The 127,022-nt window shown below is 38.2% G+C and overlaps 4 protein-coding genes across 12 annotated transcripts; all 4 read left to right on the plus strand.

Annotated features, from left to right (window-relative positions):
• The first annotated feature begins 4,119 nt into the window (after window positions 1-4,119).
• On the plus strand, window positions 4,120-62,298 carry pcloa (piccolo presynaptic cytomatrix protein a). Of its 9 annotated transcripts, XM_082166587.1 has the most exons (28): window positions 4,420-4,493; window positions 11,284-12,373; window positions 13,692-14,768; window positions 25,881-26,204; window positions 29,536-33,781; window positions 34,084-35,636; window positions 36,215-36,613; window positions 36,722-38,267; window positions 39,653-39,721; window positions 41,797-41,885; window positions 41,979-42,054; window positions 43,594-43,719; window positions 45,880-45,988; window positions 46,294-46,355; window positions 46,450-46,643; window positions 46,767-46,817; window positions 47,160-47,290; window positions 48,867-48,893; window positions 49,195-49,288; window positions 50,611-50,682; window positions 50,869-51,118; window positions 51,611-51,799; window positions 52,979-53,140; window positions 56,543-56,684; window positions 56,850-56,905; window positions 57,907-58,041; window positions 58,755-58,900; window positions 58,992-62,298. In XM_082166587.1, exons 2-28 carry the CDS (start codon window positions 11,468-11,470, stop codon window positions 59,133-59,135), a joined length of 12,375 nt encoding a protein of 4,124 aa, XP_082022713.1. In that variant the 5' UTR covers window positions 4,420-4,493; window positions 11,284-11,467; the 3' UTR covers window positions 59,136-62,298. The 9 variants fall into 9 exon arrangements, with proteins under 9 accessions (XP_082022709.1, XP_082022713.1, XP_082022711.1 ...); XM_082166583.1 differs by having other exon boundaries at window positions 4,120-4,493; window positions 36,215-38,267; XM_082166585.1 differs by having other exon boundaries at window positions 36,215-38,267; window positions 56,585-56,684.
• Window positions 62,299-62,351: 53 nt separating this feature from the next.
• Window positions 62,352-67,018, plus strand: ankrd16 (ankyrin repeat domain 16). Its single transcript, XM_082167004.1, has 7 exons — window positions 62,352-62,816; window positions 64,622-64,842; window positions 64,929-64,971; window positions 65,061-65,169; window positions 65,263-65,424; window positions 65,526-65,604; window positions 65,873-67,018. The coding sequence occupies exons 1-7, from the start codon at window positions 62,482-62,484 to the stop codon at window positions 66,025-66,027; spliced, it is 1,104 nt and encodes a 367-aa protein (XP_082023130.1). The 5' UTR covers window positions 62,352-62,481; the 3' UTR covers window positions 66,028-67,018.
• A 1,200-nt stretch (window positions 67,019-68,218) lies between these two features.
• gdi2 (GDP dissociation inhibitor 2) lies at window positions 68,219-77,180 on the plus strand. The gene is made up of 11 exons (XM_082167003.1): window positions 68,219-68,374; window positions 72,588-72,695; window positions 72,781-72,880; window positions 73,148-73,282; window positions 73,857-74,055; window positions 74,196-74,327; window positions 74,470-74,569; window positions 74,651-74,822; window positions 75,487-75,631; window positions 75,739-75,793; window positions 75,877-77,180. Exons 1-11 carry the CDS (start codon window positions 68,330-68,332, stop codon window positions 76,030-76,032), a joined length of 1,347 nt encoding a protein of 448 aa, XP_082023129.1. The 5' UTR covers window positions 68,219-68,329; the 3' UTR covers window positions 76,033-77,180.
• A 124-nt stretch (window positions 77,181-77,304) lies between these two features.
• Window positions 77,305-87,172, plus strand: LOC309496352 (uncharacterized protein). The gene is made up of 11 exons (XM_082166346.1): window positions 77,305-77,686; window positions 77,825-78,012; window positions 78,522-78,888; window positions 78,971-79,162; window positions 79,244-79,371; window positions 79,863-80,004; window positions 80,414-80,601; window positions 80,708-80,864; window positions 81,718-81,852; window positions 82,043-82,234; window positions 83,724-87,172. The coding sequence occupies exons 1-11, from the start codon at window positions 77,644-77,646 to the stop codon at window positions 83,849-83,851; spliced, it is 1,860 nt and encodes a 619-aa protein (XP_082022472.1). The 5' UTR covers window positions 77,305-77,643; the 3' UTR covers window positions 83,852-87,172.
• Window positions 87,173-127,022: the final 39,850 nt, after the last annotated feature.

The raw sequence follows: 127,022 nt of genomic DNA on the forward strand, positions 1-127,022 counted from the left end.
CACTAAGCACTGTTCATTTATTCTGTGCCCAATTAAGGTTTGATCTGAAATGAGTGTGCGCATGTAAGTGTTTGTGAGAACAGCAACAGAAATGAAGCTGCCCTCGACACATCCATCATCTCCGCCACATCAAAAGTGTCCTCAGAAAGCAAGTGTCACTCTGTATCCTGGAGATTTGTGTGTGTGTGTGAGTTCGTGTGTCATAAGCACACATTTATGAGCGCACAAGGCGTGTGTGTGCAAGTGTTTGCCTACTCATGAATCAGAGGTCTCTTCACATTGTCTGACTCACACACATACACCACGGCCCTGAGGATTCTGGGTAGAAAGGAGATTCAGGTCAGAGCCAAGGCAAAAAGTCTCTCTCTTGCTCTCTGTTAGTAAATGTAATTACTAGTGCACATTTTGTCATGGATTTATTGCTGGAAAATTAATTTAGCTTTCTAGAATAGTTCAAATTAATTAGATTCTGACTAACAATGTTATTCTTCACACACACGTGCAAACATTTACCTAGAGTTGTCTGAATCAGTATTATTAAGATTAATCAAAAGTAAAACTATCCAAAATTGTTTTCAGTAATTGAAATAAAGCTGAGATCAAATATAAACGTCCGTTAATAACTATAAAATCTTAAACTAAAATTTGAAATGTTGTCCTGGAAACTAACTGAGATAAATACGTTTCATTTGAAATACTAAAGTAAAACTACAACTGAAATAAAAATGAATTAAGGGTCTGTTTACACGACACCATTTCAACAAAACTTTTTATGCATTTTGGCCGTTCATTTACATGACAGCGGCGTTTTGGGGGCCTGTGAAAACTCAAACTTTTGAAACCGGGTTTCAAAGTGCAGGTTTTTGAAAATTACACGTTATCGTCTCAGTGTAAACTACAAAAACACGAATTTGTGAAAATGGTGACGCCACACGCATGCATATTACGTGTTCAGTCTATAGGCGCGTAGTGTTTCTTTACAAAGTGACATCGCCAGCTACTGGCCTGGCATGAATAATACAGCATTTTTAGTCGTTTTCGCAGATCTGTGTGAACAGGGAACGTTTTGACAACGTTTAAAAAACGCAAAGGAATTGTTTCCGTTTTTAGTACATTGTTGTCATGTAAACGTACCCTAAAGCTTAAGCTACATAAACATATTAAACAAAACTGATAAAATTACAAAAGCACAAAATTACTAATACTTAAACTAAAATTAAGAGTACTTTTACTTGGCAATGATATACTAAAAACTGAAAGGTTTTTCCTTTGCATTGTTCTCGTTCACACGGATCTGTGAAAAAAACGACTAAAAACGCTGTATTATTCATGCCAGGCCAGTAGTTGGCGATGTTATTTTGTAAAGAAACACTATGTACGTCTGTAGACTAAACACGTAATATGCATGCGCGTGACGTCACCGTTTTTGTAGATAACACTGGGACAGTAACAGTATCGTTTTCAAAAACGTACACTTTGAAACCCGTTTTCAAAAGTTCGCGTTTTCAGACCCCAAAATTCCATTGTCGTGTAAATAAACGGCCAGAACGCATAAAAAGTGTTTTAGCTGAAAGCTGTCGTGTGAACAGCTAGAATGAAAACTAATTCAAAATATTAATAAAAACTATAATAGTAAACAAACAATACTAAAATAACTGATATACAGTACTGTGCAAAAGTCTTAGGCATGTTAATAGAAGTTAAATCATAAATAAATTCAATTCGTGATTTTATTTTTGAAAGCATTCTCACTTTACAGCATTTTAACACAAGTGCCAGTACTTTTCACAGTACTGTAGCTTTGCAGGAAGGTTTCTTCAAGCATCTTGGAGACGTTCCCGCAGTTCTTCTGGATTTAGTTTGTCTCCGTTTTTTCTGTTTCTTCATGTAATCACAGACGGACTCGATGATGGTGAGATCAGATCATACCGGCTGTTGTCAGACTCCTTGTGCATACAGAAATCTCGTTTTTATTTTTTTTTGCCGGGCGGGGTATTAACATGCCTAAGACTTTTGCACAGTACTGTATATGGCCTGATAATCACAAGGAGTCAGAATTGCAGCCATAATGTGTTTCTGACAAGAAGGTACATCTTTATTTTTACTACATAATAAAAAAGACTCCCTACTGCCTCTGTGCATTTATATTTAGCATCACAGCAAGTGATGAAGTCAGCAGTCAGTCACCTGGCACAACCCCCCCTAGCCCCTAATCTCAGGCTCATTATGGAGTTAAAATGAGCTCTGCCCTTGATGAGAACGGTACACTTCACCACACCTAATGAATTTCCCTCTCTTCCTCCCCCTCCTTCCTTCCTTCCTCCTTACATCCTTCTCCATCGCTCTCGTTTACAGTTTGGAGGCATAACCCTTGGAGCATGATAGAGGCGATATCATCTACAATTTGCATTCGTTAGAATATGATGCCTTTTTACTTTTCAACAGCCTGAATAATTTTCACTTTCACATAATATCATGGTTCCATTTGCTAGAAACCTTTGGTCACAGATTTGGTTTTTCATTTCAAGTATCAAGGGAAATAGGAAGCTTCTTTTACTCACCCTCATGTTTGATATCATATATGACTTTCTTTTTTGGTACATAAAAGCAGACATTTTTAGAAATGTTTATGCTGCTCATTTCTATACAGTGAACTTGCATACAGTAACTAGGGCATATAGGACAAACTGCAGCATAAAAGAACCTGAAAAATAGCCCATTTTAATTTTGTGCATGAAACAGACCAATACATATGCTCATTGGTGCATATGTATTGTGCATTTGTGTTTCACAGAAGAAAGTGAGTCATACAGGTTTGGAATGCCATAAGGGTGAGTAAATAATTATATTTAAAAATGTTGGTGAACTATTCCTTTATTAGACAATCTTAGGGAACCTTCTTTTAAACCAGTGGGAAGTGAGCTGAATAGAGCTGGCATCAACATCTGCATCTCAGAAACAACCTGAAGATCCCATTAAAAGAGAAAGCGACAATATGTCCTTCACAAACAATATTCTTTAACCTTAATCTGAGTCTGGACTGAAGAAAACACCCTCCCCACTCTCACACAGGGAATAAGAGATACTCTGAGCCTTATTATGTCGTATTATGTAATGATTTGGCAAAGCTGTGTTGTTAAACTTAAGCCTAGAGAAGTTAAACTGTCATTGATCATGTCTTTTAACATGGTCAATTTATGCAACATTTTTAACAATTTATGCTGACACATGTAATAACATGACGATATTGGTTTTACAGGAGTTCAGATTTTCCTTGCCAGCTGTACAGCAACTCATGACTTGTTTCAAGGTAAGACTTTTATAGCAATATTTCCTGCATAAAAACAGTAATTCTTCACTCTCAGAAAAAAAGGTACAAAAGCTGTCGCTGTGGTGGTACCTTTTCAAAAGGTACACTTTTGTACCTAAAGAGTACATATTTCATATTTTTATTAAATCAGCATAAATTAATGAGTGTACAACAAATACTGACATGATATATAATTATATCATATTAAAATCATGTTTATTTATTTCTTTTTTTGTATTGTAGTACAGAGAATTGAGCAAAATGTTAATGAAAGTAATGACACAATCTAACCGGTTCATCGGTTAATCATATCGGATAAGCTTAATTTTCTTAATGCAAAATATAATTTCAGTTTTTTCCCTTTTGTTTATGTGAGTGCGCGTGTGTGCATGTGTGCGTGTGCGTGTGTGTGCACGTGTGTGCGTTTGTGTGTGCGTGTGTGTGTTTATGCAGTGGGGTCCAGTGAAAACTCTTTTCAGATATTTTAATATACAACTTTTTCCCAATGTTGTAAATAAAAAATTATTACACAAGATTATTAGAGTACATTTTACAAGAAAATACAATTTATGTTTGTCTATTCAAAATTAGTTTCTTTGTAAATTTACATTTAAATTTAAAGTTATATTATCATCATTCATCACAATTTGAGACCTATAAAATATTGAAATCTTCAATTTGTCCTTATTCATTTTACTTAATAATGTGTCTTCTGTCCATCTTTAAATTATATTTAGGTTCACAGAGTTTCAATGTGGCTTTGACCCCAGTTTATACACGTGTGCTTGTTGTAAGTGCATGTTCCCGTGACTTATTCTGTGAGTGTGTCTTATCCCAGACCCTGTGATTGGCCGATGGCTCGTAAGAAAGCTGATTAGAGGTGTGTGTAAATTAAAGGGGGTGTGCTTTCTGCCGAGGCAGATGCAGGGTGCAGCCAGAGAGGGGAAAGACACCGTCCCTTTAAGAGTGTATTTTTAGCCAGGCATTTATTAGTTCTCATTGGGAGGGAAAACGGGGTGTTAAGGGTGGAATTAGGGACATGCACACTGTCTAAGAAGGATGTGGAGATCAGGACGGCTAAAATACCACAAATGAAACGTCGTCCCCAGGGAACAAAGTGCACAAGGACCTGTCCAACACACGAGTACTGCAGCCAACAACAGACAGTCAGCTTGTAGTGCAGGTATGTGACCCTTTGCTCTCTTCTGGATCCAATTTTTTAATTTCTTTGTCACTCTTTTCTCACTTCCTCTTGCAACTCAGCAGCACTTATAAACTCTTGCCACCTGTCTAAGTTGTTTTTGTGTTTTTCAGTAAGTGTATATATATATATATATATATATATGCACTGTATATCGTCTAGACAGGAATAGTATTGAGTTCATAGGTAGATTGTTCATGTATGCATTTAAAACTACAATATCTTGTTTTGTAGATTAGTCATGGTTCATATGAAGCTCATAACCTGTGTGTGTATCTTTTATTGGCGATGTTTTATCCATCTTATATTCATCTGAAGGGTCATGCCAGGCATATTTCTGTAAGCCCATATTCAATTTTAATGAGCCACGCACTGTGTGTGATTAGGTTTCAGGCTTCAGTTACACTTTTCTGCTTCTCTGTGCGCTGTAAGTCACCCATACACACCGGCATACATACAATACATGTCGCACAGCAACACACACTTACACATTGTAAAGCATAATCAATGCCTTCAGTGTTTGTATATGAGTGTGTGTATTCATAAGAGAGACAGGGCTACAGGAAGTCAAAAACAGGTGGGTGAGCATATGTGGCTATAGAATATATGCATTACTGTTCAAAAAATTGAGTAAATGAATGCATTTATTCAACAAGGAAGCATTAAATTGATCAAGAGCAACAGTAAAGACATTCATAAAGTTACAAAGGATTTCTATTTCAAATATATGCTGTTATTTTGAAATGTTCTATTCTATAAAAAAAATTGCAGTTTCATTATTAACATTGATAATAATAAAAATGTTTTCTGAGCAGCAAATCAGCATATTAGAATGATTTCTGAAGGATCATGTGACACTGAAGACTGGAGTAATGATGCTGATAATTCAGCTTTGCCATCATATAAATAAATTACCTTTGAAAATGTATTAAAACTGAAAATGGTTATTTTAATTATTAATAATATTTCATAATATTACTGTTTTATTGTATTTTTGATCAAATAAATGTAGCCTTGTTACATTTAAACATAAAAAACCCTTTTGAATAGCACTGTATATATTTATAGTTTGGCCAGGTTTCATAGCTATATTTACAGGACTGTGTGTGTGTGTGTGTGTGTGTGTGTGTGTGTGTGTGTGTGTGTGTGTGTGTGTGTGTGTGTGTGTGTGTGTGTGTGTGTGTACTTCCGCTTCAGAGCGTTGAGGTCATTAGAGTACGCTCCAGTGATCAGCCCTGTGTGGGAAAGGCTATCTGTTCTGGGCCGCCGTTCATCACTGTAGACAAGAGGAACAGAAAAAGAGGGAATAGGGGCAGGAGAACCCCATAACAACAATAATCGTAATCTGTGACTCTCCTGTCATTGTAGTTATCCTGATTGTGGTGCCAACAGCAGATAGTCATGATAGAGAGCTTAACTTACCGCTAATTCTCTTTGATCTCATTAATTGATGTGTGGAGATCGTTAGAGCATCTGTGGATCTTGATAAGAGTCCATCTCCTCGATATAGCCCAGGGACAACAGCTGGTCGCACAGAGGACGAATTCCCCCCGGAGCTCTGGACTGGGCTGAATAAACCCCCCTGTCACATCATGCAGTCTTCACTCTGATGTTAAACAGGGTGGAGAGGATAACACGTAAACGGTTATACGGAAGCCGGAAACAGCATTGAAGGAATCTGATATCCTTATAGGACTAAGATGCACAGCATGACTGATTCTGTGTCTGAGTGTTGAATTACAATGCCACATTTTGCAGGAGTGTGTGCAAAACTGTTGCTTTATTTTCATTATTAGTGATGCATGTGGAAGTGGGGTACCAGTGTGTGTGTGTGTGTGTGTGTGTGTGTGTGTGTGTGTGTGTGTGTGTGTGTGTGTGTGTGTGTGTGTGTGTATGTTTACTACAACTAATATTAAGTAAAACTTATAGGCCTGGTTTCACAGACAGGTCGTAGAATAAGCCAGGATTAGGCCTTAGTTTAATTAGGATATTTAAGTAGCTTTTATAAATGTGCCTTAGAAAAAAACATTACTGGTGTGCATCTTGAGACAAAAAAAAAAAGATTGTATACAACATATTTTAAGATAAAAACAGCTCAAACATGCGTTTTATTCAGGACTAGGCTTAAGTCTTGTCTGTGAAACCAGGGGATATAGTATTCATTTGTTTGTTTGTTTTTCTTAAAATGAAGCTGAAATTAGTTTATATATATATATATATATATATATATATATATATATATATATATATATATATATATATATATATATATATAAATGTAAGTTAAAAATGTTCAACATTAGAAGTTGAAGTACTAAAATGACTAAAACTAATATAAATATAAATTAAAGCTAAATAGATATATTAAAAAAATAACAAAAGCACATAAATGATTAAATATTCATTTTAAATGAAAAGTGAAAATATCAAAATAAATGTATACAATTATATTTTATTAATAAATACTAAAATAACACTTTGGGGTACAGTCTGTGATTAAGCGTGTTGGTTGGTTGAACCCTGTGAATGTCCAATTATAGGTCTGAATTTTACAGGAAGTGTTCATTTTCTTTGCCTAATCAGTTTCAGCCATGGAGATGATGTATTGTTAAAACCATAGCTGAAGATAAATCGATGCTCAGTCCTGCTCCTGGAGATCTTCCTTCCTGCTGCGTTTGGTTCCAACCCTGCTGTTACACACCTGTCTATTATTTTCAAGAGATCCGGAAGACCTTAATTAGCTAGTACAGGGTTTTCCCTGTGGTCTTTTTGTCAAAGTGCTATAGAAAGCACTTAAAATGATTAGGAGAAGAGGGGAAAACCTCTTCATCAGGAAATCACCATGGCCCAAAATGTCAGTTGCATGTCTGCTAACTGCTAGACTATGGTTCAGACAGTGTTTGAAACGCATCTGGTTTAAATTTCAGCAGTGATTCTAGGGTTATCAAATCTCCGTATCAGATTGAGCAATGAAAATGGATGCTTCCTGTAAAATATGATCTGTTTTTGGACTCTTCACAAGTTCAGAATGACTCACTATATGTGTTTCTGCATTTAATTTGGCTGCTGCTGCTTCAAGCTTAATTGCAGTATTTGATATGAACAGTTTAAGAACTGTAACTTTAGGAAATGGATGTATGCAGCCCTGGATAACACCCTAATGTTTTATTTCAGTGTTTTGTTCAGGATTGGTTCAGTGCTGTGTTGATCTGGTTACACTGGTGAGAGTGATCCTGCAGTCAGCTTCATCTCTGAATCAATAAAGGTTGCTAATGGAGACAGGATTTTCTTCCGTCAATCCTCAAGGCTGCTCAGACTTATACTAATATTAAGTTGCACGTCTGGGGCTTTCTGGGTTTCAATTCATAGAACATGCAGTGCAAAATTAAAATACTAAATCTGTCGTTTGATTTTGTGTCTGTGTGTTCCTGTAGATTCTCCCTCTGACTCTGTCAAAGTCACTGCTGACAAGCTCCTTCAGTATCTCCTTCTGTTTTCAGGCCATTGGCAAAGCTATGAGCCAAGGACATATTGATGACTTATGGACATATTGAGGCAGTGACTCATGATTCCTATTCAGCAGGAGATCTGTGAGCAGGATGACTGTGAATGAATGTGTTTGTGAGAGTGTGATCTATGCATTGGTTGGATGGCTAAATCTTATGGCAAGTACTCTTTTGCACAGTATTAATTATAGGGTAAAGCACTGTTTCAACTTTTCTGTTTCAAGTGTACTAAGAGCCAAAGGGACACTTAAAATAATGCTACAATATCAAATATAGTGCTGATAATTAGAAAGTGACAGTAGCCAAAGTAGAGACTCATTTTAGGCCATAACATGTTAGCCACCGGTATTCTGATCTGATTGGTTATTTATTTTCTTTTAGTTTTTGCATTTTTTCACTATTTTGTCACAATGGAACCTACCAGTAAACAGCCTTGGCTTTTCAGAAAAAAATCAACAGTAAGACAATAATGAAACAAAACAATTCATGAAACTGCTTACAAAATTTGGTGTTAATTTGACTCAAAATCTTAAAGGGTAACAATTTGTGACAATTAGCCCCAGTTTTCCTTTTCTATAGATAAAAATATATATATATTAATATTAATAAAAAACGTTTATGGACGTAATCTGTCAACCACTCAATTAAAAATATCTAGAAATAACAGGTCTGTGTAACATGCTTCATGTAATGTAAAGTGTTACCACGTCTTGTCACATTTGCTCTCCACCAAATCAGTTCGCTAATTATGCTCGACTTGAGAGCAAAATAGGATAATTATGAGAAGATTTGATAATTCTAAGGAGCTTTGTCCCTTTAATTCCGTTTTTTTCATACGGCGACGTCTTATGATCACCTGTGAGGGGCGGGACATGCGCGTTGGATGGATGGAGGAGGGAGGCGCACAACTCTAGATCTACACCCGCACGGAGAGGCTCCGCTCTCGGGGTGTGCGTTAACGCCACAGAGACCCTCGAATAAAATGGAGAAATAAAACGCCATGCATCCAAAACAACCGCGGATACCTACGCTATCGCCTTATTCCGTACATTAAGATCCGCATCTTCGCGTAATTAGCTGGAAGGAGGGGGATTAAAAGGAAAAGAGGGTCGATCATGGGGAACGAAGCGAGCCTGGAAGGCGGTGAAGGGGCGCTCACTGGATTACCAGCGGGACTCGCACCTGACGGAAAGGGTGGCTTCATCCAGATGCCCGCAGGGGTGGAGGCAGACCTCAGCAATCTGTCTGAGGAGGAAAGAAAGCAGCTTGTGGCCGCTATGGCCAAAGCGCAGTCCAGGCAAGTTGAAGTGTCTATAAATGTATGCCCGTAATGATGATGATGTCCATCCCTCCAGTGACCGAGCGCTTGTGTTGATGGGTATGATGGGCTTGTGTTTTGATCAAGGCACTGCAGGTTGGCACATCACGACAGCATCACCGATGCAAAATATGATCACACCCATTCACGCTCTTGCTTCATGTTTACGGTCGTTTTATAACGAGATATTTATTCCAGCCCAATTTTAGGACGTGCATATGATTGCAATTCAATACCTACTTGGTGCACTTCTGTTTTACAGCTATACGTATTGAGAAAATTACCGCCGCTTTGCTCAAAACGTTTTTTTTTTTTTTTCATAATTGGTATCATCATCGTTAATATGGTGGGTCACTATGTATGTGTGCTCAGTGGATGTGCATAGTGTTTTAATGAATGTAGTTTTAATTAAACCGCTTTATTCAGTCCATGAGATACACCAGGGTAACTGGTACACTTTTAAAAAAAAATTAAATTTCCTTGAAAAATATGAATGATCCTCTCTAATAAATATCCGTCCTCTGTGTATCCAGATCGACGTTGTGTTCTCCATTCTCCATCTTCTTCCTATGGGCTGTGTAGGTGATGTCATGAGCTGGTTTGGAAAACACTGCCTTAGAATAACACAAGTCCATGAAAATTCGATCACTTGAAAGCACGCGATCGACATCCTCTTTGACATGATCTAATTCGTAAACGGATTGAATTGTGTCTATAAAGTTGGTTAGGTGTAAATGTGTTATTTTTACCCAAGCACAAATGGGATGGGGGGATGGGGGGTGCATAAATATTAATATGACTAAATATAGCACCGCAAGAATAAATGCTATCATGCTCATTGATCATTTTTCTTTTTGGGGAGCGTGCGGGTAGTGTTACTTACACCTGAGAACAAGGACCGCGTTACAGTTTAAGCGTTTATTATATTTGGTTCGCTGTCCATGGTGCTGAAACGCACAGCAAAGAGCGCCACTCGATCAGAAACAATACGCATCTTGGATGTGGTGTGATGATCTTCTTTGGTTGAATGAAGGACAGAACACCCAAATATATGTTAAAGAACGCCCACGAAAACAACCAGCAGTTCAGGCTGCTGTGCTGAACAGCCATTGTGTTAATAGTGGAGATGCACTGAAATGAAATGACTGTGACAATGTGCCAAAAACGAAAAAAAAATATTTTAAATTAGTTTTTGTTTGAAATAAATATTTTAATATTAATATTATCATATTTTTAAAAACAATTACACTTAGCATGTAGGCTAGAGCAACTTGTATGATATTGTATAATATTTTAAGAATTTTGAGAGGAAAATGTCTTACACCTTTACAGATGTAAAGGGAATTGTGGGAAAATTCTGATTAATAATGCACACAAGATAACTTTGGGAATATCTTGGTTTATTTTATACCATTTTATATTTTTATACCACAATATAATTTGGGTTTTTGGCTTCTTCTTCTTCTTTTTATTTATTTTTTTTTTTTTTTTGGTGGCCTGAAAGTCGCATTCTTAGAATCTTAGTTAGAAGTTTATATTCTCTTCTTTCACATAATAAATTGTAGCAAAACAATGACTATTTTTACTAGTTGTGTGTAGTTTGTTGCTGCAGTTTTCTGATTATAAGGAATAATTTACATTATTTACTGACATCAATAATAAAATATATATTATCAGCGCTGTCGTTCTTTTTTGGAACAACAGTTTAGTGCGACCGTGGTGCCCTTATATGTAAATTTTTATGCTGTATAAATGTAGCTTTTATTGATTGATTGTCTGAATAATTTGTAATGCCCCTTGAAATGTAGTTTTGAAATTTATTCAGAATAGCTATTAACTATATAAAGCACATATCTGTTAATTTTTTTTAAAACACAGATTTTGAAAAATATATGTTTACTTGAGACCAATGAATGAGAAGTTGACCTTATGTATGTTCACTCCACAGGCCACCAGAGACTCAAGCTGGTGGCACCAGAGTTTCAGCTGGTCTCAGTAAGAGTCGGACTGTAGATGCATTTGGAGAGGGGCCACCTCCCAAGCCAAAGCCTGGACGGAGCCCCTCTTCCCTCAGCCTCCTTGAGTCACGTTTCCGGCAGGAGCCGAAAGACCCAGAACAACCACGAACCGGCATGTTCTCGTCTGGCTTCCTGAGTGGGGCCAACCCCCTGAGTGCAGTCTCTTCTGCTGTCTCCTCTGCCAGCATCCCAAAGTTTAGTTTGTTTGGTGATGATGAGGAGGAGCAGCCTGCAAAGCAGGAAGGAAAGCCTCCTGGACCACAGAGTGGAGCGGGGAAGGGTCCTCCGCAGCAAGGGGGTAAGCCACCTCAGCAAGGTCCCCCTAAAGGACAGGGACCATCTCAGCAAAGACAGGGGCCTGAAAGCAAGCCTGGAGGTCCTGGTCCCCAACCACAGGGACCCCAACAGGGACCCAGGCCTGGGGGACCTGGACCTCAACAGCAAGGGCCTAAACCTGGAGGAGCTGGACCTCAACAGCAAGGGCCTAAACCTGGAGGACCTGGACCTCAACAGCAAGGACCCAAACCTGGAGGACCAGGACCTCAGCAGCAAGGGCCTAAACCAGGTGGACAAGGACCTCAACAGCAAGGACCCAAACCTGGAGGACCAGGAGCCCAACAGCAGGGACCTAAACCTGGTGGAACAGGACCTCCGCAGCAAGGGCCTAAACCTGGAGGACCGGGACCTCAACAGCAAGGACCCAAACCTGGAGGACCGGGACCTCAACAGCAAGGACCCAAACCTGGAGGACCAGGCCCGCAGCAACAAGGGCCTGTGAAACCCGGCCCAGGAGTTGCAGGAAAACCCAGTGGACCTCAACAGCAAGGCAAACCTGGGCCGGGGGCTCAATCAGAAGGGTCTCTTAAAACTGTGCCTGCTCAGGGGAAAGCAATGTGTCCTCTTTGTAAGTCTACAGAGCTGAATGTGAAGGCCAAAGACCAGCCACCCAACTACAACACCTGCACTCAGTGCAAACAGCAGGTGTGCAGCCTGTGCGGCTTCAGTCCACCAGATTCAGCGGTAAGAGACAAATATGCTCCCCTTAGTACATCACTGACATAGATTTTACACTGGTCTAAATTATTATCCAGATATAGATAAGAGGAATGTCATGTGATGAGACATTTTTTTATACAGAAGATACAAGGCTTCATTTTTTTCAGTCTTTCATTGAAGACTTAATTCAGTTCATGCCTGCTATTTAAAGCTGTGCAGGGTTTGTTTTAATAACTCTTATTTGGTTCTGCTTGAGAGTCACCCTGCACTAATTCCTCTCATCCTGAGTTTAGGAGAAAAGTATTTGCACAGTAGGTGGAAGATTATCAAGGTTACTTGCGTCACCCAGACAGGAGGTGGAGGAAGTTGTTTTTCACTGTGTTTAGAAACTAAATTCATGAGTTATAAAGGCAGTGATTATACATACATTTGGCAAGAGGGAATAACACTATTAGTCACACAATGATAAAGGGATACTTCACCGATTAGCATTAAGCTTTTGAATCAGTAGAAACCCGGTAGTCATTTCGAATGACCGTGCTTCCCTCCCTCATGCCCCCCTGAGACGAGAGATTTCTGTATTGTGTGTCTGGAAAAAAAACTCTGATGACGCAAAAATCGTCATTTTGCGTCATCGGATGCTTTTTTGGCCAGAGGCTAGAGACTACAGCCAGTAGTTGGAGCTAGTTCTGCATGTTTTCAACCCGCCCATAGGGGGTGGGATCTCACAATAAAACGGCGTCTTTTAAGTTTCGAGTCAACTAGTAGCCTAGTTGTATAATTTCTTCCGATACTGCCCTCTGTAACCGGTAGGCGTGGCTTGGGAGTGGCCTCGTAGGGCAGCGAAGCAAGTGTATTCTGGGAGTTGTTGTCATTCATCCACATGAGCCAAAAATAAATTTTCTGGCTTTTCTCAGTCTAGAAGGCACCAACTTCTAAAATAATTCCACATTTCTACTACATAAATGACCCAATTTAAATACAGATTCATCTTTCCAGTGGTGAAATATCCCTTCAAGTGTGCAGAGTTTTTCTTGTCTTTTCTTGTATTTTGTTTTGTATGAAGGATTTCAAAATGTGCATTACAATAAATGACTCAACCAAACTAACAATAAAAGTAAATGAAATAAAATTAGTGTAATTAAATCATAAATTTGGGGCTTAATAATAATAAAGTTTAATAATAAACCCAATAAGTATGAAGAGATTTTATTAACAGCAAGTTCGCTGCAAATTAAATTTTTTATATACAATGAGCTTGAGGAAAACAATTGCAAATAAATATTCAAACAGAAATAATATTGTGCTCATGTGCCTTGACATTCTCTGCTTGTTTCCACAGGGTAAGGAATGGCTGTGTCTGAACTGTCAGATGCAACGGGCGGTGGGGGGAATGGAGCCTCCTGGACCTCCAATGATGAAACAGCCACCCAAGCAGGGCTCAGCAACTCCTTCCCCACAAAGGATAGAGCCACCTTCTGGGTCTCCCTCAAAGGATGAGCCAGGGAAGAAGCCCCCAATGCTGACTAAACAACAGAGTATTGCTGATACAGGGAAAGGAAGTACACCTCCAGCAACACCAAAACCAGGACCACATCAGGGACCTCACCTTGATCAACTAGGGGCCAAGCGTGGGCTGCCTCCTCCTCTTCAAAAACCTTCACAGAGCCCAAAAGGTAGTCCCCAGCCTTCTCCAGCAAAAACTACCCCGAAACAGGATGGAGGGGGCTTTTTTGGGGGATTTGGTCTCGGAGGTTTGACAGAGGTGACAAAACCTTCTGCAGGCGCCCAGGCTACAGAGTCAGTCACAGGGAAACTCTTTAGTGGTTTTGGTGGGTCGTCCAAACCTCAGGCTGGTTCCGCAGCTCAGGCTAGCGAGTCGGTCACCGGAAAACTTTTCAGCGGGTTCAGTGGGCTCACTGACTCAGCAAAGCCTCCGGCAGCAACTCCTCAGGCTGCCGAGAGTGTTTCTGGAAAGATGTTTGGTTTTGGCTCATCCTTCCTAAGCTCTGCCACCAATCTCATCTCTGGGGAGGAATCAAAGTCTCCCCCCGAATCTCCTCTGGGATCGCCCCCTGATTCCCCCATTGGGTCCGACATAGACTCCCCTCCTGGATCCCTCCCTGACTCAGGCTCAGATTCACCTCCCGACACGCCACCTGCTTATTCCAAAGACCCACTATCCCCAAAACCAACTGCTGAAGGAAAAGCATCAGCGGACACATCACCTCCAAAATCTAAAGAAGTAGAGGAGCCTCCAGTTCAAGATTCAGGCTCTGTCACCCAGTCCTGCTGTCCACTTTGCAAAGTGAAGCTGAATGTAGGATCAGGAGAATCGCCCAACTACAGCATGTGTACAGAGTGCCAGAAGACTGTGTGCAACCTGTGTGGATTTAACCCTACTCCACATCTCTCAGAGGTAAGAGTTCTGCTGCAACTCCTTGTTAAAGTGTTTGAGTTAAAGTTATTTCCTATTGAAACAGGAAGTTGAGGCGGAACACCTCAAAGGGATTGTTCTGTTTTTAGCTGGTAGGAGCTTTTAGTTTTTCGTCACAGCCTGCGACACCAAAAGAGTACTTTTGCTACTTTCTTTTGCTTGCCGTTGGCAGGTGATATTTATAATTTAGGAGGACGGGACATTCTGATTCTAGAGGGCATTTTATTGGACAAGAATTTGCCGTATGTGCCTCTGAACGAGATGAGTCGTCAGGTTTTTTTGGTCATTTTTCAAGGAAGATAAAGTCTGAGAGAGAAAGTGTGTAAATGTACTAAAGTGGAATTTTTGTCAACTTCATGAAGTAAATTGGCATGTAGACAGCATCAAAGCTAACAGCTAACTCATTTTTAGATCACCTCTGGTGATCAGAGGTGTGCTTTAAAATGGGTTTGGGTGAGCTACAGTTCATGTATTTTTCTGGAGATTGACCATTTGCTCTTGCTCTTTGAACATTGATTGTTCTGTTGCATCATACACAAGTCTCATCATTCTTGTCCGGGTTTTCTTAAAAAGCTTGACTGTGTAATCAAATGTGTTCTGAGCCTCTTTGAGTGAATTTGTTTAGGAATGTGTGTGCACTAAGGACAGGGAGAGTCATAGTCTGATCCCATCTCAGATGACTCACCAACTCGCTTCCTGTTTGGAAATTAGCCTTTGCTTTTTAGTGAACATAGTTGGGAGGTAAAAATCTGCAATTTATTTGTTAATCACTTTCTGTGTTTACTACACTGGATTTTTTTTTTTTTTTTTTTTTTTTTTATGAGCAAGGGGATATATTTAAAGGGATAGTTCACCACTTTATGTTCCATTATGTTAACATCAGTTGCCTAGATGAAGGATCTCGACCTCTGGGACTTTTGTTGATTAATGGTTTCTATAATTAGCTACTATATATTCTAAAGTTAACTACTGAATTATGTTATACAGTAGCTGATTACAGTAGCTAATTACAGGGTTCCCACATTCATTGAATGCCTGGAAATATATGAGTAAAAAAAAAAAAAATCCCAGACCTGGTAAAGTAAAAAAAAAAAAATGCTTAGTCTCTTTGTGATTTGATTGTGTAGAATAACACTTGCACTCAGTGTGTTCACATCAGTGTGTCAACATCAGTCTGTCCGTTGAGGGTAACTGCTTGTGTGACTCGGAGCTAATAATTGTCTCCTAAGGGACACAAAGTTGTCTTCCTCGAGCTGCATACATGTATCAAATCTCACAATGCTTTTTTTTTATCTTATTGAAGGCATTTCTACACTTAAATTATTTCTTTAAATGAACACAAACTATCTGACACACCAACTTTTCCAAATGGAAAGAAGCCACTAAATTGATCTGGTAACCAAATCAATTGTTGCATAATAAGGCTTATCAGGTATATTATTCTGGTACATTTTGTTGTTGTTATTCTATTCATTATTCATTTTATTATACTCAGTGCATGGTTTCTTTTGTGTGAAATAAAATTTTCTCCATACTGTGGTAAATAATTACAAAATTTTACCAAAATAAATCAACTATAATTGGTATTCTAAGTGAGAGAGCATATTTCAACAAATCATAACATTCCTCCAAGGAAATTCACGTGTTCCTCTGTCCGAATGAACAGGTTATGCTAAACTGACATGCTCTGACCTGTGCACCACGGCATTTGATGGCTCTCACGTGTAAACCACCCTGTGTGTTTGATCGTGGATCTGCACACCAGGTTGCTCAAGCTCTCTGTAATCCCGTGAGACTATTTCAGGTTTTCCAAACAGATTAGCCAGAGCATGTGCGTCCGGTTCCACCTCACATGGTACAGCTAATGACTTCACTCATCATTATTCCATCAAGAGTACCCTACCAAGATGGCTGACAACACTGATCCCAGTTTAGCTGAGACCAGAACTAAAAAGCAAAGACAGTCCTGTCATTTTTATCTGTAGACTGGCCTTATTATTGTAGACATTAATGCGTGTGACTACATGCCTTTGCTGTGTGTTGTTTATTCGCCAGATTGTCCTGATCAAAACGGCTCAAGGCTGTAGAAAATTGCTTTATCAGGATCAGTGCTGAAGTGCTTCCATTTGAGTAACATCCTCACTTGAAATTAGATTTAGTCTCTCTCTCTTCCGAGGTTTCAACACTACTTTTGCCACTGTGACAACGTTGGCAACGTTGACAACGTATGTGTGCATATGAGAGTTTGTGTGCAAGTGTGTGTAGTAATCTGTTTTTGCTAACAGGATTTAAAGGGCAACAATTGAGTTTTTTTCTGAAGGCCACTTAAGGGCCATATTTTAAAATCTCTCAATATGTACAAGGATTTTAATATGACAGACTTTGACCTTCAAAGATTATCTCTGTTTTTGTTCATTATTTCTCTTTCCTCTGTCTCTCCAATGGCAACACACCTTCTCCATCTGGCTTTTCACTTATTCATGTGACTGGAATTCCTTGTGGTGCTGCTCCTCTGCCTCATTCCACCCTCCTCTATAGATTTATATGACTTGCATTAGAATCTCCCATAACTCCCATTTCATCTCTCTTCTTTCTTCATTCTCATTCTTGGCATTTCTTGCTGGTTGTTTTGAAGAAGGTTGGAAATGTTCCCTTTTTAATTTTTGATTTGTCTGTTCTTTTCTTCAAAAAAGCGAATATCTGGGTCATAGTGATGCACAGTGGAAGTAAATGTGGTCAATCCATTGACATTAAAATACGGACTGTTGCAATACCATAAACAATGGAAACAATATGCATCTTAACATAATTTAGTGAAAAAAAGCTTTTCTGTGTCCAGTTTTATAACTTTAAACACCTTAAACCCTAAAACAGCGATAAAATAATAAGAACAATTTGTAGCTGAAATAATACAGAAGAATTAATGTAAGTGCTTCTAAAAAATATTTTAGGATTTTATTTTTGGGATTTTAAATCCTCAAAGAAACTCACCCCCCTTTTTTAAGAAAATGAAGGACATCTCAATTCATTTTATGGAAACCAACATTATACTACAAATGCTTTCAATTTAGCTTAACTTGTTTTGAATCTGAAATACTCTTTTAACCTTAATGGTATTTAACCTGGGTGTACCCACTTACAGTATATATACAGTATTATGTTGTCTAGAGTCTAGACTAAATATTATATATCAATGTGTTTAGTCACCCAAACTCGTAATTGGCAGATCTGTGCTTAGTTGCACATGTCCTGTTAGCTAATGAGCTATATAAATTGTCCTTTTATGGCTAATGACGTAGGTATTATTGGACAAATCAGGTGTGATGCTTTTTCCATGTAGCACAGTGTTGACAGTTTCACAACGGTCCAACAGAGAACTGGACCAGGGATTAGATTTCACACTCTTGGGTTGTTGTTGTTTTTTTTTGTGTTTTTTTTGGTTGGCCATCTGCCTTAGGCTTTGAGTCAGTTGCCAGCCACCTGATGTATCGTCCCTTCTCACGGTGAGCCCCCACCTCAAAGATAATCCATTCATTCCATGCATACAGTCACAAACAGCCCTGTGTAACATTAAAATCAAGTGCATGTTGTTTTCTGAGATCGTGTAAGATCTTGTCTCTGGTTTTGCCATGCCTCTATCCTCCAGGGCTCCCACGCGCTCACGCTTACTGTGACCCATCCACCTCCCTCTCCACCAGCCTAAAAGATTTAGCTGACTCTCCTTCCTCAGTATTTCCACCCTGGGGTCAGATACAGCAATGCCTGGCCTACCTCAGAGCAGAACTCCAGTTTTACATAATCCACCACCTCCCTGAATCTGAGCATCCAACAGCCAGAACTGCTTTATGCTATTGTGCTGTCTCTCTATAGCTGTAGAGCAGGCATGATCGCATTCTGCATTTGACCTGATTTGAATCAGGCTTGATAAAAAGGATGCATTTAAGTTTCAGCAGAGAATAATATTGCCACTACACATCTTAAAATCTTAAAATGTGCATTTTTTTTAGTTCACATTTGACCGGATTGCTTTCGTAGTGTAAACGCTCACCTACTCTCCGCCTGCTGAACTAATGCGCAAACATTATGGGAAGCACACTAGCCAGACGGAATTTTAACTTTGTTGACTGAAGACGCAAATTTGGTTTGAAGACGAAAATCATACCAAGCACAATGTTCTTTCACTATACCTGATTTCTAACACACACTCACAGTGTTCGGCGTCTATCAGAGCAGAAACGAAAGCTAATGCTCTCTGTGTGTTTTTCTGTTGTCTCGGGGCGCCTTCATATGTAAATTGCACAAGCTTATTTTGTCCATTAGATCAAAATATCTAAAAATAAAACATACATTTACCCACCCATAGACCCTCCCCTCGAAGAAATCAGGACAGAAGTGATTGAAAGTGGACATTTTAAACACCAGGTGTAAACGGGAATGTGTCTGCCTCGTCTACTTGTGATCCCATCGACCAAAATGCATCTTAAAGGGTTAGTTAACCCAAAAATGAAAATTCTGTCAGTAATTACTCACTCTCATGTTGTTCCATGTTGTTTGATGAGAAAGTGTGAAAGGTAAGCCATTCATTTTGCGACATTGGTAAGGCACTTTTACGTTTTCTCGTTGGTTTCTCACGATTTGGACATCCAGGAAATGCACACTTTAGAACCATTTTAAACCCTACATTGAGACCCATCTGCGTCATCTTCTCAGTTCTCGCGCATGCGTCGTGGCACTCTCGTGAAGTCACATCAGACGCCCACACAGAAGAAAATGAATTGAATATTTTTTTATTGAAAATGAATATTTTTGTGTTTTTGCGCACACAAAGTATTCTCGTTGCTTGATAAACTTAAGGCTAAGCTACTATAGTCACTTGGACTATTTTAACGACGTTAACATCTTGCCTTGAAAGACTTCATATCGAGCCTTCCTCTGTCTGCTTGTTCTGTTCCCATAGCTACAGCGCCTTCTCCCTATCTGTCTATTTGATCACTTTATATAATGTGTACAGACGTGTGTGTCTGTGTGCCTTCCATCACCATGGAGATCTGTCCGCTTGTCTGTTTGATTATGATGTTTGCTTTGTTTATCTTTAGCTATCTTCTGATTTCTAACATGCATTTCTAGCAGAAACTCTGGGTCTTTTAATCTACAGGACGATTTGTCCTCATGAATGTCCAAGTAATGGCCTGTCACTGAGGGACCAAATATTTGTTCTCTTCATTTTTATCTGGAGTTTCAGATATTAATTATTTATTCTTGGTTTAATCATACTGTGCGACTTAAATTGCATGTTTTCTCAGTCCTATCTATCTGTCCGTTATTCCACTTGTCTGTCTGTCTCACAGACAAAGCTTTGCCTCTCAATACACTAAGGCAAAAATAGCCAGAGTGGCAAAAGAGTGGTAGAGGCAGAACCAAGAATGACTACAGAGCATTATGGGAGATGGTCCTCTTTGTGGCAGCAAGTTTTTATTGCTGTGTATGTGACTGTGTGTGTTTTCCTTTGAGCTTGAAAGGCTCGTTTTAGGCCAGATGCATTCCTGCAGTGTCCACCACGTGCCATCCTCTCCCTGATGGTTTGAAAGCAGTCGTATTTTTAGATGTGAAGGTGTTTTGTGTGTGCTTGCATGGCGGAGAGACAGCCACTAGGCACTCTGTCCATTAAACCAAGCTCTTGGTGTACAAAGACAGCAATCTCGCCATTGAGAAATACATTTATGTTTCATCTGTCATGCTGTGTAGTCTCAACCTCAGACGTCACGCCCACGGACCGTTGGCTGAACATCTGATGCATAAGTCACTCAAAATTGGAAGCACTTCAGGAGTTTCGAAGTCATCGTCTGATTTGTTGAATTCTTTTGAATTTCAGAGAGACGCGTATCGCGTTCTATAACGATCTGCCTGGAAACAAAGCCGTTGTAATGCCAAACCCCCTCATGGAGGAAGAGAGATGTCAACTGTGACAATAAGCTCTTATCAGGATCAACTAAATGATGGATTTTCAAAAGTATGTGAAGTTCGCAGCATAGACTTGTTTTTTTTAAATATGTCCAAGAGTTTTACCAAAGTCCCTTTCAAGAAAAGTCTGTTCACTCTGTGGGCATATTTGCAACGCCTCTAGGCAGCTTTTTCAGACATCCAAGACCATGTCCTGCTATCTATTTTAATGGGGGAATCCTGAAATCTCAAAAACTGCTTGCCGAACTCGCAATTAACTAACATATTTCAAATCAGCAACAAAATCTGACTTTAACAGTCAAATGTTGTTTCTAATGCTCAAATAGTGTTAAAAAAAAGCTTAGTTTTCAGGCTAGACCAGCCAATGCGCATGCGCAGTCCTAAGCGTGAGTTTCAGGTTTCTTCTAACGGCAGCTGCAGTGATGCAATGACTTTACCAATCAGCAATTGGCTCTTTTACTTAGAAGGCGGGACGTATTCCGCCAGATTGCGCATTGCAGTTTCTCCCATTCATAAGTAATAGGAGTGAACCGTCTTTCTATATAAATAGTCTTTGGTTTTAAACCCAGGTCTGTTATTGTAAGGAGATCGACATTATATTTTCACGCCTCTAAACATGATGCTGCACAAAACTGTGATTGGTTGCTTTTAAGTGTCAGTCAGTGTCCACTGTGATGGCCCCTTGGCCAATAAAAGCAGCGATGAAGTCCAGACCTGCTGCCGTCAGTCTGAAGGTCTTGCTATGCAAGACTATCTAGACTGTGTCTTTTATTTATTTTATTTTATTATGTGTTAAGGTGTTAGTCACAATATACATCAGATACTTAGTATAATTATTTCTGTCAGGACCACTATTGTCAAATATGATTGACAATTAGCATACAGTTTGGATTGGCGGTATGGTTCCGTTCTGGGAAAGAACTCCCTGCGCATACATGCAGCCTAGCATGGATAAGAGCAGGGAGAGCAGCAATAATCCCCCTTAGGGTAAACAGAACAGAACCAACATGAATGTATGCAGATATCATTAATTCAAGATTTGAAAGTACAACATGATTCGAGAATTTATTCTGATTCAGGGGGAATCAGAATGCCATACTGACTGGACGAGAGGAGGAGCTGGGGATGGAGGAGGGTAATTAGCTCCTGAGAAACCCCATAATTGCTGATAATACTGAAGGAGCTTATATATGTATACAGTGATAGGCGTTATAGACGTCAGCTGATGCGAGCTTGACTAACGTGACCTGCCAGAACTGACGCTACACTTGATAACTGGCACATTTTACCCATGCAGACAGCACCAAAAAATCAGTATGATGCCAACACAGAGTCTAACAGGAAGTGTGAACCTCACACACAGACCTACTGTAGCTAATAAGGAGAGGAAGAGGGGTAGCGGATGTGAGAGGAGGAGAGAAAGAAAGAGAGTTGAGAGTGAGAGAGGAGGCGGCGAATGATATTAGACTTTGGAGGAGGAAGTGTGTGGAAAGGTTATTGAGAAAATATGACTTCATATCTGTTTGCTTTTTCTGTGTGTAGAACAGAAGTACAAACAAATTGACTTGAATACTTAATTTGGTCACATTAAAAATCCCAGTCTAGATATACTTACAGTACAACTGGTGTATCTATGTTTTGTGTGTACTGTGTACTGATAACTGATCATTTAGATAATTCTACATGGTAACCACCGATTCCACCAAAACGCTTTTATTGTCACGGCAGTAAAACTGTGGTAAATTTGTATTAGGGCCACTGGCATCAAAAAATAATTTAAATTGACAAAGATTTGGAAAGCATTTTATACTGATTATATGCTTATACTGAGGGTATTACTTTAAGATTATTTTACAGTTGTAAAAAATAACTGTAAAGAACAATTTTTGACAAACTATAATTGACATGCTACATTTAGTAAATTACATTATCAAAATAAGCTTGTCGTACTCTTTGGGCTTTTAGTAAATTTAGCTCTGTTTCACACCTTTATTGACGGATTTCACACATACACAAATTCTGGCTTTGAGAGTGAGCACACCCACCTCTCCTGTGCTCACTGGATAAGGATTTTCAAGCACAGTTTTCTTGAATTAGTCAGGTTTCTTGTGCCATAGAAGGAATAGCCTAATTTGATGTGGGAAAACCTTTTTTGCAGCTTTTGTAATTAAGCAGTTAAAATCCCTGTTGAAGTGGCATCACATTACAAAAGAGAGATGGATTTCTTCGAAAGGATAGGATGGTTATTTTTTTCTTACTGTACTTTTTGAAATTTTCATTTTCATGAATACTGCTCTGTTGTAGTAGTTATTTGATCAAATTGGTCTGTGCTGTGATTGCATTTTTTTATTCAAACTTCATGGGATATAATTACACTTTTAAAAAAATTATAAAATTATGATGTGCCAATGCATTAACATGCATTTTTCTTCCATACCCATTTTTATCTGCTGTATATCCAATGTGGTAAATATCCCTTTCAAATAATCTGTAATAAATCTGGGACACAATCCCTTATCAGCAGCCTGAGGTGCTCTAAAGAAGTCTGAAATATATTATATAGATCCTCATAAAAACTTCATAGCTGTGTCTGATATCCCTGTCTACAAACTCAGCAAATATGAAAGAATGAGTGGTGAGGAGACAAGCAGTGTTTTCAGCCCAAGCCACAAATCATGTGACTGCCTGAGCTCTCGTTATTTTGCATCAGTCACATTCTCTTCTCCTCTAAGGCTGCTGGATTTAATGCCTCAGTTTTGTGAGGCTAGTAAAACACATGATGAGTATGCTAGCCAGGTCATGCAGAGGTGTTTAGTGGCCAGAGATTAAACAAAATGACTCAAAATTGATGTTTCATAATTGAAGTCTGTTACCTGCAAGTCAAACAGATGTGTTTCCGTTCAGTCTACAGTACATTGCCTCCATCTGATCTGTAATTTGTCATTTATTTGGCACATGGGCAGATTGCTTTGTTGCTGATAAATTACATGAAAAGGAGTTGTTTAATTTTCAAGTTCATGTTTTATTTTCAAGCTGCAGGGATGCAGACTTACTTTTTTTTACTAGGAGCGCTGTAGCCCCTGACTGAAAATTTTAGGAGCGCAAGCAGAAAATGTAGGGGCACACCTTAAATCAGCTTGCAATAGAATTATTCAAATTGCCCCCAAAATAACTGTAATACTGACTTTAATAATAAATAGACTTAACGTACAGATATTACAATGTGCAGTTTTATTTTAAGTTCACAGGGCTCCAGACTTACATTTGAGGGCAGCAGCACCGGAGCCACTGAGTTCTACAAAAAATATCTGGTAGCAATGGGGCTGACAATAAAGCACTAAGCTTAATTTAGGGTGTAGATGAAATGAACTTTAATTATTATCATTCATAATGTCTTAATATTAATTAAAAAGCAAAACGAGTGAAAAAAATTATATTAGGGAGTTAAAATAGCCAATAAGCATCCTACTGTTTACAATGGTAATTTAATTTATTTTTTATTTTTAAATAAGTGTTTAAATAAGAGTTTTCCTACATCTTAAAATGTTTAGTTTTAGGACAATCTTTAAAGGATGAAAAAGAAAATGTGTTGGTCATCACATTAAAAATAACATTTATAGATTATAGTTTTGAAGTGCTGGAAAAAGATGTTTAGTACTTGTGAGCGTTTGACTATTGTATATAGCGTATAACCATATAGTTATGGTTAGAGTTACTACATTAGGCTAAATCCAATGTTGAATGTTGCTGATTTCTTCACCATTTTAAACCCTTCAACATCAGAAGTAAAAAAATTAAATAACTTAACATTTCGTCTCCTTGCTTTTTAATTGTTGGGCATGTTTCCTTAGATAGGATAAGAATAATATTTCCTTCTCTTCTGATGTACCTTACCACACAATGATGAAATACAAGTTACAATCATATCCATCTTTCATCTTATATGGTTTCTTTAGGATTGTGTTTTTGTCCTTGAACTGTCTTTGTACACAAAATACAGTATTAAGCCTTGCCATTCAACCCATTGTGTGTGGAATGAAATATCCTTTTTTCAGAGTGTCTTTGCCCTCGCATGGCACAGGGATCCCAGACCTCCTCTAGAATTAGACTAAACCTTGCAGCTAAGCCACTGAAGCACCACAACGTAGCTAAGCATGCCTCAGCACTGAAGCCTAACATACATCGCTCTGGATTTACGTCAGCCAGTGGGGCATGATTCCTCATGAGAGGACTGCCTGCATGTGGCATCTACATCCCCCACGAACATGTAATATTCATCTCTGACGTTACCATTTGTGGTGCATCCAGTGTTAAGGAGTGCTCTTCTTGACGTCACAAGATTCAGTGTTTTTCTTTAGAAAATATATCTTTGAAATCTTTCTAAATAAATTCCTGTGGGCTGCAATAATTTTGGGGAAACAGCCATTATAAACAGTTGTTTAGTTTTAATTGAGCTGTGTTCAAAACACAGTCATGGCTTAAGTGGGGGATGGAATTTTTTCCCATGTGGTCTCTCAAAGTAAATTAAGGTGAAAGGATGCTAGTTTCCACAAACAACTATAGACCGCATTTCCTTTATTGCATTTTCAAATGTGTTTTCTAGAAGATTTAATTAGCTTCAAATAGACAGATTTACTGTAAATCTTTTCCATCAGAAACATCAACTTTGTCAATCCTAAATTGGAGAATTACCATATATCCCCACAGCACTGCCTAAACCTGCTTAATCTTTTAGCTTGTTTTACTCCACAATATCAATGGGCATTTGCTTAAACAGAAAGGCAAATACACCCACCTCCACACATACAAATGTATATGTGTTCACCCCACACATTCATTGGCATCTTTAAACTGTAGTTGAGGTGCAGTTTTTTGCTGAACAAGTTTTTTCTGACATTGAGCTGATAAAGCTTCATCCCAGTACTATTAATAATAAATGAACAATCTCTTAAGTTACATAAATTTAAAAAGCACTCCAGAAATAGAATGAGTTATCCTTCTGCTGTAGCATTGGAGGTTTATTAGTTAACTGTGTTGTTCAACATGGAAAAATCACTGAATCAGAGGATGGAAATAGCAGTTCATCTTCAATACTTCATCTCAAATATGCTGTTATTCCTTCTTTTTTTACAGAAAGAATGGCTCTGCCTAAACTGCCAGACACAAAGGGCTCTCTCTGGGCAACTTGGGGATATGCCACCTCCACCTTCTCCATCCAAGCTACCAGCCAAACATGAACCCACCCCTCCCTCCTCCCCAGCCTGTGCCGTATCCTCCACGCCTTCCTCTCCTGCCCCCACTGCCACCCCTGCCAAAGGGCTAACACGGATGCCCAGCATTACTCAGGCCCTGGATGACAAGTCTGAGCCAGTCTCAGCCAAAGTTGATGCTAAAGATGTCAAAAATACAGAGACAGAACAAGGGGTTACAGCAGAGCCAATACCGAAGAGTACACAGGTAGTACCAGAAGAGAGCAAAAAACAAGCTCCTGTCACCCTGACTGAAAATGCAGAGGGCATAACGACTCCACCTGAGCAAATAGTTAGGGAAGATGCCCCTCCCTTACATTATGTTTCAGAAGAGACCGCAGATGTTAAAGGGGCAAATGTAGAACAGGCTGAAACTGTACAACAAATTGAGGCCCCTGCAGAGGTACAGAGAGCAGAGAAAAGTGAGCCAGAACAGTGCCAGGTCAAAGAACCAGAATATGCTAACAGAGTTGAAACGGAGCCTGAAAACAGTCAGGAAGTCCCTATATTTAATAATGTTACTCAGACCCTTCTGGTTAGTGAAATGGAAGCTATTCCAGAGAAAGACATAGAGACACAATACACTGAGACATCAGAGACAGCCCCACAGACTGAAATGACAGAGCCCAATGCATGCTCTCCTATAAGCAAGGAACCACACAATCAGACTCGAGAGAAACAATCTGAAGAGCTCACACTACCCTCAAAAGTAGATGCTGTAGATAACATGTCTGTTAACGAAAGCTCTATCGAAACAGCAACTACTGATCCTGATCAGAGTAGCATAGGGAATGTGCCAGAGAGGAAACCTGAGGCCTCTGTACAAATTGAGGCACCAATGATTGAGTGCAGTGATGATCACCTATCCCATAATTTTACCAATCAAGAAGAATCTACAGAGCCGAAAAATAAAGCAGATCAACTTAAAAATATGGAAAATGTGTTCATAGAGGAGGCCAATTTAGAAAACAAATTAACAGCAGAGCAGTTTAAAGACCATACAGAGTTAACCCCCCATAACAATTTAAATGTATGTGACACAGAAGAGCTTATTGTACAAATGCAAGAGATGAAAGACCCATTCAAGAAGTCAGAAGTCACTAGCAAAGATTCTAGTCTTATGGAAAATGATATTTCTGTAAATAAAAATGATGAAATCTCTGAAAAAAGTCTAGTAGAAGATAAGATAGAGGTAGAGGACACATCACAGATACAGTTAGATATGCCCTCACCATCTCCAGTTACTGAGATCAACTTCACAGAAAAAATATTGGCAAAGGAGCAGTGCAATAAAGAGCTATTTGCAGAAAAAGAGGATAAGCTACTGGAAAAGGAACAGATGAGCACAGATAAAACAAAGCTGGAAAAACTTATGCCAGATCAAACAGGTGGCGATTTAGAGATGCCCAAGAACGCAGAACAGAAAGTCACTATCAAGACTGTTTGTGACAACAACATTTCTGAATTTGGTCCTGAAAGCACTTTCTCTGAACAAGGTATTAGTCCAGTTACAAACAGAGAAGAGAAAAAGATGGGGGATACATGCTCTCCAGCCTCTCAAGAGGCTGATCCCAAACCAGACAAAAAAACATCAGAAAGACATAAAGTCTATGAGGAAAAACCAGAGTCAGATGCTGTTATTACAAAGAATAAGAAAGAATGTGTAGTCATTAGAGATGAACTGTCCTCTGTTAATAATAATAATAAAAATGTTTCAGAGATGGTAGAACAATTGCCTGAACAGAAGGAAATTAAGCAGATTCCATACACTCTAGAACAGGCTCTAGAACAGTCTTCCATATCAAGTGGTCTTACTGACCAAAAAAAAGAAGTCCCCTCACCCCCCGTGGTTAGTAAGAGTGAAGATGCACAAGCAGTAATTGAGATTAAGCCTGAAGAGATGCAGTCTACACAACAAACCCAAACTCCTTCTGTAACTGAGGTGGTAGATAGAGTATTGCCAGAACAGAAGGATAATGGGCAAATTCCAGACCCTATGACTGAAAAGGCTCTAGAACAGTCTGCCATATCAAGTGGTCTTACTGACCAAAAAAAAGAACTCCCCTCATCCCCTGTGGTTAGTAAGAGTGAAGATGCACAAGCAGTAATTGAGATAAAGCCTGAAGAGATGCAGCCTACACAACAAACCCAAACTCCTTCTGTAACTGAGGTGGTAGAAAGAGTATTGCCAGAACAGAAGGATAATGGGCAAATTCCAGACTCTATGACTGAAAAGGCTCTAGAACAGTCTGCCATATCAAGTGGTCTTACTGACCAAAAAAAAGAACTCCCCTCATCCCCTGTGGTTAGTAAGAGTGAAGATGCACAAGCAGTAATTGAGATAAAGCCTGAAGAGATGCAGCCTACACAACAAACCCAAACTCCTTCTGTAACTGAGGTGGTAGAAAGAGTATTGCCAGAACAGAAGGATAATGGGCAAATTCCAGACTCTATGACTGAAAAGGCTCTAGAACAGTCTGCCATATCGAGTGGTCTTACTGAGCAAAAAAAAGAACTCCCCTCATCCCCTGTGGTTAGTAAGAGTGAAGATGCACAAGCAGTAATTAAGATAAAGCCTGAAGAGATGCAACCTACACAACAAACCCAAACTCCTTCTGTAACTGAGGTGGTAGATAGAGTATTGCCAGAACAGAAGGATAATGGGCAAATTCCAGACTCTATGACTGAAAAGGCTCTAGAACAGTCTGCCATATCAAGTGGTCTTACTGAGCAAAAAAAAGAACTCCCCTTATCCCCTGTGGTTAGTAAGAGTGAAGATGCACAAGCAGTAATTGAGATTAAGACTGAAGAGATGCAGTCTACACAACAAACCCAAACTCCTTCTGTAACTGAGGTGGTAGAAAGAGTATTGCCAGAACAGAAGGATAATGGGGAAATTCCAGACTCTATGACTGAAAAGGCTCTAGAACAGTCTGCCATACCAAAGGGTCTTTCTGACCAGCAAATAGTCATCTCATCCCCTGTGTTTAGTAAGAAGGAAGACATAAAAACAGTAATTGAAATTAAGTCTGAAGAGATGCAGTCTACACAACAAGCCCAAACCCCTGCTGTAACATTTACAATATCTAGAGAGAAAGATAAATTACCCAGTGAGGAGCTGATGGAAAAAGCACTGGTTGTAACTGACCAGGATATTACCAAAAAAACTAAACTTGAATTTACAGCTGAATGTGTGCCCCATAGTCTAGACCATGATGTAGAACTAGCCTCCCCATCCTCTACATTTAGCCAACAGGAAAGAAACAAATCAGAGGAGGGGAAGTTGACTTCTGAAGCACAAGAGAAACAGGATGATGTGCTACAGCCATTGATAAAGCCTATTAAAATTGATGAATCTGGAGAGGTAACTGTACATGTAGTTGTAGAGGTAGTTCTTGTTCATATTGTAGGATCAGTGTCTAGATAGTACTCCAAAGTTTATTTTAATGTAGTTATTTTTCATTTCTCCTTTTTAATACAATTTGTTTTTATTATGCCTTGAAAACAGCTCAAATTCTAATTAATTTTCTGTTTTGTAGAAAAAAGAAGAGGCTGCTGTCTCAATAAAAGACAATGAGCTACTGAAGGAGCCTAGCGAGAAAGATAGAGAAAGCAGCCCCACGAGTCCTTCTGACCTGGCCAAGTTGGAAAGTACTGTCCTTCCAATCCTAGAGGCTCAGACATCATCTAAAGAGGAATCACAAACTGAAACTCCAAAGGTCAAGCGTCGACTGGAGGTGTTGCCAATGTCTCCAGTATCACCCAGCTCGGAGGATGACCAACATGAAGAAACTAAAGAGCAAAGCAACGATGCTCCAAAAAAAGAGCGGAAAAAGCTTCTGGTTCCAACTAATATTCAAGGTGATTCTTTTGAGGAAAGTAGTGAGGGAGAACCTTCACCTAAACTACAAAGCAAAAATACTTTTGAAGATAAGGAAGTAGAAATGGAGAGTCCAATGGATGAAGAGGATTTTATCAGGAAGCAGATCATAGAGATGAGTGCAGATGAAGATGCATCTCCATCTGATGAAGAAAACCTTGCCAAACGTAAAATCAAAGATCAAGAGAAGAAGCAAATGGAACAGAATGCACAAAAAAATGTAAAGGACAAAAGTGAATCAGGCAAGGCCAGACATCTTCTCAAAAAGAGCAGTATCAGTCCAGAAGATGAGCTTGAACAAAAGAGTATTATCTCTGTAACTAAAATTGAGGAACTAGCTAAAGGAGAACAACCTTCAGTAGACAGTGGAGCTGGCATACGGCATTTCAAAACAATTGAGCTTAACAGTACAGCAACTGTACGTCAGACATCAGATGATGGTGAGTTAGAGAGCCTAACAGACTCTCCTGATGACAGGTCAAGAGGTGAAGGCTCTTCCAGTTTACATGCATCCAGTTTTACCCCAGGAACATCTCCAACATCTTTGTCTTCTCTTGATGAAGACAGTGACAGCAGCAGCCCAAGTCATGTTCGGTCTAGTGGTGAGGGCAAGCAGCAGAGAAAAGCAAAGCACCGGCAGCCAGGTCAGACGCTTCCTACCATTGAGGATTCATCAGAGGAAGAGGAGCTGCGAGAAGAGGAGGAGCTTCTGAGAGAACAGGAGAAGCAAAAGGGCACAGGAAAAAAATCAAAGAAAGACAAAGAAGAGATACGGGCACAGAGAAGAAGAGAAAGACCCAAAACTCCACCAAGCAACCTCTCCCCTATTGAGGATGCTTCTCCCACAGAAGAGCTACGACAGGAAGCAGAGATGGAGGAAATCCGCAGGTCTTCCTGCTCAGACCTCTCCCCAAGCATGGAGTCAGAACCAGAGAGCTTTGAGATACTCCCAGAGAAGATTGTTGCTGTCCAAAAAGTGTATCAGTTACCAACTTCAGTTTCGCTGTATTCTCCAACAGATGAGCAACATGTTGATAATCAGTTCAAAGAAAGGGGAAAGCATTCATTAAAAAGTGCAGATGAGGTATATGAAGAGATAATGCTCAAAGCCAAATCTCCAACTAACGAGGAAAAAAAAAACCCACCTGGTAAAGAATCTCTATATGGAGGCATGCTGATAGAAGATTATGCGTATGAGTCTCTTGTAGATGATGCATCCTGTGAGAAAGAACCAGACAAGCTTTTTGTGTCAGAGAAACAAAAAAAAAAACTGAGATCACCTGATGAGGTTTATGAGGACATGATGCAAAGAAAGAAAGAGATAATGCTTAAAGAACAGGAGCAAACACACAATAAGCCAGAAGAAGATGTTTCTAAACCAGAAACTGTGTTACCCGATACTGACTCAAGCAAAGACACTATGTCATCAAGCAACACAGGCCAGTCTAGGAAGGATGGAAAACCATTATTAGATGCAGAGGCAGCCTATGAAGAACTTCTGAAGAAGCAAAGAGCAGTGCTGACTCCAGGAACCAGTCCAACTCAAGCAGGTCCTGATCTGACTGGCATGGCACAAGGGTCAACAGTAGCCCAAGTTGAGAAAACTGAGACAGCACCCCTACGAAGGATACTGCCTATACCTGATCTGAGAGTGACACAGTGTTCATCAGGTGAAGAGGAATCTGGCGAAGAGAGCATTTCTGATCAAACACAGGACTCTGAGAAAGTTACAGTTTCAGCTACAAAGACTGAACCACAACCACTTGTGGATGAGGCTTTCCAGAAAACATCAGTCTCCGAGACAGTTGTAGATGATTTGTCACTACAAAGAGAAGTAGCATTGCCTGCCATATCAAGTGACTCACTGGATGCCACAGAGAAAGATGTAGAAATTGAGCAAACAGGTGTTGTTGACTTGTCCAAGCCATCAGTCCCTACTCAAATTGACTCTGTTACAGCACCAGTTCCTAGTGTAATTTCAAGACAGTCAGCCCCAGTAATTGTAAGTGTATCACCCTTGTCCACTGTACCGCAATATATAGTATCTACTATACCTGGTGTCGTATCAACTGCTCCACCAGTTCCTCCCAAACCCATAGTACTGCGCAGGGCTGCGTCTCTGGAAAAAGCAGACATCCCAGTTCCCCCACCCCTCCCTCCTCCAACACTGCCCAAACCCTCTGTGTATCCCAAAAAAACTCCACCTCAGGTCCCCCCAAGAACTACTCCAGTTGGCATGCCAACCACAGGGGACAGTGTACCAGTTAGACAGCCGCTTGCTCCAGCCTACAAGCCCCATGTTCCTCCTCCTGTACCACCAAAGCCATCCTCCATCCCTGCAGGCCTAACCTTTAGTCACAAACCAGGGGAGACTATTAAACCTCCCATAGCTCCTAAACCCATAGCTGGTGTTCAGCCACCCTTTACAGGCCACACCCCTTCAAGACCTACCATACTGAGTACAAGCAGTGCAGACAGTGTCCTTAATCTGAGTCCTTCTGCAGAGAGTAGAATGGGAACTACATCTCCCCTCAAGTCCCCTACATCACCTAGGTTTGGAAAGGTTTTACGTGACACTTATGTTGTTATTACTTTGCCATCTCAGCCTGGTTCACCGACAGAAAGTATCACAACTCAAGCCTCAATAAGTCCTAGCCAAGAATCCCCTCAGAAACTGCCTCCTACACCACCTCAACCACCTCCACAGTCACAAACAACAAGAGTACCTTTGGCATTCACACGAATTACTGAATCTATTGAAAGTCAAGAAATATGTGGTCCAGAGAAGGTAGTTTCTAGCATGAGTCACGTATACGAGGCTATTTCAGCCTCAACGCAGCCTCAATCAATTACTCCAAATGTTGGTGTTCAGGTAGTTACCACTGAAGTCCAAAGAACCACAGTGTCTGTTGTGCATGAAAGAACACCCCCTCCACATCCCATTCTAAGAGCCACTGGCATCTCTGTTGTTCAAGAAAACACAAAACCCGAACCAGTTCAAGCACAGAATGGCCATGCCTACCATCCTGGTGAGATTGTGGATCTCCGAACCCCAAAGATAGATGTAGAGACATCCATGAAAGGTGTGGATCTGTCTTCCTCTGAGTCAAGACGACAGTCCCTTGCTATTGATGGTGGTGGACGTCAGCAAAGTGCTGTTCAGCCATCTGTAGTAAACCTAAGCACTGATGCTTCCTTAGTCTCATTGGTTACTGACAACATCACCATCCTCACATGCACAGCCACTGTAGCTTATGGTAGTGATGCATCTCTGTCCAAATCAATGCCTCTCCAACTTACAACAGCTAAATCCTTTGAGCCTGTGACTCAAATTATTTACAGGCCTGTGGATTATCAACCAGAAAAACCCATAAATCTCTCTACCACAATGGGTAAAACTCACTCTGTTCCTGTAACAATAGCTCCTACGATTGCAAACAATAGCATTGGTGCAACTTTACCTCCTCGCCTAGAAACAGGCTTATCAGGTGCAGTTGATCTCACCACAGTAAAACCTGCACAGACCATGGTTGCAATGAATGGATCCACTGCAGAGGTGGTCACTGCTGTAATTACAGAGGAAGATGGAAAACCAGTTGATCTTACTGCTGGAAGAAGAGCAGTCTGCTGTGATGTAGTCTATAAGCTTCCTTTTGCAAGTAGCTGTACAACTCAGCAGCCTTCAGCTCCTTTACCAGAGGATCGTTTTGGCTACAGAGATGACCATTATCAATACGATCGTACTCCTTATGGTATGAGAGGTCTTGGTGGCATTAAACCCTCTATGTCTGACACAAACTTGGCAGAGGCTGGTCTCTTCCTATATAAAAGTAAGCATAGCTTTGATTACAAGGAGGCCATTGAAGGTGCTGTAGACCTGACATCTGGAAAAATGTTAGTGACAGGTCAGTACGACATTGAAGATCTTTCTTCTCAATTTAATTTTGAGTTACCTCTACTTATTCCCAGCTGATGTTTTTGTATGCCTGTTTTTTTCTCTATCTTGTTTTGGGAAGAGATTTTGCATGCTCTCTCTTTTTTTTGGGGGGGGGGGGGGGCATGTCTGCATGTTGCTGCATGCTTTTCAATATACCTTTTGCTGTTTTAATTTTTCATCCCTTGGATGGTGCATGGATGCCTTGATGCTGTTACCATTGCACTATTTTAATGTGCTGAGCTTTAATCTAACAAAATGAACTTTTAACAGGTGAAGCTGTGGACTATTCAAGCAAATCAACGGGAGTGTGCACTGGAATGACAGTTCCACAGTACACACAAGCCAGGATTACTTCAGCAGTTGGAACCCACTATGGGATTTCTAGTGTCCTAAGATCTTCCAATGGCATTGTCTATTCTTCTGTAGCAGCACCAGTTCCTTCTACATATGCCATAACCACCCAGCCTGGTTCTATCTTCAGCACATCCTACAATTCTCTATCAGGCATGCACACAAGTGATACTATGCCATCATTGTCAACTCTACAGAATCAACCTCTTACTAGATCACACAGCTTTCTTTCAACCGTTGCTGTAACCACAGCAGAAGAACAAAGCAACTTACCCTTAAATCTGGAGATTGGTGTTTCAATGGCTGGCCTTTCCACAACTCTCTCAGATGTAGTTTCTACAGTCACCACAGTGGCAGCACTGGACACCTACACAAATGCTTCACTTGAGGCAATTGCAGCCTCTTTAGAAGCTCTGTCTTCACCTGTGGTTCCAGGAGATGGACAGTACCAGATGGAACGTGAGCTTCTTGAGCTAGAGAAGATGAAGCAGCAGCGCTTGGCTGAAGAACTTGAGTGGGAGAGGCATGAGATACAGCGGTTCCGTGAGCAGGAACAGCTTCTTGTGCAGAAGGAGCTGGAAGAACTCCAGGCCATGAAACAGCAAATACTATGTCAGCAAGAAGAGGAGAGACAGGCCCACCTGATGATGCAAAAGGAGACTTATGCTCAGCAACAGGAACAGTTAGAGCAGATCCAAAGACTCCAAGAACAGCTCAGACAACAGTTGGAGGAACAGAAGTTCAGGCAAATGTATCCAAGTGAAGTCCTGCCAGAGGCTCTTGTTGTGGTGGGAGAAAGAAAGATGGATAGTGGCTGTCAGACTGATGAAGAGGATAACACTGAAAAGGCCTACACTGCAGGAAGGAAGAAGAAAAGTACAAAGAAAAGTGTTGACAGCTGTGTACAGACAGATGATGAAGACCAGGATGATTGGGAAGTTCCTACTCGAGGCAGGCGCAGTAGACCACGTGGTGGTAAAAATGGCATAGGCGAAAGAGGAGCTGTTTCAGTTCAGGCCCTTACTGAAATCTCTGTACAAACAGACTCCTCTGGAACACTAAGGGGGCACTCTGTGCAGGTAGATGCTAGAGTAGATTATCCTGACTCTGATAGAACTTCCTCTCCAAAGAGACGCCCCACTCCACTTGATATAAGCCAGTCTCCTCACCTCAAAGCAGATGCCTCCACTCTCCAGGTTGTGCCAGGTCCTCCCAAATCCCCAAAAGTTCTGTACTCTCCGATTTCCCCTTGTGTATCCCCTAGCAAATCCCTTGAGTATTTGTCCTATGAGAAATCCCTTGGAGACACAAGCCCACAGAGAATACGCTCTGCCACAGATCTGTCCAAAGGTCCACCAACAAGTCCTAGGGCACCCAAGGTCATACAAAGGTCAATGTCTGACCCCAAACCCTTGAGCCCAACTGCAGAAGAGAGGGCAGCAGCAAATTTCCAGTTTTCTGAGGGTTATTCTGTGAGTATACATGATTGTATACGTTTTTATATGATTCAACTCTGCTTCTGAAAAAATGCTGAAATTTCATTGAATATTTGCTTGCTTTTTTTAAAGTAATTATTTCTCAATGTATGGTTTCAAATGTTTAATGCCATGAAGCAGTTTGATAAATTGTATAAATTGATTTTGATTTATTGTTTTATTGCCCTAATTGTCAGGCCTGATTGTCATGGCCTGATTGACATGCTAGCTGTCTTGTTTAATATTTTCAGTGTTTATTGAATGCCCTTTTAAAGGCATTGCAGCAGCACTGCAGATATAGAGTGTGTGTGTGTTTTTCCATCCTCAAGGCCTATCTGTCATGAGTGAACAATATTCCCCAGAGACATTTTTTTTACTATTCTCCTTTATTCTCAGTCAAACTGGAAAACACAAGTGTTGTGTGTTTACTTGTTTTTATAGTGCTTATATGAAACCGTCTTTAAGGCATTTAATTCATTATATTTGATCCTATGAACAATTCAGCTTAAAAATAAGTTAGTCTGAATAAAAAAACAGTTTTGTCATTTAACACTAATTTTATTTGTCCTCCAAAGGCAAAGGGATCTCCAAGTGGAACTCCATCTGGCACCCAAAAGAAAGTTAAAAGAACTCTTCCTAACCCACCTTCTGAGGAAGAAGCTGTCAATGCTGGACAAACAGCCTACACCTCTGGCTCAGCTCGTCGGCGTCTCTGCCGGAGCACAAACATGGCACGGGCAAAAATTCTGCAGGACATTGATCGTGAGCTTGATCTGGTTGAGAGAGAGTCCTCCAAACTGCGTAAAAAGCAAGCTGAACTGGATGAGGAAGAAAAGGAGATTGATGCCAAGCTGCGATACCTGGAGATGGGAATTAACCGACGAAAGGATGCATTGCTCAAAGAAAGGGAGAAGAGGGAAAGGGCCTATCTGCAGAGTGTTGCAGAGGACCGTGACTACATGTCTGATAGTGAGGTGAGTAACATTCGTGAGACGAGAAGTGGAGAGGAGGCCAGTGGACATGGGCTTGAGAGACCACGTACTGCACCACAGTCAGAACTTGATGAGTTTGTTCCACCACAGACCAAGCACGACCAGTACGGAAAGTATTCCCAGTACCAGTACCCACAGTACCAGCAGTCCCTGTACCAGCCTCAGTCGCCATACCAATCCCAGTCCATCTACTCTTCTGTTCCTTCTCTGACTGCCTCACAACAACAGAGCTACCACCAAATGCTCTTGCTCCAGCAGAAAGCCAGACAACAAGCTGCTCTTCTCTCTGAATTAGATTCTACCAAGATTGCCACCAACTATGACACCTCATCTTACTTGGGAGGAAAATATGGCAACCACCTTGACATGCATAGCTTAGAAGAGCGTGCTGACAGCATGGCAGTCAGTCCAATGTCCAATGTATCTGCTGACTCCTTCTATGCGGACTTAGATCCACATCAAACACCAAGGAGCTACATGCTTTTAGAAGATGCAGCAGAACTTGCAAAGGGCACTGGTAGCCTTTCATCCACCAGCTATGGCATAGCTGAGAGGGAGCTGGCTAAAGCAGAGCGTCTTCTTAGACATGCTGCTGCAGATGTTGGTACAGACTACTTGGGCAGCTCCTCCAGACTTCATTCCTATGGTAAGGCCCAGGATGAAGAGGACCCAATGGAAGAGCCATTTGAACTGAAGCTTTTAAAACAGCAACTGAAGCAGGAATTCAGGAGAAGCACAGGGGGCACTGATAGCTTAGAGCAGCTTGCTGGACTCTCACATCACTACACCCCCAGCACTGGAGTGTCTAGTGGAGGCTACAGGGCCTACCCTAAAACTGAGAAGTACAGCATCAGTAGACTGACTTTAGAAAAACAGGCTGCCAAGCAACTCCCAACATCTGTGCTCTACCAGAAACACAAAAACACCAGCAACATTGGCAAGTATTCCTCAATCCAGGATTGCAGGGGTCTAGAAACAGACTATAGTAGCTACTTGGGGTCCAGTAGTTCTTCTCCCAGGTCAAGCAGACTTCTACAGGATGAGATCACCTTTGGGCTTCGCAAGAATATTGCTGAACAGCAGAAATACCTGGGCTCCACACTTGGAGCTAATTTGGCAGGTTCACTTAATCTGGGCCAAAGCCTGAATCTGAGCCCAGGCATGAGGTCCTCTTTGGGTGAAGACTCTGCTTACCCCAGTGGAAGCAGGTCACGGCCTTCTTCTAGACCCTCCTCTGTTTATGGCCTTGACCTGTCCATTAAAAGGGACATCTCAAGCTCTTCTCTGAGGCTCAAAGCAGAAGGTGACCCTTCCTCAGAGACCTCAGCTTTCCAGACTCCATCAGGGAGGACAAAACCTACAAGCCTGCCGATTGTACAAGGTGGGCGTGGACGCATCCCTATTGTGGCACAGAACTCAGAGGAAGAGAGCCCATTGAGTCCGGTGGGTCAGCCAATGGGTATGGCACGGGCATCTGCAGGTCCGCTCCCACCCATATCTGCCGACTCCCGTGATCAGTTTGGGTCATGTATGTCCCTCCAAGACCCTCAACAGCAACATCTCAGAGAAGATACTTCAAGAGGACGTGGCTATGTGCTAATGGATGATCTGCAGGGCACCATGTCTGATAGTGAAGGTAATTTGTTTGTCCACAGACTGTCCACTTGGAGTGACTCTTTATTCACTGTTCCAGCTTTTTATTTTTCTGTGTCTCATCCTGTAAGTGCACGTTCCTGTCTATATGAAGGCATCAATTCTCTAAATATTTATGTTTTTCTGTCTTGTTCAAGCTTCATTGCCCTATGCTTAATTAATGAAAAAATCACAATGTCCCAGTTGTCTTTCTATAGTAACATTTCTATGGTTTAGTAACTGTTGAAGTAAATATTTTGCATGTGATTTCTTCACAGACTGGCTTTTTGTTTCTGTGTGAATACTTATAGTGCATGCTTTCAGTCTCTGCAAGTTCAGTTTATATGTACATGTGCTGTCTGAGTGGTATAAATGAGAAAAATATTATCTATTATAAATCTCTCTTTTCAGTAGCAGAGGAATAGCCTTATGACCCTCAACATTTCTAGTAAAGCTGCTTGTTAACAATTGAGCTGCATATGTTTATGATTTAGTCATCTTTTTAGCTATCTTAAAGTGCCTTCTAGCAAAAGCTTCTTAGCATTATTCATAATTTAACTAAACAGAATATCTCTTCCTCTTGTTTGCTTTATAGATGTCAAATTTTATTTTAAACTTCAACCACAAAATACTATTGATGAGATATTTTTATTTTGCTCTGTATAATGTCAGGCATTACTTTTTAAAATTATTTAAAAAAAAAGGTTTAGTTTCCTTCCATAGTGAAAATGTTATAGCCTAAGCCTATACAAAATGTCATAGCTAATACATCTATTTATCCACGATAGATGATACTCTTCATGCATGTTGCTAGCATTTCCTGGAGTAATTATCATGCCAGTTTGTGTTTGCATGTTTGATGTTCATTTAATAAATAGCACAAGTGATTTGCATGTCTCTTCCTGTCTGGCTTTAAATAAACTTGTTACCTTTTCTGCATGTTGATCTGCTTTCTTTTGCTCTCCAGGAACTAATAAATGCCTTCAAATAGAAAGGGCTATGCTTTTTCTCAGCTTTGTGTTAATATTTGTCTTTTGATTTCTGTCTATAATGAAATTTAAAGTATTTTTATGACTGATGAGATCAAAACATAGTAGTTGATATGCATTGCATGCCCCTTCCCCTCATTAACTGCTAAATGGATGAAATTACATGTACTTAAGTGCACTGTACGTTGCAAAAGAACACGAATATTGTAATTTATACACACTATATGGTTTAACAATCACATAACCACAAAACTGAAGCTCATACCGAAAATACTCACCAATTTTATAGTGTTTTTTATTTACATTTATCTATGAAGTAACTAACCCCAAACATGTAACAGCATATGATGTGTTCATCATATGTGCCATCTGGAAGTAAATGCATTTGCCTTGGTTGCAGCACTAAGTGAATCCCTGGTGGGTTTGTGCAGAGACGATCCAGGAAACTCACATGAGAATGTCACAAACGGTAGAGTATAACCACCTTAGACTCCTGCACGTCTCCCGTCTCCCCCACACCCCTGCTACCATGACCACCCACCTGCCAATCACCCATGAGCTGTTAGGCAACCAAACTGACCACAAATTCATCTCCATAACAACATGTTGCAGGAAGTATGATAAATTTGCACAATAACGTAATGCTGTGTTAGTGAATACAGCTCTTGCATCCATGATTAAATTGGACTTTCACACTCCTTTCTCTCCAAAAATAACACATTTTCCCAGTTTGAGCTGCTGCAATTTCGCCAATTTAGTGAACAAAAAATAATTAATACTAATATAATTAATAATTTAATACTAGTAATAGTTTGCATAAGTATTAACTTCCTGATAAAACTGGTTGCGCTCATAAAGCAAAATTACCACAGATACTGTATACTGTACACAACTAGATGTACCGCATGGCGGTACAAAATATGACCGCCGCTCAGGCCTGCACTGGCTTTCCACAAAAATAAATGACGTGGAGCAATTTGGCTGTATTGCGTGTTTATGTATATACCTAAAAAAAGTAGTAGTATGTGCATGTCTGTGTGTGTGTGTGTGTGTGTGTGTGTGTGTGTGTGTGTGTGTGTGTGTGTGTGTGTGTGTGTGTGTGTGTGTGTGTGTGTGTGTGTGTGTGTGTTTGTGTATGTGTGTGTGTGTGTGTGTGTGTCTGTGCGTATGTATGCGTGCGTACATGTGTGTGCGCGTGTGTGTTTGTGTGTGTGTGTCTGTGCATGTGGATTTGTATGTGTGTGTGTGTGTCTGTGCGTGTGGATGTCAGTATGTGTGCATGCTTGCGTTTGTTTGTATTCCTGCATGTGTGTGTGTGACAGTATCATCCTAAACCAGCAACCCTTCGCTCAACACCACCATCTACAGGCCGATGAGTGTGAATTTATTTTATACCCCCCCATGGATGAAATTCTACGAAACTTAGCATACCCCCAGAGGATGTCAAGTTAATCATACACATGAAATATGGTGCAGTTCTGAACATCTCAACTGAAGATAGGGGTGATTAAAGCAGAATAATATTGCATTTTAATTTTTTATGGGAGGGGCGCAAATCACAAATGAGTGATTATGGGCTAGGTTGATGTGGGCCCTTAAGACCAACATACCATAAAAATGTCTTCATCCTCGGTGCCACGGTTCAGGTAGTTATTTAGGAAAAACTGCATTTTTGGGGTTTGGGGGGGGCCCAGCGGGGACCCCGGGGACCAAAGGAAATTTTTCCGTAAAAGTCTAGTGGGGCTACATGGCCACCAAATTTTATGTTCCCCGGTGTTTCGGTGTCCCTGGTATCGTTGACGAAAAATTCAGTAGATGACAAAAAAAAAAAAAACCTTTGACAATCCCTATATGACCGCTTTCGCTAGCTACGCTAGCGGCGGTCATAATAATAGAACCGTGTTAGTGAGTGTTTTATCACAGGATCTACATCTGTCATGTCATTTACATCTGAATGTCAGGTCTGTAAACACCAGAATTGTCTTCTGTTAAATGTTGATTCCTCTTGAAAACCTGAGGTCAGTTATTTACTTGTTCATGACAAAATACATCTAATATAGCCTTTGAATGTTCCTAAAAAAATAAATGATAAATGCTCCCTATATAACCCCTCCCTCCCTCCCTTTTCCACACTATAGCTGAAAGACCCAAGATAGTATGGAAAAATATGTCCTAGTACCCCTGTCTGTCTTTAACCCCTATTCATGAAAACTTAAGATGTTTAGGGGTAGGTACAGCAGCGAGCAGACTTGCTCTAAATCTTTTTACAGCATTCTTATGGTGAATTATGTATAGAAAAAAAACTGAAGAATTGTGTCCTCCGGGTTTGTTTTAGTTTTAGGTTTGCATGCAAAAATAACTGCTCTACTTTGTATAACCATTTCCTTTTCTGCCCCAGATGGCTCTATATTGTTCAAATTTGAGACCGCATACGTACCTTAGCTGTCTCTAGTACCTGATATCACCATGGTGTCTTTTGTGGTTTGTTGTAACAGACTGGCAAGCAAGACTTTAACGTTATAATTTCCATCTGTTTATCTGAAGCGTACCACCTGCGACGGGAGGAAACTGACTGGTTTGATAAACCACGAGATGGACGCACAGAAAATGGGCAAGGGGTGGACAGAAGACAGGTATCTTCTATCACAGTATTTTAGAAACATATCATTGCATGTTAGAGTGTTATGAAAATGAATTCTGATTGTGCTTATTTAATGTCCCTTTAGGGAAAGTCAGCACACTACCCATTTCCTCATACCAGAATAAAGCTACAGAGGGATCCCAAAGATCGTAGTGTATCAGGTAAGACGTGCAACCTCTCAAATACTTAATGCTTTGCTGCTTGGCTTCCTGACATACTCCAACAATGTAGACAGACGTTTAGGACAGCTGCCCCTGGTAAAAGAGGATCTGTTCGCTTACCAGGCCATCATGGAGAGATGCCCGAGGCTTATGTCTATGCAAACATTAGTTTCTCCATGCTGAGATTGCATTGGCACAGTTTTATTTTATGCCTACTACTAAACAACACATTATCTCTCCTCTAATTTCCCTTTAGCGTCCTCTTGTGGTGCTCTATTTTGCCACATCATTGCACACAAAATGTCAACAGACAAAACCGCTGAGCAAAAGCACATCAGCGGTCTAGCCCCTCCTCGTGCTTTGGCATGTCACATAGGTTTGGTTGATTCTCCTCGATCTCCTGTGTCACTGTTCCTTTAAGTATTAGAAAAGGGCAGACATTACGCAGCAATGTGGCAGATTGGCATCCCTCCAGTTTCGTCAGTCATCAAAGCTCAAAATGGCGTGTAATGCACAAATTGGATTATCTTCTTAATTAGAAACTGATGAACAAACAAGCGACTTAAAAAAGACAATGAATAAGGCTATAAAGAGTGTACTGTGGTGTGACTGGTGGATTTGTGTGTACATTGGTAGTTAGTCCGATGGAAGGGTCTGTGATTCTGAATATGGGATGTATGTCACACAACAAATGCTGTCCTGGAAAGAATGGAAATTTAAGGAAATGTGAAATTGGGAGTTGCAATACAAATTAATACAATCTTAAAGGGATAGTTCACTCAAAAAATAGATTTTTTTTTATTTTTGGATAAACTATCCTTTTAAAAGCCATTGACGTTTCTGTGGTTATTAAAGAGGGTCTAGTCGTCACGTTTTGCTCCAGTGAATATTTCTTAGGGTAGTTTTTGAATGCCAGTTTCTGTATAGACACCATAACTCACATCATAACCATGATTTGAAGTGTGGGTTTTATTTTACTGACTTTTTTACCCAACAGATATAGCAGAATGTGATGATATTGGTATTTTAGTTTGATTAGGTTCACAATAATTATGTTACACTCTTAAAATCAAAGGTTCTTTATTGGCATCTATGGTTCCTAGAAGATCCTTTAACATCCATGGAACATTTCCATTGCACAAAAGGTTTTTAGAGGAAATTATTAAATAATTATTTATTTTTTGTTTAATTTTTGTTTCACTGAATCATTCTTAGGGGAACCCAACATGTTTTTTCAATGGCATTGCTGTGAAACCCCCTTTTGAAACCTTTATTTTTAGGAGTGTAATATAAAAGGGTTTTCAAATGAGGAGAGGGTCTGGAAAACAATATGCAATATGCACACATTTTTGAGTAACGTTACTGGGATATAGCCCATGTGACAGCTAGCCCCATTCCAAAGATTCGTACGTCAGAAACAAATGGAGATGTATTGATTTGAAATCAATTTTAATAAAATGAGCCAGTCTTCCAGGCTTGTTATCCTGTAGTGTTGGTGTTTGTGCCACCTTATGTTAATACAAAACTCTTTCCTCACAGGAAACGGACTGGGCATCCGTGTGGTTGGAGGAAAAGAGGTCCCGGGAAGCAATGGGGACATTGGTGCGTATGTTGCCAAAGTGTTACCAGGAGGAGCTGCAGAACAGACGGGGAAGATTGTGGAAGGTAGGCACGGTTACTGCTTTAAGTCCTGTCTCTGAGTGGGTTCACTGGTTTGGTTAAGCTGAAGAGGTGTATCAATGTTCACTGTCTCTTAGAGCAGGGAGAGACGCACATCTGTTGACGTTAAAGGGCACAAAGTGACGTGATAGGAGACAGGAAAAACAAATGATGCTAATCTGCACGGTTCTTCGCCTCCAAGCTCCGGGAATGACTCATTCTTGATGTGAGAGATAAAGATAGAACAGAAGAAAATGAAGTTGAAGTTTCAGGTTCATGACTGTGTTTCCTCTGCGGTGTACACCGGCGGCGTAGGTGTTGTGCAGATCAAATGAGAGTTGAATGTTAAATTTACATCGAAACTTTGACTGAGATGTCTCTGGAGAGTTCAGCTGAAAAAAGTTTGAGGTTTTACCGCTTTAACACAGTTTCTTTTCTTTCTTTTTTTCAATGCAGTTATGTTAATGTGCACTTTACACAGTCAGAATTGACCTCATTGTGACAGATTTGCCCAATGATTGCTGAAGGCTAGAGTTTCTCGTTGACTTGGAAGAATCCTCACAGACTTTTGGAATAAAACCCAAAGTGAAATCAGAATATTATGAATGCTTTGGACTGTCTTGATGGACTATTTCAGCCAATTTGATGGAGCTGAATTTTACAAGCCCTATTGATCTCAGTTGTGACTGAGACGTTAATGCTTTCTCTTTCTCCAGGGATGAGGGTGAGCACGGAACATTGTAAATTAGGTCTGCTTGGGCTCCGGCTTTTGTGCTGCTTTCTCGCGGTCATAATTTACGAGGGGCCAGAATAGGTGGCGAGGGGGAAAGTGAAGCCGGAGGGAGTGGATCTGTCTGTGCACAGGCTTATTTATGAGGCTATATACTACAGCTGGGCCTTGTGAAAGAACATTCTGAGCTTTGACTGGGACTGACACTTCACATCTGTCTTCTTCCTCCTCCTCCTCCTCTCACACTCGATCATATAACTTTGTATTTAGACATCTGATTACTTAGCTGTGTCCTCTTCTCTTTTCTTCTCTTCTCTTTTTGTTTCTTCTTGTATCTACTCTCTCTTTTTATCTTAACATGCCTCTACTTTCTTCTTGTTTTGTCTCATCTCACCTTTTCTCTTTAATCTTGTCCTTTCTCTTCTCTTTTGATCTTGTCTTCTCATATCGAACTCTTATCTCATCAAATTTAGTCTCTTCTAGTATCATCTTCTCTCTTCTCATCTCTCCTCTTCTGATCTTATTTCTTCTTGTCTCTACTCTCATTTCCCTTTTCTTCTCTTCTCTATGCTTTTTTGTCTCATCTCAGCTCACTTTTTCTCTTCTCTTTCCATCTTATCTCTTCTCATATCAATCTCATTTCATTTAGTCTCATCTAATCTCTTCTGATCTTCTTTATTCCTGTATCTACTCTTTCATTCCATCTTATCATGTCTCTACTCTTTTCTTTTTTTCATCTCACATTTTCTCTTCTCATCTTGTCTCTTCTCATCGCTTCGGGTGTCATAGTCTCATCTTGTTTTGTCTCGCTCATTTTGTCTCTTCTTCTCTTCTCGTATTGTATCGTATTGTATTGTCTCTTTCCCACATAATGACCCACTAGCAGATGAAGCTTCTTAAGGGAGAAATGTCAAATGTTTCTATGGCGTAAGTGTGATTATGAATGCGGTCGGCATGGTTACAAAAGCAGTGTGAAAGCACACACGTAGTAACACCAACAGAACATGCTGGTGTTAAGCAGTGGAGTAATGTGAGTCTGCTGTTCAGCCTTCTCACATTAAAGTATAAAATCTGTGAGTGTGTACATATACAGTACATGACATGATTGAGCACACATTCACCTCCAGGGACCCCAAGCATCCACCGTAAAGTGGGAACTTCGAAACGCCCAAAGAGGGCATACCTGGCCTACCTGAAGACACGCTTTCATCTGTGTAAGTGCACCAACAGAGTGGTTTCAGTTTGCTGTGACTTGGAGTGAACTCTGCTGCATGTGTTCCTCTCCTTTCTCACAGGGTTTCTACAGCACAGTTCGTTTAATTGAAAGAGATCACGTGTGCCATTGCAGTGTTGTTTACAGCGTATTTGATATCTCAGATAGTGAATAAAATGTATCCAGTGTCTGATTTTGTGTGTCTGTGTGTGTGTTTTCATAGGAATGCAAGTTCTGGAGTGGAACAGCGTTTGCTTGACTGGTAAGACGTACGAGGAAGTGCAGGGTCTGGTTGGTCACCAGGTTGGAGAGGCGGAGTTATGTATCAGACTGTGAGTGCCAGATTTGCATAGCTACTAATTATTTCTAATTTTATTTAGGTCATTTTTACTTTTACTATCTATCCAAGAAAGATGTACAATAAAGCCTGATGGTTAGAGGGAACGTGGTTGAAAAACTAGGAAGGTTTTGTGACTTTAACCAAATAGGAGAGCCAGAAAAGTACATATTTTTCAAAGGAACATTAAGTCCAGGAACGTACATTAAGCAAGCAAATGGAGTACATTTTGATTCTATGCTGGCTTAACTGAACTTTTTGTCCTTTGACCATCATTTATCTCTTATCTGTCATTTTCAGAGACCTAAATATGCTGTCTGATTCTGAAAGCTCCCACCTAGACCTTCAAGACCAGAATAAAGGTGGGAACCATCAGTCAGTGGAGAAGACAATCAAATGATAATGTCCTAATTAACCTCAAAGACACTTGACCACTAACTTGCACTTATTATTCAGGAGACAGACCTCCGCGGTCACCAGGTGTAGACCCTAAGCAACTGGCTGCGGAGCTGCAGAAAGTGTCCCAGCAGCAGCTGCCGTCCTCCTCTGCGTCAACACTGGATAAAGCCTCAGCGTCCGCTGGCTCCAGTGCAGTTCCGAGCCCTGGCCAGCCTGGTTCACCCTCTGTCAGCAAGAAACGCCACAGCAAGGTATGTGTATGCCATGCACACACACACACACACACACACACACACACACACACTATTATTTTGGGTACAAAGAGTCAAATGCAAAACTATGTCTTTTCCTACTGCTGATGTTTTGTTTCTTAGACCTCTGAGGCTGCAAAAACTCCGTCCCACCCAGTGTCAGGAGAGATCCAGGTAGATTTCAGCTCTCATTATCTCAGCTATTATGAGTAGCTTATCCAGGCCACGGGAAACCTGGAAACCAGGGAATTTTAAAATTGCGATTTACAGACCTGCAAATGTGGAAATTTCCATAGTCAGTATGAACTTTTCTACTTATGCTCTAAAGTATTTCATCAGCTAGAAAGTTCTCTTTATAAGTGCGATCTCTATAAAAAAGATAGCAAACTGGCAAAATCTTGCGAATCGTGTCAAAACCCTGCTTATTAATTAACTAAATGTATTTATGTCATATTCATTCACCTTTTCAGTAGTAGAGAGTAGAACAACCATTTCTTTCTTGCTTCAATTTTGCAGCTTCAAATAAATTACGACAAACAGCTGGGAAATCTCATCGTCCATGTTCTTCAAGCTCGAAATCTGGCACCCCGGGACAATAATGGCTACTCGGATCCATTCGTTAAAGTTTACTTGCTGCCGGGTAGAGGGTAAGTAGCTTGTAAAACTCAACTAACTGGAACTGAGTTGTCTCTCATGGATTCAGCCTCAGTGTGAACCATTAGGCTCTGATTCCGTGGGTGCTCGGGGGCTCGAAATGGTCGAGCACCTACGAAAAAACATGAGATTTCATATAAATAAATATAAATATAAATACATTTTCATTTTAACCAATTAAAAAATCGATTGAGATTTGAGAACCTCTCTGATTGAGATTTGAGAACCTCTGATAGGTGGATCTCACATCGGGTTCCAGCAGGTCGTAATACACACAATTCTACCGTTATATTTAGTCTTGCAACATAACAACCTGACACAAAAGCTTGTGCTTTCTGTTTTTTTTTTTGCACAATGATAAATTGCCTTTTAAGTAATTTACTCTATAATTATCAGCAGTGATTGCTGATGAGCATACATGCTCAAACTTTGTCGTCCGCACTCGCGAATCTCTACCTGCTCTTTCTCTAGAATTCTCTTCTCTCCTGGATTTAATGTTGCCAGAATCTATCAACATTCAGACTTCCAAGACTGACTGATGAAATAACACTTTTAAATTGTAAAGAAATTAAGGATCCTTCTCTGTATGTTGAATAATTCCATGTTCAAATTCAGTCCTCTAGTTATATATTTGATTATTTAATAGTTATTTGAGTTAAGTGCTTATTGTAAAATGGCATTTATTAAATTATTTTATTTAGTGGACCGCTACTGATCATCAGGTATATCAGCAAGAGAGCGACTCGCAACAACACTCATTGAAATAATAAGAGTTTTTGTTTGGTTGGTAATGTATTTGCAGTCCATTTGTTTCTCTTAGCTAGACATGTGTAACGAATTCATTAAGCGCACCTTTTAACGGAGAAAAAGACAGTAGCTACTCTTAAAAAACTAACACACAACTGTAGTTGGTCACTTTACATGTCATTCAGTCGTCCTGCCTAAATAGCTACAGTATGTGAGACGACAGAAAGTGTTAATTTAAAATCTGGATTCTTGACTTAAACTAAATAAATTCCTTTTTCACCTTTGGCACTGGAAATTAAGACTCCTAGAGCTGTTATTCAATCCTAGCTGCTACTTTCAAAGAGTTAACGAAACAGAAAATCACTTATCCAGCTGTAATTAGCACCAGGTCCATGGGAAAGACCTGGAAAGGATTATGCATATTCTGTAAGCCCTAGTTTTTAGCTGTTTTAAAAAAAATGATTTTGTGTGTGTGCGTGCGTGCATGTGTGTGTGTTTGTCAACGCATTAATGAGTGCAGTAAGTGACTCAGCAAAAGAGGAAAATCAATGGCAGCTCAATTTGTGTGTAAAATGATAGCGCTGATTGATGGTTGTAGTTTGGTGTGTGTGTGTGTGTGTGTGCATCGGATCATTTCTGGCTCTCATCTGATCATGCAGTACTTGGATTGAACCTACAGAAACAGGAGCTCTCCATTTCTCTGCTCCATATGGGCATGAATGCATGAGCTACTACAAAAACACAAACAAACACACACACTTTTGCAATCTCCCACTCATCACTGATTGTTGTCTGTTTTTGCTGCATGCTGGATCTTCACAGTCAGGTCATGGTTGTGCAGAATGCCAGGTATGTGATTCTTTCCTACAGCACATTATACAAGACTTGGCCATGCTTGGACATGAATGGCTTAATAATGTAGGGTTTTGCTCTTTTTACATTTTTATCATTGTTGCTCATTTGATCATTTTCTCAAATGTAGTATGTGGTCACAGCAGCAACACAAGTTGACCTATACTAGATGTCCTCCATTGTGCAAACCATTTTCCACCAGTGTGGGTTGTTTCATGTTTCGGTCACTGATGGTTTGTGCCACACTGATCTAACTGTACCTCATGGTGACCCCTTGTGGTATGTTATCTAATTGTAGTGCTGAAAACAAAAGAAGGTCCAAACACGTTCAGAAGACGCTGAACCCAGAGTGGAACCAGACTGTCATCTACAAAAATATCCACCTAGAACAGGTGAGCTACAAACTCACAGGCATTTGCATACATCTAGGTTGCGTTTCAGATGTCTGAAAACCAAAAGAAAAATCTGATTTTACTTTAATGGAATATGCCATGTCAGTTTTGAGATTTCAATTATATGAAAGCTCTTCAGAGAGAATCTCAGGCTTTAGGTGCAAACAGCAAAAAGTCTGTTGTCTCCCAGAAGTACTTTAGTCTAATTAAGACCAAAGAGCTTCTTGAGTTTGTTGAGCTCTCTGAGGCAGCTGCTGACAGATGTGATTGATATGTTTTTACTGGACTATTGAAGCGAGGCAAACAGCTCTTAATTGAGAGAGAAAGAAAGAATGTAGGGAGGTGAGGCTTGTATTGAAAACCATCTGGATGAAATGCTGTAGTGCTGCATATCGTGTTTGATGTGTTTGCTGGTTTAACAGAAAATATATTTTTTATTAATCAGTATTTTTGTTTTGCTTTCCAGTAAAAATAACTAAAAACAAAATCAATTTATTTCAGAAGCAAAGTTCAGTTTATTTTTCTGAACAAACTGACTTTATTTGTGTGAAATGTAGTTAAATCCATACCTAAAACAAGTGAATATGTTATGAATTGTATATATTTTAATATACTACCATGCAAAAGATTGAGGTCTGTAAGATTTTTGCATGTTTTTGAAAGAAGTTTCTTATGCTGACCAAGGCTGTGTTTATCTAATCAAAAATAGTCAAAACAGTAATTTTGGGGAATATATTTGGGTTTTCTATTTTCATATATTTAAAAATGGTAAAGCTGAATTTTCAGCATCATTACTCCAGTCTTCAGTGTCACATGATTCTTCAGAAATATTCTAATATTCTGATTTAGTGCTCAAGAAACATTTGTTTGTCAGATGCAAAACCTTGTGCAAAACCATTATACATCCTTACTTTGATTTAATATAAAGCTTAAAAGTACAGCATTTATTTAATATATTTTTTTTTGTAACATTATAAATGTCTTTGCTGTCACATTTGATCAATTTAATAATCCTTGCTGAATAAAATATCAATTTCTTTAAAAAAGAAAAATCGTTTTGACCCCACGTTTATTTGAAATATTGATTCTCATGTAAGTGTATCTTGTTTAAGGATCTTTAAAATATGTTTTTACTGGAAAACATGGCAAAATACTAATGTAGAAAATATCCTTCCCCTAATCTAGAGATCAATGGAAGTTGCAGAGTTCCATAGAATGACAACATTAAAATAATGTATAGTGAGAGTCACAAAATAAATCATCTTGCCACTGAATCTGCTCAATCTAATCTTCCACCCTGTGTTTATGTGGTGTGTGTTTAGCTAAGAAAGAAGACACTGGAGGTCAGTGTGTGGGACTACGACAAGAGCTCTGCCAACGACTTCTTGGGAGAGGTGAGGAGCTACAAGTTCTTTAAACACACTTTAAAAAATTAAACACCAGGTTCAGTGTGTCTAAACGATACAGAAGTGTGTGTATATACTGTATATTCAGATGTCTGAACTTTAAAAAAAAATTCAGGTGTGAATATCTGGTGCAAAAAATAAATAAATAATGAAATTATGCATGTATGGGGCTAGGTACTAATCGACCTGTCCAATACGGCCCAACTGGACAACGTCCCACGCTGGCTGCCTCTAAAAGAGCAGAGCGAGGGCGAGCATCACCGGCGTTCTCACTCGGGACAGGGCCGCCAGCACTCGCCCAAACCCCACGGAGGACACGGGACCCAGCATTCCCCAAAAACCTCCGGCCACAGCAAGGAGGACTCACCCAAATCCTCGGTCATCAAGAGCCGTAGTCACGGAATCTTCCCTGACCCTGCCAAGGGTAGGACCGCAAGTCGCATGCCACTTCCGCCACTTCTTTCATTTCCAGTCGTGATGTCTTCCTCTTTTCCATTCTTCTATTGCTGTCACTTCTATACATTCTGTCTTCTCTTCCTCTCTCTGTATTGTTCTTGCTTTCACATGATCTTTCCATCCTGTATTTCTCGAGCTTCCTAGCTTTGGCTTCTTGCTCTCCATATATATGTGTTCAGTTCACAACGGCGCTGAGCTCACCAGCGCTTCACTCCAGCCACCTCACGCAGGGTGTGACAGGGCCGCTCAGACAGGAAGCAGCCTGCTTAGATGCTAACTAGGGCACAATAGTTGGACCTTAAGTATCACATAAGTTATGTCAGAAGGACACAAGTAACCTAACAAAATAATAATTGTAGTTTATGTAGAATTTAAATACGAATGGGTTTTTTTAAGAATTAAAATGAGTAAATAGGCAAAAGTAGGGAATGAAATGGTAATTTGGTTCTGGTTGTTTTAGACACGCAGGTCCCCACTATTGAGAAATCTCACAGTAGCCCCAGCACGTCGAAGCCGTCCCTCTCCGAGGGCCAATCCCGCCCCCACGGAGGCCCTCGTGCTCATGGCAAAAGTGGCACGGCCCGGGCACACCTTGACGATGCCTCATCAACGGCCGAAGCTGCCGGCCAGCAGCCCCGTCTCCAACCAAGTAAACGACGCAAATAAAACCTCCACAGCATGGCTGCCTTCGCTCTCATCTGTTCCTCCTCCTGTTCTTTTTCATTGCCCTCTTTTGTTTTTTTCTTCCCGTTGTTGTTTTCTGGTTTCTCCCTTTTTTATTTTTCTGGTCCCCTTGTGGTCACAGTCTGTCACTTCACTTCCTCGCCTGTGTGTTCTCACCAGTGTGTTGGGAACACGTCACGTCGTACACACACATATAGGAACAGAATTATTATTTTTCCTATTTTTTCAACACTTTAAACAACTTAGTGTTTTAAATAATAAATAAAGTTATATCAGTATATAATGATTTAAAGTAACAGAGCTAAACTATAAACCATCTATTGGTAAATATAGGTGAAATAAAAAAATATTTTTCTATAGCATCCTTAAAATGGATGCTTTAAACCTTGAAAGTGTTCCTGCAGTGCAGCTAGCATGGTGCTAGCCAAGGTCATGTTTTATTGCCAAGAAACACAATATGCATATGCATAAAATAATGTAGAGTCCAGCTTAAAAAAGTGAAGGAACAAAAACAGCCTTTCACAGGATTCTAACTAAGATTACTAAGACCTGTCAATCACTGTGAGGAGATCTGACTGCACACGTCAGGCACCTAGTCATGCAGACTTGTCCATTTACCCCACAGGGACAAGCTAGAACCTTACTTCTGAGGTTATTTTAGGTAAAACTGACTTAACTTACCACTTTATTCAAGTTGGAGAGCAAATAATCATCCCTGATCAACACATAGCACCATGTTTTGCCCACTTGAGCCCTTCACGGCAGCCCAACAACCTTTCTTTTAGCTCCTCTTTTATTTATCCCATTGAGTTGTTTTCTGTCCCAGAAGGCCGGCTTTTCAGCAGCTACCCCAGTCCACCAAGATGGCCGTGCATGTGGCTGCCCGCTCCTTAAAGCACCATCCCACCCTGCCTCCACTCTCTCTGCGTCTTTCGCTGGCCTACACTGCACCTCAGTCGACGCTGTAAGCCCGAGCCGGGCCGTGCGCACTGTGGCTGCATGTGACTATGACCTACAGTAAAAGCTGGTGGTGTCCATGTTGTGACGAGTTCATACTCTGAGTCTCCATCTCGCCCCCCTTCTCCCCTCTTCAAACCTCCCCTCCTTCTTGCCCCCCCACCCCATGGCTGATATATGGCCCCAGCCCAAAATGGCCGCCTCGACCCGAGGCACCACCGGCACAGCGTAATTGGTGTGCTCACCATTCAGAGAGCCCCGTCCGAGTCGCCGGCCAATGAGATCCCTGAAGGCCGACACCTGACCCTCAGGAAAGCCATGTCTGAAGAGAGGCCACAGCCGGACGGAGGTGAGAGTTGTCTCGTATGATTGCCAATAACAGCAAGAGAGAAAGAGCGAGAGGATGTTGAGTTACTAACGCACATCTAACTAGAGGAACTAGCTGAGGACACTGAAAATAGAAAAGGGCGTAGCCTATTTGCACCAAAAAAAGGCACTGCGGGAAGGAAGCGCTATCCGAAGGGTCGTTCCGAACGAAAGTGAGCAACTGGATCCCTTTACACAACACCGTTACAGAAGATGGTCAAGAAACTAAATTTGCAGTTATTATAATGTGAACCTTGGTGGTGCATCTTCACGATTTGTTTTGAAACCTGAAGAAATGTATTTATTTTAAAACCCTCAGTTGCTCTCAGACACCACAGGACTAAATATTTCTTTACATATTTAAGTAGAAGTTGTATAGCACACAAGTTGAAAAATATACATTTGAATTAAAGACACAAAGCAACAATATTTGAGGTTTTATCAGCAATCTTAACAGACATTAGCATTTTTTGATCAAGTTAAAACCCTATTCACACCAAGATGAATGCTGCATTCAATAAACAGCAGGTAATTCATCTGTTCAGATCGTCATGAACATTTACCTGGAACATTTTTTATGGAGAGGTGTTCTGATCCCTTTTCATTTGCACTTTGAAGAAAATTGGCCAACCAGTTACAATTTTGTCATGTGCTTGGCAGTGATGGAGTACTCGAGTCCTGGACTCGGACTCGAGTCCGACTCGAGACTCTATTCTCAGGACTCGTGACTTGACTTGGACTCGCGGACTGATGACTCGTTCTTGGACTCGGACTCGAGGATATAAAATCGGACTTGAGCATTCATCAAATGAATGACGTTGGATGAAGTTTCTGACTAAATAGGATTTAAAATTTGATATAAGATGTTACACTTTTCCTGTTTTGGGCTCCAAGACCGGACGGGATCTCTTTTTTTCCTGCATATATGAACGAGCAGAGAGAAAGCCCCAGCCGCGCGCGCGCTCTCACCGTCTTCAAACAACACGAGCGGTGCTCCCTCCTCACGCATATTAATCAAAATCAATTGACACGATAGTAAAAGGTCGGAAGACCGAAGTTTCACGTAGATCATTCAGAGATTTTTTTCTCCTGAATTACCGCGAGGTGTGAATTGTGCTGAAAAAAAACAAAAAACGTTTGCCTTATCTTCTCTGAAAAGCGTTCCGCACATTCAGCTGACATTAGCCACAATTTCAATAAACGAAAAGACCTATCTAGTGATGAAATGTTTTCTGTGTTGACACAAATCTTGTCCTGTCCTAAACTGCCGAGATAATCACACAAGGCGTGCCGTATAGGCTACACGTCCATTAATGACACGTCCGATTCGCGAACTAATGACTCCTTTGAACGATTCACTTTAATGAATGGTTAAAACAACTGACCATCTGTCCAACAACGAACTCACGAGACGTCTGAATCGGTGTATAACAAATCGGTAACACTTTACAATATGTTCCATTTATTAAACTCTAGTTAACTACATTAGTTAACATTTAGGCTACTATTAATAAACTGCACTTCTACAGCATTGTTAATGTTAATTTCAACATTTAGCCTACTAATAGCCTACATTATTGAAATCAATTTTTTTATTTATATTGTATTTATTATTTATAATTGTCAACACAGTGGTGTCATTTTTGTTTAATGTAGACCCTCTTTTATAATTATATCAGCTCTTTAAAGGTGCCAGAGTAGAGAAATGTTGGCAGTCTTGAAATATAACACAGACTCAACCTTGATGACTCGACTCGGACTCGAACACTGGGGACTCGAGACTCGACTCGGACTCGAACTCAGGTAATGGTGACTCGACTCGGACTCGACTCGGTCTCTTCTTTGGTGACTCGGACTTGGACTCGGACTCGAACACGGGGACTCGAGACTTGACTCGGACTCGACAATTGGTGACTCGACTACAACACTGGTGCTTGGAGATGCTGCTGTATATAGCAGTGGAAGAATCCGGACCCGGCTCTCTTTACTTTTGTATTTGATGTTGTTTATAAACATCATAGCGCATATAAAATCTGAACTGCTGTTTAAAAACATGTAACTGCTGTTTGACTTGTTTCTTCTCTGTGACAAGTGGATGTCAGAAATGAAAAGTTGCAAATAACAAATCAAATACTGAGACAAACTAAAGAATATTAATAAAAAAGCTTTTCAGTAAGCATCATCTACTGCCAGAGTGTGAAATTGCAATTTCATTCAACATGTCTGCCGTTTATTTTTATTTTTCCGTATTTGTCTAAACCAGGTTTGCCTGGTCTGTGCAACAAAAGTATCCCAATGGCCAGTCAAAAGTATCCCAAAAATTGCCCAATGCGATTTTCTTTGTCGGGTGGCCGAATTCTCCACTGTTTTGGGAGTTTTGGGGGTGTTGGAGCACTAAAATCATACGTACGGGGGTGGAAATCAACCCACAGACATTTTTTTACCTATAACAAGAACTTAAAAGTAGCCCAATTCTGTGGGAAAACCACAGACTTGGCAACACTGGTCTGAACAGACAAATTCCAAATTTTTGTACCAAACATTTCTGTTGGTGTGAACAGTCCTTAACTTTGATGAGTAGAGGAGCAGTGACATATATTGCTCAAAATCCATGCAACCTTCAAAGTGCTTAGTTTTTCAGAGTGTGTAGGGCCTAGTGATGCTCACTTCCGACTGGAATTCGCCCTTTGCCACTTCACAGGAAATTCATGCAGCGAGTCTCAGTCTCATTCAACAGTTCAGCAACATGCTTCCCTAAAACCAGGGGACAAAACAGTAGCGTTGACTGTGATAGGAAACTCTAGAAAGGAGCACTGACCCCCTGACCATCCCTAAAGAGTCTCGTAAGATGCCTGGTGTTAGCATTACCATTGCTGAATCTGTTTGAAAAAGACTGTGTGCATGAATTACGTGCCAAAATCATGCATCCCACGTCACACCATCGCCATCACTCTCAGTCAAACACTCCGAAATGCAACAACAGTAAAAGAATCGAATTTGATTAAACGGAAGTAACTATTAAAATAAACTTAGCATAATGCTAACAGAATTAGCATAATGTAATTACTCAGGCAAAATACTTAATGTGCAAAACTCAAACACACAGTTTAGGCTACTAATGAACAGTTTAATTTGTTCTGTCTGTGCTTTTGCTTCTGTCATCTGATGTCTGCTTAGCATATCTCTGTCTGTGATATTTCCTTTCATTTATGGAGTGCTGTCATGCTTTCTTTAAATGTTGCCAGCAGTGCCAGTATATATTTGTTTGTATGTGTGAGTATGTGTTTTTGAGTGGATATGTGGACATCTACCCCATAACTGATAGTTGCCGGTCGTAAGTAGTGTATGTGACTTGTGCAACTCACAAAGTCCACTTCAAAAACAGCATCCCGCAGCCATAGATCTGGTGATGCTCCTGTTACTGCAGCCTCATTGGACAGCGGTCTGAGTGGCAGTGCCTTTAGCCTATTGGATGAAGAGGGCGGGACCAATGCAGTGGATAGCGCCATCTTCCAGGTTCCAAGATTGTGAGTGCTTTTCTGTATGACTCTCATAATAATTGCTAATCGATCAAGTTTTGTTTAAGAAAATCTAATTTCTTGGTTTTATTTCGCAGTATATCTAGAGCAAATCTTTTTTTACAAATCTTGACACTCCATGTGTACTCTGACCTGATGTTGTTTATTATTTAGTGGAAAGATTCCAAATGGCACAGAAGCTGGGAAATCTGCTCATGGAGATACAGAGGGTAATGTTTGCATGGGATGTTGTGTGGTTTTGGGATTATTTGTGCATGTTTGTGTCAATAGCAGTATATTTGAGCCTATAATACTGCAGCAAAGAAATCTAATTACTTCTATATTATATATATATATATATATATATATATATAATGATATAAATGATATATAATTGATAATATATATATTGTTTTAATATATATATATATATATATATATATATATATATATATATATATAATGATATAAATGATATATAATTGATAATATATAATATAATTAAAATGATTTAAAACAATATATATATATATTGTTTTAAATCATTTTAATTATATTATATATTATCAATTATATTATAGTTTTATGTAAACTACAGTTCAAGAGTTTGGGGTCTGTAAATTTTTTTAAATGTTTTTGAATGAAGCCTCTTATGCGCACCAAGGCTGTATTTTATTATTTATTTAATCAAAATCTTTCAAAAATGATCTGTTTTCTATTTTAATATATTTTAAAATGTAGTTTATTATTGTGATGAGAACAGAACTTTTTCAATAAAATCTTTTGTAACATTATAAATGCTTTACTGACACTTTTGATCAATTTATTGGATCATTGCTGAACAAAAGTATCATTGCTGAACAAAAGTATTGATTTCATAATTTAAATGTAAAAAAAATCTTACTGGCCCCAAACTTTTGAATAGTATTATATTATATTATATTATATTATATTATATTATATTATATTATATTATATTATATTATATTATATTTATTATATTATATTATATTATATTATATTATATTATATTATATTATTTCTTTTATCTCTGCCTTTTACCAAGTGTAGAATAATATAGTTCCTTGTGGCTTAATCTATTTCCTGTGTCGTGTTATGTGTGCCCCCCATGCGGGTCAGAGATTCACAGAATGTGGAAAGAAAAGATACAGAGATAAGAAATGGGAAGTAGAACTGAGATATTGACGTGTCTGTGTATGTGTGCGCTTAGGTAAGACTCAGGTGATGGGGGAAATAAAGATCGCCCTGAAGAAGGAGATGAAGACAGAGGGAGAACACCTGGTGCTTGAGATCCTTCAGTGCAGAAACATCACCTACAAATTTAAGTCTCCCGACCACCTCCCGGGTAACAAGACACATGACAGCAAACACGTTCACTCACGCTTATTATAACATGAGTCGATTTGATATACAGTTGAAATACGCATTTCTTCATTGATATAAACTTGAAATAAACTAAACTAGGCTTTAGTTTACACCATAGCCCGGCAAAAAATTGATTTGCTACTTGCTATTGCTTATCGATGGCTGATGACATTAGGGGGAGGGACTGACTAACCCTAGTGAGCATTTGATTGGACAAAAAATTTGTCAACGCCTGTGGGTGCAACATGAGTCATCAGTATGTTTGGCCCATTTTCCCTGTGCATATTTGCATAATATTTATTTTGTTGGCGAATATACTAGCATGATGCTACATAATAGCCTCAAATCTAACAGGCAGGAATTTAATTTCTGTCAGAATTAACACAAATTCTGAAGTTTTGAGTAAATTTTGGATGCAGATTTTAATGCAGTCCTGCAGGCATTTGTTTAATCTCAAAGTATAATTTGCTTGATTATACAGTACAATTAACTATTTCTTATATTTTGGGTTGAAAATGTTTGAACTTATCCTTTACGTTCTAAAGGACAGCTTCCCTTGCACTTGAGCAGCTTCCCTTGACAAAAAAAGATGTCACAACGCATTATGATTATAAATTACCACTTCATAATTAAGAAATAAGCATTCATAGATGTAATGAAAGCTCAATACTTACTGTTGATGTTCTTTTACAGACCTGTATGTGAAACTATATGTGGTGAATGTGGCCACTCAGAAAAGAATCATCAAGAAGAAGACCAGAGTGTGTCGTCATGATCGCGAACCGTCTTTCAATGAAACTTTCCGCTTCTGCATGAACCCCACAGGTCATTCCATTCAGGTACGGCATCGATGCACCCTGTGCACATCCATAAAATGTGATCCAACTTCAAGTAGTGAATCGTGATTCATATTTATTCCCATCCTTGCAGCTATTTCTTGTTTCAAATGGAGGCAAGTTCGTAAAGAAGACCCTAATTGGCGAAGCCTACGTGTGGCTGGATAAGGTAGACCTGCGGAAACGGGTGGTGAGCTGGCACAAGCTGCTGGCCAGCACAGCTCAGATACACTCCTAAAGACGGCGGTCAGATGAGGCGCGAGGACATAACAGGCAGTGGAGTCGCACATCTCTGCCACACTCTTTGGGACTAAACTGAGCTGAATTTGGAGGGTCACACAGGGAGCTTCCCGATTGCACTGGCACGTGTGATTGTGTTAACCCAAGCCAAGGAGAAACAGGTGTATAATGGTGTTTACAGGAAAGATCTGACCTTAAGTGACAAGATACAGATCTCTACGTTGGGAAAAGCTCAAAAAATTGAGCAGGAGATTGACACAATGTTCATACGTGTATGAGTACATGCACTTTCACAATCACTCACACATATTTATACTGGTGTATGTATAATTATATGTGTACATTGGTCCACAACAGACAGTTAGATGATAGAGTGAACATTTCCAGTAACTTTCCCGTTTGTGCATTATTCATATGAGAACATTATGATTATTTACAGATAGATATCATATACATTATTTTTGTACGATAGAGACAAATTCAGTTTAGATATTTATCGTTATTTTACATTCCCTCCCAGATATTATTATGTGTTGAAAGAACTGATATTTAAAGCATATTATCGATGGATTAGAAGAGTATTTTATGGTATATTATAGACAGAATGAAATGAATGAAATAGGATTTATTGGGTGTTGTGATGACTCGTTGTGTCAGTAAGGTTATTTCCACTCACAGAAGTAACACTTTTGTCTTTCGCTGTGCGACACTGAATTCAGAAATACAGTTTCAGAGGCCTAAGACTCTATGAATCAAAAAGTGGATAATAACAAAGAATTTAAATGTTTAAGAAAACTGCCGGTCTCTTATGACTCACACAGAAATGAATAGAAAGTGTTTGCTGATTTTTATGATTTGCTCATTTGATGAATGTTTCAAGACGAAATATCACCAATATGCAGCAGCAGCATCAGTTGAAAATGTCAAATCCAGCACTGTTATATGATTTGCACTTTGTCTAGCATTTTACGAATGTAGGTTGATCGTTTTTTTCTGAGTTTTCATCAAAAAAGCGGAACATCCTGCCATTTACAACAGTCAAACACTGTCAACCCCCCACACAAACACGTACGCATCGGTCTCTCTTGATTACTCGAGGATTAGAGTTTGAATGGGTCAATGTAGTGTCTGTCCAGATATTGAAGTCATCATATTGCTGATACAATGCTGATATTATGTTTTATTTTAAAAAAATTAAAAACTCCTAAACACTCAGGTTTTCGATGAAAAGGCCTTGCTTAAATGTTATTGACTTATCTTTGATCAAGTAAGTTCAGCTTAAGGCGATAACAATGAGGATCAGGGTGATGATATCACAAAGTGTTCATTTTTTATTTTACTGATCATTTTGGCTAACTGCAATTATCTTCTTGGTTTACATGTCTAAAAGGAGACATTGAGACGCTGAGCGCACCATCTCGTACTTTCAGAAAAGTGTGGCCACCTCGCAATGCAGACACTTAAATCAAATGCCATTAGTGTTATTTATATGTTGTTGTTTTTTATGTTTTTATGCCTTGAAACTTAGGATATGTGGATACAACCTTTACAGCACATAACCCAGCCATTTTACAGCTCGAGCACTTACAGATATTTCACTCAAACGTCCAGCGTTAAGGGTTAAGTCGACCTTTAACCTGTGCCAAACTACCAAAATCCGCAGGTTCTGTGTATGTTATTCTATGCAACCGAAAATGCATCTGGTGTACTTATTGTTTAGTGGTCGGAGGACAGATAAAGCATTACGAATGAGGACTTTTTTATTTTTGTATGTTTTTTTTCACATGGTAAATATGTTTGTTTATATATAATAATAATAATATATTGGTTGTATCTTTTGCTTGATGCTTGTTTTATTCATTTTTTTATGCTATATTGAGGTCATGTAACAATGAGTTTGCAAAAACGTAGGGTAGTTATCCTACTCAACTATTTAACTGCTAGTTATGTACATGTTATGTACGTGTTTACAAGATCATAGCAGACTGGTTCGTCATTCTCGTCCCTTCAATCACAGTGTCTGGAAACACAACTATCTCACTGCACTCAGCTTTATATACAATGCTCAGCTTTCATTAGGCCTACATATTCTGATCTCCCAGAATGTGTGTGTTTTTTTAATTATATATATATATATATGTTTACAAATTAGATGAGGGGAAAAAAAAGCATCATATAACAAATTGTCACAAGAATTCATACGCAGCCTCCTTTGAATAATTCATGCATGCTCTTAATTTCACGTCGCCACACTAACTCTTTCACCTCTGCGAAACAAAGAAAAATAAACAAAAAGAAGCCATGTAAATAAAAATAATAATTTTCTTTTTGTACAAATATGATCTTGTATTAGTTTTCTGGTTCAACGAAGAGCATGTGTGAGGGAAAGGAGCAGAGCGATTGTGTTTTGATCTGTGTGTTACATGTTGTACATGCACTAGGGTAAAAGCTTTCCCCATGCTTGCCTCTGATGGACTGGACTTGACCTGCACAACAGACACCAGTTTAACCCTGTATAATATAGAACAGAAGTTGACCTTACTGACTCAAAAGTAGAATCAGGAAACGTATGGTGTTTTCACTTTGGATGTTGCATGTTTTGTTGGTGGTTTGTTCATACTATTTTTGTGTCCAGATTCTATTTACAAAAAGAGAAAAAGATTATGAAAAATTAATCAAATCTAAATATGTATGCTGACTGTACAAAGATATGCTTGTATAATCCATCTGGTTTTCCACTTAATGTAAACTGATGAAAAAAAAAAAATCAAACTGTCATGGTTTTTGTGGTTGTACACAAACGGTATTGATAAATTATGCAAATTGTGCTGTAATAAAAGGCTAATGCCCCAAGTCAAAACATTAAATAATATATGTACAATTATCCTGGAGGTGAATTCATTTGTAAGACACTTTCACACCTTTTTATCTTTCTATCACATAAATCTGTCCGTCTGCCTGTCTCTATCTGTCTTTATCGATCTGTCTGTCTGTCTCTATATCAATCTATCTGTGTCTGTCTGTCTGTTTATCTATCTATCTATCTATCTATCTATCACTGTCACAATGATTTGCTATTGTACTTTATATTTTTCTTGTTTTATGAGATCTGTGCGAATATTGTATTTTACAAACATAAAAACAACATTTAAAAAAATTCTAATAAAGGGACTTTTATTTTGAAGAAAATGTTAATGTTCGTCTCGTCGTCACATTTTAACCGACCGACCACGCAGTAATCACACTGGAGGTCTCTGTTGTTATCATTTCACCAGTAATTAATCACTGTCGTGTGTATTTTTAACCTTTAAAGTAGTCTATTTAACAGGATTTGATTGAGCCAAATGGAGGAAGAAAGCACATTAAAACACTTAATCAAAGCAATTCAACATGGAGAGCTTTGCACAGTTAAACAGCAACTCAATGAGCACGTAAACAAGCAGTCTGTCATCTGTACTCATTTTGGAAAATCTGGAGATACTTTACTGCACTATGCTGCCAGACATGGACACATGGACATTTTGCGTTATTTGGTCGAGGAGCTCCACATGGACATTGATGTGTACAACAGCGACTACAAGAGAGCTCTGCATGAGGCTTCTTCCATGGGTCATTGTGAGTGTGTGCGGTATCTCATTGCCAGGGGAGCGAAAGTAGACAGTTTGAAGAAAGCAGACTGGTACGTAAAAAAAAAAAAAAAAAAAAAAATTGCGCGAATTTGCATGTAGGAGTGACTGTAATATCGAATCAGGCAGCTGTATGGCCCTTAACGCCTTCGATAGCTCAGTTGGTAGAGCGGAGGACTGTAGAGGTATAACGCTGTCATCCTTAGGTCGCTGGTTCGAATCCGGCTCGAAGGAAATGTTTTTATCCTAATTCACAAAACACATGCCTGCCGCAGTTTAAATGATAATAATAATGACTTTATTCAGGACTCAAAATGGAAGGTCCATAGTACAAGTTTTAAAAAAATGACAATAGTTACAACCTAGCAATAAATATACAGTACATAGAAATAAATTAATAAAAGGTCAATTACTTTCACTTTTAATATACAAACAGGAACGCCAATGTCTCTACATTCTAGATGTATAGCCTACATGACAGAGCTAAAATCATAATGGGCTAAAGCTTGTATAATTCTGTTTTCAGAGGCAGACATTCTACACATGTATCGAAAAATAAGGTTTCTTATTAAGGCAGAACAGGTAGGCACACCAACATTAACAAAAATTTGACTAGCACTGCACCATCTTGGTTGTTTTAGAAGCAGTCTCATGCCATCATTATACTCTACATTCAGTCTCTGCATGTTCTTTTTGCTGTAAGACCGCCACAAGTGGGCAGTATAAAGTGGTGTACAGAATGCTTTGAATAAGGCTACCTTAACATAAGCAGAACACATGCCAAATTTGCAAGCACATTAGCCTGAGCATATATCTTGCGACACTGTCTGTTGATGTCCTTATCATCCGATAAATCATTTACAATATGATGGCCAAGATATTTAATCTCATCACACACTTTAAGGGCAGTACCAGATAAAAATAAATCAGGGAATACTAATTTCCTGTCTTCTTTACTTCTAACAATCATGATATTGCTCTTACTTGCATTATATTTGATATCAAAATCTGCACCGTACTGAGAGCAAACCTTCAACAGTTGTTGTAACCCAGCGCTATATGGGCAAATGATTACCAAATCATCTGAATACATAAGGTGATTAGTGAGAGTATTGCCTATCTTACATCCTGTATTACATTTATTTAATTGTTGTGACAAGTCATCCATATACACGTTAAACAGAAAAGGTGATAAAATACCACCTTGACGAACTCCGTTACCAACAGTGAATGGTTCTGATACAAAAGCATATAACGAAATTTCTAAAATTTTAAATCAAAGCTAAAATATAAAATTACTATAGTAGAATATACATATTTTAGTGTATTTATTTACATTTTAAACAGATTCAATAAAATTAAATATACAATGAAAAGTATGCTACTTAAGGAATATGCAGTTTTTAGATTAAAAGAATAGCTAAAATGTGTCCAAAAATGAAAAGTAAATAAATTTTGAATCATTTGATGAATAAATGAAGCGGTTTTTGTAAATTTGCACTCAAAGTATAAATTGTTTAGAGCACATATATTTATGGGCAGTGAAGTCTATTTTTGAGTGATTATTTTTATACTCTTCACATGTACATCAGTATTATTTTAGTATTATTTATATACTATTGTAGTATTTATTTATATTTTAAATTTGAGCAATTTCTCATTTTCGTCTGTTTTTTAAGTTTTTATCTAATATGTATATTTATTTTATTTCATCTTAATTTCAACTAATGAAAAAGTTAAAAGTATTATTATTTTTTTTATAGTTTTAGTTTTAATTTTAGTTAACAATAACAACACTGCTCTTTATTCTTGTTCAGCTTTGCTGAGTTTGAACAAAACTGACTTTTAACCTCTCTAGGACCCCTCTTATGATGGCCTGTACCCGACGAAACCTTGAGGTCGTCCTGGAGCTGCTGGCTCACGGTGCTGACCCAATGCTGCAGAACAAGGATGGATGGAACTCATTCCACATTGCATGCAGAGAAGGAGATCCAGCCATCATACACCACCTCCTACTGGCCAAACCTGAGGTCTGGAAGACAAAGAGCAAGACTGGCAGGACGCCCCTCCACACGGCTGGTATGGAAGCACAGGAATTAATGTGTTATCAAATTGCCATATGATGCATTTATGTATCTTTTTTCCATACCATTTTCTCACCAAAGCTATGCACGGCTGTGAGGATGCAGTGAAGATTCTGCTTAAAAGGTAACATTGAGTCTGAGTGTGTTTTGTGAATAGCACAGCACAGGTCCTTATTAAATACTGTAGCTCACATGGTTTGCATGTTAATTCAGTTGTTGCTATGAGCCTGATGGGAAGGACAGTTGTGGAGTCACACCATTTATGGATGCCATAAGGAATGGACACATAGCTATTGCTAAATTGCTCCTTGAGAATCACCAGGTACGCACATATTTGGACATATCATTAACTCATGTCTTTTTTCGTTTTTTTATTAGAAGTGAGCATGTTTATGTACTCGTTTATCTGGTTTAGGCATGTCCCTCAGCAGTAGATATTCTCGGAGCGCAGCCCCTTCACCAGGCCTCTGTTACTGCTCAAGAAGAAGCACTTTCTTTCCTTGTGCGTCACCTTGGTATCGATATAAACTCAAGAGCCACAAAACTGGATCTGACTGCATTGCACTATGCTGCTAAGGTTATATCACCGGTTGCATTAAACATGAACCACATATAAGATAACACTTTCAGAAAGCTTCCTCTTCTGATCTGGCTTCAATCTCGATGCTCATTTTTCAGGAAGGTCACACAAGCACCATAAAAACACTGCTTTCCCTGGGCGCTGATCTTCATGCAAGAGACACAAAAGGAAGATCAGGTAGGAGGAGGACACTTTACAGTGTATTTCACTGCATGCCACCTTAAAGGTATAGCGGAGGATCTTTCCAAATTTTAGATAAGACCCGCCCTCTCCACTTTTTGAAAAGTTTGATTGATTCACCAGAATGATTGACAATTAGGAGGACCAATAGTATAGGTTACCCACCAGGAAGTAAAACATCCTCCCCTATACCTTTAAGGAGATGCCATAATTGGGATCTTTTTCATTAGAAAGCAAAGTGAAAATATTTTTGAAATGTTTGCAGCTCTACATGTGGCCTGCATTGGCCAGCATGCGGACGCCGTTAAGACACTCCTGCAGCTGGGACTCAGAGATACTGAAGACAACACCGGCAATACAGCAAGACAGTATGCCATAAAAACTAACATTAAAGAAGTGTTTGAAAGTCTTGAAATGTAATCGCTGTGTCAAATGAATAAATAATTGCTTTGAATGAACATTAAAGCTCCAGTCCGTAACTTTTTTTGGATTAAAAATAACCCCAAATAAATTGAGCAAGTACATAACCAGCCAGTGTTCAAAACTCTCTGCTTGCCTTAGCTCGATTCAAAACGGTAAGCTCGTAATAATGTTTTTAATTCCAGTGGTACTGGTGGATTTCCGCGGGAAATTCGAGCATGTCTTTGCGTCATTACGTCACATCTGTACACATAAAGAAGGAGTCTCGGCTAGTAGGCTATATTGCGTGTGAGGATGTTGGAGGTGGATATTTATAGCCTTTTCTCACAGCACTTGATATAAACTTATTAATTTGATGGCGGATCCAGAAAGGTTAAAACGACAATCACCAGAGACGAGATTCACTCGCTGTAAAATGCAACAGACTTCGTTCGGACTTCGAGTGGCTACAGAAAAAAAGAGACTGCAACCGACCCGTGCGAAAACGAGGATAAATATCAGAAGGTCATTAAATGTAGTCACGCAATGCTGATGTTATTAACATTAACAATTTGAGAACAAAGTATAATTTGCACGGTTTTGTATCTCCAATTAAAGCTGCAGTCCGTAGCTTTTACGGATATTTAAACGTGATATGAAGCGATCGTTAGATTTAATCAGCGCGATTTACTGCAATGTTTTTTTTTTTTTCTTAGTTGGTCAGACTCAGAACAAAGTGGATGTTACTTACTTATTTAGATGACATTTTCCGGTGAAAACTCTTATGTTGATCATACTTCCAAAAAGTAGAATCTGTGATTCTGAATGACAGTATCCACACATTCTCCTCAAAACATTGTGTTCATCCGCGCTGTGCCGTGTCGAGGCACAACTCACGTAAAGTTGATAATTCCGCGAATGACTGCAATTGCAGATTTCAACCAGAGATGGCGACAAAGAGGAAAAGCTACGGACTGCAGCTTTAATTGGAGATACAAAGTTACAAAATAAATGCTTTTTATGAAAGTCATTTATTATTTATTTTAAAAAGGGACAGTGTACATGAATCTATATAAAAAGAAAAAAAGACAAGGTATTGTTATGGATTAAATAATAATAATAATGAAATTATCAGTTTTAATAATAGAGGTAGCAACATTAATGTTCTAATTGTTGATTTTGAAGAAGCCATTTCTTAAAATTGTACTTAAATGAGTTAAACGATGTGCATTCTCTAATTGATTGTGGTATAGGATTCCACTGATGTGAAGCTCTGAATGAAAAAAAACAGCTTGACCAAAGAAGTTTTCCTACGTTGAATTATCCAATCCGCTCTAGTTGCACTTCTAGTTACTCTGTTTTCAAACATTTTAAAATGAATTAAATCAGCCAGAGGAGGAGGAGCTAAACCATACATAATCTTATGAACTACTTATGAACAAACATCCAACTTAATGAGCTTTTCCCAGCCAAGTAAGCTATTATTTAAAATGTTTAAGTGCTTGTTTGTATAATAATTCCAATTGTTTTAGAGCTATGAAATGTGTATTAGACCAGCTTGTCAAACAATATGTGAAATGAGAAAGAATCATAGAGTGAAACTATATCTTTGCAGCCTCATTTGATCAAGAATTTCTAATAAACTTATAATTATTAGAAATTTAAATTTGGTTAAATCATGTGGTGTGTCAAGTCATGTGGTTTATTTAAATTATTTATTTGTGCCTTTTCATATGACATGAAACCTATGAACTTGGCTTTACAGCTATTTGGTAGCCTTAATTTACACATTATGGTAACTTGTGTTTCATATATGAACGATTTCATGACTCACTCAAACGCCAAGTAGTCGTCACCTATTGGCGTAACGATATTTTTAATGAGTTTTCAACAAGGGAAATCAGTTACAAAGCATTTACATCCATATTCGCATAATCTAGGTATGCCTCTTATATTTTACAACAGCTAAATATTGTCAATTTATTGTCTTAGCTTTATTAACATAAGTCAGTAGAAAACAATCTAATGTCTGGTACAATTTAAATAAATTTTACTTTACGTATGTTAGCCTATATATTTTTGTGAACGTATCAAAATATTCGAGTCACTGGGATGAATCGATCAGGGGCGCGCATTCACTCTCGGTGATTGACAACACAGTCCACCAATCGCATCTCAGAACGCGTAAACTCGCACGCCCTGCCCACTTCAGCCACACCCTCTGTGAGTGACGTGACATCGCACTTCTTTCATTTCCAGCTTTGCAAGATCTCCATTTTCTTCGCGCCGACGCATAGGAAAAGGGGATTAAAGACGAGGAAAAATGAATGAAGAATACGACGTTATCGTGTTGGGAACCGGGCTAACGGTATCAGAATATCATCTAATCCAAATACGCACGCTTGCTTGATGTAAAGATGTGTAGAAAAGAAACAGAGTCTGTTTCGATCTTGCTAGGCGTTGCTCTGAATGTACCGCTCACTTTAGGAGGCTAATTACTAACATGCTAAAATTAGCATCATGCTAATCAGCAGCCAATCTTATTCTATCGGATATGCTAATTAGCTACACTGCTAATGTTAGCCTCGAGCTAAGAGACATTCGTTAGAACTGTGCGTGATGTGCTTATCTGCTTCTATGCTAACTTTAGCATCAGTTATAGTTGTCCATTGGCGCTCAGAGCCGCGGCTAATGCTATCTCACAGGCCTCGGTTACAAATTTGACGGTGGCTTGTGACTAACGTTACATAAGAGTATTTTATATCGCTTTTCATGTTATTTTATATCATGCTAATAACGCACCAAGATTCTTCTTGTGTTTTTGTTATTTTAGTGTGATATTTGAGACCAGATAGCGTGCTTGTATTGCGGCTTTCATGTTTTGACAGTGCCAACAAGACAGCTTGCGCTGTGTCTAGCTAATAAATGATCACTAATTACTTATGGAGAGTGTTTTTATTATTCTTTTAAGTTAATAGAAAATAGTTTGCAGGCAGTATTTTCCTCCACTTTTCAAAACGTAGCGTATGATGTTACCAATGGCTTCCTCATTGTTGAGGTGTTATTTTTTTTACACGAGGTTGACTTCATGGTTATTTTAAGGGTTGAGGGTTATTTCATATTTTCCTTCGAAATGAAATAACAGAATAAACCGAGTTTGGGATTACTTATTGCGTCAATAAAGGTCAGTAAACAACCACACCCTCAAGTCAAACAGAAAACCCTCATTGCATATTCAATTACAATGTTTTAAAGGCCTGTTTATTCGTCAGGAAGTTATTTTATGCTTATAATACAGACGACGATGATGCATGCTTATGATAAAACAGATCTGCTGGGCTCTTAGCTGCAAAATTACACTCTTCATAGTATACATTGTTGTAAATAATGATCTAGATATTATGCACCAGGGGAAAACCTCATGATGAAAATGATTCCCGGCTGCTACTGTACTGGGCTTTTTGGTCAGTCATTTGTTTGGTGGGACTGTCCCTGAATATTTTGCTTCCTTTTGGTTTAAGCAAGATTAAGTAAACAGTTTTGTTTATTTGACTTCTTAAAGTCACCATGAAATAAAAATTAAAAAAAAATTTGAAGGAATACTGCAGTATTTGTATATGATTTAGCCATACAGTGCACTTTCCCTTGCAGTGACATCTCTTTTCTAATGATGTGTTTGGTGCAACAACCTGTCACTCACATGAGATCACTGCAATAACGAACCACAACCATCCATTTAATTCCCTATAAACAAATTCAAGTCCCACCGTACATTTTTCTTGTTCGAAAAGCCATTTCACTTTAATATACGTCACAGTGGTCAAAAAAGGGGGATCTTCTGTTTTCATGCCTTCAGTTAATTTGTAGTCTCATTAAGTTTGTATTGATTTTGAACTGTGATCCATACTAATCCTGGCAGACTCAAGGGTGCACAAAAAAAGATTTATTGATTGTGGATATTGAATATGCACGTTTTATTGGTTTGGATTCGTGTAATGAGTTTAAAGTGGTTCCCCTAAAACAGGAAATATGGGAAGTGAACAGAGGACGTTTTTGTTCAGAGGTGCTTTAGGCTATCAGTAAAGCTAGAGATAGGCGTTGGTTTGCTTTATAGAGGAACTGAGACTGACGTCGTATGTTTAAGTTCTGCAAATCAGACACGAATGGTAAGCTGAGGGTGGCATATGAGCGATTAAAAAGGCAACAATGCTCCCGTCTCGGATGTTTTATAAGGAATTCCTCACAGTTCCTGTGGCTACAGTCTCTGAGCACAGTACAGCTCTGGTATTACATGGCTTATTGCGTAATCCATTTAGCCTGAGCAGGCCGGTGTAGTGGCTGGAAGTTAGGAGCGTTGATGCTTAAACCGCTCCGAGATTTAATAGAACAAATGTCACAAGTTTCTTGTCCATTTTATCACATGCAATAATAGGAATTCTTATACCGGCGTCTTATTGTGATAGTAAATTTATAGTAAAACACTTGTTACATTTTGTCACTGTCTTTGCACTGTTTTCTTCTCTTGTTATTGGCAGCTATACTGTCTCATATTGTGTAGACACATCTTTCTCTGCTAAATCAATTGTGATGAATCATCTGCAGTGGATTTACAGGCAAAGGCGGCAAACAAAAGGGACATCAATTACTGGATGATTGAGTTTGCTTTTGCAGGAATAGTGGGAGAAGTGTTTAACTGGAGCGTGATGATTTTTAAAATGATAACAAGCTGACGGCGTTATCTAAAGCCAGAATGCTGGATCCCAGCAGGTGTTTAACGCCATGAAAGAGGGATGCAATAAAAATGTTATGAGCGTTTCTTAGGGCCTTTCATGTGACTGCAGCCTGATTCTTTAGTAAGGAGAAGCAGGTGGTGTTCACTCATGCGGCTGAACCGTACACTTTACAGTGGATGTTAACATTTAACCCTTACTGCTGCTTAAAGTCATTTTGTTATAAGATTTTCCTTTTGAAATGACTCATCCCTTGAGCTGAGAGCAGTTGAGTCATGGACATTGATTTTGTGGGCATGAGAAACTGCCTTTTGTGTTAAACAGCATTTTTGTTACCCTCCAAGACCAAAAAAAAGCTGAAAAGCAAGCCTTTTTTTAACAACTACCTTGGCGTGCACTGACCGGGTGATGTTCGAAGACGTTTTTACTAGTTAGGGTTTGTGTCGGGCATCATTTTCCTTCATAGAGCAAGGGGTTTGTGAATTAAAAATTATGTAAACATTACATAAGTTTTCTGCTTCTAGTAGTATAATGCCATGTATTCAACTACTTTGATTAGCTGAAATGTAGGTCTTATTGTGTGTAGCCCATCCTAACCTGTCTTAGCATCATGATGCAGAGCAGCCGTTGTCTTGTTTAGGTATTTGCATACATATTTGTAATGTTAAGACCTTGGCTCGGATAGGTCTCTCATGCAATATCAGGACATTTGAAGTCAAATTATTTGTAGCTCGTAATGAAGAAAACAATGTTGTTGCTTGCCAGAAAATGAGTTACTTTTGTTAAACGTTTTGAGTACATGTCATTGTGAACTGTCATTCATTGGCCTGCATTGTGGGTAAAGTCCACACCATCACATGATCCGTTGGTTCGTTGCTTCTAAATGTTTATGGCCTTTGAGAGAAAAATGTTTTAGCATATCTTTAAACCTCCATGTTTGTCATCTTTCTTTAGCATTTCTCTGTACAAAGCTCTATGTGATGTGCGTTGTTAAGATGTTATGAACAGTGTTGTTATTGATAACTTTTTACGTTACTTGAAATAAAGCTGAAATAAAAAATATTAGATGAAGGACCTAAATGAGAATTAAAAATGTAGTCTTGACAACTAACTAAAATCTTTTAAAGTTGACCTACTAAAATTACTTAAATTAAAACTGAAAACAACAAATAAATAGAAATATTTAAAAAAGTATGTGACATTCAAAAGTAGATACAATTTCAAAACTTAATCAATCAAATCAAATGAAAAATAAAAGCTAATTAAAAATATTAATAAATATTGTAATAATATAAACATAATACCAACATAACAACCCTTAAATGGGTTGTTTATCCTGTTGTAAGTATCTCAAATCTTATTTTTTGGGAGTGTTCACTGGGAGCTGCTCAGTTCATTTCTACACTTCTGTGTAATTTATCCTGCAGTAACTAGGTTAAGTTGTTTTTGCAACCGTGTTCTACAGTTTATGTTGAGTAAAGCTGTCTGTTATAGTTGTGGAATTCTTGTAAAGCTTAGGTTCCTCTGTTGTCCCTTTCACCTACTCCACACTGCCACTGAAAAGAAGTTAAAAAAAAAAAAAAAAGTGCTAGGCTTGTTTTAAAGGCATGTCTGCTGGATGTTAACCTGCTTGGATTGGTTCTGTAAAACAAATAATGCACCCTTTGTCTAAGTAAGACATAGTAATTTATATTTTATGTAATATGGAGATACAGCCTGCTTCAAAACCACTAGAATACTGCTGTTCATTATATTATGAAAATCATGACTACATTTTGAAATGCCTGGGGTCATCGTTGTCTCGTGTCTGAGATATGTTGTACTGAAGCTGCATTCATGCGTTTCCTCTAGGAATGCATCCTGTCCGGGATCATGTCCGTGAAGGGGAAGAAGGTGCTGCACATGGACAGGAACTCCTACTATGGAGGGGATAGTGCCTCCATCACCCCTCTGGAGGATGTAAGTCGCCGTTTGACCTACTGACCCCACAGCTCTTCTTTATATCTCCACAGATGCTAACATTTGTCTCTTGGTTTGCTCACAGTTGTACAAGCGTTTCAGCCTTCCTGGCAGCCCACCTGAGTCCATGGGAAAGGGCCGCGACTGGAACGTTGACCTCATTCCCAAGTTTCTAATGGCCAACGGTAAGAAGCAACAACAACATCCCACTCTAAATTTACGCTTCAGTCTTCACTCCTTGGAATCTGTAATCTCGGCCAAATACACAGCACGTTCTGGATCGCTCTGCACCAGGCGCTGCTGGATCCCTCGGCCACACTTATCCTGTTGCTTAGCAGTTTTCTGTCTCTTTTGAAATACTTCAAGAATACAAAACATCAATGGATGGAAATAAGTCAGCATTGCTATTTTGATCAGTTTGTTTGCCATTTGTGTCTTTTTCGGATTCATAGGTCAGCTGGTGCGTATGCTGCTGATCACACAGGTGACACGTTACCTAGACTTCAAAGTGATTGAGGGCAGCTTTGTCTACAAAAAGGGCAGCATCTACAAAGTGCCCTCCACTGAGACTGAAGCTCTGGCATCAAGTAAGTGACATTTGTACGGTTCTGATAATCTAAAGTTAAGAACAAATAAGATTTAAGGCCCAATACTTTGCAAATGCAGCAGAGATTTTTCTTCTGGGATTTCTTCTTTTTTTTTCCTGTTTGACTGCCAAAAGGATCCCATTGAAACTGGTGATTTTAAGCCAGCTCTTGCCATTTTTGTATTCAATGTTCATCCGATGGTCAGTGAACAGGCTGTGGGCGGCCCATGGTCCTGCCGTCTGAGGCAGAGACTATAGCCAACTGGGCTGGAGTGGTTTATTATCTGAACCAAACCACCGTGGCCTGAATGGATGACATGGTGTTAATATAAGTGCAAGAGGAATTACAGTGAAGTGCAGATTTTGGGTGTCTCGCCCTACTTCCCTTGTAACTAAATTTTATACCATGACGCAGACGTGTATAACAATTCTGTTGTTCCTCTTAAATTTGAGCAAAAACTGAGAGATGCTAGCATGTTTTTCATCCACCCAAACATAGTGTGTGCTGTCATGGAGCTGATGGAGAAAATTAAATTTTTTTATAAAAATATTTTAACACGTATTCATTCTCGCAGGCCTCATGGGGCTTTTCGAGAAAAGGCGATTCAGGAAGTTCCTCGTGTTCGTTGCCAACTTCGATGAAAACGACCCAAAGACCTTGGAGGGAGTTGACCCTAAAAAGACCACCATGCGAGATGTGTACAAAAAGTTCGACCTCGGACAGGATGTTGTCGACTTCACCGGCCACGCTCTCGCACTCTACCGCACAGACGAGTGAGTCAAAAACTCATCTTAATTTTTGCCGAAAGTTCTCTTACAACACTGGGAATTAGTTTTTTTTGCAAAAAAAACCTTGTAGGCTTGTTTGTCCCTTGAAGTTAAAGCTGTGGTGTTTGTGCTTCCTATCTGTCCAGCTACCTGGATCAGCCCTGCATGGAGACGATAAACAGGATTAAGTTGTACAGTGAGTCTTTGGCGAGGTACGGAAAGAGTCCATATCTGTACCCTCTCTATGGCCTGGGAGAGCTGCCCCAAGGCTTCGCCAGGTGAGTTTCCCCAACTACTTATTCTGCCACTGATATTTTTACTAATTTCATTAATAGATTCACAGCATTGTAAATGTGTCTGTGTGTAGTGTGCTTAGATTACTCTGTACGTGCACTAGTAGTTTATTTTTGTCACTCACAGATTAAGTGCCATTTATGGAGGAACCTACATGCTGAACAAACCCATTGAGGAAATTGTTGTAGAGAACGGCAAAGTGGTGGGCGTCAAATCCGAGGGAGAGGTGAGTCTGTTGCAAGTTGTGTGAAATCTGATTTATCTTTAAATGTGCTGTGACTTAATGTTGTTTGTTCTTCACTGTCAGATCGCTCGCTGCAAGCAGCTGATTTGCGACCCCAGCTATGTCATGGACCGAGTCAACAAGGTGGGTCAGGTGATGCGGGTCATCTGCATCATGAACCACCCTATCAAGAACACCAGCGATGCTAACTCCTGCCAGATCATCATCCCTCAGAACCAGGTCAACAGGAAGCACGGTTAGTCTGACAGGAAGCCTCAATTTCTGTGTTTTTCAAAGCAATTTTATTTCCACAATAAAAAAAGTTTCTGTTGTGAATAGTCTTTTAGTTTAAAAGTGAAATTTATTAAGAAATTACCGCATTTAAAATGATGGCATGCAGCGTTCAAAAATGTCTTAAGTAAAAATAAATTTTTTTCTAACTAATTAAAAAAGAAACAAAGAATGAAGTTTCATTCATTGAAAAATAAATTGATAACTGTATCAAAAATGCATAGTAAAGACATTTATACACTTCCATTTCAAATAAATGCTATAATTTTTCTATTCATAAAAGTATCCTGAAAAAAAGTTTCAAAGTTCCCACAAAAATATTACTCAGCACAACTGTTTTCAACATAATAATAAGAAATGTTTCTTAAGCAGCAAATCAGCACATTAGAATGATTTCTGCAGGATCCTGTGACTGAAGACTGGAGTAATGATGCTGATAATTCTGCTTTGTCAGCACATGAATCAATTACATTTTAACATATATTTGTTAACATATATAAGTTATTTTAAATTGTATTTTAAATTTCACAAATGTACTGTTTTTGATCAAATGGAGTCTTGGTGAGAATAAAAATGACTGACTTCAAACATTAAACAATAAATTATTGTACATTAAATTCTTCTTTTAGATATCTATGTGTGCATGATCTCTTACGCACACAACGTGGCAGCCCAGGGTAAATACGTAGCCATCGTCAGCACCACTGTGGAGACCAACGACCCCGAGAAAGAGATCAAACCAGCCCTGGACCTTTTGGAACCAGTTGAGCAGAAGTACGTTTGCATGAGTCTGCATGCGCTCGCTGACATCTAAAGCTTACTTTGATGTAAAAGCAATCAGATAAAAAATAATAATTTTGCTGTATGTGATCTTTTTGCAGATTTGTGAGCATTAGTGATCAGTATGCACCAACTGACTTGGGATCTGACAGCCAGGTAAGTGTTTACATTGTGCTCACTTGATATACAAAGAGTGATTACAGTACTTTGAAGATACATTTGTATTTATCTGCACCCAGGTCTTCATCTCTCGCTCCTACGATGCTACGACTCACTTCGAGACGACCTGTGACGATATCAAAGACATCTACAAGCGAATGACGGGCACAGAGTTTGACTTTGCTGAAATGGAGCGCAAGAAGAATGACATCTTCGGTGACGCTGCTGACCAGTAAACTAGCTCCAGCTGCTCTTGAATATCAGATATTCAGATGATCATTATCTTAATGTTTAAAAAAAAAAGAAAAGAAAAAAATGGCAACCAAATTGGGCGAGCTGGCTATACAACTGTATGTTTTGCCCATAATGGAATTTCATGTAAACCGTTATACAAATTTAGCGTTTTTGGGGGGAGAAGGGGGGAAGGTTCTGCCAGTCTGCTTTTTATAATCAGGAAACAAGATCCATTTTGCACTGATTGTTTATCAATGCCCTGTATTTAGATTCCATCATGTGATCTTTCTCAACCTGCTTAGACATGGGATATGAAAAGTCCAAAGATGCCAAATTAACAGATGTATTCAAGTGATGAAGAAATGCATATTTTTTAAATGTATTGGTGTTGGCTGTAAAGAAGATAACCTTAAAGCAGAGGGGGATTGGGTTTGCAAAATTGCGAATTGATCTGTTTCGAGTTTGGTCCGGTTTAACAGCACGTTTTTATTTTTAAAAGAAGCTATTTACTTCTGAGATAACTTCCAGGGATTATTCATTATTCTATTTTCCTACAAATTACAACTGGTGCTTATACTAGTATCCTGAGTTGGCTATATTTCTCCAATTTCCTGTGTTTACAGATCGAAGGGAAGTATCAAGCACACAAAGTTTAGATAATCTTTTATGTAATCCGTGTCCAACCACACAGTATTCGTTTTGCAATATGCTCATGTGATTTGACATAACTGACCCCCCTATTAGCTGTAAATTGTGCTACTTGTTGGAAGGCCCGGGTTTTCTTTCAGCTTTGCCTTGCATCTCTTTTCTGATGGGTTATCCGTGATTCTAAGGCCACTACACGGAGGTTATCACACATCAGCAGGAAAAGCTGCTTAACTGTAAGTCTGGAATCTGCTTGTCTAGTGTGTGTTAGGGAGCTCTCCTTCTCCCTCACTTCAGAGCAGAGAGAGGAGCAGTGCCAGTGTCTGCTGAGTTCTTCTCAACGGCTCTGACATGTTAGCAAGGACCAAAATGTCTATGGCAGTATTGACATGACCGGGGCCCTGTGCAAAATGTCACCAATGTTTTAAAAAAACAAACAAATGCTCAACGGATGGGGCTCAAATGATTTCTGTACTGCGAAGTAAAAATGTTAACTTGTGGAAAACTGACTGTGTGTTTTTATTGCTACCAAATACATCATGAAACAAAATACCTAATATCACTCCAAAATCCATTATATTCATTCATAGTTTTATTTTTTATAAAAATGTTTAAGATTAATGGTAATCCATATTTCAAAAGCATACAAAGAATAATGATATGAAATGTCAGGGTTTTTGTAAGCCGTTTTTTTAATTAACATTAAAGACATTGCAGAAGGGTTATTTGATAGTCAAAAAGTATTAATATCGAGTTTATGCTATTTTATGGGAGTGAGGGGTAACGTAGCGGAACTACATCTCCCAGCATTCGTTGCCTATTTGCCGTAATTCGATCCGTAGTGTCGCAAATCATAACAAACCACAGATGCGGCTTCTCTAAATATAGCTCGAGTTTTACCTTGTCAGCATGTTGTTCGCATGCTTTATAAATAATATTTGTTGAATTTCCGGTAAGTTTATCCAATTATGGAAATTACCGCTGCCAGATCAACGTTCTATGGTGACATCGGTGAGTATGTGTCCTATAATATTGCGTCTGACACATAACAGACTCCCTGTCCTTGTAATTGCTTAACATTTTTTTGTAATAGAATGTGAAATTATATTTACTATAAGATCTACTGACACACCTACGGGAAAATTCTAGGTCACTGGGCTGATCGTACGCCGGTACACGAGGCTGCGTCTCTGGGTCGAGCTCTGCAGTTAAAGCAGCTGATAGAAGCTGGAGCATCAGTTAATATCGTAACTGTGGATAACTTAACTCCTCTACACGATGCTTGCATCCAAGCCCATCCAAACTGTGTTCAAATACTGCTGGAGGCAGGAGCTCAGGTGGGTTGAGTTCCAATTTCCTGAAAACGATTCATAAATACAGTTGTTTGTTTTATGTATTTAATTATTAAAATGGCACCAATGTTTTAAAAACAAAAACGCTCTACGGATGGGGCTCAAATGATTTAGGTACTGCGAAGTAAAAATGTTAACTTGTGGAAAATTTAAAAAAAATAATATTTTTTTACCAAATAGTCAGCTAGAAAACACCTAATATCACTCCAAAATGTATTTATATTCACTAACTTTTTATAGATTAACACCAGGTGTATTTTAATGAGCGCATACATGTATATCCGGGCATGCCCTTATTTGGAAAAACGATTCATAAACAATTACAAATAAAGCTTCCTTATTTATTTATTTATTCATTCATTTATTTATTTGAATTCTAAAAATGCTTTTCTTTTAGTGATAGGGTTACATTTATAGGAATTAAAATAAAAATGTAAAATAATAATTCAAAAGGTGTAGCATTTAGCCACATAAAAGCATGTGTGTGTGTGTAGGTGGATGTGCGCACCATCCATGGAAGTACTCCTCTCTGTCACGCCTGCGCTGCTGGCAGCATAGAAAGTGTCAAGCTACTGGTAGATCATGGAGCGTCTGTCAACCCTTCCTTGACCGCCCTCACGGCTTCCCCCCTCCATGAGGCCTGTATTCGAGGTCAGGAGGAGGATTGCTTTGTGTTCAGACTTGTGTGTTTTGTCATGATGGTTACGGAGAGTGTATCTCTTGCAGGTAACCCAGACTGTGTGAAGCTTATGATAGCTAAGGGAGCACTGCTGGAGGCCTTTGACATTAATTTTGGGACGCCATTACATGCTGCCTGTGCTAAAGCTCACTTTGACTGTGCCCTACTGTTGCTCAATGCAGGTGAGGCTCTTTTTTTATTGGTTTATCTTATTTTGCACAATTTTAGATAATTCAGCATGGTTATTTTTTCAAACTCTTAAAGGTGCAAAGGTGAATGCCACCAAGTTCCATGAGACGGCACTGCATCATGCGGCGAGAGCAGAGAGAGAGGACCTGGTGGAGCTGCTGGTGGAGTTCGGTGGAGATGTCAACATAAGCGATAACATTGGTCACAAACCTAGAGACTACACAAAACACGAATCTCCTGCTAATCTCTGTCTGCTGCACTATGAGAGTATGTAACAATCTGCATAGGCACTATATATGACTGTTGTTATATCATATTGTTAATCTGCTGTTCTCTGTGTTTCTGCAGGTAACCCTCTGTCTCTGCAGCAGCTGTGCCGTGTCGTCTTGAGGACTGTGTTGGGCACCAGAGCTCTAGAGCTGGTCACCAAACTGGACATTTCACAGCGCATCATTGATTACCTCTCTTATAAATCATAAATATATTCCCCAGAGACCCATTATTTTATTTTATTTTTAAAAGCCTATAATGGACTGTTGTTTGTAAAGTCTTAAGTTCGTGAGCTGAGTGACGCATTTAACTTTGTGTGTGTCTAATTGTGTTAATAATGATGAATGTGCTACATTGCCTTGACATATTTTGCAATGTAAATGTACTATTAATATAGTCATATTGCCTTTGGTTATCAACCAGGGCCCCTGAAAGTGGATCCCATGAAAACCTTTAGCTATTAATTTCTAAAAATGTCTTTCTATTAAGCATGGTTAATGTTCTTAATTACTATGCCGTCTGGTATGTCGTGCCCCTTGGTCTGTAAAGGTTAAAAACATGTTCTAATGAACTGACATTGAGACATTTGTGTCCAAATACTTTTGTGGGCCTCTCTACATTTGCAATGAACTACAACTCCCAGCATTCACAGTAAAACGTCACAGCAAGTGCCAAAACAGAACAGACCACGTGATGTATGTACCGCATTTCTAAACAGCATGATATCTGTTTTAATTTGTTGGCTAGCGAACTGTTTAGTTTAAATTTTACTGTCCACCAGTGTAATAAAGCAGAGATGGAAGTGGAAACAGCACGACCATATTTTTTCGGTGACATCGGTAAGTCCACGAGGAAAGCGTGTATGCCGCAATGTCCATACAGCGTGTCGTCCTGTTGACTATTATCATATTTATTTTACACCGTAGTGTTATTCTTGATGTCGGCAACAGTATATGTATATATATATATATATATATATATATATATACAGTAAGAAATTAAGGAATGAATATCTTGATTATTGAGCCATGTCACACCACTTCACCTGTCATGTTTTTACATGAAGGTGTTTTCTCCATATGATATGACCAATATATTAATGCTTAATATTTAAGTTTTAGCGCACAAACTGAAATTAGTACCATAACAATATATCATCCATCAATAGAATATGAGAGTTGAAGTGATCTGTTGAGTGACTTGACTCTTGTGGTAACAGTTTTATTTGATATGTGTGTGGATCTATAGGTTTCTGGGCAGAGAGGACAGAGGTTCATAAGGCTGCATATCAGGGTCAGGTGTCAGTGTTGCAGAGTTTGATTCAGAGTGGAGCTTCAGTGAATATTGTGGCTGTGGACTCCATCACTCCCCTCCATGAGGCAGCTGCACGAGGACAGACCCAGTGTGTGAGATTGCTGCTGGACGCAGGGGCTCAGGTACCTGGCACACACATACAGTTCTTATAGAAGGCCTGGGAGACAAACAAGTGCATTGTAAGTACTGCCATCTGAAAGGTTCCCTCTGTCTGGGGTTGTGTTGCAGGTTGATGCAAGGAACGTGGACGGTAGCACTCCTCTATGTGAAGCTTGCTCTATCGGGAACTTCGAGTGTGTGATGCTTCTTTTGGAGCATGGAGCTAAAATCAACCCCACCCTTACCTCACGTACCACCTCCCCTCTACATGAGGCCTGCATGGGAGGTGTGGTGGTTTGGTGTGAATTGTAGTGTATTTAAAGTTTATTTCATTTCATTTATATTTTATTTTATAGTGTATAGTTCTGACTATCAAAAACATTTTTATATTAGATTTTGACTTTTTTTTCTGTAGTATTACTGCAGAATCTGTCAGGTAATCTTACAAATTCATAGAGTAAGAATTATTTTGTCGATTTTGTGTTTTATTGACCTTATATATATAATCTCTGTAGTATTACAGAATGTGTAAAGTCAAACGTTTGGAATAATTTGTACTTTTAATGTATTTGAAAGTCTCATGTTAGAATGATTTCTGAAGGATAGCTTTGCCATCACAGAGATAAATGACATTTAAAAAATATTTTAAAATACAATATAAACAACAGTTGTTTTAAAATCTAAAAATATTTCACAACCTTACTGTTTTTACTATATTTTCTATCAAAAAAATACAGCCTAGGTGATCATAAGAGATTTTAGAACATGAATTATTCCAAACTTAGTGTAAATTCATAGAGTAAGCATTATTTTGATGATTTCTCTCTCTCTCTCTCTCTCTCTCTCTCTCTCTCTCTCTCTCTCTCTCTCTCTCTCTCTCTCTCTCTCTCTATATATATATATATATATATATATATATATATAAATAAATAAATAAATCATCAAAATAATGCACTCATATATTATATAATGCTTATATATAATTGTATATATTATATTGACATTTTACTATTGTAGTATCAAAGAATCAAGATAATTTTATACATTCACAGAGGAAGAATTGTTTTGATAAACTAAACTTTCTTAGTGATATAATTGTCTATCCATCATATAATGTAAGAATATTCTGTATTTTGCAGGTAATGCAGATTGTGTGAGGTTAATGATTGCGAAAGGAGCCAGTCTTGAGGCTTACGACCTGTACTATGGTACTCCTCTACATGTGGCGTGTGCCAAACAACACCTGGAGTGTGTCAAGGTGCTACTGAATGCAGGTAAAACCAGATCCCACGAGCTGTGAGACTGTGAAGAGCTCTGTCATGTGTGCAAACATTGAAGAATGTGCTACTATAGAAGGTAGTTTAAATCTGAAATCACCAAAGTGAAGCTTTTCATGAACAGTGGTGTTGAAATGTTTATGAAAAAAGTCAGAAGAGCAGTCCTGTGTGATATGCCTGTGTGCAGGTGTGCGAGTGAACGCCGCTAGGCTACACAAGACGCCTCTGCATCACGCCGCTAAGTCCAACAATGTGGACATGATTGAGCTGCTGGTGGAGTTCGGAGCCAACATTTATGCCAGAGACAAATATGATAGGAAGCCAGTCGACTACACAAGCCCGGATACGCCCTCAGCGCACTGCCTTCAGCTTTATGAGAGTGAGTTCAAATCAAAACAGCTATTTTATGCTATTTTGAAGGTTCAGGTCTGTTGTGATTGGTTGACCACCTACAGCATGTGTCGGAAAGGGAACACCCATTACCGTATCTGATTTTCAGCCCCTGAAGCTGTGATACAAACAGTAACAATGGCATCCTTGTTCATGGGCAGCCAATAAAGACCATACCCTGGCATTATGCAAATTTGTTGAAAACATACTTGGATTCAAGCAGTAAGACTGGAATTACTGACAACTCGTTTCAGGCAGTTCAGAATAGGTTCTTTCTTTTGGGAGACAATAACTCCATTTACCATTTAAATTGTCTCCATTTGGGAGATAATTTAACTCCATTTGAAACTGCTGCAGACCTTTTACTTTCACAAACAGCTATATTACACATTACATGAAAGGTAATATCTGAAAAAGCATAATAGGGGCACTTCAAATTGCATTTTGAAATGGATTACAATGTTGTAGGATATGTATATGGTTTACATTCATTACTTTATAAGACAGGCTGACTGAATATACAGGATTGAAAAAAAAGAATAAATATGGAAATAAAACTTATAAAATTTACAAATAAAAACAAAACAAAATGTTTTGACATAAAATGTTCTATTCTGGTCACTATATATATATATATGTGTGTTATTTTATGGGATTTTTTTTAAAGGCAAAATAAAACTAGTAGTGAAAGTGACCAGCAGATGGCGCTCATGGCTTAATATTAAAGCAAAAACTGCCTTTGTGTTGCATGAGGAATCTATTCAAAGTTTATTAGTTTGGTATGTTCACTATGCTTTCAATGATCTTTAAAATGTGCCTAAAAATAAAATCTGTTATGTTAATGTTAAGTGTTGTGGATCCAGTGATCCACTGCCAGGTCTGCTGCCTAGGTGCTGCTCAGGATGTTTTTGGTGTGTGATGTAAACAAATACATGAAGTTTATGATGATGAGATTAAAAGTTGTATTCTGGGGTTGGCCTGGAATCCATCATTAGTCTCATCCGCAAGGTTCATTCGCAACACCATCCATACACGACGTGCCAGTGCCCCTCTTCAGAATGTAAACCACATTAATGAGAATCCGTGGCCTAGGAGCATATAAATATTTTCCTGGCCGCTTAGAGACTGAAAAAAAAAGAATTTGAGAATGCAAACATTCAAAAATGATATGACAGGAGGTCCTGATCTTGAATGCTCATATTTTAAATGTTATCAAGCAAGGTTTTATCTTCTAGAATGCTCTCTTTTATCTGTCCCTTTTTGTTTGGTTTCTATGGAAGGCAATGTCAACATACAGGGGATGTTATGTGGTAGTGAAAGGGTGGCCACCCAATATTATATTGACCCAAAAAGGGTCTATCATTATTTACCCACACTCATGATGTTCGAAACCTTCTTCATGTGTAAATGAATGGTATTGCATTGACATGTTATTGATTTAAGTGTTTAATGTTGCATTGCATTGTGTGTCTTTGCAGGTAACCCTCTTTCCCTGCAGCAGCTGAGCCGTATCACCCTGAGGACCGTCCTGGGCACCAAAGCTGTGGACGTGGTGACCAAACTGGATATTCCCAACCGTATTATCCGTTATCTCTTATACCAATGAACTCCTTCCGTTAGAAGTCCGCAGATGCAGTGGAAAGATGGACTTTTTACCTCAAATGTACAAAAACTTGAAACATTAAGAACTCTCCAACAACAAATATGAGTTATATCAGTACTGAGCATTAAAGGTGAAGTGTGTAACCTGTCACTCACATGAGATCGATCAATAGCAAACCACAACCGTCCAACGATCCAATCAAATCCCAATGGACAAATTCAAGTCCTACTCTACATTTTTTCTTGTTTGTGAAGCCATTTCACGTCACAATAGGGAAGAAAAGACTATCGTCTGTCTTTAAAAATGTATTCTAATCATTATTCTTATAATTCTGTACGGTGCAACTATTGGCACAGAAATTACACACTTCCCCTTTAAAAGAATAGTTCACTCAAAAATAAAAATTCTGTCATTATTAACTTACTTTCATGTCGTTCCAAACCTGTATGACTTTATTTCTTAATGTTTTTCTTTTCCTTTTCTTTTTTATGTTTTTGTCCATACAATGAGAGTCAATGGGGTACAAAATAACCTTTGGTCCCCATTGACTTTCATTGTATGGAGAGATAAAAACTAATTTTAAACAATATCTTTTTAGGGAGTAAATGATGACAGAATTTTCAGTTTTTGGTGGACTGTCTTTTATAATTAACAGAAGCACAGTAGATTACAGTAAATAGGGAGCACTTGATTATAGCACTTATGTAAAATATGTTGTCTTATTGTGTGTGAGGTCAATTTAGGACTGATGTAAACCATTAAATGCATGCAAGATATTGCCAGAGAGAAAGAGCGGGAGACGGAGACACAGAAAAAGAGGAAACACTTAATCTGGCAGCTGTCTACATTCAGGAACTCCTCTGACCACTGAATGAAGTCCAGAAGCACATTTAGTCACTATGCTTTGCTGGATTGCTGGATAGTAGCGTGTGAACATCTTCATGCTCTTATTAGAGATTCATTATAGGGGAACACAACGGCTTGAACAAAGTGTTATTGCACAGGCCTGAGGGAAGCATGGGCATTCATATTATGACATGGGCAGCTTGAGTTATACCACCGTTCTGCCACATTCGTTGTCTGTGTTCTGTTATAGTGGCGCCACGCTGACGCTGACAGAAACCAGTTTAAGCTGCGTTGGATTCTAGTACCGTTATATTAGTACACCGGTCATTATATTTCAGAATTCCTCTAAAGGATTTGCTATAATCTGTATATATTCTTAATTGCTGTTCTTACAGGTCAGATTTTGTCTGAAGTGAGGAAAAGATATTAAAGAGAACATGAAACGACTTTTATTGAAGTGCCATAATGTAACATATTTTTTAATTAATCAGAATATTCCATTAGACTGGACTTGATATGATCCATCAGGATTTGAATGGGTCATGAAATGTAAAATTTTTAGTTCCTGAATTAGGATACCTCACAAACAAAGTAATATTTTTGAAAGAAATTAATACTTCAATTCAGCAAGGATGCATTAAATTGATAAAAAGTGACAGTAAAGACATTTATAATGGTACAAAAGATTTATATTTCAAATAAATGTTGTTCTTTTGAACTTTCTATTCATCAGAGAATCCTGAAAACAAAATTATTAGGCAGCGCAACTGTTTTTGAACATTGATGATGATCAGAAATGTTTCTTGAGCAGCAAACCAGCATATTAGAAGGAGTGATGATGCTGAAAATTCACATTTGCCATCAATTACATTTTAAAATATATTAATATAGAAACAATTATTTTTAATTGTAATAGTTTGTCACAATATTACTGTTTTACTGTATTTTTTATTAAATAAATGCATCCTTCGTGAGCATAAGAGACTTCTTTAAAAAAATAAAATAAAATCTGACCCAAACTTTCGAACAGTAGTGCATGTATATAAAATATACACGAAAGTAATAGGGTCAAGCCAGATTTCATGTTGTCACTATGAGAGAGAAAACTTATTAAGTTTCAATTTATCATTACCAAACTGTTTTATTTTTAGCCAAAGCGATTCGGGGATTTGTTCCATTGATTTCTGGCTCAGCTGCTCCTTCCCTTAATTCATTTAAAGGGTGTCAGGATTAGTTTTGTGAGTTTGACCCACACTTCTCCCAAGTTCTCTTTATCCATCTGATCCCTTCACATCCCACGTTCCTCCTCCGGCCTCCTCTTATAAAGTACAGAATGTTCTATAAATAGCAGCCAGACCAGAAATAGATCAAGGTCCAAGCACTGAGTTCCTCTTCCCGAGCCCGTGAGCGCTAGATCTGACCTGAAGCAGAGCGGGATGGAGGCACGGCTGGAATGTTGTTATTAGAGCGCTTACCCTTTTCTGATATTAAGCTTACAGAAACAGGACAGCTGCTATTAAAAGAATGCTGCTCTTTTTCTTCTTATCCGACTCTCATCTTCACAGCCTTTAAAGGATTGTTGATTTATCTTCACCAGTCTTAATTGTTTGAAGCAGATTGAGGAATTCATGGATGTTCTGTAACCTACTAGATAACCTAAATTTGGATATGCCAACGTTTCTTGGATTTTGGGCTTTTTTGGATGGGTTATTCCATGGCATGAATACACAAGCTTAAAATATTTGGTGCTACAAGGTTTTAATACTGTTGTTGGTTATTATTATTTAAGTTGTGAAGTAAATATTTACAGGAAGTTTTTATTTTTATTACATCTTCGTAATAAAGTTCGGTCTTCCATCAGGATATTCAGTAATAAGCCATAAAACAATTATCATTCTTCTTCATTGAGAAAACAACAAGCAAGGATATTGTTTTAATCCAATTTCTTCCTATAATTTTTGGCCCTCATGAATATCTATAATTACTTCACAGGCCTATTTATGAATTGCATATGCAGATAAATTGCTGCATGTACACTATACTGTTTGGGGATCATGTTTTGTTTTTGAAAGAAATTAATACTTTTTTAAGTGATAGTGAATATTATATTGATCAAAAGTGACAGTAAAAACATTTATAATGCTACAAAAGATTTCTATTTCAAATAAATGCTGTTCTTTTGAACTTTCTATTCAACTTTCTATTAATTTCTTTCAAAAATAACCATTATCATTCTTCCTCATTAAGAAAACAACAGAACTGACAAGGATATTGTTTTAATCCTATTTAATTTTGGCCCTCATAAACATCTAGCTTCATGTTTTCACCTATTTCTCAGTTGCATTTCTCTTTGTTGCAACAAGGGGGCTCTGCAGCTTTTATATATGAGTCATTAGTCTGTTTCTCTTTGTTTCTAGATAGTCTTGCTTCTTTGTGACCGAAAGTATGCTTCTTTCTGATTAAAAGCACCTGATCTCACTCTGGTGAATGTCTCACTGACTATTGACCCCTGAGCATCCCATCATTGAAAGGAGACTGTTCATTTAACAGACTCACTACTATGTCTTCTGCTGGTTGCTGTTTTGCTACTGCATGTTGACACTGAACCTTGTCATTCAAGAAAAATAGCACACCTGATTACACAAGTGAGCAGCTTTTGTGCTGGAACAAAGGTCTGCTGTTCTGCCAGAGACTGGCTTCAGAAAGTTGTAAAAACAAACGTACATGAAGAAAAAGATTGTAACCCAAAGTTGGAAGAAAGCATGAGGAAGCAGATTCTGGTTCTGAGACGGTCCGCTTCTTGTCTTTAGTGTCTCCCAGGCACAAATCACCTCAGATCCACTCAGGAATTCCGTCTCAATGAGAAACAGATGTGTGTGTGTACGAAGCGCAGCCATGAAAGACAAGCTCAGCTGGAAAACTGCACGCTCCAGTCTTGCTTAAGACAAACTTATAGTTGTGATGCATCGTTTGTGCCCATGAAACATTTACATGATCTGGTGATGTTACTTACTATTCTATCACAGTATTTTATTCCGAATCTTCACATTGGAGTAAATTGCATGGTATATTTGTAGAAAGCCAAAAGGCTATAGGACAGAAAAGGTTGTTGCCTGAATCTTTTTTATCTTGGTTGCTTGTCATGTAGCATGAAGTGACTTACAAGTCAGTAATTGCAGACACAGCCCGCCTGGAGCAACACGGGGTTAAGTGCTTCACCCTGGAGTTTGTCTTGCCCCCATCTAAAATCAAACTTTAACCACTAGGCCACTCGTCTGTTTTTAATGTACTGTCTACAGAACTGTCCAGAGTTGAGACAGTAGACAAGACCCATTCAAAGTCATTGTATACTGTATGTCTAGTCAGAAATATGTGTTTTTTTGTCCAGCTGAGAGTAGAAGCAGCGTAGGATAGACTACACATATACACGTCATCTGTCTTTGTTTCCCTTTTTCCCTCTAAATGATCATACCATCTGTGCATGTGCATGTGATTTTATTTTCTTTCTTTTTTTAAAGGGACTCCCTCTATTGGATATTTAGGCAATTCACAACATAAAGGCCTCAGCAACTTTCCATATTAGCTCCTCTCTGTCAGTATGATATTGATTGTTTAAATGCACTCCAATTTAATTTAGTTTTTTAATATTTACCTGATTCACATTTTAAAATGAACAACATATTGACTTTTAAAGACAATTATTTTATTTTATTTTATTTTAAAGTTTTTTACCTCACATTTCAATGACTTGTTTTATGGATTGAATACCAGTGATTCACATATTAAATTGAGCAATATATTGATTCTAAAGCCAATGATTAATTTTTAATATCCTTAATCACCTGATAGCCCCATATAATACACATTATCTTTTTTTTCTGATATGGTGATTTGACATCACACACGTTGGTTATAATGTGGCCAGTGCCTTTTGAAGAAAAATACTGTGACTCCATAACGTAAATCTGATTTAGCGTTTCCTCATGGCTTCAGGGGTCGCAGCACATGTCATACTGAGAACAAAGGCCTCACATAGACACATGCACATGATTTCTCTTTTGATCTTTCACTGAAAATGAATTACACTGGTTAAAATAATTTGAGGGCAGCAATCACCTGACTGCACATTCTTATTTGATCTAAATTAAATGTACTTCATTATAATATCATTCTTTGTGTGTTGCACACAGTTGTTTTTCACTGTGTTTAACTCGATGGCTTTTGTCTGTGTTCTTGTTTACTTTGTGGCCTAAATCTCAGTCTATCATTTTTGCATCAACCCTCAATTACAAGCTTTCTTTGTAGTCAACATATTTTGGGGGATTTCTTTTCTTGAGGCATGACAAGGCAACGCAAGTACCGTCTACAAAGGCATGCCTAACCACTTACATGTTTTACATTTTGTTCTCCATGCACGCAAGGTGAATTAGCACACATTAAAATGTAAACAAGGATTCAGGCTTTCTAAAAACATATGCAGTCATTTGAACTGCTTAATTATGGATGCTTGAAGGCAAATGTTTGTGTGATGGCTGAGGATTGATAGTGGAGTATATTAGCACTCTGATGCCACTGAGTACAGCTATTTGGTTGCATAAGCGGTTTCGAGGTCATATTTGCCACAGGCTCCACTGTGGACTTTTTTTTATTGTGGATCGCATGCCGAAAGACAAAACAAGAACACTATGTGCTCCAGGTAGCTTCTTCTCACTCCGCCAAACCGACTATTAGTCGTTTAGCCTCCGCATGTAATGACAAGGTGTGTCAGCAGGTTGAGTAGTTTTAAGGTTTGAGATTGCGTTCTCGCCCTAAGCCATGTCCTCCAGATCTGGCTTTTCAAGTTCACCCGTTCCTTTTTAGCAATAAAATGAGGCGGCGAGACAAAGTGTTCAACAGTATGTTTTTGCTATCTGTTACAAAATAAGTTACACAATTATTTGTATTTGTTTGACATTTGGCCATAGTATCATGTGATCAAAAACTAATGTGTTCTAAACTCTGAGAGGTGATTTAAGGCAGCCATTTTAAGATTTTTTTATTTTATTTTTTTAAATACATATTGCTGTAAATTTATTTCTAAAGCACATATAACAGCTGATGCTGACCAAAGTGCTGTACAAAAAAAAAGGTACATATATAGTACACAGCAATAGTGTGTTTTTCCTCATTTCTGTTTAACATACTATTTTTAATGAGCAGTAAGTAGTAAGATAGCATTTCATTCTGAACATAGCTGTAGTTTATTAAAAAAAAATTCTAATCATTTGGCCTACTGATTAGCAGAGTCATGCTAATTTGAATCAGGTGTTGTGCTGTCTGTGTGGAAATGACACTCTGTAGACTTGTTGGAAGATGTTGGCTGCTGCATCAGCGTACTGATGAAGTTTGGCATGAACACGGTACCAATTCAACTCAAGGTAAATATTACCAGACCCCCAGACACCACCCTATAAAGTTTTATGTTGTTGTGGAGATTTAAACAAATAATTAGCAAATAAACCCTTTGGCATTCACAAGAAACTGTTTATGATTTAAAAATACAGTCAGAGATAAGGATAGAGAGAGCTATCTCTCAATGTTTGTATTATACTGGACTTCATGCATGCCTGCCAAAACATGCACACCAACAAGTTGATTTAACATAAACCAATCGGCTTGAATCAATGTCGTGCTGTGTGCATGGCACAGGGTTGTTTAAAGGTTGGATTAGCACTGAGATAAGAGATTTCTATAAAACGCTGTTTGATGCCAAGCTGGCAAGAAATAAGTCCACCTGAGAAAGGCCATGCCGCTCTCTCAGTCTGGACCGCAGCACGCTTTTTATATGAGCTAATAGGCCAGCATGATAGTGTACATGTGCATGTATTTTAGTGTTTATGTGCATAAGCCAATGCTGCACTTGATGTATTCAGAGATGGTAATTCCAGATTTCATTGCATCCAATTCTTCTCCTCGCAGCTCACCTTCTTTCTCTGGCTCAGTTTAAGTCAGCTAAATCAAACAATCAACTGTGGGGTGAATAAAGCATTTGTGTCCTTTGGCTGCTTTATGAGTGTATGTCTGTGCTGTCCAGGTTTGTTAGAGTCAGAAGGCACGTGTTTGCAGCGTATGCCTCTTATTTAAGTGCTGCATTCACATTAATGGAGTCATGAGTCATTTGTCTGTACTTTTGTTTGCATCGTGGGTCTTGGAATGGCTTTTAGTGCAATATTCAGTGCTCTTTTAAGGCTTTGTGGATCTGTTCTGTCTCAAAACTGACCCAGAGAGGACCTTACACCTCCCATACTTCGTCTTTCCTCACCAATATCCCAAATCCTGTATCAGTTTAACCTGTCTGCACTTTTGTACTGCTGAAAGTTTTTGTTATTGTTCGGCTTTGAATCATTAGTTGTGATGGACTATGCACTATACACTATGCATTATGTACTCAACTGTGTAGTGTATTATTCTATAAGGTTATTTTACCATTCAAGCCCCTCCCCTTCTGCTTTGTAATTAAGCTATGACAATCTGAGCATGAATTGTCCAAAATTCGTAATTAAGTGTATCATTTGGGTATTTAAAGTGCACTTTCTTTTTGAAAATTTCAGTGTGAACACACTTGCTACATAGAATAGTGCACAAGTATGCGAATTGGTATGCACCTACTGATATGCATTGACAAACAGCCGAACGGTTGCTTGACACAGCTGCTGGGCCCATCACTAGCCATCCCGTCACGCTTTAGGACACCACCCCACATTCTTTTAATTTCTGAAGTCTCACAATGGCCCAGAGGTCACCTAGAACATACCGTAGGGACATGACCCTTGTAAACCTGCTTTCTCCATGTGTTAGCTCTTTAGCATTAGCATGCATGCACCCTGAGATCAATTCGAAACCTTCTCGTAAAAGCAGACATATGGTACAATCAAACCATGGCTTTTCTTCTCGCTTTGAACATATATCCCCCTTTGTAATATAATCTTCAAAGAGCTAACGTTAAACTGTTGTCTCTCCTTACGAGATCCTAATAAAATCAAGCCGTTTAAAGAGATTGCAAATTTGAAAGATTAAGCTCAGTTTTTTACTATTGTTCAAGAATAAAAGCATTAGACTTTACTTAAACAACTTTGACCCCTGTCATTGGTTGTAAATACCATAATGCAATAATACTGGTCATTAGCGCTTAGCATGAGATGTTAATGTGCTGGTTTTCTCTTCAGGCATCTTAACCATCATAACACGTGGGATAAATCATTTCTGTAAACTGTTATCTACAGAAAGATCATGCTGTCGAGCTTCACTAGATCTTTTGTTGGTGAATTGCATGGCTATGCTAGTTAGCCGATCAGCCAGACCAGTACTTATCTGTAAATATAAGTTGTTAGCGAATGTAAACCTCTTATACTATGAATACTATCGGAACGTTCCCTCACGTTTTGTAAACTTTTCCAAATGTCTGACTGACATCTTGGCTGATTTAGAACATGGCTTCTTTTGGTTTCAAGGCACACACTTGCGTAATGTCTGGGCCGCTCGCGTTGTGGTTGGGGCGAAAATGTACATATGCTGCCTCTGTGAAAAATAAATGTCATATTAGCGAGAGGAATCATATTCTCTGGATCCAAAGTGTGAAAATATAAAAAAGGATTCTCCTTTTTTCATAGCAGGCACTCTGCCTGCATCAACTGAACATGTCAGCAAACCAGACAACTGTAAGTAGATATTCTAGTGTGTGTGTGGACTTAAAAATGCCATTTTAAGACTTCTGCCATGTTAGCATGGGCAAGCTCGCTGTCTTAGCCTGAGGGGCTCCCGGCTAAAAGTTTTTAGGTGGGAAGTTTCAAGTAAATATTTAACAGAGACTGTTAAAATATTCCTGACAGATTGCTATTAAATGTGTGTGTCCAAATGGGCAGTCAGAGATTTTTCTGGTTTCACCTTAATGTTTACACGCTTACTCACACAATGATACTGATGACAGAGATAGTTAGTTTGTGTGTGTGTGTGTGTGTGTATGAGCTCATGCGGGTGGGCGCATGGCCTTGAAACTGGGGCAGGTGTGACTCTTTTATGCTTTCAGAAACGGTAACCAGAGGTCAGAGGCTGAGCTGTGAATGAAGCGGTCAGGTGTGTGTGGCCATTTCAGCAGCAGGTTTAAAGGTGCAAACATGGCACTTTCTGCATTGACCTCTGACCATTATGACCAGATGATGGGTTAACCTGCAGACCCAAAATTTAAGTTCTTTCATCTTAACTGGTTCATCTTTGATCAGATCACTGTTTGGAAATGTAGCTTTGTAAGCTATAACTTACTTTTCATTTATATCAGGTAAACTATAGTCAAGCTTCACTTTGAAACTGCAGTAAGCAACACTATAAGCTACCAGCTAAAAATAGATAAATGCGTTAATATATAACTATCTGAATACATTTTAAAGAGGGTGATAACATTAACATTAAGAAATATAAACTAAAAACCAAAATGGCACAACATTTTTACTGTCACAAAAATTTTTGAATCAGTTCTTGTGCATCATGAACCATCTGAATGAATGAGTTGTTCTTTCCATCAACCCTTTTCTAAAGAATGAGACAGAACGCAGGGGTCTCTGTGCTTTTGCCAATTAAACGTTCTTAAAAATACATCGCTTGTGCTGGTACACAAAAAAAAAACAGCGCCAGTCTAGACTAGGTCTAATCTCCAGGAAACAATATTTTAACATAACCTTAATGCCTTTACAGTCTGTTAACATCAGTGAAGCACTGCGTTTTGTATGTAAGGCTGTATTAGCGAAGCCAATGAATCTCACTCCCCATTCATCACTGTTCTTTAAGGTAATGATGCTTTTTGATGCTCTGGTCTCAGGTTTCACAGCTGATGAGAATGCCATGTTGTTTTCCCCTTGACTTCATCTCTTTTGGTCGTCTTCTTATGTAACCCCCTGTTTCCACTCCTTCAAACCAACCATCTAATTTTCAGGTCAGACTCCGATAATGGACTCTTAATCAAGTGTACCAGGCTGATTAACATACTAGGTGTCAGTCAGTCGCAGCTGTAGTCGTCTACTGTTGGATGGATGTTTCACTTGATACTTTATATGAACTGAGCAGATGTTGTTTTGGTTGAAATAATTCAATTCATAGTAAGTAATTAGATTAGTACCTGTCATTCAGGCTTCTCACTGTTGACAGCTGGCCACTTTCTAAAAATGTAATTGCATCAAAAGGCCTTTTTTAAATCACTAAGACAGGTGTATTACAATATGCCCTCAAATGTTGTCCTAACAGAGTTGTCTGAACAATATCCCATTGGAGAATGGGGCTGATTTGTTAAGGGTTTGAATGTTCTCAGTATGCAATACCGATTAATTATGCGGTTACTGTTATATGATTATTGTTTGCTGTGTCCGGACTTTGTGTTGTTGTTGCTGTTGTCACTGCTTTATAGTGAATAGTCAATGATTAAATTCAAACTGGCTGAATATTTTCAACTACATGTGTAACTACTACTACTAAGGTATTCTAGTTTTTTACAGTTTAATTCAACTGTCACCAGCTCCTTCCATTTACCTCTTTCTTTTTTGTTTTGTGCACGTCATCCAGATAAAGAGTTGGACATGCAGTTTTCATGTAGGCCAACATAATAGTTTTTTAATGTAATATATTTCAACGCATATAAAACCGACAAACAGGGTTTTTTTTCTCTTCAGGGCAGCTTAACTATCATAACCTGTGAGATAAACCACCTTTGTAAACAGTTATCACCATGCTAATTGAGCTTCACTAGCTCTTTTGTTTGAGTCACCATGCTAGTTAAACAATTAGCCAGACCAGAACTTGTATGTAAATATATTAGTCAAAAACCTGAAAGTTCCCTCACACTTTGTAAACTTTTCCAGACTCTTACAGAAGTGTCTTAAAAAGACATTTACAGAAAAAAACTGTTGTGAAAATTGTAAATTGGCCCAGAGATGTCCTGAAGATAGATAAATTAAGTGTTTTGGCTTTTATAGTGATGATGAAGCTGGAAAAAAATGTTCTTAGAGCTGTCTGATGGGGTTAACTAGTGTTGTTAAGTAATTTTATAATTGGTTAATTACCATGTTCTTCGCACATCATGTTCTTCTCATTAAGGCTGAACATTTAGATATGTTTGAGGGTACTCCAAGTACCCTTGACTCTCTTCTCTCTCCCATCTGTGCCTTTTGAGTCATTTGCAGTTGTCTGTTACCAGCATGCATTGGCCTGCACTTAATGATACTTGTGTTTTTGCAATACAGATCTGGATATTGATCTTTTCATGTCTTTTAAAAGACACATGATGAGGGAGAGACCTAATCATATGACTAATGATACACATTCAGTATAGTCATAAGATTTCTAACTTGAAAATGCAGTAATAAGTCACAGCCTGTTACTCCAACCAAATCTAGACATGATCATACTGAGCTTGATTTCTCTGGATGTTTATATTCAATTATATTACATAACATTTCTGGCACAGAAACAATACTTATGTGTACATGAGCTAGTTGGCATTATAACATGTATAGTTGTACTTTTTGTCCATTCATTAAATGCTAAATGGGTTATGATACCAATTTAAATAATCTGTATTGCTGCTGGTGTGGAGGCCGAGGCAGTACCGCTGACTTGCTGTAATATACTAGTAGACTGTAATTTGTTGGATTTATGGCTGGCCTGCCTTCGTTTTACTCCTGACATCTGCTGTGGCTAGACATTCAATTTCAGCTGTTGCGTCACACACATGCTCTCAGACCAAACTCCGTGTCCGGGCTCCTACGTCGGCAACTTTCAGACAAAGAAGCCTTTCACTGTGACATCAGTTTTCAATTCTGACTGCCAGACGGTCTTTGGTCCCATAACAAAAATCAGCATAGCCTACCATAAAGTTTGACTTTGTTCTTCAGCTATTCTGTGTAAATGGGAAGAGTTTTGATTGTGAGGAAAAACCTTAGAAATCAAACTGGTAAATGTAAATAAATCCAGTGGTTAATACTAGTACAGGTACGATTTAGTCCTGTTGAGAAGGACAAAATAGGTACTTTTAAGTGCGATATTGTTTATTTGATTTTCATATCATTGAATATTAACCTATCGCTGGTCTACAATCCATTTTACAATCTAATTTGTTGCAGTGTATTTTCGCTTCTCTATAAAACAATCTTGGTTGTGACAAAATACGTGCTGCTCTTTAGAACATGGAGAGCGGAGCATTTGCATTAGCAAAATAACATGGAGGTTTTAGAAATGTTAGAGCAATAAAGCACTTTTGTTAACTAGCCGAGCACAGAAAAGTGCACATGAGGCCTCGAGGGTCTACATCCAAGCTGCTCCAAGGAAGAGAGACTTCAGGGCCAAGTGATTGGGGTTAACCGCTTCTCGGAAAAAACTGAAGGCAAGAGAGCGTGAGGGCCACTGCTATGAGTGAGCTGATCAGCATGCTTGATGTGCCAGCGCACAGAGACCCATTACACGTCTGTGCCTGTACCGAAGCAGCGAGCCAACAGACGGAAAACTGAGCATTCCCTCGGAAAAAAAATTGCTCTTTTTAATGTCTGCCCGTAAGCCCAAACCATCTGCGGCTGGCCTCGCTGACAATTTAAAAACATCTGTTAGAAGCATTTCAGCTAGATTCACCCAGTGCTGCCACCATCTCATTCAGTGTGGACTTACTCGTTCAGTGGCCAGATATACACGTGTGTTAAATCTACGTCTGAATTTAGTTGGTTCAGAATTTAATTGTTATTAATGAACTAAGTGTTTAATATTAGGTGTCAATTTTAATGTTAAATTACTACTACTACTACTATTTATTATTATTATTATTATTATTATACATATTAAATTAATTACAATAATATGAATTACAATTAATTTAAACTATTACAACAACAACAATAATGATAATAATAATAATTATTATTATTATGTATTTATTAGTTATTATTGTTATTGTTTATTATTATTATGTATTATTATTATACTACAAGTTAAATTAATTACAATAATATTAATTACAATTAATTTAAACTATAATAATAAATAATAATATAATATAATATAATATAATATAATATAATATAATATAATATAATATAATATAATATAATATAATATAATTAATATAATTATTATCAAAATGAATACAATTATAAATACCAAAACTAATGTTAAGGTTAATTGAATGATTACAATAATTGATATTATACATTAAAATTAATTGAAATTATTACAATAATCTTTATTATTACTATTTAAGTTATTTTCAACATTAATAATAATATAGATTTTTAGGGGTGTAAGAAAGATAAGGTGTGATTCATGTATAATACTTTACTACAAAAAAAAACTTTATATTAATATTTCAGCTTTTGTGTTGCCATAGTATTTTTCTCCACACAGACATTCAACTGCAATAATTACATTAATTTACGAGGAATGATTTGTGGTTCCGGTGAAACTTATCTTGGGTCTAGATCTAGATCTCGGTTTGTTAATTACCTCTGATTTATTGTTCGGGTGGTGCTGGTGTTGTTAAGATGAAACCAAACCGAAAGGAGCAATTTGTTTCTCAAAAGTTGCTCTTTTATAGCTCAGGAGCCAAAGTAGTTATAGATCATCTTTGTCTTTGTCTTAAAATTCCTCAGGAGAAATAAAAGACTATTAAGTAGATGGTCCAAGTCATTTTGTTTGGGAACTATTTGATGAGAAAAGCTAACATTTGACGGGTTTTCAGAAGGGGAAAAAAAGTAGAGGTGCAAAAGTCTCAATTTGATCTCTATTTAGTCACAATGCAGTCTAGGAGAAACCATTTCGAATCTCCTTTGTGATTTTTCTTTCCTATATGGAAAGCCTATTGGACGTCCTCACGTGTACAAGTTTCAGTGGGAGTGCTCATAAATTGGGATAATCATCTGTTTTGTGGGTGCAGCAGAGGAAATGAAGAGTAATTAAAGTGGGCCGTTTTAGTGTTGTTTGTACAGCGAGCGACACGGTGCTAAAGAAAACAAAGAGCGCAAGGAAAACTGCAGCCATCAGCAGCAAACAGGGACCAGCGCTCAGGCAAACCGCCAATCCAACCAAAGCAGCCCGTACCCACAGAACTGACCTTAACAGTGTGCCTGAACTATAGTGTGCACGTGTGAGTGTGCACGTTATGTTGAGTTCGTCATGATTTAAAACAAAAATGAGTTGATCGGCTCTTTCTTTTACTTTCTGTCGAGGTGTTAAACTGTTGTTGTCCAAGTCCAAGCGCAATAAAGCCCAGAGTGTGAATTCCACACCGGCGTGATCATAATGCCCACTAGCATTGGCCATGTCAGCAGGAGGCCGCTGGACCATTTCTCCATTCTTTTCACCCCATATCTCCCATTTCCTGCCTAGTAAACAGTAGTCGGCTGGGAGCGCTTAGACACATTTCACCTACTGTTAGCATCACGTCCAGCTAACTAGAGCGGGATTGATGGGCGCCAGATATTGTTGTTTCTTCCATGAGCTGGACTCGCTGTACTGCAGGGGGGCAGGAATCAGGCCAACGGTAGTTGAGTGTACTCTTTTTACTGGTGTGTGAATACACGGAAAGAAAGAAATGTTAAAGCAAAATTGATGGAGAGAGTTGCAAAAGGGAAAACCTGGAGAAGTTTTGCATATCCTGAAGAAGCAGACTGCTTGCAAAGCGATGAATGTGCTTTAACCAAGTGCAACATGTTCCTGGATCAACAACTTTGTTGATCATGGAACAACATTTCAATCAACCAATCAGAGTTGAGGGACAAGTTTATAGTTTGTCAAGTTTTGGCTTGCAACCAGGGTTAGGCGCTGCTACAGTATTATTTACCTGTCATCTCTCTGATTTTAGGGATAAGTTATGGGTAGGGTTATGTTTAGGGATAGGGTTAGGACAAAAAATTGTCATCTGACCCTTTATAATATTATTTTAATTTAAGCACTTTTTTATACAATATTTATTTTAGAATCAAACGTATTTATAAAAACATTTCCAAATGTTTGTAGTTTTATTTTTTGCTTTCAGAAGTAGCTAGTTACAATGCTTGCTGTAGGCCTATGACAATATCTGCTGCTATATATTGCTTCATATTACATTAAAATTCATCTTTTATTGGGTAAGAAATCCAAACGTTGTCTGAATGATTCTGAATAGTGAACCGTTGTTTTTGCTCAGTGATTAATTTGTGAATCAGGCATGATAGAAATACAGGATTCATAATATCAATAATATCATATAATATATGATATTCTAATATCATAATTGAAATAACTTAATTTCTGAAATTTTCTCAGGGATAATGTACCACTATCAACACTATCTTTATAAAATAGCTTCACTGCTGAAAAGCTTGATTTAAAAACTATCTCTGTTACCACTTTGCCACTTAGAATTTTATTAAATGGCTTCGCTAATAGCTTTTCTATCTGTCCTACGGTGACCCTACGATGACACTTTTAGTCCCTTAGCACAAAGTCTTTCTCATTAGTGGGATTGACGCATGATTTGTACTTGCACAGAGTTAGCCTAAAAGTCAAATGAAACACAGCCAAGTTTGACAACTAAATGCTAAGATAGACTTGTAATATGCAAGAGATAAGCTGATAGTTATGATGCAAGCAGGGTGTAATGTAGCACATATTGATCTGATAAGAAAAGTGGACTGATTCAGACACTTGCTGCCTCATGTTGTAACTCCATTTTGCAAGCACTGCATTGGCACATGCATACAAACCTTTTAAGCTACAAACTGTTTCCTAACCCCCCAAAAAAAAAAAAATCAACGCATAATTTCAGCCTTTCCATCAAAAACTAGAGCAGCGTTTATGAGTATTAGAGGGAGATTAAGTGAGACTGAGCTGAGCTTGGCATTTGATGACAGGTAATTACACTTAAGCCTAGCAGAGCAGAGAATGACGTTATGATCAGACGTGGTTCCCGTTTTACAGGTCTGGTAGGCCCTGTTATGCCCGAGGAACCTTGTTCTTATAGGTTTTGTAATTGACACCATTCAAAGTAATATGAGCGTTAAATGGGGATAAATCAGAAGAAGAAAAAAAACTCTACACGAAAGTTCACAACCTTGACTCCTCGAATGAAGTATCATGTGGAAGGTTGCAACCTTGAGAAGAGCATAAAATTGTTTTAGTCAGTCAAAGGAAGAACATTGCAACACTGGGTCAACCAATGGTGTGATTTTTGGGGCGGGGACTATGTTTGTTCAGCCAATTGCAGACAGGATTGATGTATGGCAATCAGTTTAAATGTGTTGTGTGTGTGTGCGTGTAATGTGAAGTGCAAAATGTTAAGCGTTAACTAAAGAACTTTATACATAATGTTTTAAATATACACTGCCATTCAAAAGTTTTTTAAAAGATTTATTTAATGTTTTTGGAAGGAGTCTCATGTTCACCAGTGCAACATTTATTTAAATATAATATCAAGTAATATGTAATGATAATATTTCATTTTAAAATGGCTGTTTTCTATTTTAATATATTTTAAAATGTAATTTATTCCTATGATGTCACATTACTCCATTGCTCAGTGTCACATGATCCTTCAGAAATCATTCAAATATGCTCATTTGCTGCTCAAGAAACATTTCTTCACTGTAAATTTCTAACCTCTCCAAGTCAAAATTTTCTAGTGACTGGTAACATCTAAATTTTTAAATTGGCCCAAGTGTAATTCTTGTTGCAATAGTCTGTTAACATTGCCTCAATGAGAAATAATACGTCAGACTAATTGAAAAATTTAGATGTGACCAGTCACTAGAAATGTTTGACTTGGGGATGTAATTTTTTTTTACAGTGTTATTATTATCAATATTGTAAACAGTGATGCATTGTTTTTCCAGAGTTCTTTGAATTAAAACCTCTGGTAATATTATCCATGCCTTTACTGTCATTTTTTATCAAATGAATGCATCCATACTGAATAAAAGTATCAGTTTTTTTATTTTATTAATTGATTCCATAATTTTGAGTGATGGTGTAGCCTACAGTATCTATTTTTTTTTATGTTGTTTAATTGTGGAAGAATGAGTGTGAAATGGATATTAGTCTTTTAGAAGTGTTTCTCAGTCTCTAGCGTTTTAAGAGACTGGTCTAGCCAGTATTGGTTCTGTCTGGAACGGTGTAATCTAAGAACGGTCCTGGGCCTCATATAGCCTCATTAACGTGCCAGGAAAAAAAACAGGGGGGAAAACCCTCCTCACCCCTCCTTTCCTGAGGAAACGGCTTAGTTGAGGGAAAAGATCGAACGAGGGAGTGAAAAAATGAGGGCAATGGATAGAGATGAAGTGTTAATAGTGGCCATGACAGATGGGTTGCAGAGGGACCAGCCTTTCCTCATGAACGCCCATCAAAGACTGGTTCAGCTCACACTTTCAGCCTCGAGCACAAATGAACCTTGTGGTGAGCGATCACAGCCCACAGGTTACTCTACAAACGTATGAGGTGACTCCCTGTTACAGACGAGTGTGAGAACAGGAGAAAGAGTGCTGAGGTTGAGTTTTCCCCTCTTTTGGATTCAGCAAGTTTATATTTTCCTCTGTACAGAAAGTACAGAATCTTTTTCTTCGTTTTTTTTTCTATCTGACTCAGATCAGTGTATAAATATGGTTTCAGTAATAAGAAAACAATAGGGATGCACATTATATCGGCCACCATATCGGTATCTGCCGATATATGTTCATTTTTAATGTTATCGTTATCGGCCTGATAAGAAAATGTGTCCGATATATATTAAAGCTGATAAATAATATATTATTTCCTTCAGCTGAGACACTTCAGATGTTTAACATGATGGTTTTGAATTGCTTGAAATATGATTGGAGTCACTTAAATAAAAGAAAAATACAGTTAAGTGCAACATGTGCAGCACAAGTCTGTCATATCGGCTACATAAAATTATATTTAATTGTGTGTTTTGGACATGGATTATGATGATGAAACTTTTGTTTTTGTAATAAGGCTCTCAAAAATGACATAAAATTTGGATTTAGATTTATCGGCCAATATATCGGTTATCGGCTTTCAGATATAAAGAATTATTGGTTATCGGTATCGGCCAAAATGTTCATATTGGTGCATCCCTAGAAAACAACTTAAACTGTGTCCTATACCAGATGCAATGCGTGAAATTTACAGCAATGTGACGCTTCGAGGCCAATCATAACATATCTGATATTTAATATACGTTTATGTGTAGCAGGATTTTTGATCAGTTAGGTTTTTACAGAAATAGAAAATTTACATATTTAGTACAACTGGACTCAGAACATCTGACCCTTTGCAGGTGGCTTACTATAATTTTTTTCATGATTTTATTATAATTTAGAATTGTATTTATACATTTATTTATTTTAAAAAGATATTACATTAAAAAAATTACAAATGTATTACATTCTATTGTATAACATTGTTACTATTTTATTTCTAATACAAATTCACCTATTATACAATTTAATTAGTACATTTGATTTATTATTTCATAAGTACACGTTTATTAATTTTATATTTTCATAATAGAAATGTTATTTATGAATACTACAAATTTAATTTAGTTATTATACGTTATAATATTTATTAATTTTATTATTATTATGTTTGGTTTAGTTTAGTTTATAAAATGTATGCAAATACTAATCTGCCCATATCTACTACTGTAAAATTAATTTTGGGTGGTGAATTGTCTTGTGCTTTTGAGACAGAGTTAGAGAAAGAGGGAAACCCTTGTCATGACAGTGTCTGGTCTCTGTTTCGTGACGAGGAGAGGGTAAAAAAAACAACTTCTATTGGCCATGTTTAAAAGCACCATGAAAACAAACCATCCTTCATGGGTGGCTTTGTTCTTTATGAGGGCTGCAAACTCTCACTCTGGCTGTGTTTAAAGTCAGTCGGAGCGACCGGTTAAAGGACAAGTTCGGTATTTTACACTTAAAGCCCTGTTTACAGATCGTATCTGATGAAATAGAACGGTTAAGATTAAAATTTGGACACATGCTCCTGTCCCGAGAATTTTAGGTTTATTTCGCTTCCCCCCCCCCACCCCCACAATGGTTGTCTATATGCACTGGAAGATTCCGTCCTAAAAACACATTAAACTTTCGTTTACAAAGACGTGAAACTCACCGAGTGGTCAGGGGTGTTCACTGATATGTTCCATCAAAAATCGCTGAAAAAGATGCATTCCAACAGGTTTTATCGTAGTTTTTGTCCAACTCCATTGACTTAATAGGACGTGCTGTGAGACCGCAGCACCTTTACGGTATTACTCCGCCGCTTCTTCTTCTGCTTCTTCTGTGTATTCAATGAAATGCCCGTGGTTTGCTTGCAATTGGCAAAGGTGCATTATCGCCACCAACTGGGCTGGAGTGTCTATTATTCAAGCTCTCAACGGAAGAATCACGGGTGTGACGCGTTTGGCAAAATAGGTCCACAAAAGCGAAATAAACCTAAAATTCTCGGGACAGGAGCATGTGTCCAAATTTTAATCTTAACCGTTCTATTTCATCAGATACGATCTGTAAACAGGGCTTTAAGTGTAAAATACCGAACTTGTCCTTTAAGTTCAGGCCAGCGGCTCATGAGTTTGGTGCTCAGGGGAGCTTGGATTTCATGAGTTCAACATCAAAAATCATCTCTCTCTACCTCTCTCTCTCTCTCTATTCCTCTCTCTACCTACTTTTATCATCCCTGTTTAAACTCTAGACACTTGAAGGAGGGAGGGAGGTGTTCCTTTTGGGTTGACATGACTGGACATAACAATGAGAGGGCTTATGGAGAGCAGCAGGGACCCCTAAAAGGGCAAGTGACTGCAACACGATACCACACTTTAATAAGCATGCAAAGTCTATCACATGCACAGATCATGTATTTAGCATCTCCCATAATTCCCTGCTGCATGTGGCGATAAATTTGTTCAGTCACCCATTTGTTCTTGTCATCCTGTGTTTGGCGTAGTGGGTTCTAGATTAGTGTGGTATTAAGTAACTGTTCTCACCCTCAAGCCAAACCACTGTCCTCAGTCTGAGATGCCGCAGGACGTGTCCATGTTTAGTTAACAGTGCAGCTCTATTAGGCCAGAAACAAACAGCCCGCCGTCATGTGGCATTAGCACTGTGACTACTGCATTTAGACTCTCACAGTTGGCTGTACAGTGCTATTACTATCACATAACAAAAACGTCAGATCGCTCTATCTATCTTTTCCAATCACATGACAAAAGCTCATGCTGAAAATATAGAGAGCTCATACCAACACTTCAGAATGCCGCTTTGTGGGTAACCTGTGTCGGCCCCAATAATCTAGCAAACTCTGTCCAATTATTTATTTATGCTTTTTATGCTTTATGCTTTTATTAATTTATGCTTTTATTTACGGTTTTAATTATTTACACTTTTATGCTTTATACTTTTTTTTGTGCTTTTTTATTTATGCCTTTATACGTGCTTTATTTGCTTTTATTTATGCTTTTATTCGTGCTTTTATTTATGCTTTTATGCTTTTATTTATGCTTTTATTCATACTTTATATGCTTTTATTTATTTATGCTTATGCACTTATTTATGCTTCTTAATTATGCATTTATGCTTATTTAATCCTTATTTATTTATAATTGATGCTTTTTAATGCTTTTATTTTTATTTATTTATTTATTTAAAAAAGTTTTTATTTATTTCTAATGTTATTTATGTAAAAATATATACTATGTTTACGAATTTTCTTAAATTATTTGGCTGCATATTAGCCATGATTTATGAAATGAAGCATTTCCCTTTCAGAACAATGAACTTCCAACCCTGTCACAGACGCAGGTACAGGCGTGATGTGAACTTTTAATCTTTTTAAACAAACAGAAATATAAAAATCTTTTATTTGCAAACACTGACACACTTGTGAAAAGTGTTATTGACTCACCGGTCATAATATGAGAGTGCATGACATTTATGGTTTTAGGTTCCTCGATCTGTGTGGTTAAGGATCAGTAGTCTTGTGGTTGTGAGTATGAAGGTATGAATGCTTTGAGCTTCTTGAGTTAATGAACAATCAGTCAATAAACAAATATGATCTCAGTGCAAAATACTTGAGGTTGTTTGAGAACTGTAATGATGACACCTTGTAAGGAAACAGATAATGGACATTATTTTGTACTTTGGCCCAATGAGGACAAGTGACGTCAGTTGTTCCTTTTCTTTCTAAGATGATGCTGTTTGAACTTGCCCTTTTTTAAATCTTACATTGTGACATCAAATCCTGCACATTTTATTTCACCTTCTCCATATTTAATGTTATAACTACAAAAAGTATTTTCAAAACAGCTTGAAACATTGTTTGAAGAGAAACTCAGGTTGACTAATTCAGTCACCAACAAGCAAGCAATCTCTCAAATAAGGTGTCAATGGCACTTGTTTTAAACTATAAAAAAAATTTAATAGTTTAAGGTTTTTATATGCTTTATGAGACTCTCAAAAAAGTGCAGTCGTTTTCTAACTGAATATCTATACATTGCATTCATTTAATGCGTCATTTATCATTTTGAACACTTTTGACAGTTGACAGTTGAAAAGAGGTGTAATGTAAAACATCTCTATTTATTTTTTTTATTGGGCATCTGCCAAACTCTATTGACACCCAGACCGCTTTCTCTTTGTTGCATACGTCCATCTCCTGAGCTGCAGGTTAAGTTAAATTAGCATGTAATGGAGCCTGTATAATCTCTTCTTCATTTGCACACTTTGACACGCATACACACACACGCATACAGACATTCTCATACAGTGACGCCACATCTGTCTTGGCCTGCCGAGGCCACAACAACTCTGACTTATTCCTTGCATGGGCCTCACAAGGTAATGCAGAATATCTCTTGGAGTCCAACCTCATGCCCTCATCTGTTTACTAAAGCGTGAAATACTATTAAATTAAGTTTCTCACGAGTCTTCGATCATTATTGAATCAGCCTCTAGTAATCATCAAGAGTCGCTCGCAGGCGTCTGTTGGGTCTTTGTCTTTCAGGGTTTGTGTACAAGGGTCCTGATAAATGTGTATTGACTGGCTGGTCCACAATGTTCTGTCTGCACTTATCTGAAGTGACTTGCAGAACCAAACATAACGCGTAATGCATCAATGTTAACATAAATACAAGGGCACATCGAGTTTTTGTCTGTGCTTGATGGCACGTAACGCTGAGTACACCATAATAATCAAGTGTTACGCTGTGATATGGTGATAACAATAAACCATATCACATTGGCTGAGTAACTGGTTCAAAGGTCTCACTTACTGTTTGAGAATGTGAGTTTCCAGGACAGCAGCTAACAAGGAAATATGTATATGTGTATATATATGTGTGTGTGTGTATGTGTGTTTTATTTATTTTTATTACAGCTTATGATTAGCATGTTAATAATAGTAAATATTAATGTTGTCATCAATATTATTATTTGTTTTTATTATACATTTTTTAATTGGCTTAAAGGAAGCCATATTGTAGCATAACAGAAAAGGTATCAGGGATCCAGTCATGAAAAGGCTTTGGAGGACATCATGATACTATAGGGATTTGTTCAATTCATGAAAAATAAAACCCATTTAGCTGTTTAGCAAAACAAAAGTAGCTCATTATACAATCATAATCCAATTCTGATTTGAAAACGTCTTTATTCGGGTCTTTTGGCACGTGCGCTGTGTAAGCGAATGTTCGCAGCGGCACAAAAGTGTCTTTGTTCAAGCAAATACACACACCACACGTGAATGACATCACTCTTGTGAGTGTGACTGCAGCGAATCAGGAATACATCTTTTGGTGTGAGTGCATGAATGTGACCCAATGCTCTGAAGCCGTACCTCAATGGGTATTCGTTTTTCTTCTGTGATTATACACCTTTCACCAGATTTTACTTACTTATTTTCACAAATAATGCTCAAGTAGGACTTTCAATGCCTTGTGAAGTTGACATGAGACTCTAAACATACATGCACACACGTACAAATTAAAGTTCATGATATTGAAAGCATACCATTCATTCAAACTATAAGTCAAATATGAAACAAAAACAGATCGAACAACATCCCGTCAAACACACACACAAAAGATGAAAGGCAAACATTCAGAAGACTGGCATGTGTGTTTTCCATTTGCAGACCAGCAGCAGTGTTGGGTTACTGATGACAGAGGTGACCGGGCCAAACATAAGCCTTGATCCATGTAACTGTAGTGTGTCTGAGTGTGGGACACGTGTGACAAAGACACGTGTGATATGAGCACTGTTAAGGAAGTCCTGCCACAAATGCCATCAGTTTGCATGGGAGATTTTGATAAATGTAAATTACTGCTTTTGTGTATGTACGTGCATTTGTTTCCCAAGACATTTCCTGGGAACTGGAGGTGTGTGTGTGTGTGTGTGTGTGTGTGTGTGTGTGTGTGTGTGTGTGTGTGTGTGTGTGTGTGTGTGTGTGTGTGTGTGTGTGTGTGTGTGTGTGTGTGTGTGTGTGTGTGTGTGTGTGTGTGTGTGTGTGTGTGTGTGTGTGTGTGTGTGTGTGTGTGTGTGTGTGTGTGTGTGTGTGTGTGTGTGTGTGTGTGTGTGTACAAAAAAGCTTTGAAACGATTTAAAGCACTATATTTTTAAAACTATTAAATTATATCATTTTAAAGTAAAAGTACATTTATGATTCCAATATCATCATTAGATTTCCAAAGATAATAAGATTCGTGAAAACACATAATTAAGTCGACAACATATTTTGCCACAAATCGTTTCTTTTTAGACAGACTAGAGTCTAGACAATCTGTATAAAATGTAATTTGTATCTTCAGTAATTGTAGCTGGTTACTTCCCAGCACTGATCTTATCGCATCTGTCATGCGGCGATGAACAGGATGTAACAAACTGTTGGACAACTGTCCCTTTCCTTCATGTTCTTTATATCTAATCACCACTCCATAATCATGAAGTTCAACATGAAATGTGGAAGAAAGATCAGACCATCTGCTTTGCTTTGTCATTGTCTTTTTGTCCACTTTCTGTCACCTGAGCTAACAACATATAGCAATTAAATTGTTCTACATTGTCATGTTCATGTCTGTCAGATGCTGTGTAAACAAGGCTGAATCTCTTATTGGTCTATACAATTTTTTTTTTTACAGTCGCATGCTGTACTGTATTGTATGAAAACAAATTCACATTCATTTTCGCTTTGTGTTTTGGTTTGTTCTTACATACTGGAAATGTTTACAATTGCTTCATGCAGACTGGATGTCACATGCAGGTATAGAGGCAGAAAGAAGTTCAGTGAAGTTGTTGGATCTTGCCGCATTAGTTTAAATGAAAGTGCCTGACAGGAGATGGGACTAAGACGACATACTCATAATTTAACAGCAAAGAAGTTAATTGAAAAATGTCAAAATGTATTAGTTTAGAAATGTGTTTTGAGGTCACATATATTGTGCAAGGAACTCTGCAAAAATAAGTCTTTATTATCAATTGATAATAAGGCTGGGTATTAACAAATGTGTGTGTGTGTGTGTGTGTGTGTGTGTGAGAGAACTTTTAAACCATTCTACTGACCATAAGTAGGTTTGCAAGTACGTCAGCTTCCCTAACCTATTAATAGGCTACTAAACTGGAGTTAGTTGACAAAGTTACATATAGTTATACAAGTTGATTTCATGATGCATTTATTCAAATATATATTGAAGAATGTATAGTTTATATATTTATCAAAAAACTCCTCTCTACTGTAGTTTTTCTACCTAACTGTGGAGTTTATGGACGGCTGGAATCAGCAGTGAATTGTTTCTAGGTGTGTTTTTGGAGTTATAGGTAAATATAGGTAGAGGCACGTTTTTCCAATGAGCCTGTATGTTCCTGCTAGGTATATGAAACAAAAGAAAAGGCAAATGCAAACCACAAACTTTGATGTGTTTTGGTGGTTTTTAATGCTAGCTTCTTCAGTCTTGTAAATCTTGTTTGTACTCCAAACAGGAGAAGCAGGTTAGCAAACAGTAAACCTTTGTATATATAAGTGTCGTATCTGACTATCATGTTCAAATAACAAATTGGCTAACAAGCGTTTTGTCTGTTGGATCAGAACTGACACAACTTAAACTATCTTTTCTCACTAGCCCTATTGTTTGCTGTATCTTTTTGAACATTCAGTGATGAGGGCTAAACCTGTAACAAAGCGGTCCGCAGGTCCACCGGCCCCAGTGGTATGTGCTAAAATACAGACAAAAAAACTGCTCATTGTAGTGTGCCAGACAGCAGAAAGATTAAGTGATAGTAAACAGAGAGAAAGGCGTACAAAGTTGGAAGGAAAACCCATTGGCGCATCCTGTCGGGTGACCAAACCGGCCGAGAACAAAGTATGATGTCATGACGGTGAAACTGTCAAAACAGATAAAGCGCACATCTCTGTCGCCTGCTTGTTACGGAGAGAATTAATCTAAACAAAGATCCAATCGCTGGGGTGGGGGGGGATTTTTTTAGTAGACTTTCTGCTCAGATATGTGTGCCAAAGGTGGTTCATGGGGAGCTGGAATTGGTTATGGATTAGTATATTTCTGATTCACCTAAGATGACTTTACTGGAACAGCTGTAGTGGCTGGCTAGAATTAGGCCTATGGCACTGCAACCTAGCACAGACCCAGACATGATCATGTAATGCACGTCTAAATAAACCAATGTGACCTCATATCCAAAAATGAGGCAATTTCAATACATCAATATCTTTGTCTCATTCTCTGTCGCTGTGATGTATTGACAGCGGGTAGATGCTGTGTTTTTTCCCCGCAGGGTTAGATCTGTTATTTAACAGTGTTTGAGCCCTAGAAAGCTCTGGTAAGTAATAACATGCGACAACAGAGCAGTCTGGTTACAAAATGCAAGGCTTCAGCTTTCCCTCAAATAAAATAAACATGACCCAGTATTGTCAATACTGAGCCTTGTAGTGAATCAACAGGCTTTGTCCCTACAAGGTTTTTCTCACTACGTTCAACCTTGGGTCTTTTAAAGCTGCAGACTTTGAAAGGAGGTTAGACAACCAATCAGAATTTAGCTCATTAAATATTCATGAGGTTTGTACAGCCACAGAAACTTCTACATGCAACTTGATTTCAGTGTCTGAGACGAGTGAATATATCCAAAGGCAGACGTATTCGTTTTTGCGCATTTCAGTAGACTTAATACATCTAGAGTAAACATTTTGTGGAGACATTTTCACATGAACAAGCAGTTGCATATTTTTGGGTTACACATTGAGTCCACTTTAGACATTTTACTAACTATAAGTAACTTTGCAACTACTTGTCGACCAACTCTCATTAGAGTATCAATAGACTGTTAGGTTTGGGTTAGTAGAATAAGCTGACATGTCGGCCTACTTGCAAACCTTCTTAGAGTGTCTGTTGGGGAGCATCAAAATCAACTGTTACTACTAATACTCTGATGGCTGGTAGATAACATGTACTTGCAAAGTTTCTTATATTTAGTAGAGTGTCTAAAGTGGACAATCGAAATAAAGTTACCTATATTTGTCTAATATTACCTTAGGTAGTCGGGATTAAAGATGTCAGACTGCAAATCTGGGTTGAAGTAGGCTATATAAAACACTGACAAGATAACAGGATTGTTAATCTTAAGAGTGAAAAACCCAGATATGTTAATATTGTTTATCTAACTGCAAGAAGCTCGACTAATTATGAAGTTATCTATAGAGTGGGATTGAGTAAGACAATGTTGTGAGGCTGTGAAAGGAAAAAAGAGAGTGACGGGGAAGAGTCATTTTGTTAATCACACCAGTGATTCCTCTGTGTAAAAGCAGAGACAGAGCTTTCCTGCCTGGCAGACATTATGATATAGATTTTGAGTCACTACTGCGATAACATCTGTTGCCGATCTGACAATGACTCAAAATGTAAAACAGACACCACTATTAAGCAGACCGAGACTCCCCAGACGTTCTGCTCCTCGTACAGTCAAGACAAAGACTATGTTGGCTGCAGTCCAACACCTAGAACACCACATTATGACGTGACATTTATATGGTTTCAGGCGCCTTTCAGGTTGCAATTGAATTCAATTGACTGTTTCCCCCTTTTTAAACTGACACCGCTCTTTCCACAGACATTTCAATGGAATCCTTTATCTTTTAAAACACTTTCAGTTTGCAGTAAGGTTAGCATTTTTTTATTTGCTTTTATTTTAATGCTGTATAATGTTTTAGTTCATTTGGTTTTGTGATGCATACATACAGTCGGCATCTAGTCATAGTTAGGGGCGTGGCGAGGGTGGAGTCGGCGTGGGGGAAAACACTGCGAACATCGTGTGTATTTGAATGACAAAAATGTGGTATTGCGAGTCATTGACGCCTGCCGACCGGCAACGGTACATTGTAAAATTAACTGCAATAGGTTATGATAGCCCTTATTTAATTAAAAACTGGGTCAATGACCCAACCAAATGGCCGGAGGTGTCGTTTCCAGAGTCCAGACATATTTTGTTATCTGGTTGAATCTCCAAGACATCGCGTAACATAAGCCTATATAACTCAATCAACTTTCGTATATGTTGCATACTATAACTACATAACCTTGTCACTTACCAATTGTACGTATGCTTCACTCCAAACTATTAATCCTTTTGTAAAACAGTGATCAGTAGTACGAAGTTGCCGAGGGACTGTGCTGACAGTTATCCCTAAAGTCCTCTAGTAACTCACAGACTGCAGCTAGGAATACTATAGTATTTTGGGACATACTATAGAAGTACTATAGAGGTATTACAGAGCATCACATAAGTATTATACACTACTATAGAAATCTTATAGGATTACTATAGTTCTTTTTCGTAAGGGATGTAGACAAACTAGCCCACCACTGCCTAATACGAGTTTAACACTCACTACTATATCACACAGGGATCTACTCACACAGTAATCTCAAAAAAGAAAGCTCAAAAGCCATTTTGTCCTCATTTCCGGTTCTGTGTGTTTATTAGGATGGATGTAGAACATCAATTCATAATTTGTTTGTTTATTGGCGGTACAGAAAACGACACAGCAACTCTTCGGCATGATTGCCCCGTGTATTTCAATGAGCGCCAAGGCAATGTTTTCCCCCACGGGCTAAATTCACATCACGTGACGGGGCGTTCCCGGGGGCGTTCCCAGACAACCGTCTGTATCTATTGGTTTATTAAATGATTGATTTGAATGACTGACTTTTTTTTTTTTAAACAATTTTATAATTTTAGTTTAAGTATTAGGGTGTTTACACGACAATGATGTACTAAAAACGGGAAAAAATTACTTTGCGTTTTCGAAAAGTTTCACGTACAAGCGACAACATTGTCAAAACGGTCCCTGTTTACGCGGATCTGCGAAAAACGAATAAAAACGCTGTATTATTCATGGCCAGTAGTTGGCGATGTTACTTTATAAAGAAAACACTTTACTTGTAATAATTCATATGTGACCCTGGACCACAAAACCAGTCACATGGGTCACAATTTTGAAATTGAGATTTATAAATCATCTGAAAGCTGAATAAATAATCTTCCCATTGATATATGGGTTGTTAGGATAGGACAATATTTGGCTGAGAAACAACAATTTTAAAAAATCTGGAATCTGAGGGTGCAAAAAAATCAAAACATTGAGAAAATCTCCTTTAAAGTTGTCCATTTATGTTCGCGATTGTGCTGCATTCAATCACAAAAATAAATGTTTTATTTATTCACGGTAGGAAATTTACAAAATATTTTCATGGAACATGATTTTTACTTAAATCCTAATTATTTTTGGCATAAAATAAAAATCGATAATTTTGACTTATACAATGTATTGTTGGCTATTGCCACAAATATACCCGTGCGACATGTGACTGGTTTTGTGGTCCAGGGTCACATATAATTTGAGGAACCAAATAGAACATGGCCAGAGTTTAAATCCAAAATAAGAAGCCATGACTGATTTTGATAAATACACAGAAAACAACATATCAAGTCGATTTAACTTCTGCTTGTAGAAGTATAAACTGACTTAAAAAGATATATTATTCATGCTGCATCACAGTCAGAACTTTTGAATACACAATAGCAGTTTAATTTTCAGAAAATGTATGGAGTCGTTATGCCAACACACTCATATGTGATGCCCACTGACTTTTCATATATTTATCTCCATCTGTTATCAGTATGATTAGCCTTACTAGCGTCTCGCTTTAAACAATAGTTTTCCTCTCAGTTTTCATATACAGCAATAACCCTCGGTCTGTGCACTGGGCTTAAAGAGCTGATATTTGCTGTATTTCTACATCATTGCTTCTACGTGGTCTAAGAAGAACTGGTTTCCTTTTACTCTAATAAACTACATGAGGAAGTTAATCTGGCGATATGCTCTCACACTCGAAGAAAAACGACACCGCCAATACCACAATGCTCCAGGCAGCGAGACAGGAAGTGCTTTAATCGAGGGCTTCCTGTGCTACTCTTCGATCTTGTTGTGTCTGTGATGGCTGTAATGCACTCGCCAGCTGTTACTGAAACAGCTGGAACCAGACATGTGTGAGTGTGTGTGAATGACTTGAGCTGTTAAAACTCCACTGCTAGAGGGAGCATACAGTGCTCTCTATCACCTCAGTCTTAAAAACTAGATTACTCATTCCATTGTAATTGTGATGATAGTGATCTGCACCTGACTGCCTGATTGTTGAGACTGATCTTTAAAACTACATTTATTCCGCCTTCTGCTGTAGTAATAATGATAATTATCTGTAGCTGACTGCCTGATTGTTTGTGTTAGCTAAGCCTTGCGGTCTTGTTGTTTGTAGCTAAAGATATAGAGTAGATTGTATGCTTGTAAGATAAAAGATGAAAAATGGTTTGTTTTGTCAAGGTTTTGTGTTCTTACACACCCAGGATGCTTGCAGAGAAACTGTTATCTTGCTGAACCAGTTTTATAGGAAGTTAAACAGAAAGTGGCAAGGTTTCCTTTTACATATTCTTTGACTTTAATGCTAATGAATGAGACACTAATGCAGTTTTAAAATCAGGTTCACTGGGTTAAGTTAAGTGTCCGTTAAATGACTACTTACAAAAACCTCCAGTGCACTTCTTACAGGGAACAATCTAGGGGTTAAATGTGTTGCTGACTGGCAAAATGATGATTACTCCTTATTGGGCTCAAACCAGCAACCTTCTGGTTACCACTACTTAGCTTGAGGAGCTTCATATTCATTGTTTTTTTTTGTTTTTGTTTTTCATTTTCACTATCCTTCAAGAATTATGACTCATAAGTGAACATTAAAAATAACTAAAACCTCTTTAAAGCAGTTTGAGTATATAAATTAGTGTATTTTAAAGCAGTTTGAGTATAGGCTATGATTAGTGTATTTTAACTTGAAACGCTTCAATTTTATGTGAAAACAAATCCATTGGGGTTTAGCTGGTCTGCATTGCAATACATGTTAAAGTGTTGTATAATAATATACCGGTAACGCTTTACAATAAGGTTCATTAGTTAACATGAACTAATAATGATCAATACTTCTCCAGCATTTAATAATCGTAGTTAATATTCATTTCAACATTTACTAATACGTTATTAAAATCAAAGGTTGTGTTTTTTTAACATTAAATAATGCACTGTGAACTAACATGAACAAACAATAAACAGCAGTGTTTCTATTAACAAACATTAACAAAGATTAATAAATACTGTAACAAATGTAATGCTCATGGTTAGTTCATGTTAGTTATTACATTAACAAATTAAACCTTATTTTGTGTAAGTGTTATTAATTGAAAAGGCTGACTTTTTTTTGTGTGTGTGTGTGTGTGTGTGTGTGTGTGTATATATATATATATATATATATATATATATATATATATATATATATATATATATATATATATATATATATATATATATATATATATATGTGTGTATGTTTTCCCCCCAGCCTTTTCAATTAATAAAGTATTTTAATAGTTTGTTTTAGTTAACAATAACACTGATCTTTTAATATAATGAATGCAAATTCATATTACAATGTTCAAATGATAATATGGAGCAACACTTTATTTTACAGTGTCCTTGTTACATGTTACTGTAGTAAAAAAATATAAATTGTGGATAACTACATACAACTAACCCTAAACTAAACCATAACCCTATAATAAGTACATGTAGTTAATATTGGTGTACTGAAATGTATAATTACACTGTAAAATGGATTCCTTAAAATAAAGTGTAACCTAACATAGACTGGAGTCTGAAATCAAATTAAGGCCAATGATAGTGTGAATTTTAAAGAGGCCCAATTCACTTTTGAATAGGACTCTAATAGACATTGTGCCACAGAGCATATGAGGATCATTAGCGGGATTAAAAATCATTGTTTTACAGACCTCAACTTAATCTATTGAAATAGAAAACATAATTCTGGTATAAAGGCATGAGTCACCTTATCAGTACCTGCAGGAAAGTCTTGTTGGTAATGTAGGGACATTTAAAAAATTCGAATGAGTCATGAAGGACAGTATTGTTGGTTTGGTGTCCATGGCAACACTGTTATTGTTTTACCAGTGCAGGGCAAAGTGTTGCACCCATCAAGGATAGTGGGAGGCTCATTGTATGTGTGTCTGTTTAAGCTTGAGATACTGAAACTCTGATAAGTCAGAATGCACAAAGACTAATGCATTGTTCTTTGTTTACTTATGTGTGAGAGCAAAAGCAACAGCAAGAGAACGGAAGAGTGTGTTATCTGAAGTGGACCTTGTTGGTTTATCTTAAGTTATTTGCAATTTAACAGATGCTTTTCATCAAAAAGTGATCTTCCATAATGCTGTTTACAGCTAGTTCTCCAACTCAAAATGGGGTTAAGAGCCTTGCGCAAGCCTCCGGTTCATCTTTACAGTTTTTGGGTCACCTACATGCTTTTAGCAGACATGCATGCATTCAATGTGCACATTTTATCAGTGTGCGTGTGATAGGAATCAAACTCATGACTTTCAACACAACACATTCAGCCACAGAAATCAAGGATAAGGATTGATCCTGCAACCTTTCATACCATAGAGTCCCCTTTTGGGTCATTGCCCACCTTTACTGCTTAACTTCTTTTAATAAACGAATTTGTTTTCATAGACTAAATTATCTCCCCTGCCTCCAGTCTGTTTTCGTCTAATTTTAGGAGAGTAGAGTACATCTGCTCATCTGGCTGTATTCTAAACATTGATTTGGACACACAGGAAAAGAGTAAATCTGGTCAGATGTAATCAGTAAAGGCAACAATTCTATTTTGGATTTGTTTTGCACTAAAAGTGGAATGTTTAATTTCGTTGGAACTTCGTTGGGTCTATTATAGTTGTATATTTGTTTTCATTCCCTTCGACAAGAGGAGATAATCTTTTTTTAAACACAACAACTTTGTAGCCCACGCTTTACTATGTATTTTGACTACAAGGTCTCATGGTATATTTCTCAGAAAAACGTCTTTCGACTTCAGATGCGGGATTCTTTCATCTGAATTTCTTGAGTTAAATGATCAGATCCCCACGGAGGTATTTGTGAGATCTTGTGGAGACACAGAGGTCATTTTGGTGCGCAAACAGACCAGAAATTGAGCAATCACACTTGAAATTGAGAGCAGAGAAATCAGGTCACAGCATCCCGGGTCTATTCTCTGCGATGGGGAGCAAAGCCCTCTTTGCACGCAGGCCAAAAGTCCCTTCGGATGAAATTACACCTGGCTAACCTTACAGGTGGGAATATTTCTCTTAGGATTCACTGTTATATTGAGAGTTTGACTGCATGTCTTTTCCCGGAGGAGTCTAATGATGGAATATTACATTTGATTCAATTATTCATTTTGAGTGAAACAAAGAATCTTCAGTTTTGTCAACTTTTCACAACATAAATATCTAAAACATTAATTATGAAACCATTGCATGATATGCTTATAAAATAGAAAGTCTGAGTTTTTGCTTGATGAATCAGTCAACCATTGTAGCCCTAACATAGCATCTCAACAACAAGCTTTTTTTTTTTTTTTTGATTTTAAATCACAGCCTTTTAACAGACTCTTCAAGTAATGTTAACCCAACAACCTTTTTAACTCATAAACTGAAACCTTCTAAAAGGGAATATTTGGCGAATAAGCTTTCCATGCATACAAATTAAGGTTGTGACCCAACCGCTTATATCTGGATATTTTACACATTTAACGATAACGTTTGTGTCTTGTATGTGGTTATTGGTCATAAAATGAATGGAGACCACCTCAGTTATATACACTATAATTTTAAAGCAACGGATTTCCCTAACTTTTTTTTAAGTTAAGTCAACTGATCACTTTTTTTAAATGAGCTAAATAAACTTGATGCTTAATTGAAAAAAAAAAAAGTGGAATTGTCAAGTTCACATAACTTAATTTTTTCAATTACGCAGTGAAATTACAACGCGTTTCCTCACTTTTAAGTGAAGTCAACTTATCGCATTTTACAGTGTACTAGATAACTATAGATACAGAAAAGCAGTTAACAGGCAGTAGCTGTTTCTAACTTGCATAAGTTGTCAAAGCTGTGTGTGTTTACCCTGTTGGAGGGAAACCAGGAGCAAATATGTGACTGTTATAATTTTATAGTGTAATCAAATGTAATGGCTATATTTCAGTGTAACTAAAAACAAAATCTTTAACTTTATTGCTTAGCCCAAAATAGAAATAGACATTCCTCTTAAGTCATTGTTATATACAGACTTGCACTCCATTTTCAGTTAAAGAGACAGTTCACCTTAAATTAGTGAGGGTGTCATTCTGTGGTGAACTGTCCCTTAAGAATATGGCTTAAAATGAACATAAAATTATCTTCAGGTGACATTTCAAAAGCCTGAAAATCATTGACATGGTAAAGGTCTTCACAAACATGTTTTTCCTCCAGAACGGTACAGATGGAACATGGTGGCCTTGCAGACTGTTTTGGCAGCTGCGTTTACATCTGAAGGCTGTTGAGAAGGTCTCTGTCGTGTTATTGTAAAGCTGGAGAACTGGGAGGACATTGTTTTTGTAGGAGCTCTGAGGAGCAGTCCGATAACAGTTGTAGTTCACGCTTTGCAATGTGCTTCTGTGCAGACAGATACTGAAGTGTTTAAGCAAACTGTTTGTGTGTCCGAGCACATGTACGGGCTGGAGAACCGTTGAAGGTGTTACACAACCATGTTGAGGAGTTCTGCTGTGATTTTAATCCGCTAACTATATCCATATTTTGGTCCTCTCGGTCGTGTCACTCTTTCTCTGAGCTCTCAGCTGTCATTCGCACACTCTCTCTTTGTCTTTTTCTATTTAACTTTCTTTGTTTGTCTTTTTGTCTGGTGTCTGTGTGAGGTGAAATTGGAGATTGTGTGTGACTGGCTGACTCAACAGGTGAGTAAGGCTGAATTGTGCTTCGAGCCATGGCAGTGCTCCAGTGAGGGGAACCTTTCACACGCAAACCCTGCATTTCAGCACTAGTGTGCAAAACGGTGTCATGCACGCCACACTCACTGATCGAATGCCTCATACTGCTTATTTTAGACCATCAATTCAGTTATGGGAAGTCAACATCTGTATACATACTGTACATGACTGAACTTTTAATATTAAGGTGAATATCAAAAACTTGTCAGTCATTATATCCCAAAATAAAAAAGATTTAGACCGAGAGACAATCAGTGTAGTTGGTTGGTTGGTAATAAATGAATACATTTTCATGACACTTAATTACATTTTACCACTCAAATTTCACTTAAAATTACTATAGGCCTATCGTCAAAGTCATTCTTATAACCATTTTTGCATTTTGTTGTTTTCTATTGTCAACAGTAATGTATTTAAAATATAACAAAAAATTTGTAATGCTATTTTTTACACACAAAAAAATCTATAATGTTTTTAATATATGTAATTATAAATTAAATGCAGTACAGTAAATACTGCCTTGATGTGTAAGTATTTAAATGGAATATTGCATTTTTCACTGAAATGTTTTTAATAAGTAGAAAAAGGCTACTACCGATAAAATTGTGTAAATTATATATATATATATATATATCTGTTTGTCTCACCAGTGGGAGTGAAATCAGTTTCTTTTTTTATACTTTTGTTCACTTTGAAAATCGAAGAGAAAATCTCTTCTTGGAAAGTTTCTGGAAACATAAATCATATACATATATATATGCAACAGCAGACCTAAAGCTAAACACATTATCAAAATTAATCCAGGATGGAAATCCTTTTTTTTATTTTTTTTTTTATGAAAGCAGGGCCGTAAAGCAGGGATCTCAAACTCCTGGAGGCCACTATAGCCAAGTGGTGTCTTCATCAGGGGAGGGTTGACCAGTCACAACAAACACAACTGTTTTTACAACCACCATTTTTAACAGAGATTCGCACAAGTTATATTTATTCATACATGATCGGACCTTTTCCCAATTTTCAGACTCGTCTTTTCATTCCTAATTCCTTGCAAACTGCTCCGCATTAAGTGAATTAATGACACCTGAGATAGTGTTCCTTGAGAACGCTAATTTACTCCGTGTGGAACAATAAACACAAAGCTATATATATATATATATATATATATATATATATATAAATGTTTTATTTTTTTGGGGATGCAAAATGTATCTTATTTTTATTTTGTGTGAATTATGACCTGGGCTTGTTCTTGATGGGTTTTTTGAGCTCACCTCTTTCTTCATCAATATATTTATTTTTATCGACTGTTTAATTGAATGATTTGTCCACTTTTTGCCTCTCTCAGACCTCCAATGTTTGTCCTGCTTGATAACTCTTGTTTTGTCTCTATTGGTTTGCTTTGAGCGCCTTTGTTCTTTGATCGGTCTTGCAGTTCTGCTGATGTCACTAATTCATGGACAGGAGAATTATGAGTCTTATCTGCCTTCCCAGCAATGCATGATGGGAGGTTTTCTGGGAATCACTGCTGTAGGCTGAAACGACATTTCAGAGCCTAGCAGATGACTGCAGTTCAGCTCACTGACCGCAGCCTCAGAGACAACACTCACTTTCACACAAACACAAGCATCGACCAGAGAATGAGTCCACAACACAGTGACAGCTCAGCGTAACCTCTTGCTCTCAAAGGAAGTATGCTGGATTCACAATACCTGGACAATCCCTGATAACAATTCAGTTGGAATAATCTTATCACACATTAGACCTTAATTCTTGGAAATGATATAATTGGCAGTAAAACTGCAGGAAAATGAGATGACCGAATGATTACTTATTCACTATTCCCTACAGTGAATGGATGCTACATAGTGAATTATATAGGGAACAAGGACCGGTTTTGGAAACAGCTTTGTGTTTATTGTTCCACACGGAGTAAATTAGCGTTCTCAAGGAACACTATCTCAGGTGTCATTAATTCACTTAATGCGGAGCAGTTTGCAAGGAATTAGGAATGAAAAGACGAGTCTGAAAATTGGGAAAAGGTCCGATCACGTATGAATAAATATAACTTGTGCGAATCTCTGTTAAAAATGGTGGTTGTAAAAACAGTTGTGTTTATTGTGACTGGTCAACCCTCCCCTGATGAAGACACCACTTGGCTATAGTGGCCTCCAGGAGTTTGAGATCCCTGCTTTACGGCCCTGCTTTCATTAAAAAAAAAAAAAAAAATAGGATTTCCATCCTGGATTAATTTTGAGAATGTGTTTAGCTTTAGGTCTGCTGTTGCATATATATATGTATATGATTTATGTTTCCAGAAACTTTCCAAGAAGAGATTTTCTCTTAGATTTTCAAAGTGAACAAAAGTATAAAAAAAGAAACTGATTTCACTCCCACTGGTGAGACAAACAGATACTCCCAACCTAAACTCACGCTATTGGTTGAGAGCTGCCCTGTCGAGTTGGCTGGGTGTTTGGTTTAGGATTTAAATAAAAAGGATATGTTTAATTTCAGGTGAAAAACTATAGAGATTGTTTCGGAATGTGAAGATGCTGTATAGATGCTAATATACAGCCACTAAAGCCAAACCTATTCAGAGAGAGATGAGCACCTGTTGACATGGCTGAGATCTGCTCAGTCTTGTCTGTGTTTGTATTACAGTCACGTCAGGAACACATAATTCGAGCTTCTGGACTGTTTCTTCCTCCTTTGATGTTTTCCATTAGACAGATTGAGTGTGTTGGCCTGGAAGAAGCCTAGGACCACTTGTGTAACACACCTTCAGATCCTTGAGAACCATGAGAGGGAGAGAGAGAGAGATTCCTTTTGAGGTTGCTAGTCGGTCCACGTTGGAAAAAAATCCATGACTATAAAACTGCGAGATTCCCTTCATTTTCCTGTATTTTGAAGGCCCTCGGCGCCCTCAGAACAGACAGATTGGAGTCATGGATGCTGAGGTCACAGGAGAACAATAGTGCAAGGTCTTCATCGCTGTCTAAAGCTCTAAATCTGTTTCAACAGGAAGAGAATGATTCTCTTACAGGGGAAACAGACCCCCCAGTGCTGTGTGTTTGATTTGGATCTGGTTCAATCAACAGACATCTCACTGTCCGACTCCACCCCTCCTCTCCACACACAATTACACCCTCAATCGCAACATCTCGGCTCTAAATTTGGCTCTTATTTTCTTTCTTAAGAAATTGCATCATTAATGACTGTATTTTTAGATTATAGTGGTTGAGGGATACTATGGTCGTAGGATGGGTGGTCTGGCAATGATCATAGTTTCAGTAGAATTTTGCTGCCTAAAAGCTTTGGTCTGTTTTGCGGTGGGTGTTGTGTGCCAGAAGAGCATTTAAGAGGAGCAGATTGTCTGTTGTTTATGAGGTGATGCTGTCAGCCCTGTCTGTGCACTTACACAATCGTGAAACTGACACAAACTATTCACATCAAACTCTTTCTACACAAGATAAAAAAATATTCACATATGAGAAGGTTTTCTGTTGTCCAACCCCCCTTTTTTTGTGTATCTGGGAATATAACGTAGATGATAGAATTTAATGTTTCATGGTATATGTAATCAATGAATAGAATTACAGTAATTGAAGCATAAGACAAAATCTATTTATATAAAATGAACTGAAATATGAAAGGAAAAAGGCATGGATTTTTGTACACTCCAAGACATATTTCACCATACTCCAAATGAACATATTGGAGCAAAAATATTTCTGAAATATTTTGAAAGAGTTCAAAAAATATTTTGTTTAGCTTATACAAAAGCATTTTGTGCATATTTGCTTTTGCACATTTCAGTGCACTTTTATTAATCACAGCGTTTCACGTTTTGAATTATAAATGCATAGACGCATGCATACAAGTTTTTAAAATATTCAAAATGATATGCATGTAATGTGATTTGTAGTATTTGAGATATATACATGTAACAATATTTGATACACAAGATTTTCTGAAGGTTGTCGTCACATGAACGTCGTTGTCGTCATATTTTAGTCTCACGAGCTTACATGTAATACAAAGATCTTGGTTCATTTTGACATGAACATGATTGAAAGTAATGACTTGTAGTTCAGATCACAGACCAATTCATTGAGTGAGTGAATCATGATTCAAACCGATAACAAGAAGCTTAAAGCACTGTTCACTCTAGAATCAAGAATTCCTTTGAGGTCCATTGAATTTAAAGTTGTGGAGAATTGCAAAACTTAATGTTAACCTATACCCACAAGTCTCTGGGGAACAGGTAACAGTGAAGACCAATCGGTCCAATAAGTGTGTTTGTTATTCAACGCAAACTTGTCAAAAGATAAGGCTCTACACAAGGATTCGCTAGAAGATGCAGTCAAAATCCATGCTTTATGTTTCATAAGGCAAAGGTAACATTCAGGGGGAGATAGTGTGTAAGACGTGGGCATGTTTTGTTATTCCAGATGGAACACTGAATGTTTGTGTACGGACATAGAAGGACTTATTCTCGTGACTGTATAACTGATGATGGATGAAAACACAACGTAGGCCAAAGGTTTATAGCCTAAAACTAAAGCTGCATCTTTAACATTTTCTAAGCCATCAGGTATTCAGGAAGGAAATTAAAGTACTGCAGACTCTGGTTGCTGTAATAAAAACATAATTCAACTTGACTGAAGCCACAGAACATTGTGTTTTGTGCAAAATGGTGTGAGGAAAGATCTATTACAAAATCAAAATCCTTCCTCATAATGTACCACCACATATGATGTCATGCTACTAAATTTACACACAAATTTGAGCTGATTTTACCTATAAAGGAAAACAAAAGGCTAAAATTGTTACATGTTTCAATTAGTGTTATCTAACACAGCATGTATTTGAGCAGAGAGAATAATAGATAATACTGGCTTTATGTGATCCTCTAATGGTCATTGAGTCTTATGTTGTGAGTGTCAATGATCCTGAAAGAGTGGTTTAAAGTAGGGAGGCAGCATATAATCTCTATGAAACCTCAAGCTTTTTTCTTCTTGAACTCTAGAAAGCCAATCATTATAATAATATTAACCTTTCCATTTTAAAATTCTCGTTTCCATATCTGTCAGTGGGCTTCAACTGGGCTAGCAGTCCTCTAATGAAACTAGATTGCGTTTCCACAAGGAAATGCAGATACTTGCTGAGCAGCAGAAGTTTTTTTAGGCTTTGCCTAAACTTTGCCATTGTCATAATTTCAGTGTAATTCTTCCAGAAAGAATATACTCATCATTCAGTATGTAAATAAATGAGAAAAATGACAGAATATGCAAACTAATATGCAAATTATGATTATGCTAGCACTGTCAATTAAACTTTAAATGGCAAATATTATGTTTTTAAATTGAATAAAATGGTTTCAAAATATCACTACAAAAAGTACTGCTCTGTTTCATACATTTTTACATTTTTCTTCGACTGCTTTAGTCATTATGCTGTCCACGTTGGTGTATTGGTAAAATATGCGCACATTTACTGTAACTCTGAACTATGCTGTTCATTGTTATGTAATTGTGTCAAGTTGAGAGTAGGTGTGGACATGAGATTTGATGACAACTTACAACAAAACAGTAAGCAGCGGTAATTGCAGCTATTGAAATTTAGTTTCTACAACACAAGAGCAAAATAGAGGAATGCTAAGAGTTAAACTGGAATTTGGGAAGAGAAGTTAAAGATAAATATATCGTGTGTGTGTATATAAAAGTATAAAACTGTATAAACTGTCTGCTAAATGTCATTTTATACAAAGCTTTAGCAGAGAAAGGAAACCAATATATCCTGATAGCATTGTAATATGTTGCAATCACTCATGAAGAGAGAAAAATGAAAAATGGGGGATTCCACCTCACTGACAGAACTGACTCATAGTTGGCCGTAACTCCTGTCAGGAATAGATCCTCTTGCATAAGCTGAAAATTTCACAAACTTTAAAACTTTTTATGGCACCATGGCCTATAAACAAATCACAATTTATGCAATAAGTGAAATTGGGGAAAACATAATTCAAATGGTAGAAATCTTGTTCTGTTCAGCAATCAAACCTTTTGACCCATCTCTCAGTCTTGGATAATGTTGGTTGTATGATTGTCAGTCTTACAACCAAAATTATTTATCTACAACATTATTAAATATATATTTATATATTTAACATAACATTAATTTAACATTAACTTGTATATAAAACAATGTAATTATACAATTTAACATGTAATAATTTTATTTGAATCTATTTTTGGTTTTTCCACATTCAAGTTGGCTGTGCTCGTATACTTGTCTTATACACAGAGGTTTTGCCAAGATGGCCGGCAAGAGACTTGCCTTAAAGGGACATTATTTGAAGGGTCCACTCCACATACAAAATACAAACTTCTGTCATGAAACTCTGGTGCAGGCTAATAGGTCTATAACTCAAACTTCTTGCAATGACATTATTCTATATAGGGCACAGCTGATTGGTTCCTGCTGTATCAGTAGCCAATGAGCTCGCTGCTCAACCTTCAAATACTTCGTAGCATTTGCCTTTGCAGTTCAGCGCACTTTCAGAAACACTTACCTTCCCCAGCTCCACCTGTATAGATCTGCTACGGGTAATTCATGTATGCTAATGTACAGCAGCAGCATGTGTTGCTCACAGCAGTGTGTGTGTGTGTGTGTGTGTGTGTGTGTGTGTGTGTGTGTGTGTGTGTGTGTGTGTGTGTGTGTGTGTGTGTGTGTGTGTGTGTGTGTGTGTGTGTGTGTTGGCAGCAGCAGCAAGTCCTGTACTTGTTCTGCAGCAGCGTAGCAGATCTATTCCGCCAAGACCAAATATATCCACATTGTCATATCCATTACCATGCCAAACACTCAGTTGTCATGACAGAACTAAAATTTGTAACTTTTTTATGATTGATACCATATTGAAATTAAATTACTTGAGTCACCTCCATGAACACCACAGCTCCAACATGTGTAGCTAATTCTGTGCGCTATTCACATTGGGCCATTGCTCAATGTTTTGTTGGTTGCATTTAGGGTTTTGTCCCCAAATGTGAGCTAGCATGTGAACAATATCATGTAAAAGAAACAGGAGGGATAAAAAGGATGTCAATCTTTGACTAGTGCTGAGTGATTCATAGCATTAATATGAATTTGACACCAGTTCCCCTTTAGCTCGGAAGTTACGGTTATGCATATCATGCTATTCTTTTCTGTAGTACCTCTGGGTGAATGAACTCATGTTCTGTTTAAATAAAGTGTCCCAGAGTGGGTATCTGAGTGCTAAGTGCGTGCACGCTAGCTTATGTCTGTCAGTCTTTGACTCTCTTGTCTTACTAGCAATTCAGTTTTAAAAAGGAATTCTGCTTGTCCTACATATCGGGACCTTTTTGTTTATGCTTGTGTCTGAAACTGAAGGCAGCTGGCTAGTCAGTCAATGATCTAATATGCAGTGTTTGTTTATGACCGTACCGCCAGAAGAAACTGGTTTAGACAGGCTTCTTTATCACCATAACATTGTAGCTACTGATCTAGAACAATTTCAGGTGAGCTTTAGATGCAACAAAGCAAATATTTAATATCTACACAGATTATTTTTGATAGAAATTGAATAATACTTTAATTCCTTTATTCGCTCCATCAGACACCATTTTATTCCTTTTGAATCCAACAATCCAGTGCATAAGTTGGTGGTTGTTTAGAAAGTAACTAGAAGGCATCTTATTTGGCACAATATGATGCAAACATTGAATTTGGAAGCCTTGATGCCTTTTTCAGACAAAAACTATGTATGGAGGACAACAAAAAAGACCACATCTGAGCTTTAATGGATTCATCAGCCTTTTTTGTTCTGCTGTACCTTTAGGTTAAAAATAGCAATACTCTGTATATACTAACTCATGATCAAATATCAGTCACCTCCATGAAATCACAACCAATATCTGATTTCTTGAATGCATGAAGACGTAATCCAAACTTAAGATCTATTACGGCCAAGGTTTGTGCCTCTCCATCATATAACATGAGGGCGTTGACCTATTAGATTCTTATGGCAAGATTTGGTCTCCATTAGTCTTTGTCAAACGTTACATAACCCCAATCATCTGAGACACAGTGAAGACACATTCGCTTATGTAACCATTATGATTTACTCTGGAGCCAAGAGTCTCCTCATACTTGTTTAGACACTTAAGCGGGTAGGTGCTAATTAAGCAACTGTTTTAGTGGCTGTTTTGACAGTGTGTTTCAAGACCTTCGTTTCCATAATGTTGGGCTGTTTTCACAAAATTAGATTGAAATGTTGTTAAATTGGGGATGGTTTTATGAAAAGGTCATTCCCAAAGGTCTCCCAAACCCACTGTGAATGCATCTGTTCGCAGTTGTAAACTAACCATCATCATCATCTGTTTGTTTAAGTTCCTCCCAGTAGACTCAATAAATGCCGTTTCCTCTCGTACAGTGAGGAACAATGTACGGGAGTGTTGCTTAACAATACAAACCCACTTTATGATAACCCAAACTGCTCGTAAATGCGTGCGACCATTCGCTGACCCCGGAAAGGTTGTGTGTCTACATTATTAGCGTTTATTAAAGTAAATCCGCAACAGCAGGCAGCCTCCCCGGGCAAAACAACTGAACATTTAAGAGAATTCCGTTATCCCTAAAAGGCAGACATGAGGCAATTTCTCCATAAAACCTGAACCTCTTAAAAGTGGCCTTGCCAAGCACAAGGCCATTTTGAGCATCTAAGAGCCAAATGACTTAATGCACGTAAAATCAATCCATGCTGTGAACTCATTGGCTGAGATTAGCTTTAAACAAGAACCTATCGCATTCTTGGGACCCATCGTCAGTGTT

This window comes from Leuciscus leuciscus (genome assembly GCF_965113295.1).
Source record: "Leuciscus leuciscus genome assembly, chromosome: 4".
Lineage (NCBI taxonomy): Eukaryota > Metazoa > Chordata > Actinopteri > Cypriniformes > Leuciscidae > Leuciscus > Leuciscus leuciscus.

What these genes read in the sequence shown, in the direction of transcription:
- LOC309496352 (XM_082166346.1), top strand. Translation starts at nt 77,644, where the DNA reads ATGGAAATTACCGCTGCCAGATCAACGTTCTATGGTGACATCG. An exon ending in TGCTGGAGGCAGGAGCTCAG is followed by an intron (nt 78,013 to 78,521) that starts GTGGGTTGAGTT and finishes GTGTGTGTGTAG; the next exon opens with GTGGATGTGCGCACCATCCA. An exon ending in ACATGAGGCCTGCATGGGAG is followed by an intron (nt 80,865 to 81,717) that starts GTGTGGTGGTTT and finishes TGTATTTTGCAG; the next exon opens with GTAATGCAGATTGTGTGAGG.
- pcloa (XM_082166583.1), top strand. Translation starts at nt 11,468, where the DNA reads ATGTTCTCGTCTGGCTTCCTGAGTGGGGCCAACCCCCTGAGTGCAGTC. An exon ending in ACATGAGAATGTCACAAACG is followed by an intron (nt 39,722 to 41,796) that starts GTAGAGTATAAC and finishes GTTTATCTGAAG; the next exon opens with CGTACCACCTGCGACGGGAG. An exon ending in TGCTCATGGAGATACAGAGG is followed by an intron (nt 56,906 to 57,906) that starts GTAATGTTTGCA and finishes GTGTGCGCTTAG; the next exon opens with GTAAGACTCAGGTGATGGGG.
- gdi2 (XM_082167003.1), top strand. Translation starts at nt 68,330, where the DNA reads ATGAATGAAGAATACGACGTTATCGTGTTGGGAACCGGGCTAACG. An exon ending in GACTGAAGCTCTGGCATCAA is followed by an intron (nt 73,283 to 73,856) that starts GTAAGTGACATT and finishes TCATTCTCGCAG; the next exon opens with GCCTCATGGGGCTTTTCGAG. An exon ending in GCGTCAAATCCGAGGGAGAG is followed by an intron (nt 74,570 to 74,650) that starts GTGAGTCTGTTG and finishes CTTCACTGTCAG; the next exon opens with ATCGCTCGCTGCAAGCAGCT.
- ankrd16 (XM_082167004.1), top strand. Translation starts at nt 62,482, where the DNA reads ATGGAGGAAGAAAGCACATTAAAACACTTAATCAAAGCAATTCAACAT. An exon ending in AGTTTGAAGAAAGCAGACTG is followed by an intron (nt 62,817 to 64,621) that starts GTACGTAAAAAA and finishes TAACCTCTCTAG; the next exon opens with GACCCCTCTTATGATGGCCT. An exon ending in CATTGCACTATGCTGCTAAG is followed by an intron (nt 65,425 to 65,525) that starts GTTATATCACCG and finishes CTCATTTTTCAG; the next exon opens with GAAGGTCACACAAGCACCAT.